General features: G+C 35.7%; 2 protein-coding genes and 2 long non-coding RNA genes across 10 annotated transcripts; 2 read left to right on the plus strand and 2 right to left on the minus strand.

Moving 5' to 3' along the window:
- Positions 1–11,028: 11,028 nt before the first annotated feature.
- Positions 11,029–81,282, minus strand: LOC127857709 (phosphoacetylglucosamine mutase-like). The gene is made up of 17 exons (XM_052394344.1): positions 81,124–81,282; positions 50,820–50,890; positions 48,474–48,603; positions 47,322–47,417; positions 46,919–46,992; positions 45,526–45,653; positions 41,976–42,128; positions 37,722–37,764; positions 35,407–35,487; positions 32,681–32,724; positions 25,945–26,058; positions 23,377–23,534; positions 22,334–22,397; positions 20,474–20,596; positions 17,779–17,900; positions 16,913–16,964; positions 11,029–15,610 (listed from the first exon to the last, which is right to left on the minus strand). The coding sequence occupies exons 1-17, from the start codon at positions 81,210–81,212 to the stop codon at positions 15,533–15,535; spliced, it is 1,620 nt and encodes a 539-aa protein (XP_052250304.1). The 5' UTR covers positions 81,213–81,282; the 3' UTR covers positions 11,029–15,532.
- LOC127857718 (uncharacterized) lies at positions 33,158–34,830 on the minus strand. The gene is made up of 2 exons (XR_008038577.1): positions 33,810–34,830; positions 33,158–33,382 (listed from the first exon to the last, which is right to left on the minus strand). It is a non-coding gene; the product is annotated as an uncharacterized LOC127857718 (long non-coding RNA).
- A 264-nt stretch (positions 81,283–81,546) lies between the features above and the next one.
- On the plus strand, positions 81,547–115,729 carry LOC127857707 (galactocerebrosidase-like). 7 transcript variants are annotated; one of them, XM_052394337.1, is made up of 19 exons: positions 81,547–81,715; positions 83,885–83,968; positions 88,854–88,922; positions 91,945–92,008; positions 93,217–93,305; positions 94,288–94,452; positions 95,067–95,105; positions 98,747–98,877; positions 100,383–100,500; positions 101,346–101,383; positions 101,911–102,035; positions 102,328–102,467; positions 103,427–103,516; positions 104,657–104,746; positions 105,937–106,081; positions 108,196–108,370; positions 112,267–112,433; positions 114,651–114,727; positions 115,004–115,729. In XM_052394337.1, the coding sequence occupies exons 1-19, from the start codon at positions 81,575–81,577 to the stop codon at positions 115,283–115,285; spliced, it is 2,229 nt and encodes a 742-aa protein (XP_052250297.1). In that variant the 5' UTR covers positions 81,547–81,574; the 3' UTR covers positions 115,286–115,729. The 7 variants fall into 7 exon arrangements, with proteins under 7 accessions (XP_052250297.1, XP_052250295.1, XP_052250296.1 ...); XM_052394335.1 differs by lacking the exon at positions 108,196–108,370 and adding an exon at positions 109,466–109,646; XM_052394336.1 differs by lacking the exons at positions 102,328–102,467; positions 108,196–108,370 and adding exons at positions 102,511–102,650; positions 109,466–109,646.
- Positions 105,303–105,757, plus strand: LOC127857727 (uncharacterized). Its single transcript, XR_008038585.1, has 2 exons — positions 105,303–105,366; positions 105,652–105,757. It is a non-coding gene; the product is annotated as an uncharacterized LOC127857727 (long non-coding RNA).
- Positions 115,730–144,179: the final 28,450 nt, after the last annotated feature.

The following is a 144,179-nucleotide window of genomic DNA, read 5'->3' on the forward strand; positions in this document are numbered from 1 at the left end:
TGCATTTGCGTAATGTGTAAACCCAAATAAGGCTGTGCAGTCCGCTAAGGCTTACCATACACAACACCGTCCATTTTTAGGTATTTTCGTTTAGAGGAAGTCTCTTCTGAGCGACAATATTGTTTAGACGGAAAGTGTCGTCCTGATTATCCCTTTTGTACTGCAAAGGATAAATTGGGACGACGCTTTTCGCACGTGCATTAAGCCCCGTTTTCCCATAACAAGATTCAGATATATAACCAGATCTGAAACAGCTTTATTCGAATCCGTCAGTTACCGGGTTCTTCGTATTTACGTGTAGACACGTAATACCTAACTTTAAAAAAGAAATTGGAAACAACAAAATTGCGAAACAAACATAATCCTTGCGCTGAAACTCTCCCCAGCACATTCCGTTTGTTTCGGCGACCACTCGGCTTTAACTTATATTATTGTTGCCCAATATTACTTGCAAATATTTACCACTGATGAAAGGATAACAAGCAAAACTGTTTTATAAGTATAACATGACACTTAGTACCGAGAACTGAAGCTAATGGCATAATTGGTGTTACATTAGCACATATGTACGATGATTAGGAACACGTTATCAACATGAACATGTATAAGGAAAAATGGCAAACCCGAGCATTACTTCTGGAATATGACGATATATAACCATAATTAACATACAATCGCCTCTGATACAATTGATTGCATTGTATTGTGAAATAAAGTATATTTGACAGAGACAATTCAATACAATATAGCGAGCTTTAATAAAGATTTCAGCTCAACCGTTTATTTTCTTTCATGTATACAGATTAATATCAATTGGTTGGTATGCCAAAACGTTGTACATGAAAATTTAAATCAACAAAGTTCAGAATACATAAACTTCGAAATAAAAAAAAATCAACACAACACTTAAACAAATATCACGGAATGCCGAGATTTCCAACAACGACCAAACACACTGAATCTTATTTAATATATTTAACTGTGTTAACGGATTAGAAAACACAACGTGTCAAATCCTGCAAGGTTGGTACACATTTGGCGTCGCGGTTTTTGAAAAGGTTTGAAACAATTTCCTCCAACGTTTAAAGGCCTTACAAGCTTCCAATTGAGCTCTCAAATACAGACCGCAGGCTGAACCTTTTCTTGATAGGGACATATTGCTACTTACACCACGTGTTGTCATAAGAAACAAGATGTAATTATCATGTGACAGAAGAAATAACTTTAAAAAGGGCATACTATTAGCAATTTTTATTTACGTTCGACATGCTCATTTTCATAATTCGAGCCTAGCTTAAAATACCGACTTCAGGCTATAACTGGTTATAATAGACACATATAACCGCTGACGAAAGCTGTTATAGAAGATCTAAATTGAGAGAGGGCATAATTTTACCACCGTTTACCAAACGATAATAGATTCCAGATGCATAGCTTCATAAAATTAACATCTTTCTGCGAAATCCGGGCTTATACATGTACGAAGAGGGTCGAGCCTCATACGCCTATACACTCCGCAGAGGCTTATCGGGGACGACACCTTCCGCGTTTATTGAATTAGTCGTTGAAGGAACGTCTCTTTTAGAAGAAAATCCAGTCTATGCGGAGAGTGTTGTGCCAGATTAGACATGGTGGAGTGCACTGACTAATCTGGGACAACACTTTACGCGCATGCATTAAGCCCTGTTTTCCCAGAACGATGCTCAATTAATGAGCAGTGATCTTAACACAAGTCACTTGACGTCACAGATTTCAATAGTATTGGATCGCATCTAGCGATGATCATTATTACGATTGTTGTAGTTAAGGCGAGGCTTATCGATTAACTGTTGAACATAAAACTCAATTTAACCTTTTCAAGACAGACTGACAGATAGACTGACAGACAGACACAGCGCAAACCATAGGTCCCCTCCGGTTTCACCGGTAGGGGACAATAATAATAATAATAATAATAATAATAATAATAATAATAATAATAATAATAATAATAATAATAATTATTATTATTATTATTATTATTATTATTATTATTATTATTATTATTATTATTATTATACAGCCTTCAAAATAGTATAGATGCAGAGAATATTTCGATACAGAGACAGTGGACTATTTTAAAGGGCCTTTTCACAGATTTTGGCATGTACTGAAGTTTGTCATTAAATGCTTTATATTTATAAATGTAAACATTGAATCTAAAAAGTTTCAGTATAAAAAAACAAGAATACAATTAAAAAAAGAAAAAAAGTAATCCTCAACTGGGTTTAAACCACTGACACATGGAGTTTAAGTCTATCGCTTAGACCACTCGGCCATCCGCGCTCATACAATGAGTGATGTATTTTATACTTTATATAAGCAATCCTCGTAGTATAACAAAATATAACGACACCAACTGAACTCTCCAAATTATTCATTCGTTTCGCGTTGCAACGCTTTATAATTTTCAGGTTTTTAAATCGCCAAAAGATGCATATAATGGATATTTAAGAGCATGGTAAATGTTCAGTATTACTGTTTCCTAACAAATATCATAACTACAACATTGCGAATCGAAAACATTTTTTTATCAATTTCCCGAAACGTGAAAAGGCCCCTTTAATACTGAAATAATAACATAACGTGTCAATTTTAAAATAGGGACAAAGTACTTAAAAACTTGGTGAACAAAATATATCAATATATAAAATATATTCAAATACTGACAGCATTTTTGAATATTGAAAGAGTTACATAATAATACAATTCTGAATTCGTATGCTTAAGACAATCACATATCAGAAAGTTTCATGTTTTTATATTTTGATAGCATGTATTAAACATGAAAATGAGCAACAAGCTTTACACGCACATATTGAAAAGGTGGCATGACCCCACTTAGCGATGAATTAATACATAATTAAACCCAGCTCCGTACGTGCACATTCAATAACGAATGCAATGGCTTGTTTACCGACCTGTGTATATGCATAACCATGTACATGTTTATGGAACTACATAATATTATGTATATACTTACTTAATTGCTGTGCGTTTTAAAATACATATTTCTTAATTGTTATTTATTTATTTATTTTCTTAAAAAATAAGATGTAGTAGGGGAGAAATTGCAGCGAATTTTAGGAGATGGTTTGTCATTGTGGGGCAATGACAATGCACTAGGGTAGATGAAGTGGGGAGAAATGGCAGCGAAATGGAGGAGATGTATTGAGAGAGCAATGGCAGTGAAATGGAGTTCGAGAGAAATGACAGCAAAATTTGGGAGATGGGGTGGGGGAGCAATGATAGTGAAATGGTGGAAAAGGGGTCGGGGAGCAATGACACCGAAATGTGGAGATGAAGTTGAGGGAGCATTGTCAGCGAAATGGGGAGATGGATTGAGGGGGAAGCAATTGTAGCAAAATTTGGGAGACGGATTTGGGGTGGGGCAGCAATGGAAGCGAAATGGAGGAGATGTAGTGAGAGAGAAATGGCAGTGAATTGTGGGACATGTAGTGGTGGAAAAAATGGAAGCAAAATTGGAGAAATAAAGTGAGGGAGGGGGGAGGGGCAATCGCAGCAAAATGGGTGAAATGGAATGGGCAGATCAAGGCAGCAAAATGGCGGAGATGGAGTTTGGGAGTAATGGCAGCGAGATTTGGGTAAATGGAGTGAGGGAGCAATTGCAGCAAAATCGTGGAGATGAAGTTGAGGTACAGATGGAAGCGAATGGGGAAAATGGATTGGAGGAGCAATAGCAGCGAAATTGTTGAGACGGAGGGGGGTGAAGCCATGGCAGCGAAATGGGGAGATGGTGTTTGGGAGCAATTGCAGCGAAATGTGGGGATGGATTGGGGCTGGGTGAGAAATGGGAAGAGTGGGGGAGCACAGCATCATCCAATCTATCCCATACCATATAGCATTATATACGCAAAACGATTAGTATTTATTTAAAAACAACGGATAATGGCTATGGGAACAATGCTTTAAATATCGGGTTAAAGACCTACAAATTGACGTCACATTTAAGAGTTACTCCAGCTTAGGAGTCAATCATTTCGATAATTGATAACGACGGAGTAGTAAAATCGGTTTTTGAAAACTGCATGTTCATGATGGATTAAAGGTAGGAATACATTCACAGTTTTTAATGCATAATACATCAGAAACGATATTTATAATGCATGTCCAGTTTTAGAATCTTTAAATAAACGAATTAATTATTACGCCCTTACGGAATATCAATGGATGAGCGCAAACAATCAAAACAATCAAACTAAGTTATATAAACACGTGTTTTTTTAAACAAACATATTTACATTAATGTCATTAGCGCTTATTTTATGAAATAACATATTTACATAAATGTCATTAGCATTACATGCAACCAACTTAGAGACTTACTAACATTCACATTCTATTATACGTCAACAATTCGCATTGGTGTATATATGCAACTTATCGCAGAAGAGACGCGTTTATAGCGACTTATAAGGCGACAGGTAGGACATGATGTCACATCGGTCAGCAGCTGGAGCGTGCGCGTGGCGACCGAGGCGAGAGTCACCCGCAGAAGATTTTCTCATCCGTGCATATTTCCTTATAGAGGGGAACTTCTGCGGGCGGCTCTGCTAATCCAGCCACCGCCACCCTCGAGCCGGGCGTCTTCTACACTGCTACGTTCGCTGTCTCCTCCAAGATGCAGCGCTCTTGTCAACCGCTGTTTATCGTCGAGGGTTCGCTGCCCCGGACCTTAAAGAGGTTCCGTCTGAAGAGGGACGGGAACAGCGGGACAGCGAGCTTACCAGTGTGGAGGATATACGGGGCGGACCTGGGCTGGGCGGCCCCAGAACATTGAGGGGGTGGCCTTAGAGAAGGGACCCGGGGCGGCGGTACTCAGTACGCTCAACGGACTGGTGAAACCGCCTCGGGGTACGAGACGACGGCCGGTGACGTCTAGAGCGGCCATAAAGGCAGAGCTGGGAGCTAGGAGCGGGAAGAAAATCTCTTTGAAGATTGTCAGCACTCCCTTGGCGGAGTAACCTTGTCCCCTTGAGGGCGGGGAATTCAGACATGAATTGTCTTGAAATTGTCAACCAGTGCACTTTGAGGTCTGATTGGCCACCGTGCACAGGTCTATTTGGATCAAAATTGTTTCTTTGGTTAATACCCGGGCAGCCGGGAAAAATTTGACCTACTTTGGCTCAAAATTAAATTTTTCCCCTGAAAGGTCACAGGGGCAAAATGACTCCGTGAAGGGGCGCGCTGGACCTGTAAAACAGGTAGGATAGGTGGGAACAGTGATCTAATGGCTTAGAGATCGAGAGGTCCCTGGTTCGATTCCCGCCCTGACCACTGGAATTTTCCTGAGCAAGAAATTTATCCCACATTTGCTCCTCTCCACCCAGGTGTTTAAATTTGTACCTGTGAGGGAAATAAGCAAATGTGCTGTGGCTGCATACTGCGCGAACATGTAAACGGACGACTTATGACCCAGTGATCGGGGGGAAAATGTCAAGCGCCTCTGAACGCACATACTGTATGAAATTGGCGCTAAATAAAATGTGGTAAAAAAGGCAATTCCTGTAAAATCTGTATCATTCGTGGAAAATTAATTTTCGTTCGTTTCGTGGGTTGAGCGATCAAATAACGTCTTATTCGGAACATTACCTAGGCATTTTTTAAAAAATCTTTTTCCAAAATAAACACCCCACGAATTTACGTAAACGAAAGTGATTTTTAATAAACCACGAAAGTTCAGGCCGACGATTTTAAGAGCAAATCAAAGCGATGGTAGCATCAATGAATGCAATGCCACAAAACGTAAACATTTCTGAGTTAATACCCCATTCCGATGAAGTTGAACTTTTTATAAATTGTTCAGTGTATAATGTGTACAAATGCATCGTATAGAGGGAATGGAAAAATACATTGAAGTGAAGATGGTGGCACAACATAGAGAATGAATGAACCCGCGTTCTGGGAAAACTGTTCTTAATGCACGTGAGTAAAAATTCGCCCCATATTAGCCTGTGCAGTCCACAAGGCTAATCCGGGCAACACTTTCCGCCATTACTTGATATTCGTTTATGAGAAGCATCATTTTAAACAAAAATACTATAAAAGCGTAAAAGTGTCGTTTCTGATAAGCAAGTGTTTTTATAAGTAAAGTTTAGCGCCGAAACTAGCAAAGAATGCTATTCTATGTTGATATTGATTTCCTTACATCAAAGCTCTGTTTTATCTGAATGTTTAAGTCCTAATTTTGATTGGAATAAATTCAAAAAACTATTTCAGCGTTACGAAAGATATTTTTAGTAAATTACAAAAGGCGTGTATTTTGAAATTGATTTTTAAAGATAATTTCTTGGATAACACCACGTGGCATTAAAAACAACAATAACCCATTGATATATATATATCATCATTGATAATAAAGAGACTAGTTTGTGTGCGTATCATTATATAGTAAATATCATTATCACGCCAATGCAAGTACGTGTATGTGCGAAAGAAAATTCGTAAATGATGCACATTTTATATATATATCCATACGAATTCACTCTGAAATTGGTTAATTTTATTTTATGCCATTTAATAGCCTTACTGTTTAGATTAGTGTGCTATAACCCTTTATCACAATGGTATCTATCCCTATAAATTACTTACCATAAAATAAACACTAAGGCTAAAACTAGTTGTTTCCTTCCACTTTTACGCTAAAGATCCATTTTCGACATGCGTTGGCTCCACACGGACATCTATTGATTAAAACATATCACCGAAAACCATTTCAGAACGTATTTAGAGACAACATTAATCTTAAATAACTTTCCCACTCTGTAAATGCATTCCATCAAGGCACAAACATTGTACTTGTATGGCGCTATGTTATCTCGCTGCTTAAATGATCAAACACACGGTTTAATGTAAAGTCCAGTAAGTGGTCGATTTAAAGTCCGATGGTCTGAATTCAAACCGAGATTTTGAGTAAACGTAAAGTTTAAACTTTTAAATATGAACATGGCCATGGAACGACCCCCATATACAATATTTGTTTTTAAACGAACGTAAGTTTTGCCCAAAGTAATTAACGGGTAGTTCGTATTGTGTTTTGTTGTTCTCCTTACTTGAATCAGTACTTGGGAGTACCCATTGTTATCAAAACTCAGTATCACATTGAAAAAAACGTTATCAATGGTTGAGTCGCGATCTGTGAAAATTGGGCTCAACCCCTAGGCTTAAAGTTTAGCTCCAAATTTGTTTGTCCAGGCAAATCATGGACGAAACTTGCGACTTTTATGAATTTTACTTTTAAAAAAGTCTCTTCGAAACTATTGTCCGGTTCAGGAAAACAAGTGTCGCCCCTAATTAGCCTGTGCGGGAAAAACAGGCTAATCTGGGACACTTTACGCTCATCCATTAACGCCGTTTTCCAAAAGTGCCGCTCATATAAAGACGTTAAGATTAATTTAACAGGATTCACCCTTTAAACTCCTTATAAATTACGTAACATCTTACGTCTGCGGTCCACTGACCACGGGTCAATACATCTGATCGTCTCAAAGATGTTTACTTAATCGACCACTCGCTCATTGCAACTGAAATTATTATTTACCTCTAATGACGTTAAATGAGAATTTTTATGTTCCATTGGTGGTAATTAAAGTTAACACGTACGGGCGAGTTTCAATCTCATTTAAGAATCAGGGACAATAACCGTCTCACTTTGATATCCGATTCCCATAACGCATTATAAAACGCCCCATATCCGATTATACGACGACAAAATGTCATTTTGACGATATTTCAAATAATGTCAGTATTTTATCAATTTGAAGATAAATATATCATCTACCAAAAATTAATAAAAAATATGTACCTTTTACTTAAAAGAAAAATACGCTTGACTGCAGTCGTAGACGGAAAACGAGATTTAGAGAATACAATGTATATTATTTTCTTGGTCTATGTAAAAAAATCTATTTCGTAAAATACGATAAAATGTGTTATTTCCAACCTTTGCATAACGCGCTTAAATATTAGCATAACGTGGATTTGATTTTTTAACAACTTGCACAACCCATCAGTGCATGTTGGAAAATACTGGGGATTTATCAAACTTACTCAAACCATGTGTAACACTTGATATGTCAACAAACTTAGTCCAACATAAAGCTGAATAGGAGGGTGAATATCAAAATAAGCCGCGTTATTGAAAAACGGGACATAATGCATGTGCGTCAAGTGTCGTCCCAGGGTAGCCTGTGCAGTCCACAAATGTTAATCAAGGACGAAAATTATCGCTTTAATGGTATATTTGTCTGAGGGAAATCTATTCTTAACAAAAGGTAATTGTGTGCGGAAAGTGTCGTCCGTGATTAGCATGTGCGGACTACACAGGCTAATGTGGGATGACACTTTACGCACATGTATTAAGTCCCGTTTTCTCAGAGCGCGGCTAAATATATTTCCCGATTTGAAACATCTTACCGGCAATTCAAGTCCGTCAGTATCCGTATAATTTCAAAATGTAAACACGTTATGCCTAAATTTCATAACGTTCATTTAAAACAATACAATCGCGAAACAATTTGTTTCGGAAACCGCTCGGATTTTTCCCGTATTATTGTTTCCTAATAATAAGAGGAAATGTTCACCACTTATGACGGGACAAAAACAACGCTGTTTTTCTTTGGTTCGGCTCGTCACTTAGTACCGAGCAGTGAAGCTAATGGCATAATTATTGTTAATTCGCCAACTATGTACGGTGATTAGGAACAGACATTGTGTATGGAATAAAGGAATGCACTTGCATCACTACTGTCATTAAACAATCAGAGCCTCGATCTATGAGAACTGCTACATGCATGTACGTAAAGTGTCAACCAAGATTAGCCGGAGCAGGTTAAGGAAGGACGACACTCTTGGACTACACTGTATTCCGTTTAGAAGAGACTTCCTTTAAACGGAAAATGCCGTAACGGCGGAAAGTATCGTCCCTGATGAGCATGTGTGGACTGCAGAGGATAACCTGGGATGACACTACATGCATTTATCCCAATTGTACCAGAACAATGTTCAAATATGACCATTATAAGTGGCAATGGTGGTCTTAAACAAAATGTGTTGACATGCCAACAATTTAAAAAATGGAAATTTAAATAATAATTATAACAATAACAAACTTCGGAAATTAAATGATAAAAATCAACGCTTTGAAATGTATATGATGGAAGTCATAGATTTGAAACATTTACTAAACAAATGGAGTTTTCGATGCATTTATTTTACTGTGTGAAAGGATTTGAAACCTGAACAACACTGGTTCGTTCCTGCAAAGTAGGCATAACATTAGCACCGCTGTTTTAAAACAAGAGGGCTTGAAAGGCCCAATGTCGCTCACCTGAAATACACAGGAATTGACCTGTTCTGTGCAGCCCAATATGTGTGTGTCATTAGAACAAATGTTCTGGCCAAGTTTCACGATGATTGGAAAATAAATGTGGCACCTAGTTTTAACAATGTTTAACTTTAGCCATATAAGGAAAAATGCCCCGCCCCTTGGCGGCCATGTTATTTAAGCAACCAGAACCAGTTTCGAGATCGTCCAAGATATTATTGGGACAAATCTTCCGACCAAGTTTCATAAAGATCGGAAAATAACGAGTCATGATCAATGTTCCTATGAAGTTTCATGATCCTAGCCGTTAGCGTTCTTGAGTTATCATCCGGAAACCATTTTACTGGTTCAAGTCACCGTGACCTTGACCTTTGACCTAGTGACCTAAAAATCAATAGGGGTCATCTGCGATACATGATCAATGTACCTATGAAGTTTCATGATCCTAGGCGTAAGCGTTCTTGAGTTATCATCCGAAAACCATCTGGTGGACGGACTGACGGACGGACCGACCGACATGAGCAAAACAATATACCCCCTCTTCATCGAAGGGGGCATAAATATGGCCTCCAGAGTGTAATTCGGTTTTTACTACAGCCAATAATGTGCTCAGGTGAGCTAAAAAGGTGTCTGAAGAAATTTGTTGTCATTCGACGAACGGTGAATGACTACACAAGCCAAAAATTACGCCAATATCTGCACGAGTTAAAGAAAGCCCGGAAAACTATTATTCTTTAATACATTTTTACGTCCAAGGCTCATAACTTCGCTAAAAATCAATGGACATAAACGAAACCAGAATTTGACATGTAAGTGATGCAGATAGACTCTCACAAACATAATCAGGTAAATATCTGGAAGCGTTAAGGAAAAAAACTCCGGAAACCTTATGTCGGACAAACAGACATGTACTTGAAAATCATCGTTAACATCGTCATCACAATCCAAATCCTTATCATCATCTTTCATCATTTGTATGGGCAGTAACATTTCGCTACACAATCTCTAGATTAATGCTATATTCTTACCGGGGGACATAAAAAAAGCAGCACTTCACCTTGAAATGTATAGGACGGAATGCCGAAATTTCAAACGACGGAAGTTTTCTGTAATATATTGCACGGTGCGAAAGGGTAAAAAAAAAAGACTACCACTGGTTTATTCCTGCAAAGTTGGTATTAACTATTAAGTATGCTCCGCGGTTTTGGAAAAGTTTTCTGAAACAAATTGTTGACGGTCAACCAACGGTGAATGACCAAACAAGCATCCCATGGATATCTAAAATACCGACTGCAGGCAACAACTTGTCATAAAAGTGACATATACCCGCTGACATCACATGTCGTAATAAGAACCAAGCAGTACTTATCAAGTTTCAGAAGATGTAAGTTGAACAGTTTTAGCAGAATTTAACGTTACAATAATAAATAAAGGTTCGCTCTCTGAAAACTAAGTTAAAAACATGTGCATCAAGTGTCGTCCCCGATTAGCATGTGCAGTAAACACTGGCTTATCAGAGCAATTTTGTGCGCCTAAAATGAATTTTCGTTCATAAGAGACTTCTTTTCAATGAAAAATTACACAAAGGCTGAAAATGACGTCACTGATTAGCCTGTGCAGAAAATACAAAAAAAAGACAAATATGATATTTAAATGAGTTCTGTTTATTTATTTGAGCGCGCTACGTACATCAACATTTATAGAATAAAAAAGAACAACAAAAAAGTGCATAATCAGGCAAATATTCCCATCCACAATTGGCTAGCTCTATTAACAATGTAAATATCAAACAGTTGCAGATGCGAATAAAATACAATCAATAACAATCACCAGAATTCCGCAAAGACAAATAAGTTACATGTATATGCAAACATTCCTTTAAAAGCAAATGTTTTTAGCATACATATTTGTCATTTTTATGAAAGAGAAACAATAAGCAAATTTTGTATGTAATCAATTAAATATACTTAAAGAAGTTCAACATTATCACGTTTATAATTATGTTGGTATTTGTATACAAGCATATTCCAAAAATGAAGGAACACACCAAAATAACCAGCATCATTTGAGCCTTGTTCTGGGAACAATTATGGTGATGCATGTGCATAAAGTGTCGTCCCAATTGTGTCTTGTTCTGAGAAAACTGGGCTTAATTCATGTGCGTAAAGTGTCGTCCCAGATTAGCCTGTGCAGTCCGCACAGGCTAATCAGGGACGACACTTTCCGCTTTAATGGTATTTTTAGTTTCAAGGAAGTCCTTCCTTACCGAAAATCAAGTTTAGGCGGAAAGTGTCGTCCCTGATTAGCCTGTGCGGACTGCACAGGCTAATCTGGGACGACACTTTAAGCACATGCATTAAGCCCAGTTTTCTCAGAACAAGACACAAATTATGGTGATGCATGTGCATAAAGTGTCGTCCCAATTTGTCTGACAGTCCGCAACAGCTTATTATGACGTCACAATCTGTCAATACTGGATACCTTCTTCAAACAAAAAAATAATCTATAAAAGCAGAAAATATAGTAACTGCTAAGCCTTTGCCAACTGACGACAATTTACGCACATGCATGAAGTTAAGATTTCCCATATAGCGGCTCATTTATTGAGAAAATTAATGAGTTCCGTTAATTTATTTGAGCACTCTATGTTCAACAACTTATATAAAAAAGAACAAAAAATAAGAGCATAAACAGAAAACTGGTCCATTTTAAAAATGGGCTAGCTCTCTATAAATAATGTAAATACCATACAAACAAACAAATACAGATGTGGAAAAACTACAATCAATAACAATCACAAGAATTCAGCAAATACTTTATCAGTTATATGATATACTTACATTAAGCATGATTTTTTTTGGTAATATTGCCATTAAAAATGGAAATGAATTAATAAGCAAATTTGATAGATATATGTCATCTTGTTAATATACTTAAACAAGTTTAACATACCACAATATTAATATTAGTTATTGATATAAAAGTATATTCTTAAATCAATCAAACACAACATAATGACCAGCATCATAGATTCTAGAACACCAATGAAAAACAGCACCTTTTAGTTACCAGTATGGCACTGTAAATCTGTCACGATTTTCTTAAATATTAAAACTGTGCAGTGTTCTGTGAAAAGGGGGAGGTTTATGCATGTGCGTAAGTATCATCCATGATAAGCACGTGCAGTCAGCACAGGAAAATCAGGGATGACACTATACACTTTAATGATATTTTTAGTTTTAAGAAAGTCTTTTCAAAGCAAAAATTAAGTTTATGCGGAAAGTGTCGTCCCTGATTAGCCTGTGCATACTGCACAGGCTAATCTGAAACGACACTTCATGCAAATGCATTAACCCCCTTTTTCACAGAGCGCGGCCTTAACAGATACAGAAAATAGCTAAAAGAATATAAAATACATATTCCCAGCAACCCAGGCAACTGTTAAATACAAATCCCTAGACCTAACCCTCTATGCATAAAGTTCCTTCAACTGTGAAAGTTTAAGCCAGATTCAGCCAGTAGTTAAACAGGCGTATAAAACAAAGCATTGGGATGTTCATTTATTTACTATTATTACTATGGATGAAGGACTAAGATAGCTTAAACTGCACACCAGTTTCTTTTTCTGTTCAGATACATAAAAAAGAAAGTAAATTAAATAGATCAAATTAATGTTGTTACAAAATACATACAATTAAATTATATAAACAATTGTCCAAACAACAATAATAATATTTAAAACAACAAGCAAATTCGTTGAATTGATATCCCCCGCCAATATGCTTCTGGACACAAAAGTGTTATATTTGACACTCAAAAAAGCATTTTTTCAAGATACAAAGGGCCATAACTCCGTTATAAACAAATGGTGTACAATGCCATTTGGCGTGCATCATCCTAGTATCCATATATATACTTATACCAAGTTTCAATGAAATCCGTCAAAGCACTTCAAAGATATGGCTCCAGACTGACGGAAAGATGAACAAACAACGCCAAACCAATATCCCTCTGCCGATGGCGGGGGATAATTAAAAAAAAATTAGTAAGTATATACAAGTCAAACGTGCTTTAAGCTTCAGTATTTAGCACTGGTTTTCTTTTTTTTCCTTAAAAAATTACTCTAGAATCTTACGTTATATATAATTCACATTATTTCAAAATTAATGTAACTACACAAGACATCAATTGTTGTGATAATTTGACATTTAATTTTCATAAAAAAATAGCATTTGTATCATCAATGAACAATTATTTGCACAAGGAATATGAAGAGCTTATAATAATATTGTCATCAAAGACTTGAGACTTTGTTTATAAATCAGGGCCAGTATTCTAAACTCATGGTGTTCTTAAGAAAAAATTTCAGAACAAATGTTCATTACCAAATCTTATATTTTGCACTTACAAAAGATAAACAAAAATCATTTAAGAAATATTTTCTTGTTTAAAACAGGTTCATTAAAAAAATACCAAAGGTCACGTAGCCGGGAACTTAAAGAATTATAAATTTAAGGAATTTCCTTAGATTTACTATAAGGAGCTTTGAAAAAGGGCCCAGGCCAAGTTTGTATATAGTTTTGAAGTCCCCAGCCTAGTTTGAATATAGTTTTGAAGGACAATGCATAGTTTGTATATAGTTTTGAAGGCCCGGCCTAGTTTGTAAATAGTTTTGAAGGCCCAGGCTGTTTGTATATAGTTTTGAAGGCCCAGGCCTAGTTTGTATATAGTTTTGAAGGCACAGCCTAGTTTGTATATAGTTTTGAAGGCCCATGCCTAGTTTGTATATAGTTTTGAAGGCCCCAGCCTAGTTTGTATATAGTTTTTAAGACCCTGGCCTAGTTTGTATAGTTTTGAAGGCCCCAACCTAGTTTGTATATAGTTTTGAAAGCCCAGGCCTAGTTAGTACATATTTTTTTAAGAAGGAATGCACAGTTTTTAGTTGTTTGGGTGTGAGTATGTATGATTGTAATGAAAGCATTATGTGTACCGGGTAAATAAATATCACAAGTCATGATTTCAAATAATGATTCATCAACTGTTTGCTGCCATGCAAGTTTTCCTGGAATTATGATCACGACATAACATTCATACCAGTATTAATGTTCAAATTTGACTGCAATATGGTGTTTATTTTAATAGGAAGTACAGTAAAATAACAATATTTTATAATAAAACCATAATTTAACAAAAATATAACCTTTGCCAGAGTTTTAAAAGATAAAAATATGGGCTGTCAGTTGTAGTGGCAGCCATTGTGTGAATACGTTTTTTGTCACTGTGACCTTGACCTTTGGCCTAGTGACCTGAAAATCACTAAGATCTGCCAGTCATGATCAATGTACCTTTGAAGTTTCATGATCCAAGGCCTAATTATTCTTGAGTTATCATCAGGAAACCATTTTACTGTTTCGAGTCACTGTGACCTTGACCTTTGACCTAGTGACCTGAAAATCAATAGGGGTCATCGGCCAGTCATGATCAATGTACCTATGAAGTTTCATGATCCTAGGCCTAAGCGTTCTCGAGTTATCATCCGGAAACCATCTAGTGGACGGACCGACCGACCAACAGACCGACATGTGCAAACCAATATACCCCCTCTTCTTCGAAGGGGGGCATAATAAGTATGAAATTATAAATCAAGACTATTGTACACTTGAACAATTTTACTACTGTATGCAATATCTATTTGGAATGGCAATATTAAGTGTAAATTGTATTTCTTTAAGAACTTAACTTAATTGTTATAAGTAAGCAATAGGAAAACATGCCCTGTACACAGTAAATGAGCTGCCCTCTAAGAAAATGGATCTTAATGCACGTGGGCAAGCTGTGGTCCCACATTAGCCTGTGCTATTGGCTCTATCCTATCAGGAACAACACTTGCGGCCTAGATTGGATTCTCATTTAGAAGAGACTCCCTTTAAACAAAAAAATCCATTAAAGCAGAGAGAGACTGCACAGGCAAATCTGAAACTGCACTTTACACATTTGCATTTAGGCCCTTTTTCCCAAAACATTACTCAATAAGATCACAATTTAAATCACTAGAAGTCAGAATCACCATCTGGATCATCAGATGGATAACCTGTAAGGTTAGATCCACTTTGTGAATTTGATCCACCAGGAAGCTGTGATCCACGTCTAGGGTTTGTCTCCAATCCCTCCAGCCATATCAAAGACAAGCAGGCAAACTTTGTGACCAAGATCATCCGCATTTTCCTATAGAGCAAAATGTAACATAAGTTAAAAAGTAATAAACGAGCCCTCCTCTAGGAAAATGAGCTTAGTTTAATGTGTGTAAATTTCCGCCCACATTAACCTGTGCAGTCCGCATGGCTATTCTATGACAACACTTTCCGTCTTAATTGTATTTTGGATAAGAAGAGACTTTTTAAAACAGAAAATATCAAACAAGTAGAAAATGTCATCCCTGATAAGCCTGTGAAGACTGCACAGGCTAATCTGGGACGACACGTATGCACATTCATAAAAACCCCTTTTCACAAAGCAGTTACCAGGCAATGTGAGAGCAAGTGTGGGTAATATTTACATTTATTTATATTTCCAGCAAAACAGGAAGTATACAAGGGACAAAATTGTCACAAAACCAGGTTTTCATTGTGAAAAAAAAATCTGATAAAGGGAGAAAACTCAAACTGAACTTTTGAAATGACCAAAAAAAATTAACCCCCTTTGTAAGTTTTTTTTTTTTTTTAAATCTATTTTTAGTCGTGGCGACCTTGACATTGGAGATATTGACGTGATTCTTTCGTGGGACACACCGTCCCATAATGGTGAACAAATGTGCCAAATGATTTTAAAATCTCACAATGAATGACATAGTTATGGCCAGGACAAGCTCATTTATGGCCATTTTTTACCTTTGAACTCAAAGTGTGACCTTGACCTTGGAGATATCGACGTAATTATTTCGCGCGACACACTGTCCAATGATGGTGAACAAATGTGCCAAATGATTTTAAAATCTGACGATGAACGACATAGTTATGGCTCGGACAAGCTCATTTATGGCCATTTTTGACCTTTGAACTCAAAGTGTGACCTTGACCTTGGAGATATCGACGTTATTATTTCGCGCGACACACCGTCCAATGATGGTGAACAAATGTGCCAAATGATTTTAAAATCTGACAATGAACGACATAGTTATGGCCCGGACAAGCTTATTCCGCCAGCCCGTCAGCCAGCCCGCCAGCCAGCCAGCCAGCCAGCCAGCCCGCATTCGCCAATCTAATAACCAGTTTTTTCCTTCGGAAAACCTGGTTAAAAATGCTCAATCGTTATACCTAATATCCTATACAATCATGATTATTTGTCAGCATTAAATTTCATATTTTTTCTAAAATATCTTTTTGGTGAACTCGCAAAATCAAGGATTTATGATTTAGGAAACAAATGAATTTGTCAAATGTATGAAATTCTTGTATCAGTCAATTCACAAGATCAATGAAAATGAGGCCTCACAAACAATCATGATTGTACAGATTATTTCCCACGCACCTGTGTGTCGGCCTCAGCATACACTCTTACAATGTCCTCAGTTCCTGATGGCCTGAAGTATGCAAGTGAGCAGATATGAGTCGTGCTCTGTGAAAACAGGGCTTAATGCATGTTTGTATCTGGGAAAACAGGGCTTAATGCATGTTTGTACACGGTCGTTCCAGGGGAAAACAGGGCTTAATGCATGTTTGTACACAGTCGTTCCAGGGGAAAACAGGGCTTAATGCATGTTTGTACACAGTCGTTCCAGGGGAAAACAGGGCTTAATGCATGTTTGTACAAGGTCGTTCCAGGGGAAAACAGGGCTTAATGCATGTGTGTACACGGTCGTTCCAGGGGAAAACAGGGCTTAATGCATGTTTGTACACGGTCGTTCCAGGGGAAAACAGGGCTTAATGCATGTTTGTACAAGGTCGTTCCAGATTAACCTGTACAGTCCATGCAGGCTTATCAAAGACAACACTGTTCTCTTTTATAAAATTCTTCATTTAAAGATGATCTCTTCATGGAAAAAATCCAGTCGAGGCAGAAATTGTCATCCCTGATTAGCCTGTGCAAACTGCAGAGGCTGATCTTGGACGATACTTTACTTACATGCATTAAGCCCTGTTTTCCATAAGCTGTTCACATATTTTTTATGCTATTGAATGCATTGTTGTGCAGTCTTTTTTATATATCAACATCACCGTGACATTTCATAAGATAAAGCAAACACATAAAGACCACACTGATCGAATGACGATCCAAATCTGTATGGGCAATATTATATCAATGAGCAAGAATACATATTATCAAGAATATTATACAATTTCTAAAGCCGCTGGATTATCAACATGCACCACAAATTCCACATATCAAGAGCCTACCGTACAAATGACCTCCCACACTGATACTTCTCCACCAGTTTGTCGATGGCAGACTGTAGACCAGCTGGTGTGGTGGCCTGAGTCTCGTCTGGGGTCGTCTTAATAATGTTCCGGTCTTTCACCTGCACCAAATACGGTTTAAGTTGAAATGACATTTTAGCCTTGTTTTGGGAAAACAGGGCTTAATGCATGTGCGTAAAGTGTAGTCCCAGATTAGCCTGTGCAGTCCGCTTAGGCTAATCAGGGACAACAATGTCTGCTTTAACTGTATTCTTCGTTTAAAGGATGTTTATTCTTAAAGAAAATTCAGGTTAGTCTGAAAGTGCCTTTCTTGAGTGGCCTGTGGGAACTGCACAGCCTTATTTGGGACGACAATTGATTACGGGCATTACGCCCTGTTTTCCAAAGAGCATAGCTCTTTTTAAGGTTATAAGAAAATAATGGTGCAGGAACAAATTATGGGAAGTACTGATGAACAGAATATCATGCAAGAAAATGAGCCTCCACGTTTTTAAAACAATACTCCTGTGAAGCCAAGTCTAGTAAAATAAAGCAAAAATATGCCATATAAAAAATTCAAAATGGATAAAATTTGAAACAAGAGCTGTCAGAGGACAGCGCGCTCGACTATTCGAATGCTTGACAGTATAACGTAAGCCATCATGGAGAGGGGGGTATAATGTGGGTGTGTGGTCATTTAAAAGATGATCTTTCAAAAATAAGAAAAAAGAGGAAAAAAAAAATGGTGGGTGGGGGAGATTCTGGGGTGGGGCGTGGGGGATGGTTTGGGTGGAGTCCATTGTGGTATGTCAGGTAAGTGTTGTTTTTTCAAAGTATGAATCAAATTTGATCATAAATAAAGAATTTATGGCAATTTAAGCAAAATTTATTAATTTAACTTTGAGTCGAGGTCATTCAAAGGTCAAGGTCAAATTCAACTTGTTAGGTTCAGTAACATCATGATAGTATTTGAAGTTTGAAAGCAATAGCCTTGATACTTTAGAAGTACAGTGGATCAAAACACAAAATTTAACAAAATATTCAAAGTTACTAAGACAAAACAGGGCCATAATTCCCTTTAAAAGCCAACCAGAGTTATGCAACTTGCCCTGTACAGTCCCCTTACGATAGTTTTCCAAGTATAAAAAGCAACAGCTATGATACTTTAGGAGTAAAATGGACCAAAACACAAAACTTAACCAAATGTTCAATTATCTAAGTATAAAAGGGGCCATAATTCTGTCAAAATGCTTGATACAGTTGTCTGCTCTTGTTTATAGATTGGGATCATGTTGGTAAAGAAGTATGCAAAATATGAAAGCAATATGTCAAAGGACATAGAAAATATTTGATGTGGTACGCAAACTTTAACATATATTTATCAATAATATGCATATTCTAAGTGAAAAAAGGGCCATAATTCTTACAAAATGCTTGTTATAGTTGTCTGCTCTTGTTCATAGATTGGGGTCATGTTGGTAAAGAAGTATGCAAAATATAAAAGCAATATGTGAAAGGAAATAGGAAATATTTGAGGTGGTACGCAAACTTTAACATTCTTGCAATGCTAACGGGAACGCCGACGCTGGGGTAAGGATAGCTCTACTATATATATTTCATATATAATAGTTGAGCTAAAAATGTGTAGTAAATCATTAGTACTTGTAAATTTAATATTTCATATTATATTTATAAAAAAAAGACAACACAAAATTATTGTGACACAGTATAATTCTAACTAGATTTTAAACATAATAATTTTTTTCAAATTATCCCAGACATTTTCAAATTCAAAGTGTACTGGATTTATTTCTGAAAGTGTAAAATTGCTTCAAACAAAAGCTGACCTCAACCTGAACTTGAGCTGTCTATTAGGCAGGTCAGTGTAACAGTCATACTGACCTTGACCTTGAGCTGTCTATTAGGCAAATCTGTGTAATAGTCATACCCAACTTGACCTTGAGCTTTCTATTAGGCAGGTCTGTGTAACAGTTATACTCACCTTGACATTGAGCTGTCTATTAGGCAGGTCTGTGTAACAGTCATACCCACCTTGACCTTGAGCTGTCTATTAGGCAGGTCTGTGTAACAGTTACACTCACCTTGACCTTGAGCTGTCATTAGAAAGGTCTGTGTAACAGTCATACCCACCTTGACCTTGAGCTGTCTATTAGGCAGGTCTGTGTAACAGTCATACCCACCTTGACCCTGAGCTGTCTATTAGGCAGGTCTGTGTAACAGTTATACTCACCTTGACCTTGAGCTGTCAATTAGGAAGGTCTGTGTAACAGTCATACTGACCTTGACCTTGAGCTGTCTATTAGGCAGGTCTGTGTAACAGTTATACTCACCTTGACCTTGAGCTGTCAATTAGGAAGGTCTGTGTAACAGTCATACCCACCTTGACCTTGAGCTGTCTATTAGGCAGGTCTGTGTAACAGTTATACTCACCTTGACCTTGAGCTGTCAATTAGGAAGGTCTGTGTAACAGTCATACTGACCTTGAGCTGTCTATCAGGCAGGTCAGTGTAACAGTCATACTGACCATGACATTGAGCTGTCTATTAGGCAGGTCTGTGTAACAGTCGTACTCACCTTGACCTTGAGCTGTCTATTAGGCAGGTCTGTGTAACAGTCGTACTCACCTTGACCTTGAGTTGTCTATTAGGCAGGTCTGTGTAACAGTCGTACTCACCTTGACCTTGAGCTGTCTATTAGGCAGGTCTGTGTAACAGTCATACCAGTTCTGCATTCCCCAACCACTGTGACACAGTATTGTCTCTACCAGCAACATGTCAGACAGTGCATCACCAACTGTCTGTAACAGATTAACATTAACAAAATCAGCCATGTGCTGAAAAAACTTTGCTAAATGGATGTGAATAAAGTGATGCCCCAGATCTTTCTGCCTAGACTTAATATTTGTTAATAAGACTTTCTTTAAAATAAACAAGAGATGTGTTCGTCAGAAACACAATGCCCCCTACTGGGCCGCCGCTTTGAAATAAAATTTCTATTTATCATTTGGCAGGTATAAAAATCATCTCCCTTTAAAGCTTATTACTTCCCTTGGATTTTCTCCAATCCAACGGGGGGGGGGGGGGGGGGGGGGGGGGGGGGGGGGGGGGGATCTGTAGACAGTCAAAAATGACCAAGTCAGACATCACTGACAACCAAGGCCTGTGATTTATCAAAGAGATCATAGCGAGAGTAGATCATGTATCTATGGACATAAGTCCACAGGTATATTATGGTATAATGAACCCTACCATTCACAAATTAGTACAGGAAAGAAATGATAATTATATCATTAAAAAAAAACACTTTGACAAATCAATCATTTGAGTTATAAATAATCAAAATAAAAAATCTGTACAGTAACTGTGAAAAGAACTTAAATTCTTGGTAAGGAAATATCTGAGATTTATAATTAAATAAATAATAAAAAATAATTGTCTCCAACAAATTTCTATTTTTAGTAGCAAATAATTAAAAGCCACTACCGTGACTGTAGATTCACCACTCAAAATGTGCAGCTCCATGAGATGCACATGCATGCCTAATATCAAGTTGCTATGTTCAATATTGAAAAATTATCTCCCTTTAAAGCTTATCTCTTCCCTTGGATTTGTATTTTTGACCTTAGACCTTAAAAGATGACCTTGACCTTTTACCATGATGTGTTTGTCAGAAACACAATGCCGCCAACTGTGCCGCTTTGATTTATTTAACAAAAATATATAATTTGGCAGGTCAGATAATTATGTCCATTTAAAGCTTATTACTTCCCTTGGATTTGTTTTTTTGACCCGGTGACCTAGTTTTTGACCCGGCATGACCCATATTCGAACTTGACCTAAATATTGTCTAGATACAACTTCTGACCAAGTTTTGTAAAGATCGGATGAAAACTATTTGAATTAGAGAGTAGACACGAAAAGTGTGACAGACTGACACACAGACTGACGGACAGTGCGAAAACTATATACCCCCTTTTCTTCGAAAGGGGGCATAAAAATCCAAAATAGTGGAAAGTGTCATCTCTGATTATCCTGTGCAGTCCGCTTAGTCCAGCATGGAAAACTCAAATAATTAATGCTGACATTTCAAACTAAAATTCTTTAAAATAAAATACACAAAAACTGAATTTGCTGCACTTTGTTGACCTAGTTGTGAATGGTTTTGTTCTAACTATAATGAAAATATAGTGTGATCTTTTAAATGTGCAATTAAATGACTAATACTTATTTTTAGAAGAACATGTTTACAGCTTTTTTTCTACTTTTTTTCATATAAAACAATTATGAAATTAGTTCTGCAAATGATAACTCAATTACACATGTACATACATTTTGATAAAAAAAATTATTGGGATTGTTTATGACATTTTTAATCTAATTTTTCTTTAAATTTTTCTTTAAATTTGTTGAGTATTTATCCAGAACAAAGCTTACATTCTGAGGACATTTTAAAATCAAAACAGGGGAACATTTTCATTTTTCAAAGCCTGGGTAGGAGACCGAATTTCATCTGCCTTCAACACTTCGAGACTTACCTGGTTTATGAGATCTATCACCAGTCTAAGTTGCTCCACTGCAGCTCTACTCTCTGGTGATAAACTGGAAAACAAAAATTGAAATCATGGTGTAAACATGTGATTTTATTGTCATCATTTTAATTGTTTATTCATTTGGAAAACTTTGTGCATTCAACAGTATTTAAGCAATATCATGGTCGCCACTTAACCTCTTCAGATGTTTTCAAGGCAAGCAGTAAAACGTGGAAATATTTATTCCAGAAACTTACAACTGCCTCATTTAAATCAGACATAGTAGGAAGAAGGCCAAAGAAATAATTCCAAAACCAATGCCAAATAAGTTAACTTTTATGTAACTGGACTCAGAACTGAGCCCATGATCTGAGCATTACAAGATGGAGTACATCACTCTTCACACTGAGCTTGCCAGCAAAAATTTATAATGAATAACAGGTTAAAAGCTTTTTTCAAACAGAATCCAGACAAAAAGAGTCAGGTTCTGGGAAAACAGAGCTTAAGGCATGTGCATTAAATGTCGCCTTTATCGCACAGGCCAAACATGACAACACTTTCCACTTTTATAATATTTTACATTTAATGAAGCCTCTTCAAAGCAACAAGAGCTGTGTTTGTGAAACACAATGCCCTCTACTGCTCCGCTTTGAAGCCATATATTTGACCTTTGACCTTGAAGGAAGACCTTGACCTTTCACCACTCAAAATGTGCAGCTCTATGAGATACACATGCATGCCAAATATCAAGTTGCTATCATCAATATTGCAAAAGTTATTACCAAGGTTAAGATTTTGGGACAGACAGACATCTACAATGACAAACAGGCTCAAAACAATATACCACCAATCACTCGATCTGGGGGCATAAAAATCCAGTTTAAGTGGAAACTGTTGTCCCTGATTAGCTTGTGCCAATCGGGCTAATCTGGGACGAAACTTTATACACATACATTAAGACCAATTTTCCCAGAATGAAGCACTTACTGTGGTCAACACTGGTTGAATTGACCCAGTGGCCACACGAAACTCTAAGACAGGTCCCATACCTGGAATTCTTCAAAGCCTCATTGACCCGTCTCTCAGCGATATCACTGAACAGCACAGTGCCGTGTCCATTGGCCTCAAAGTAGACGCCAATCTCGAACTGCTGGGCTCGATGGTGCAGATGCTTCACCCCTGTAGCTACACAGGCCACTGGCACCCGCTGGGAATGAAAGATAAGTCTAAGCCAAGGGCTGTTCCCGCAAAAGTAATGGGCTTTGCAGTTTGTGACAAGAAATTTCTAACAAGAGCACCGCCTTGCGGGTGCAGACCGCTCATCTATTTTCTTTTTAAAGGTGAAGGGACTCTCATTTTCAATCACAAAGGAGGGAGGAGTGGAGTGAAGAGGGGTGTATAGTGTGGGGTTGTGGACATTTATTACATTATCTTCCAAAAAAGCGAAAAAAAAAAAAAAAAAAAAAAAATCAGGGGGGGGGGGGGGGTTGGGGGGGCGATGGGGGGGGGGGGGGGGGGGGGTTTTGGGTGCGATGGTTGGACGGTATTTCAAACATAACCATTTTTAAAAAAAAAAATGGGGGGGGGGGGTTATAGTGTGAGGGTGTGGTGGTAATTTGTGAGATGATCTTAAAAAAAAAAAAAAAAAAAAAAAAAAAAAATTGGGGGGGGGGGGGGTGGGGTGGGGGGGGGGTGGGGTGGGGGTATAGTGTGAGGGTTTGGTGGTCATTTGTGAGATGATCTTAAAAAAAAAAAAAAAAAAAAAAAAAAAAAAAATAGGGGGGGGGGGGGAGGGGGGAGGGGGGGAGGGGAGGGCACGGGGGATGGTTTGGGTGGAGTCTATTGTGGTATGTCAGGTAAGAGTAGTTTCATCAAAGTATCAATCAAATCTAATCATAAATAAAGAAGTTATGGCAATTTTAGCAAAATTTAATAATTTGATCTTGAGAGTCAAGGTCATTCAAAGGTCAAAGTAAAATTAAAGTTGCCAGGTACAGTAACCTCATGATAGCATGTAAGTATTTGAAGTTTGAAAGCAATAGCCTTGATACTTAAGAAGTAAAGTGGATCGAAACACAAAATTTAACCATATATTAAAAGTTACTAAGTCAAAAAAGGGCCATAATTCCGTAACAATGACAACCAGAGTTATGCAACTTGTCCTTTTACTGTACCCTTATGATAGTTTGTGAGTGTTCCAAGTATGAAAGCAATATCTATGATACTTTAGGGGTAAAGTGGACCAAAACATAAATCTTAACCAAATTTTCAATTTTCTAAGTATAAAGGGCCCATAATTCCGTTCAAATGCCAGTCAGAGTTACATAACTTTGCCTGCACGGTCCCCTTATGATAGTTCATAAATCTTGCAAGTATGAAAGCAATAGCTTTGATACTGTAGGAATAAAGTGGACCTAAACACAAAACTTAATCAAATTTTTAATTTTCTAAGTATAAAAAGGGCACATAATTCTGTCAAAATGCCAGTCAGAGTTACATTACTTTGCCTGCACAGTCCCCTTATGATAGTTAGTAAGTGTTGCAAGTATGAAAGCAATAGCTTTAATGCTTAAGGAATAAAATGGACCTAAACACAAAACTTAACCAAAATTGTCAATTTTCTAAGTATAAAAAGGGCACATAATTCTGTCAAAATGCATGCCAGAGTTATCTAAATTTGCCTGCCCAGTCCCCTCATGATAGTAAGTAAGTGTACCAAGTTTGAATGCAATAGCATTGATACTTACTGAGAAAAGTGGAACTAAACGCAAAACTTAACCAAAATTTTCAATTTTTTAAGTATAAAAAGGGCACATAATTCTGTCAAAATGCACGCCAGAGTTATCTAACTTTGCCTGCCCAGTCCCCTCATGATAGTAAGTAAGTGTACCAAGTTTGAATGCAATAGCATTGATACTTTCTGAGAAAAGTGGACCTAAACGCAAAACTTAACCGGACGCCGACGCCAACGCCAACGCCGACGCCGACGCCGACGCCAAGGTGATGACAATAGCTCATAATTTTTTTTCAAAAAATAGATGAGCTAAAAATGCTCTTACTTTGGAAGTGAATCTTAAATTTAATGTCACATATAAAAATACAAAAAAATAAGATAGATAATATAAGTTCATTGCTGCCAATTCATTTAATATCACCAAAATAACAATTTGTGGATTTTTCAAATCAAGCATATTTATTGGATTTTTAATTCATGAAATGTTCACAATATCTGATAGAAGATTTTGAATGTAAATCTTTGCGTAAATTTGATTTTTTGGTCGAGAAGACCCACACAAATCCACAAAAGTTAGTGTTCAATAAGTAATACTTGTTTCAACGAATTCAACACAAGACTGAAGGTAAAAGCTGTGAGCAAAATAAGACCAAGCCCACAGGCCCTGCACTTGTAAATTTTGAATTTTTTTTTTTCTTTCTCAAATGATCATATTAAACTTTTTGCTAGCTGGTCAAACAGCAGTGATTTGAACTGATAAATAAATACAATTCGCTAATGACATTTATTGGTTTGTAAAAATAGAATTACTTGAATTTTACACAGGGCTTTTGTTTTCAGAATAACATCTAACCAAGCACTCCAACATGTAATTTTACCATACCAGTGTCTCTGTGATATAAGATGTGGAGCTGCCGTTAGCGTAGGCTGTTTGTACAAGTCCAAGGTTGAGTTTGAGTCCAGTCCTCGCAACCAGGCTCTTCAAGAAGCCAGCAACCTGTATAGAAACAAATAAGCCACGGTCAGGGAAAATGGGTCTTAATGCATGTGCATCAAGTGTTGTCTCAGATTACCAATCACAGTCCGCTCAGGCTAATCTGGAACAACATTTTTTGTATTTATGGATTTTTCTTTGAGAGAAAGTCTCATCTTGACAATAATCCAGTTGATGCAAAAAAAAGTCGGTGATTGCATAAGCTAATTTGAGAATTCTTAACATACATGCATTAACTCCATTTTCCCAGAGCCAGCTCAAATACAGTTGAACACTGCTATACAAACATCATTCAAATAAATCAAGTTTTTATGGTCCAAATAGTTGCCTTTCTGAATTAAACTAAGCTAGACATTTATTGGAAATGCCTTTTTCAAATTCATCTCATTAAAAAATATTTCAGGTATTATTGCAAGATATATTTTCTTGCCATTCCATGTGCTAGTCCTTTGCCATTCCATGTGCTAGTCCTTTAAAGTGTTCAGTCATTTATTTATCTGAAGACATGTATATTTGTTGAATGAGACCATGTAACTTAAGAGTTTATTATCCTCCGCCAAAGTTGGATATAGAATCGGTGTTGTCTGTCCATCCAACATTCTGGTAGTCCGTCCAACATTCGGTCCATGTGTCACAAAATTTTGATATTGGCGAGGGATATTAATTCAAGGAATTGGCTTGATTTAACAATCTCTGCCCTTAGTATTTGAGAACATTCATTACAATATACACCTGAAATCTACTTACGGCAGAATATAACCATATTAAATATTTGCAACAATATGTTATAAGAACAGTGCTATTTTGAGCTTCTCTATTTCAAACTATTTTAGACAAGGACATCCCTATAAATCAATAATAGTAACCATGCTCTGAGAAAATGAGTCTTAATGCATGTGTGTGAAGTGTCTTCAAAATGAGTCTTAATGCATGTGTGTGAAGTGTCTTCAAAATGAGTCTTAATGCATGTGTGTGAACTGTCTTCAAAATGAGTCTTAATGCATGTGTGTGAAGTGTCTTCAAAATGAGTCTTAATGCATGTGTGTGAAATGTCTTCAAAATGAGTCTTAATGCATGTGTGTGAACTGTCTTCAAAATGAGTCATAATGCATGTGTGTGAAGTGTCTTCAAAATGAGTCTTAATGCACGTGTGTGAACTGTCTTCAAAATGAGTCTTAATGCATGTGTGTGAACTGTCTTCAAAATGAGTCTTAATGCATGTGTGTGAAGTGTCTTCAAAATGAGTCTTAATGCATGTGTGTGAACTGTCTTCAAAATGAGTCTTAATGCATGTGTGTGAAGTGTCTTCAAAATGAGTCTTAATGCATGTGTGTGAAGTGTCTTCAAAATGAGTCTTAATGCATGTGTGTGAACTGTCTTCAAAATGAGTCTTAATGCATGTGTGTGAAGTGTCTTCAAAATGAGTCTTAATGCATGTGTGTGAACTGTCTTCAAAATGAGTCTTAATGCATGTGTGTGAACTGTCTTCAAAATGAGTCTTAATGCATGTGTGTGAACTGTCTTCAAAATGAGTCTTAATGCATGTGTGTGAACTGTCTTCAAAATGAGTTTTAATGCATGTGTGTGAAGTGTCTTCAAAATGAGTCTTAATGCATGTGTGTGAACTGTCTTCAAAATGAGTCTTAATGCATGTGTGTGAAGTGTCTTCAAAATGAGTCTTAATGCATGTGTGTGAACTGTCTTCAAAATGAGTCTTAATGCATGTGTGTGAACTGTCTTCAAAATGAGTCTTAATGCATGTGTGTGAACTGTCTTCAAAATGAGTCTTAATGCATGTGTGTGAACTGTCTTCAAAATGAGTCTTAATGCATGTGTGTGAAGTGTCTTCAAAATGAGTCTTAATGCATGTGTGTGAAGTGTCTTCAAAATGAGTCTTAATGCATGTGTGTGAAGTGTCTTCAAAATGAGTCTTAATGCATGTGTGTGAAGTGTCTTCAAAATGAGTCTTAATGCATGTGTGTGAAGTGTCTTCAAAATGAGTCTTAATGCATGTGTGTGAACTGTCTTCAAAATGAGTCTTAATGCATGTGTGTGAAGTGTCTTCAAAATGAGTCTTAATGCATGTGTGTGAACTGTCTTCAAAATGAGTCTTAATGCATGTGTGTGAACTGTCTTCAAAATGAGTCTTAATGCATGTGTGTGAACTGTCTTCAAAATGAGTCTTAATGCATGTGTGTGAACTGTCTTCAAAATGAGTTTTAATGCATGTGTGTGAAGTGTCTTCAAAATGAGTCTTAATGCATGTGTGTGAACTGTCTTCAAAATGAGTCTTAATGCATGTGTGTGAAGTGTCTTCAAAATGAGTCTTAATGCATGTGTGTGAAGTGTCTTCAAAATGAGTCTTAATGCATGTGTGTGAAGTGTCTTCAAAATGAGTCTTAATGCATGTGTGTGAAGTGTCTTCAAAATGAGTCTTAATGCATGTGTGTGAACTGTCTTCAAAATGAGTCTTAATGCATGTGTGTGAACTGTCTTCAAAATGAGTCTTAATGCATGTGTGTGAAGTGTCTTCAAAATGAGTCTTAATGCATGTGTGTGAAGTGTCTTCAAAATGAGTCTTAATGCATGTGTGTGAAGTGTCTTCAAAATGAGTCTTAATGCATGTGTGTGAACTGTCTTCAAAATGAGTCTTAATGCATGTGTGTGAACTGTCTTCAAAATGAGTTTTAATGCATGTGTGTTTAGTGTCTTCAAAATGAGTCTTAATGCACGTGTGTGAACTGTCTTCAAAATGAGTCTTAATGCATGTGTGTGAACTGTCTTCAAAATGAGTCTTAATGCATGTGTGTGAAGTGTCTTCAAAATGAGTCTTAATGCATGTGTGTGAACTGTCTTCAAAATGAGTCTTAATGCATGTGTGTGAAGTGTCTTCAAAATGAGTCTTAATGCATGTGTGTGAACTGTCTTCAAAATGAGTCTTAATGCATGTGTGTGAACTGTCTTCAAAATGAGTCTTAATGCATGTGTGTGAAGTGTCTTCAAAATGAGTCTTAATGCATGTGTGTGAAGTGTCTTCAAAATGAGTCTTAATGCATGTGTGTGAACTGTCTTCAAAATGAGTCTTAATGCATGTGTGTGAACTGTCTTCAAAATGAGTCTTAATGCATGTGTGTGAACTGTCTTCAAACTGAGTCTTAATGCATGTGTGTGAACTGTCTTCAAAATGAGTTTTAATGCATGTGTGTGAAGTGTCTTCAAAATGAGTCTTAATGCATGTGTGTGAAGTGTCTTCAAAATGAGTCTTAATGCATGTGTGTGAAGTGTCTTCAAAATGAGTCTTAATGCATGTGTGTGAACTGTCTTCAAAATGAGTCTTAATGCATGTGTGTGAAGTGTCTTCAAAATGAGTCTTAATGCATGTGTGTGAAGTGTCTTCAAAATGAGTCTTAATGCATGTGTGTGAAGTGTCTTCAAAATGAGTCTTAATGCATGTGTGTGAAGTGTCTTCAAAATGAGTCTTAATGCATGTGTGTGAACTGTCTTCAAAATGAGTCTTTATGCATGTGTGTGAACTGTCTTCAAAATGAGTCTTAATGCATGTGTGTGAAGTGTCTTCAAAATGAGTCTTAATGCATGTGTGTGAAGTGTCTTCAAAATGAGTCTTAATGCATGTGTGTGAAGTGTCTTCAAAATGAGTCTTAATGCATGTGTGTGAAGTGTCTTCAAAATGAGTCTTAATGCATGTGTGTGAAGTGTCTTCAAAATGAGTCTTAATGCATGTGTGTGAAGTGTCTTCAAAATGAGTCTTAATGCATGTGTGTGAACTGTCTTCAAAATGAGTCTTAATGCATGTGTGTGAACTGTCTTCAAAATGAGTCTTAATGCATGTGTGTGAAGTGTCTTCAAAATGAGTCTTAATGCATGTGTGTGAAGTGTCTTCAAAATGAGTCTTAATGCATGTGTGTGAACTGTCTTCAAAATGAGTCGTAATGCATGTGTGTGAAGTGTCTTCAAAATGAGTCTTAATGCATGTGTGTGAAGTGTCTTCAAAATGAGTCTTAATGCATGTGTGTGAAGTGTCTTCAAAATGAGTCTTAATGCATGTGTGTGAAGTGTCTTCAAAATGAGTCTTAATGCATGTGTGTGAACTGTCTTCAAAATGAGTCTTAATGCATGTGTGTGAACTGTCTTCAAAATGAGTCTTTATGCATGTGTGTGAACTGTCTTCAAAATGAGTCTTTATGCATGTGTGTGTGAACTGTCTTCTCAGGTTAGCCTGTGCAGGCTTATCAGGGATGACTTTTTCTGCTTTAATATATTTTTTACTGTAAAGGAAGTCTCTTTTGAACACAAATCTAGGTCAGGCGTATAGTGTCACCTCTGATTAGCATGTGCATATTGCATAGGCTAATTGGGGATAATAACTTACGCACATGCATTAAGCCCAATTTTCCCAGAACCAGGCTCATATATGAAACAGTGCCCATATCAGCGTCTTTCTTTGCCTCTTTTCGACCAGATTGAAACAGTTGTGTTAAAAAAATGGATTGGGAAATGGTACAGTTATCCGGTACTGACTTTATATATAGGAAAAAGGCTCAAAATAATAAAATAAATGTAAGGAAAATTTTTACTTTAACATTCTTCAAATCTTTGTCAAGTTCTCACTTTTAAACAAATTAACTTTTCTAAATTGATTAAAATTGTATCCTTTTGTTATCAGAAAACATTGGATTACTCATTGAAAAAAAAAATAAAAATGTATTAAAAAGGAAATTATATGCTTAAGTAAAGATATGTACAATTATGTACAAAACAGTCAAGTGCACTATTATCACACATATTATTGTGTTAACAGATTAACTCAGCAATTTTTCTCCTTCTTTTTAAATATCGGAAAATAGCACTTTCCTAATTAGAAAAAAAATACAATTTTCCGCATTGCTGTCCAAAAATGTGCACATTGAAGGTATCAAACATTTCTTTTTAACATTTAATGCATCATTTAGTTAGTTTCCCTTCGCAGCTGTATGGCTTGAACCTAAGTAAATATAATATAATACTGACAACAACACTAAGTTATCAATTTTAAAAGTATTTAGGAGCAAACAATCTAATACACCAATTTCCAAATATGAAGACTTTACAACATGAATTCTCCCAATGTTGGGTCTTTCAAGCACATTTTTCCAAAGTGGGTGGTACTGGTACTTTTCCCAAGTGGGCGAAAAAAAATCACTGTATCTATTGAACCTTTGAAAAGATTTTAAAACCATGTGCATACATATGCCAGACATATAGGGTTAGTACATTCTTGCAAACAAATGAAATAAAACCTGAAGAGCTTGGATTTAAATAAGTCAAACTTAAGATATTTTAAAGATATTTTTAATCAATTGCAAATTACAAATAAAAATATAAAAACTAAAGTAATAGGAAGCAAATAACAATTGTCTAGTAACTAATTAAAGAGAAACATTTTTGAGGTTGCTGGGGAAAAAAGGATATCAGTATAGATCTGGGAAAACAAGGCTTAATGCATGTGCGTAGTATCATCCCAGATTAGCCTATGCAGTCCGTACAGGCTAATCAGGGACGACACTTTCCACCTACACTGGATGTTCGTTAAGAGGCTTTCTTTATTACAAAAATTCTTATAAAAGAGAAAAGTGTTGTCCCTGATAAGCCTGTGCGGTCTTTTTGGGCAGAACTCAAGGAAAACGGGACTTGATGCATGTGCTTTAAGTGTTGTTCGAAAGAAGCCTCGGCGGTCTGCAAAGGCAAATCAGGGACTACACTTTCAGCTTTTTTGTGAAATTTCATCTTTAGAAAGCATCTTCTAATAAAAATTCCAGTCATTCCTGAATAGCCTGTGTGGACTGCACAGGCATATCTGGGACAAAACTTTAGGCACATTCATTAAGCCCTGTTTTCCCAGAGCAAGGCTTATAACCTTTTCACCACAGCAACCTCACAAATGTTTCTTTTAAATTAATTACTGTAGATTTGTAATTTTCCCAGAGCAAAACTCATATGGTGCCATATTGCCCTAATTATTAATGCTTGTATTAACTATGTTTAAATTATTTTACTGTCTTGTTTAACAGCTGCTTTTAATATGTTATTATCTGATATGCTTTCCCTATTTATTTTAACTGTTTTAATTTATTTGTAGGCGTATGGTCTTTATTAGCATAAATCTCTCAGTTTTTGTGTTTATGTGTAGTTACTTCCCTTTGCTTGACAAATGCTTTGCCACTTATGCCATGTATGCCATTATGCACTTTTGTATTAATGCTTGTCTTAACCATGTTTAAATTACCTTACTGTCTCTCTTAACAGCTGCTTTTTAATATGTTATTATTATACATTTGTTAAAAATGTCGGTTTAAAAGCTAAGTATAGCTTATGTTATATGTTATGTACTCTTGCCGACTTTAAATAAAATTTACTTGACTTGACTTGGTGTCTACCTCGTGACCGAGAGGTGCCAGGTAGGTTATGTAGTTGAGGAGCCTTACAGATTTTAACAGAAACCAAGTCTTGGTTCATCACACATGAAATGAACCCAAGAGAATCTCTGTATGGCTTTTGATGCAATGAAGCTAAATTTATAGGTTTGAACTAAATAGGATCCCTGAGTGTGTATAAATTATAGAAGTACCAGTGTTGCTATCCGGTCCCCGTCCATCAGTTTAAAACTGCAATCTGAAATTCAGAAAAAAGTTGTACTCCATACTACTGGTAAATCTTTTACCCCAAGCTACAGGATATATGTGATAATATTGTATTCATCATCATCAAGATTCAATAACTTGCATTTCTGAAGAAAGGTATGAAACCTAAGCAAGGATTTGCAGAGAATGATTCATTCTACAGTATCCAAATATAAACAACAAGAGTTCCGCGGTCGGAGATGACCGCATTGAAGCCGGATTTTTGATTTAAATGACAGGAAAGTACCTTTCGTGTTTTTGTCAATGCAATACTTAAATTACTGAAATATTGTTCAAAGGTCAAAATGAAATGTAAGTACTTTTCAAGGCATGAGCAAACCTTGTGTTATGTTTTGAATGCATGCATATACATGAACAACAATAACATTTAAGGTCACAAATATGAACTTGAATTGACAATTAGGAAAGTTTGATCTCAATTTTTTTATTAGCAAATTAGTAAGATATTGTTTGAAGTTTCCATCAATTTCATTATCAAATGTAAGAAAATAAACTTAGATGAAATAATACTATTTATTGTTTTGCTTTCACATACCTACACAGAAATCCAGACAGCCTTATGATCACTCCAAAAGGTTTCTATCACACCAGTTCTAGCAGATAGATTGGACACATAAATATGATCCAAGCTTGAATGATTGAGATTCTAGGTCCAAGCATACCAAAGTTACAACAATTTTAACATTTTAACATTTAAGTTCACAGTGACCTTGACCTTCAAATGAATGACATTGAAATGAATGACCTTGAAATGACCAGTGGTCATCTAAGTGTGCTTGCAAACCTTTACGTCAAGTTTGAGATTCTAGGTCCAAGCATACCAAAGTTATAACAATTTTAACATTTTAACATTGAAGGTCACAGTGACCTTGACCTTCAAATGAATGACATTGAAATGAGCAGTGGTGATCTTCTAGTACTGGCCAACCTTTATGTCAAGTTTGAAGACTCTAGGTACAAGCATACCAAAGTTATAACATGGAATAAGAACTTTAACATTTTTACCTACCAAAGTTATAAGAACTTTAACATTTTTACATTCAAGGTCACAGTGACCTTGACCTTAGAATGAATGACCTTGAAATGACCAGTGGTCATCTAAGTGTGCTTGCAAACCTTCATGTCAAGTTTGAAGACTCTATGTCCAAGCATACCAAAGTTATAACAATTTTAACATTTTAACATTTAAGGTCACAGTGACCTTGACCTTCAAATGAATGACATTGAAATGACCAGTGGTCATCTTCTAGTACTGGCCAATCTTTATTTCAAGTTTGAAGACTCTAGGTACAAGCATACCAAAGTTATAACATGAAATAAGAACTTTAACATTTTTACATTCAAGGTCACAGTGACCTTGACCTTCAAATGAATGACCTTGAAATGTCCAGTGGTTACTTACTAGTTCTGGCCAACCTTCATGTCAAGTTTCAAGACTCTAGGTCCAAGCATACCAAAGTTATAACAACTTTAACATTTTTACATTCAAGGTCACAGTGACCTTGACCTTCAAATGAATGACCTTGAAATGTCCAGTGGTTACTTACTAGTTCTGGCCAACCTTCATGTCAAGTTTCAAGACTCTAGGTCCAAGCATACCAAAGTTATAACAACTTTAACATTTTTATATTGAAGGTCACAGTGACCTTCACCTTCAAATGAATGACCTTGAAATGACCAGTGGTCATCTGTTAATCCTGGCCAACCTTCATGTCAAGTTTGAAGACTCTAGGTCCAAGCATACCAAAGTTATACCATGAAATAAGAACTTTAACATTTTTACATTCAAGGTCACAGTGACCTTGACCTTCAAATGAATGACCTTGAAATGACCAGTGGTTACTAACTAGTTATGGCCAACCTTCATGTCAAGTTTCAAGACTCTAGGTCCAAGCATACCAAAGTTATAAGAACTTTAACATTTTTTATATTGAAGGTCACAGTGACCTTGACCTTCAAATGAATGACCTTGAAATGACCAGTGGTCATCTGTTAATCCTGGCCAACCTTCATGTCAAGTTTGAAGACTCTAGGTCCAAGCATACCAAAGTTATACCATGAAATAAGAACTTTAACATTTTCTAGCACGCCGCCACCCCGCCCGCCCGCCCGCCCCCCCCGCCCGCCCGACAACATCAATCTATAAGCCGAGATTTTTTCGAAAAAAATCCGGCTAAAAAGAAAATATTAGTACTGATTTAAAATAAATTCAATCACTTATGCAGTGAATATAGCTTATAAAATATTGTAAGCATACGCAATTACAAAAGCTTATAAATTTCAAATCCAAACACACTTAACAATAACAATACTAGTATTCTAACAGCCCTGACCTGTCAAAAATAATGCAGTGCATTTTCAAAAGGCATCACTTCTTATGAAAGACAATTATATTAATTTCAATGTAATCTATTTTGATTCTACAAAATAATGACTTTATTTTAATCTTAAAAAACTGCTTGATGGGTTTGGACTTTGGGCTATGTACAAATGAAAGATAAACATTGGCTATCGAATTAGCATAAACAAGACATATTTGATTATTTTACCAATTTTATTAGGGTTTTCAGTTGCCATTAGTTTGCATTGTAAATGATTTCTGCACATTCATCTTTTATTTTAAGTTTCTTAACTAGGGCATGAACATGCATACCTGGCCCTTGGAAGAAGTAGACTATTCTGTCTGCATCACCATCAAATGAGGCACACTTCATCCCTTCAGACAGTGCAACACCTGAGAATGCAAAGGAGCCATGGGGTACTGGGTTAAAGCATGTACAGTCTAACCTGTCAATAAAGACCACTTAAGGGATTTGGTCATTGTGGTCTTTGTTCACAGGTAGTCTTTATTCAAAGGGTCAATTGAAACTTTGCAAAATATGCTAGTAGGATTTTATCAGGTACCTTATCTATGTATGTGCTCTATTGCTTAAATAGTTGAATACTAATGCATGTATAATGGCATAAAGGATTGAAAGCACAGTTTTGATTTTATATTTTTTATTTCAATTTCCTTATGTTTGTATTATTTATTTCATTAATCATATAATGTATAAATAACTATTGACATACATGAATATGTACTTGAACTGACAAATTCTGTATCGATAATCTGTTCACATCTTATCACAGAGAAATTTAAGAAAGGAATGAATTTCAAAATGTATGTTTGTAATTGGCATTGTTATTGTAACGAAACCGTAAATTTCCTTAATGAGTTCATGAAAGCCCCAAACTTTTGTTTGATATTTTCGGCAATTAGTACATTAATCACAAGTCACTAAAATACAAAGGCAACTTCTTACACTTTCGACAAACTGTTAAATGCATAAAAGAAGCAGGCGGCTACCAATTAGCAATGTGTGTTAAGAAAACTTTCACTTGCCAATATCTCCATAGCGACCGACGAGTCTACTGGTTAGATGTTTATCACGAGACTATCACAGCGTCATGGTGGCCATTTTTGTTATTGAAAGTTGCGAAATCCTTGATTGTAATGATTGAAGTGGTCTTTGTTAGGTATCAAAATGGACATTTGGGAATGTAAAATGGCGGTCCTTGGTCTTTGTTCGCAGGTGGGCTTTATTCGCAGGTAAAATATATAGTGAAATCGTTCGGAAGGAAATCGTTATGGACAGGACGTCTCTATTAAAAGGTGGTCGCTGGGACAGGTTGAACTGTACATACAGATTAGCCTGGCTGTCAGCAAAATCTGAGGTTTATCAAATGAATATTTTATCTATAACTGCAGATTTGTCACTGACAAATCTAATACCCCTTCACCGGTTTGTCAGCTATGTTTATATGCAATAGAGGTAATTGCTGGGGTTGTCGAAGAGTCTCCAGCACATCTACACTCGACAGTTATAACACATATAAAGTTTCAATTTAATTTAGTTAACTGACCAAATATACTGACAGAGAGACACTACCTCTAAACCTTCATTTGTGAGGGTATTACAATACAAACTCTTTGGGAATCAAGATATTGCAGACATCTTAATTTTGGGCATTTCTGCTGAACAGAGGGTAGGATGACAAGTCATTTCACTTGACCATTAGTTAATGAGTAATAATTTTATAATGTCAAACATTTGAGTATGGAAGTGTTGAGAAAGCATTTCATTATTTCATTTACTGCATTTATATGGGATCCATTGAAAAGAAGTAACACTAGAACAGTGTAAACAAGAAACCGTCGGAGAGGGGTGATGCTCCCCAAAGTTTTTTTTTTGTCACAATATTGCACTATATATTCTGATAAAAGGAACCGTCTTGAGGGCACAGTAGTTGGGGGACAAGAATTTTTTATAGAAAATTTCAAAGGGCCATAACTCGGTGAAAAATCATCCGACAAGAACCCGCTGATAATATGCACTTCTCCTCTTGGTAGTGAAGCTTCCCATAAAGTTTCATTGAATTTCGGTTATTAGTTGCTGAGAAATAGCCCCGACAAAAATTGTGCACAGACGGACACACAGACAGACAGACGAAGCGGAGACTATATATAAATTTTGGGGGAGCATAATAAAAAATAATTGTCGCTGTTATTTCTACCTTTTATATTTCTTAAAGACTTATATCTATTAAGTTCAGAGAAAGGTTTACGATATTCATTTGGGTTTTAACATCAAATACTCTGTTAAACAAAATTCAAGAAAATGAAAATTGTGTAGCCAATTATTTTGAAGACAATGCAGTGTTACAATCAATTCATTTAGGTTTTCTGATCGGAAATTTCTCTTAAAAGTCCTTTGGCTTTTGAAAAAGGTCAAATTTTGAAGAAAACAATATGCTTACAAATAAAAATGTTTAGCCTTTTTAGAGGAAATAACAAAATGTTAGATTTTTTTTCTTTCAGGTCCACTGGAGAAACATTTCTCCAAAACTCAATTTGTGAGAAAGGTCCAAACCAGGTTAAGACAGCTGCACCAAAATTTAAAGTAGAGTTGTGTAGTAGAATCTTACCATCTGGGACACACTGACCAACTTTGACAAAGTCTGCACCGCACTGAAACAGAAACACGTCTGTTTAAAACTCTACCTCTCACATACCCATTTTGCTGCTTTCGTAGTCCTTAGAAAATAAAATAGTTAAAGACGTTGCTAAATTCATGTTTTAAAGGTTTCATTTTCAATCATAAGATACTGAAAAGCAGCACACAGCATAAAACTTGAACAGACTGCAAGTTACTCGCAGATTGTTCTGGTTTTATGTTGGTTGCATATAGCCTTTTTCACTCTGCTTCTGAGCAGGAAAAAGGTAAAAGGCCATTGTCAATAGGTTTTGACCATGAGAATACTTTCAACAGTTGATAGCAAAATGTACATATCATTTCAATAGCAATTGATATTAGTTTATTTGCGATATGCTCTTTACAAAAGTTAAGTATAAAAAGACATATATATTCATTACACACACTGAACCCCCATCAAATGTTAGGACACATACAAATCAACAGTAAATTCTAAAGCAGAACAAATCTGGTAGCATTCACTATTACTTTTTTAATGATCACCCACACATTAAGGTGAATCCATAGTGAAAGTTTTATTGAGATTTAATAAATCAGTAGGGAAAGTGAAGTTGAAAACACCATTTTTGGACCATAAATTCTTTCAAGGAAAACAGACCAAGGGCCATAATTCTGAAAAAAATTCCTCGCAGCCTAAATTCAATTCTTTGGGATCATCTACACATAAGGGTTTTTAACTGTAAATGTTTACCCAAGATCCACACATTGGTTATAGAGGAATTTAAAACACAAGATTCAACTGACTACTGTAAACCATTATTAATCGTCAGGCATTAATTTTCATAAATTTCGTCAGTCGACCGATCGGCGAATTTAAGATCCTATCGAACAATCATGCTCTATGTTTGAACAAAAACAAACACTAAGTTGAACAATATTTTAAAACTTTACTGTAGACATGAGACATTAAATTCCAACATAATCCATGCACTCATTCACTGCTGTTTCGTAATCAAGATTAATCCGGTTTTGACACAAAGGGATGTTGATTACACAAGGTACTTAACTGACACGTTACACTTCTTTAAATCGTGTGTGCAGTACAGCTGTATCAAATGCGTTGACTTCGTTTATGTAGAATGGTAATGAATTAGCGCTTATTGTTTATAACTTTATTACCCATTAGGTGCATTGAGTTTTTCAGGGGCATTTTAGCCATCACGCAGCAAATGCCGATGAAAGACAATACACCAAATGAAAAGATGACGATGTGTGATCAACATGTGTATTTATCACAAATTAATAAAGAATATTTTAATTGCTGTTTGTTGTTTGATTGTTTGCGTTTAACCACACTTATTACTATTTTATATGTATCAATTTATTTATTTTTAAATTATTGACATTATTGATTTATATACCGGTAGTTTACATTTTAAGAACAAACACACACATACAGTTTATAATTTTAATGTTGATATCAGAATAAAAAAGCATTTTATTTGGAAAAAAAAACACTTAACAATCTGGAACCTCTTTCGTATAACACAAACAATTTTTTAAACGGTATTGACAGCATTTTAATAAAAATCATACCAACTAGAACACATACCCAAGAAAATAAACAAAAGTGACTAGTTTGATTTGCTATTTGATAGAATAAGACTAATTGGCAATTGGCTTCGTTGTTACAAACACTCGTAAACGGTTATTCGATCCCACTTATCCGCTAATCATAACAATGAACGTATGAATGGAATACATTAAGAGGGTCCATTACTGTCCCTTGATAACAAAAGACTAGTTAATTGGCATGTGACAAACAGGCCCCACCTCCTGCAGTGATTCTCAAGTGTGTTCCCGCATTCGTACCACGATTTTTCGCAACTGCGATTGATCGCGAATATGTATTACACACAAATCGGATATTGACTGACGCATTTTTTAAAAATTCAGAATCAGAAATCGGCGAATTTAAGTGCTGACGAAATCGTCATTTTTATAAAAATGACGAAATTTTGTGCTGTCGAAAATAAATGGTTTTACAGTATATATTATGTCGTGAAAAACACACACAGCGCCATAATTCTGCACAAAATCTTCGCAGCCAGATTTCCTTTCTTTGTGATCATATACACATGATGGTGATTCAACTGTCAAAGTTTTTGCATGATCCAGTAGTTAAAGAGAAGTCCAAAACACAAGCTTTGGGTCTTTTATGGGCATGGATGGACAAACACATGCAATTCTTATGCCTGCTACTCCATGGGGTGTTAAAAATTAACAAAGGATATCAATGATTTCATGGGCATAAAGTGAAAAGGGTCTGGTGTGATTTGGCTGTTTATAGGACTATATAACACAATTTGAAGGCATAAAAACAATGACCAATAATGTTTGTTAACGCCCTATAAATATCTATTAAAAGTCTTATGTTTTAATTCCTTAACATCAAAACTCCACATGGTCAATAAACAAAGATGAATGGAAAATTAGATTTCTTTATTTTATTTCTTTTCAAGATTTCCAAATACCCCGCGTTCTGAGAATACTGGGCTTAACACATGTGCTTAAACTGTCATCCCAGTGTGCAGTTTGTACAAGCTAATCAGGGACGATACTTTCCAATTTTATGGAAGTTTTTGTTTAAAAGAAGTCTCTTCTTAAATAAGAATCAAGTCTAAGTGAAGTTTTGTCTCTTATTAGTATGGCTAAACTGGGGTTACCAGGGTTGTCATTAATAACCAATTGCCGATCGAATAAATCGGTTAAAATCGCCAGAAAATCGGTTGTTTTTCCCGAATCTTTAAATTGCGAACGGAAGTTTTGATCACGCAAACCGACAATAATTGACGAGGAATAACTGTATAGTAGAGCGATGCCATTCATTCAGTCAGTCCGTTAACTCCGCCTAAGAGCTACTGTTTTCAATGAATTTCTCATTGAGTGGCCAATATTGATTTTTTCAGCTGTCAATCAAATTCTTCTTGGTAAGCACGTCAACCAATCAGCGCTCAGGCAGCCGAATACAAGCCAACCCCACGTGAAACTGTATCAAATAGCTGTACATTTCACAGATTATTACTGACCGTATCTCAACGAATGTAGCACTGTGGAGCGTAATTAACTAGTTTTTTTAGTTAGAGAAAAGGTTTCCACATATTTAAAAAAGGCTCTTCGATTTTCTACCAAAATAAAAGATATTAGTGACCTTTGCGCTACGAAGTTGTTATTCAGCATCTAAATATTAAAGTCCACGCTTTCCCCGAGGAAGAATGACGTGATGTTATACATGAAGTCTAATTTTGGCATGATTTTCATCTGTACATGAAAAACATGAGAAATGTGTCTCTGTTGCTAGAATTTTCTTAATTTTCCGTGAATAATGAAATCTGAAAATGATTTCGGATAACACATTTAATTATACGCATTTGAAAATACTTCAATTAAATAATGCATTTTGTTATACAAATGGTCATAACACATAATGTAATAAGTAGGTAAATAACGTGTTTTGAGATTACCAAACTATGCATACATATAGGTCTACATGCATGAATGACCTGACAAGTTGTATCACAATCCAGAATGAAAAGTACTCGGTAACATTTTAAGAAAGACGTGTTTTTATTCTCAGAAATTCACTTTCACTTTCGCAAACTTTTCTGAAAGGAGGTACATGTAACAGTTTAGATTGAATCGTTGATTTGTAGTTATTACTAAATATAAACAGTTCTCAATGCTCTCAAATCGCGTCACGTGATTCACGCATGTTCAATGGGAATTCCCCAATCCCACAATTCAATTTGTATATGCACTTGCATTAAATGGCAGACAACATTCATCGTCAATACTGGCCTTAATTTGGTTTTGAAAAAAAGAAATCGTAATAATACTGGATTATTGGGTAATGGATAGAATCGGAACATGCAAAGATCTATCAATATAATATGTTTTTACATTGTACAGTATACTAAAAATGTGAAAATCTTAAAATGTTCTATTCTTTTTAGACCTCATTTTACTTTTTATGCTCCGAGAATAGCAGTATTTTGTCCCTAAAATGTCTAGAATTCGTTTGGACCTTCAAGGGGCCTAGGCGGCCCCCTTGACTCCCGGCCGAATCGGTAACTATTCCAAAATAATCCTGTGTTTACAATCATAATGACAACCCTGGTATACACTATACTGACATGCATTAAGCCCAGTTTTCCATGAACTATGAAATACACAAGAACACATCTACCCTGTGGTTGAGTTTGCCCACTGATCCATCATTGAGGACAGTGATACAGAGCTGCTCTCCCAGATGTTTGGCCAGCTCCCTCACTTTCTGGGCTCCTACACCATTGGAGGCATCCACCGTGATCTCACTGCTGTACTTCCCCGTGTCTGTCACCTGAAAATGTATGCAGGGTGCAGAATCAAAGCGTTTTTCAGGGATTTACACACAGGCTGGACAAAGTGTAAACACACATTTCAGAACTTTGATTTTGCAAATATCTCAAGTAATTGAAATACATTTGCAAAAATCTTAAGTGCATAAAAGACAGTTTTTCTTGCAGTTTATGCCGATATCTTAAGGTATAAGAATAAATCCTTGAAAACGTCTGAAATCTGTGACAAAAGTTCACGTTTCGTGAAGAATAATCATGCAGTATACACTACATGGAATTTTTAAACATCAACACATGCTTATTAAATGAATTAATTCTTATGTATTTCATATTGCAATAAGCAGTCTAAAAATCTGCCTTTTATGCACTAGTCTAAATTCTTAAGAAAAATTGTTAAAAAAAGTTCTTTGGAAAAAAAGCAGCACTTACCGGCGTGTTTTCTTCCAAAATAATTAAATTGGGAACCCAACAAAAACACATGATCCTGCAACTGTAATAGCATTGTCCCTCTTAATGAGCTCGATTTAAAAGTAAATTGAGATAAATCCAGATACTTCACACAGGTTCTGAGAAATTGAGCAGCGTTTTTGGAAAACTGGGCTAAATTCTTGTGCGTAAAGTATCGCCCCAGATTAGCCTAGGCAGACAGCGCAGGCTCATCAGGGGCGCCACTTTCCTTCTAAAGAGGATTTTAGTTTAGAAAGAACAATCCTCAAATTATCAGGTTTATTTTCAAAGGTTGAACTCAGCCTAAATATTGTCTAGATAAACATTCTGACCATGTTTAATCAAGACTACGTCATTAATGTGGCCTCTAGAGTGGTCAAAAGCCGAAAGGTGGCCATGCATGACAATGAAAGACTGATCACAAAAGCTCAAATTTATCTCAAATTTATTAAAATTCCTGAAGACTCTGGCTATTTTGTGTATACATGAATGTCTATTTAGATAAGCATATTTTAACAAGTAAGGACATGTGTAAAGATAAAATGAACAAAACTTTGGTATGTTCTTACTGTAAATTTGATCTGAAATTTTCTCTTTACGAACAACTTTTTAAATAAGTTTTTTTTTTCTAAGATGTTTTCTGATTACCAGCAGAGAGCCTAAAATTCACAAAGTACCTTAGAGAACTCTTAACCCTTTATCACTTAGATACGTATTTTGACGCATTTGTATCACCTTAGGAAGTTTAATTAAATTAAATACCTTTCTTACTGAATTCAAGTTGTAAAGGCTTCATTTCCAACCTTTAGATACTGATAAGCAGCAAACAGCATAAAACCTGAACAGACTGCGAGTAACACACAGGCTGTTCTGGTTTTATTCTGTTTACACATAGCCACTTTCACTTAGCCTGGAGTGGCAAAAGGTTAAATCTGATATCATAGAAAGTTCTCTCTGTGGTATCTATACTACACGTCTGGATGGTTCAGGGACTTAGCCATTGGCTTGTTTTAACCCCAAAATGTTTTTTCACCATTTTGGGAATGGGGCAAGGTCCCTATGGATTGGGAAAGTGTTGTTATTGTTTTGCTATGAAATGCTTGATCATTGACAATAAAAGTGTTTTCAGTATTATATTTATTAAGGTTGAACTTATATAGCTGGAAGGGGGATGTTGAGATTTAAAACAAGATGTGTTTGTGAAACACAATGTCCCCCTATATGATGTTTGACCTTGTAGGATGACCTTGACCTTGTGAAGGATGACCTTGACCTTTCACCACTCAAAATGTGCAGCTCCATGAGATACACATGCATGCCAAATATCAAGTTGCTATCTTCAATATTGCAAAAGTATTCATAAAATAAGCGATTTGGGCCACATCTATTTGACCTCTGACCTTGAAGGATGACCTTGACCTTTCACCACTTAAAATGTGCAGCTCCATGAGATGCACATGCATGCCAAATATCAAGTTGCTATCTTCAATATTGCAAAAGTATTCATAAAATAAGCGATTTGGGCCACATATATTTGACCTCTGACCTTGAAGGATGACCTTGACCTTTCACCACTCAAAATGTGCAGCTCCATGAGATACACATGCATGCCAAATATCAAGTTGCTATTTTCAATATTAAAAAAGTATTCATAAAATGAGTGATTTTGGCCACATATATTTGACCTCTGACCTTGAAGGATGACCTTGACCTTTCACCACTCAAAATGTGCAGCTCCATGAGATACACATGCATGCCAAATATGAAGTTGCTATCTTCAATATAGCAAAAGTTATTGCAAAATGTTAAAGTTGGCGCAAACAGACAGACCAACAGACAGACCAACAGACCAACAGACAGACCAACAGACAGGGCAAAAACAATATGTCCCCCACTACTATAGTGGGGGACATAAAAATATATATTTGTGTGTGTGAAACCTTTAATTGGGAATTTTTGGGTCCCATTTGGGAAAAATATATCCTTTTTCATTGGGAATGGGGCAAAATCCCGGACCCAATTTTGAACGAAAAACAACACTGCGACCTTGTTATGGTCAGGTCAAAATCCCAAGGGACATACATTATCCATAATTAATGGTTACGCATTTCACCGATATTTTTTATTGTTGTACTTTATCCTAGTGCTGAGCTTTTTGAAGTTAGATACTATACATGTGTCCAAGCAACAGCATTGCTTATGTCCCTTTTTGGGCAGGTTCCTTATATCCACCCCTTCCCCAAAAATAGTTTTTTTTAAAGATGCAATTTTACCCAAGTGCCCTTGGAAATGTGTTCCTCTTTCTCAGTTTTGATGAAATATTTTGCCATAAACTAGAATAATGCTCTTCAGCCACATAAAGAAAACAAATTCCTGCAATCGAGATGCCCCTGCTTAATTTCATATAAACAAGAAAAAAAACAACATCAAACACAGCAAATTGGCTCTGACAATGTAACACAATATCTAAGTACATGTATGATGATTCTTTATCCTATATTAGTTTAAACATGATCTTGTGAATTATGATAATTATGAATGCCATTTCATTTCAAAAACGTTTCATGTACACTTAAGTTATAATAGTATGACCAGGGCTTAGTAAAAGAGATGAACATTTCGAAACAGGCCATTTAATTTCTAATGTACGCAGTTGTTTTTTTCAAAATCATTCCCAATCAAAAAAAGTAAATAATTTTCACAAATGGGACCTAAAAATTCCCAATTGAAGGTTTCACAATTTTTTTTTTAAGATCAACATTTAGTTAATCTCTCATCCAGCTCTACAAGTTACACTTTATTAAATTTTATACATTTAAAACACTGCAATTCTCATTTTTTCAAAAAACAACACCACCATTTTCCCAAATTTGGTCACAACACAGTGTTTTTTCGCAATCCAAAGGGACCTGTCCCCTTTTCCAAAATGGTGAAAATAACACTGGTACTTACAGACTTTTGTAGATTTACAAAAGCTGCAGCCAGTTTTGTGTAATAGCCCTCTTCTGTGGGCTGACCATAGTCATTGTTTGAGTTCCTACATCTGACCATGTAATGGAGTTGAGGCGTAGTCAACAAACCTGCAATAAGACAAGTTACCTGAATTACTGCCTAAATAACAGATATAAACGGTATCAAACAAGCTGAACTAGGAACAAGAGCTCCACTGTCAGAGACAGGTGCCCCACTCCCACTCAAACAGGGCCTTGACACAGGAATTTTTGCAACAAATCTGACCATGAGTAAATCTTATCATATTAGTGTGACCTAGTAGGGATTATCTACTGTTCAAGGTCAATGCATCTCCAAAGTATGAGGCCCATCACTATATTCTTTGATAACATATCAAACTGAAAGTAATTTAACACTTAATGTCACAGTGACCTTGAACTTTGAACTAGTGACCCAAATTTCAATAGGGGTCATCTACTGTCCAAGGCCAATCCACATGGGAAGTATCAAGCCGATTAGGGAATCAGTTGAAGAGTTATTGATCAGAAACCATTTCACACTTAATGAGACCTTGACCTTCGACCTAGTGACCCTAATTGCAATAGGAGCCATCTAGTGTCCTATGCAAATGCACATGGGAAGTATCAGGCCAATCGGTCCATCAGTTCACAAGTAATTGATTGGAAACAAATTTCATTCTTGGTGTGACAGTGACCTTTGACCTAGTGACCCCAATTTCAAGAGGGGTCATCTACTGGAAAAGGCCTATGCACATGGGAAGTATCAAGTCTATTGGTCAATCCATTCACAAGTTATTGATTGGAAACGAACTGGTCTACAAAAAAACCAACATCTAGCTAAACAGTATGCATACAAACAAGAGCTCTGTTTGCAAACATAAATACCAAATTAAACTTTGAAGTCACACAGCAGATAACCTTGTCATCAATAAGGTCAGTATCTGAAAGCGTTTTGAACAATTATCTGGAAAAGTGAAAAGAAAATTATGAAGTCAAAAGCATGTTACTCATCGGAAAAAATTCATCAGACCTCAGAAAAACTTGAACTTTAAGTCTTGCAGGTAGACTCACTTCCCAAAAAGTATCGGAAAGCAGTTACAAAAAACATGCCTGAAATGGATGCCGGATGAACAGAGGGACAGAGAGTCAGATTGACAGTTTGATTGCTTTATGCCACCCTATTGAGGGCATATAAAATCATTACAGAATTTTCCTACTTTTTTAAAGTATATTCTCAACTTTTAACACCTTTCTTCTTTCTTATATCAAGCAAAAAAGGAAAACTAAGCTTCAAAACAGTTTGGTCAATTTGGCCCTAGGAAAACTAAATCTTCTAATATGCAGAATATACCAATGTAAAGAAATGTAAGTACCATAGTCCACAAACTCTGATCCCATGGCTGTGATACCATGCTGCAAGGCCTTGGCAAGTAGAACACTGCTAGACCTGTGAAAAGGGAGGAATAATACGGTACACAATAATCTTCTCAAATATTTAAATTTATGCCCTTTTAAAAGCATGAATCTTGAAAATAAACTGATACACCTAAGAACAACTGTTTCAAGCTGTTTGAAGGAGCTACTTGCCAAGACAGAATGCAAAATCTTGAAATTTACTTGCCCAGAAATTTATCAACTAGGCCTGTTTGAACAGGCAAAAACTTGTTCCAATCCCTTATATTGCAAACAATTACAACTGACTTGTCTCTACTGAATATAATTAATAACCAGCATCTGATTGATAAAAGCTGTGTATTAAGACAATTATACACTAACCTGGTATCTTTGGCAAACAAAACACATGATTCCTGATTCAAGTCAATTTTTTCTTGCTGTACAATACTTGATAACGTCTCAGCTAGATGGCTGTCACTGTAATGAAGACAGTTTGATATGAACCTCATTCTGGGAAAACAGGGCTTAATCAAACTGAGGAAAGTAATGTCCCAGATTTTCCTTGGCCGTCTGCAAGGCATATCTGGGTCAACACTTTCCGTCTATTCTGGATTTTTGCTGAGAAAAGACTTCCTTAAAACAAAAAGTGCCAAACAAGCAGAAAGTGGCGTTCATGATTAGCCTGTGTGGTCTGCACAGGCTAATCAGGGAGGACATTTTGTGCACATCCATTAAGCCCCATTTTCCAAGGTGCCGTTTCATTTAAAGGTCCAAAGCCGATTTTATAACGAAAAATGCTATTTTATAAATATGTATATTCTTCAACAATTGGAATCATCAAGAGCAATGGCAAAAAATATTATAATACTAGAAAACAATGATCTTGTTTTCCGAAAACAGCTAGGGTATTTCCACCACCTATTTTTGGTTGTGACATCATTTTTACAAAAGGCCCATGACACCCAGAATCATGAATTTTTATTATGGATCTAAGCGTGAACACTTCGCGCTTTACATCAACTGTGACACTCAATATCGTGTTATGTTAATACAGCTCTTTTTATACAAGTTTTATTGAAAATGTGTGCTTTTTCTGTACCGTTCTTACTAAATTAAAGTTTTAAAGGCTTCATTTCCAACCTTTAGTTACCGCTGAGCAGCAAACAGCATAAAACCTGAACAGACTGCGAGTTACTCGCAGGCTGTTCTAGTTGTATGCTGGTTGCAAAAGCCATTTTCACTTTGTTCCTTATGGGGGAAAGGGTTAAGTGCACACTTATGTCAGTAACTGACAACTGCCCTACTTAAATCAGATGCAGAGAGAATGGCCTAAGAAATACCTCAGTAATATGTGTTTTAAAATCACATAAAAAAGAATTTGACTCTAAAGTAATAACTTAGTTAAGATTGGCCAGTATCATTATTGCTTACTCAATACACACATTGGCCAGTAATATGACATGCATACTTATGGTAATTACTCACTCAACATTGGCCAGTTATATGACATGCCTACTAATGGTAATTACTCACTCAACATTGGCCAGAAGTGTTGCATGTTTCTCCCAGCTGATATCCAGCATCTCTCCCATTGGATCCACCAACTTGACACCATTGTCTTCCTCTGGGTTGTGTGAGGCAGTGATCATCACACCGATACTGGCTGCAATAAATGAGAAACATGCCTATTCCTTCCTGTAGACAATATGGTCTACCATACTTTACCATGTTTGACGCACATTTTTATACCCTCAAATTTTAAGTTAAAATGTGGTGCGTCTTACACATTGATACAAACGCTATTCAATTACGCAACAGTAAAATGGAGGTGGATTTGAGGTGCGATTTTTGATTACAAAAGGTTTTTTTCCTCTATTTTGGCAAAAACAATCAGGTGTGTGTAATAAATGGTAAAGTGCAGTTATGACACACCAGGTGGCTAATAAAGAACACAGCCAGTGTATTTTTTTCATTCAAAATCTGGTCCGGTAATCGGCCCAATTCCCTATGAAAACAAGAAACGGTCGGAGACAGGTGATGCTCCCAAAAAGCTTTTTTTGTCACAATATTGCACTATATATTCAGATAAAAGGAAACGTCTTTAGGGGCATAACTTTGGACAAAATAATACGATGGATGGTTTAGCAACTTTAAAAATTTCAAAGGGCCATAACTCTCTAAATAAATCATCTAACCAGAACCCACAAATAACATGCGCATCTCCTCAAGGTAGTAAAGCTTCCAATAAAGCTTCATTGAATTCTAGTCAGTAGTTGGGGAGAAATAGCCCGGACAAGAATTGCACTATATGTACAGTTTATAGAAAATTTCAAAGGGCCATAACTCTGTGAAAAATCATCCGACCATAACCTGCTGATAATATGCACATCTCCTGTTGGTAGTGAAGCTTCCCATAAAGTTTCATTGAATTCCCGTCATAAGTTACTGAGAAATAGCCCGGACAAGAATTGCACTATATGTACAATGGAAAATTTCAAAGGGCCATAACTCTGTGACAAATCATCCGACTAGAACCGGCTGATAATATGCACATCTCCTCTTGGTAGTGAAGCTTCCCATAAGGTTTCATTGAATTCCAGTCATTAGTTGCTGAGAAATGGCCCGGACAAAAATTGCACTATATGTAAAATGGAAAATTTCAAAGGGCCATAACTCTGTGAAAAATCGTCCGACGAGAACCGGCTGAAAATATGCACATCTCCTCTTGGTAGTGAAGCTTCCCATAAAGTTTCATTGAATTATAGTCATTAGTTGCTGAGAAATAGACCGGACAAAAATTGCACTATATGTAAAATGGAAAATTTCAAAGAGCCATAACTCAGTGAAAAATCGTCCGACGAGAACCGGCTGAAAATATGCACATCTCCTCTTGGTAGTGAAGCTTCCCATAAAGTTTCATTGAATTCCAGTCATTAGTTGCTGAGAAATAGCCCGGACAAGAATTGCACTATACATGTTTGTACAGTTAATGGAAAATTTCAAAGGGCCACAACTCTGTGAAAAATCATCCGACCAGAACCCACTGATAATATGCACATCTCCTTTTGGTAGTGAAGCTTCCCATCAAGTTTCATTGAATTCCGGTCACTAGTTGCTGAGAAATAGCCCGGACAAGAATTGCACTTTATGTACAGTAAATGGAAAATTTCAAAGGGCCATAACTCTGTGAAAAATCATCCAACCAGAACACGCTGATAATATGCACATCTCCTCTTGGTAATGAAGCTTCCCATAAAGTTTCATTGAAATCCGGTCATTTGTTTCTGAGAAATAGCCCAGACAAAAATTGTGCATGGACGGACAGACGATGCGATGACTATATGCTCCCCCCAAAATAAATTTTAGGAGAGCATAAAAAGTATATATTTTTCCCAACTGGGAGCTAAAAATCTCCAATGGAAGGTTAGATCTCAATATTTTGTTCATCTCCCATACATGTAACTTCAACCTTAATAAATTTAATATTGAAAACACTTGTTTTCTCAATTTTGAAGCATTTTTTAGCAAAACAACAACAACACTAATTTCCCAATTTTAGTCAAAACGCCGCACATTTTCCCAATCCAAAGGGAACGTGCCCCATTCCCAAAATGGTGAAAAATAACTTCTGATTAAAAAAGTGCTTAATACAAATGGAGAAATGAAAAACCTTTTTCATAACAAACATACAGTATGTATATTATACTTGCAAAAAGCACTTTCAACATAATTAAATTCATTTTTTATAAACAAAATACTTTTCTGTATGTCAAAGTCCTTTACTTAATAACGATTGATTCCCTTTTGAAATGCACAGTTAGTTTCAGAAGAATGTGGCCTTCAACAACATCCAATAACAGAAAAACAGGAAATAAAGACCTTTCTTTTGCTTTGATCTCAGAACAGCCAGCAATCCCATCCTACACATCACATGAGGTAAGGCTTCACCTCTGTAAACATAACATCACAACAGGTAAGGCTTCACCTCTGTAAACATAACATCACATGAGGTAAGGCTTCACCTCTGTAAACATAACATCACAACAGTTAAGGCTTCACCTCTGTAAACATAACATCACAAGAAGTAAGGCTTCATCTCTGTAAACATAACATCACATGAGGTAAGGCTTCATCTCTGTAAACATAACATCACAAGAGGTGAGGCTTCACGTCTGTAAACATAACATCACATGAGGTAAGGCTTCATCTCTGTAAACATAACATCACATGAGGTAAGGCTTCACCTCTGTAAACATAACATCACAAGAGGTGAGGCTTCACGTCTGTAAACATAACATCACATGAGGTAAGGCTTCATCTCTGTAAACATAACATCACATGAGGTAAGGATTCACCTCTGTAAACATAACATCACATGAGGTAAGGCTTCACCTCTGTAAACATAACATCACAAGAGATAAGGCTTCACCTCTGTAAACATAACATCACAAGAGGTAAGGCTTCACCACTGTAAACATAACATCACATGAGGTAAGGCTTCACCTCTGTAAACATAACATCACATGAGGTAAGGCTTCACGTCTGTAAACATAACATCACATGAGGTAAGGCTTCACCTCTGTAAACATAACATCACAACAGGTAAGGCTTCACCTCTGTAAACATAACATCAAATGAGGTAAGGCTTCACCTCTGTAAACATAATATCACATGAGGTAAGGCTTCACCTCTGTAAACATAACATCACATGAGGTAAGGCTTCACCTCTGTAAACATAACATCACATGAGGTAAGGCTTCACCTCTGTAAACATAACATCACATGAGCAGAGGTAAGGCTTCACCTCTGTAAACATAACAGCAACATCATATGAGGCAAGGCTTCACCTCTGTAAATATAACATCACATGAGGTAAGGCTTCACCTCTGTAAACATAACATCACATGAGGTAAGGCTTCACCTCTGTAAACATAACATTACAAGAGATAAGGCTTCACCTCTGTAAACATAACATCACATGAGGTAAGGCTTCACCTCTGTAAACATAACATCACATGAGGTAAGGCTTCACCTCTGTAAACATAACATCACATGAGGTAAGGCTTTACCTCTGTGAACATAACATAACATGTGGTAAGGAATGAGAAATACAATTTAACAAGATGTATTTGTGAAATGTTCCCCATATATTTTATCTTTGACCTTGAAGGATGACCTTGACCCTGCACCACTCACACTGTGCAGCTCCATGGGATACACATGCATGCCAAATATCAAGTTGCTATCTTCAATATTGCAAAAGTTATGGCCAATGTTACAGTTTGATGCAAACAAACAGACAGGTCAAAACAATATGTCTCCCAGTATAGACTGGGGAGCATAAAAATTACCTGCATGTCATAGCTTTTACATTCATACATTTTCTATTAGATTTAAGATGATACACATTCAGTGACAGAAATATGCAGATGCCTCGGTGCACAGAAGCCCTAAGCTGCTAAAATTTGATGGTTTTTCCATGATTTCCTGAAAAAAACTTGAGTCTCACTGTGCCAAAACGGGTCTAAATGCATGTGCGCTAAGTGTTGTCCAAGATTAGCATTTGCAGTCCGCACAGGCTTGTAAAGCAAAACACTTTCCACCTTCACTGGATTTTCGTCTAGAAGAGACTTGCTTGATACGAAAAAAAATATATATGGGAAACTTTCAAAGTGGTGTCCATGATAGGCATTTGCGAACTGCACAGGCTAATCTGGAACGACCCTTTATCCCCAGTTTCCCAGAATGTGGTTAACTTCTATTTTCTATTAACAAGATAACAAATGGACAAATTTGCCTTTTTTTGTCGAATTAAAAAATCCCTATTAGACTCAAAATGGCTAGGAAAACTGAGACTGTGCATGAAGGCTGAACTGTCTGAAACAAATGTAGAAAAAAATCATTGATATATATTTAAGAAAAAGGACAGAGACATTCAGCTGTGAATATTACATTCATACATACATGTGTATTCATATAATAAATATCATTACATATAAAAAAGTAAATGTTAAATTTTTCCCATTTCCTAAAAAACAATGCGTTTTTCCCCTTTAGACGGGCCCCACCACCATTCCCCTATAGGTTAAAAAAAACACTGGACAGGTGCAGTATCATAATTAAAAATTAGTTCATTACCCTTACAGGGCTCCCCCTGCATGGCTCAAAAATTTATGTAGCCAACATTTTCGCCAAATAATTTTTTTTGTAGACAAATTTTAAAAACTGTAGCCAAAGTTTTAGCCAAGCATTTTGGACTGCCTGTTGCAAGTCTAGAAGTAGACAAGAGACTTATATTTGTTTATATACATTCCTGTATTAGAGCACTTGCCTTGCCATGGTCTACGTACAATGTAGTGCAACTTATGTCATTGGCAAATTTAATAATAAATTAATAATTAATGCAAACAACTAAAGACAATATTGTCTTTTCAATAATTTACTATGCGATTTTACTTTATGATTTTCACGAATTATAGCCCGGCCGCGGCGGCACTTAAGATAAGAATGGTGGTAAATGAGTAAGGTGTGAAATACACCATGTTATTTATCAGTCAGCAAATTCTGGGGTTTCGTGGGTTTTTGGATGGTTGGTTGGCTTCGTTATAGCTAATAGGGGTATTCCACTACGACCCGATTCCCCAGGTTTTGTCCCGATTTCTAATATTTTGAGGTCGGGGACATTTGTCGCTAAATCGGCAAAGGTCCTAACTCATTCGTAGCTAGTCATAGGCCAGTCGTAAGTGATTCCTGCAACTTGTGAGCTGCCGAAAAATCGTGGCCAGATTTTAAACGTGCTTAAAATTTAACCAAGACCTCCACGACTGAATTTAATCGCAGTTGACTGGTAACAGCGTCGTAGTGCGTTCTTGGGCGTCGTAATGGAATTGTAGGTAATTCGTGACTCAATCGGGAAAATTGGTGATCTTGTGATCTGTCTATGAATTAGCTACGACTTTGTCAAGACTCTCACGAGTTCATCACGAGTGAGTTGCGAGATCGCTAAGATTATTGCGATTTAGTTACAAAACAGTTACGATTTTCGGAGAATGGGTGTGGTTTATAAACAGAGCTTTTCGTTTTTTTCGGTCATTTAGTTGTAAGGGCTTTGTATGAATAACAGGTAATTTGTTTATAATAAAAAATGGCAAGAAAAATCAAGGGCAGTGGGAAGATAAGTAATTGTCGATGTTCAAGCTCTAGTGCAAATACTACAGCTGATTTTCGTCGAACTTTCATATTTTGATTTAGCGCCAAAAAAGGAACGGAGGCCTTCTTACACAAGTACACAGAAGAATGTAGGTTTCATTGTAAAGGATGATCCATATCAATAGATATTGGCGCCTAATTCACGGGTACATTCGGTGAAGTCCTAGCTAAGTCGTGACCGATCTGCATCGTTTGTAGTACAGTCGCAGTAGATTCTTACACATTGTAATGAAGTCGCAACCCTATTCGCGAGACTTCAACCCAACCCCACGATTCCTCATAATTCAATCGTTCCAGTGTCGTAACTAAATCGTAGACTGTCACCAGTCTTCCCGATTCAATAAATGTGATAAACGTAGCGAATCATGGGCTTGTTTTCGTAGTGGAATAGGGCCATAACACACTAATTTGTTCCTACGATGTACAGCTCAACGATAAAATCGTGACTTGGTACCAGATGTAATCCACGTGGAAATTTTGCAATTTGATGCAGTATTATGTAAAGCATTTTAACAAATTATGGCGGAATTAATTACAAACAAGTCAACTGTAAATGTTTTCATGAATTCTTAAATGGGTTTATAATTCGCTAACTGCTTTTACTCAAATTGTTTTAAATCGGCAGCAGTCTTAAAACAGATTTTATTGCTTATTTAAGCCAATAAGATGTACAGTTAGTTTGTTGTTTTGTTTTCACACCAGACCACAGGTGTTGGGCGCGGGCCAAGTCACTTAACACTATCAATTAGTCATAAAACAACATTTATTATCATATTGACCAAAAAAAAATATTATTTTTTTTAAATGTTATTTATAACATATCAGAAAAAAAATAAATATTTTTTTTGTGGTCAATATGATAAAAAATGTTGTTTTATGACAAATTGATAGTGTTAAAGTGACTTGGCCACGCGTCCAACACCAGTGCAACAGACACTTTCCTTTGTCTTGATGCCCGGTCCTGACTGGTTGTTGATGCAGACTGCGTTTCCAAGTTTCCAGTCAATAACACCGTGATGTATTGCACAACAGTCTACGGTTTAACGCGTTTAAAATCTGGGACGGCACTTGTCAGGCACAGGTAAGAATAAAAAGGCGTAAAAAACGATATTATTACTTCAAGATTTTTTACACACATTTCTGCTTCGATATAAACAACCATTCCTTACTTTTTTGCTAGCTTTGCCCAAAACAATTTTAATTTTTGCCCGACAATCTCAAGAACAGGCAAATCCAGATATTTATTTTGCTAATTCGGGAAAAAAAAAAGCGTTTGCATTCCTGGGTTTACCACGTAACGCTGATGATCAATCTACAGGCCTTTTTCTGCCTATCTCATGGGTCTGATAGTCTGACCCATTCCCAATGCCAAATATGGGTGTTTTTTCTCAATAATAAAAAAAAAATCCCAATTTACGACCGAAATAATCGAAGCAGAAAAATGCGTTTCCCGGTAGGTACCGTGTTTTAAATAATCGGTGCCGTGTTTTAGCAATGGTGCAATAGAAATTCCGCGTAGAACGTCATCGTATCCAGTGTTCCATAATGCAATTTTGCAATCTTGACACTTCAGACAAAATGGCGGTCGCTTGTGTCTATGCATTTCTTAAGACACATTTACAGTCATTTTCGGTCAGCTTTTAAATATTGAAGTGCTGGATTATTCAGAATTATCAGGTATGTATACAACAAGCGATAACCATGTGTACGCATTAATTATTGTAAATTGGTTGAGAACCGATATCAATGATCTGTGGTAAATAAATTTGGACTAGTTTCACTTTCAACGTTTCTGTGGTTCGAAAGAATAAATTTGGGTAAAACATCACGGAAATCGGACCCAGTGTAAAAAAATGTCGCATAATTCGAAGTACTATCGAAGTAAAATACGATAAATTGACTTGAAAGGCACACAAAAACTGAATGTTTTGTGGGGAAAATTTACCTTCAGTCAGTCTACGGTTAACCCAGAATCTAATTCTTCTTGAATGCTCTGAGCTTTTATGGGTACGTATGTCCAAAGGGGTTTCTGAGCAAGCAAGGGATGAACATTTGCCACTGCCAGATTCAGAGTCACTACCCTTTGTAGCTTCTTAACATTTCAATACTGTACATTTATGATGTTCAGCTTTACTTTTATGTTTCAAAAATGGTTGCATTCAGACATTTGGCAACTTGAATTTTGAATAAAATTATGTTGAATGCGGGTCCTTTGACTATGAATATTCATAAAAAATCCTTAATGACAGATCGAGCTATGTATTTTATGCGAACTTCAAGCATAACAAAATCTGTTGTTGTTTTTTATCATACACATACTTACGTTAGCAGTGGACAATGACTGTTGCATGGTAAAAAACAGTTTAATACTTTCTTGGCAATACCTATGTATGCAGTGCCCCAGATAAGCTGCGTATCTGCGTCTTTCACCCTATTAAAATGTTTTAAAACGCAAAGAAATACAATGTCATGCGTATTGAAAAATGAAAACGCAACCATTTTTACTTTTATGCAAATTCGTCAAATTTGATGCGTACAATGCAATAGCTTCAATCGAAAAATGCTTTGCTCGTTTTCGGAATTTTCTCTTAACTTTGGAATTATTATCATAACACGGCAACGCTTTTATTCAGCAAGCGCACGGATAAGGGAGCGGTCAAAATTATTACAACGCTCTGCGGACTCGATATCACAGTTAAATAAAGCGTCTGACCAAATAATTGACGAAGACATACATGCGTTTTCAATCTGACATAATTCGTCGCTCATTGTGCATGTATTTGTAAAGCCTCTGTACTTTCAGTTTCTATTAGGATGCGAAATCAAAATGTTTAAGAGTGGTTGAAAGACGATTGCGATTGTTGCGCCAAAATATCAGTCGATTGCAAACTTTTTCGAACCAAGAAAGCAAGAGCCAATAAGTGCAGAATAATTCGTGTGATCGATTTTTTTTTTAAGTTAAAAGTTTATATTAAGGACAGTTTCAAGGATTAAAGATGTTATGAAACTTCAGTTTATTAAAGTTAATTATAATAGTTTACTGTTTTATTGAATCAATACAAGACAGTGTGCAGCTTCAACAAAAGTAAAGCAGCAATGATTTTAAGGTATGCATTTTTATAAATCATTTCACCCTATTTTAAAAATGAGATTACCCTATTTTTCAAAATCGATGGGTGAAAACCCTATTTCCCACATAATTATCTGGGGCATTGAGTATGAAAACATTAGATTTAATAAGAAAAAATAAAAATAATAATTTCCCAAATAATGCTTTTGTCGATGAAAATTCTTCCCAATTTGGAAGATTTCGCGACTCGAAAAATCCCAATTTTGCTAGGTAATTTTTCCCAAAAAAGACAGAAAAAAGCCTGATCTACTTGCATTATTTATAGTTAATTGGTAGTTACCTGGTACCTGTACCCAGTAAAATGTATTACCGAATACAGTCTTTCCGAAATACCGTTGGTCCTCGGATTTTTCCGATAGTAATTTGGAAAATCCGGAAATTATTCTTATATTGCCGGACCTTGTGTCCGGTAATAAAATTATGGCAAATTTTGGAATTCCATGAGCTATTGTCAGAAAAGTTTCAAGGCAAAAGACGGAATTTACCGAGTCTACATGAATACTCCAATCATGTAGAACATTTTTTCATTGGTTGCATTTCTTGTATGACGTAAGTGCATATACAGTATCCGATGATTATTGCTGAGTCGCCAATGCAAATTACACACTAGGTCATCACTATACGAGAACATTCGCAAAGGCAGACAATCGATACCATTTGAATTTGGTTCTCGTTATGTCCAATTAATTTGTAAGCAAGCCGGGTATTATCACAGGTAATTGTGATCTTCCCGCGATCTGTCAACAGCTACACGGGAGTTCGAAGCGATCTGTCAATATCTATAATGGGGTTCGAAGGAAAACAGAGTATCCAGATATATAACTGGTGATTTCGTTTTCATTATATTTTTAAATAGCTTCAAATGTTTCCATTAAAATTTGGTGAAGGAGCCAAACCAAACTCTCTCATGATGATCAAGCTCAGCACTGCAGATGTTACAGCTAATGACCCGTCAGCAGCTGTATACAAGTGGCTGGTAAGATTCGATGGTTTTATGTAAAATTGAATATTGAATGAGGATGTTAAGTAACAAACTCAAACCTACATACAGGACCAACAAAGTTTTATCCCTTAATTTAAAAAATTCATCCGATATTTTCTCAAAAGCATTTGGATTTACTTTAAGACTGGTATAATATTACTAGTATAAGGTATGCTAGCCTACAACAGCTTAGCAAAATGATTTGTATTTTAGGCTCATGATACGGGGTGATGGTCGTCATTGACTAAATAATTATAAGCATCCATCCAAGGCTATGTCTGATGGTTATCCAACAAAAGAAGAAGATAAGTCAGAGGATGTGTCTTCAGACAAGCATTCAGACATTGGGGATGAAGAGACACATGCTAAAGCAGTCTTGGCAATGCATAACCAGGGCTCTCAATCTATACAATCTGCCGCCGAATTTCGGCGGCAGTCCCCCACCTGAAAAGTATACTTTTTTCCCCTTTTGGGGGGAAAAATTCCCCCTAAAAAAAAAAAATAAAAATTTTTTTTTTTTTTTTTTTTTTTAATAGAAATATGTGTCTCATGATTATTATATCTCAATTCTATTTCATTTTAATCTTTTCAAACATACTAAATTATGAAAAATGCAATGAATATAGTGCAAAAATGTACAATGAAATAATGAGAGAGTAAGTAAAAAAATCCCCCAAAAAGGGTTACGCCACGAAAATTCCCCCTCCTAAGGGCTGCGGACCCCTTCCCCCAAAGTAGTGTGAGGGCCCTGATAACTAATAAATGCATTATTTGTATATTAATATGGTAATATTAACATATTGTTAAAAATCTCATCTTTGTTTTTGTTGTCATTCCTTTTGATGAAATTATCAGTCTGGGCCCAGGGCCCTCAATCTGTCAAATCCACGGCCGAAATACAGCCGCATTCCCCCCCTGGAAAGTATACTTTTTTCCCCTTTTTGGGGGAAAAATTCCCCCCCCCCAAAAAAAAATTTTTTTTTTTTTTTTTTTTTTTAAAGATAGATGTCTCATGATTACTATATCTCAATTCTATTTTAATTTAATCTTGTCAAACATACTAAATTATGAAATAAGCAATGAATATAGTGCAAACATGTACAAATGTAATAATAAGAGAGTTAGTTAAAAATCACCCAAAAAGGGAAACGCCGCGAAAATTCCCCCTGCTATGGGTAGCGACCCGCTTTCCCTAAAATGGATTGAGGGCCCTGGGGCCGGAAATGGCTGCATGATTATAGGACCTCATGGCCGGCAATAAATTATTATTTTGGGAAGGACTGCAAATATACTAAAAATATGAAAATTTCAAGTAATGTAATATACCAATCGTGATATTTCAATCAATATAAGCTAATAATTGCAAAAAAATACGGTATTAACAAATTTTCTTTTTTTGTCATTTGCGGTTGACGGTCCATTTAATCATGCAAGTAGTGAATGGTATTGCAGTGTGTATTGAAGTACAGTTAAGTCCGGTAATCTTGCGCGTCCGGTAATCTTGCGCACTTCGCATTTGCGAATCTCGCAGACGACAAATGGTTTTCGTTAGTGATGCAAGATAGAATTTCACATTTTTAATAATTAACGGATTTAAAAGGTACGTATTCCATGCAAACTAAAATTCGATCATTACATTAAAACGACGGTTGCGTCATCCCTATACATCGTAAACACTGGCCCACTTACGAAAAATTCGAAATGAATCACAAATTCCCTGCAGTCTTTAGCGTTTTTATACTTTAAAATAAGAATTCATAAATCCAACGTGTAATTTAGCATTCCATTGCACAATATCCGATCAGTTGTGGTAATTTTGGCCATGAAAATATATCGCATCAGACCGACATAGTCCATTATTTCCCGTAGTCATTATTTCCCGCCATTCTGTCAAACCAATTTGGTATGATCTCCGCATGCGCAATGGCCTAGTTTTGATATTTTCTGTAAACTATGGAAGCATGATCGTGATAAAATCAAACCCGTTATGCATAAACATTTTTTTTCATGCATACCGGTACTTTTTTTATTAATTGTACATTATTACTAGTGACTATATTATTTGTTGATTTGTAGTGAACAAAAACTGCACTAGAAATCCACGTTTAATTTCAATGGTTTTACAAACTGATTTTAAAAATATTTTTCTGGAATGTTTTTTGTTTATAATTGGACACCATATGTCTACAATTTTGCCTAAACGAGGTCATTACAGAAAGTGCGCAAGATTACCGGTCACTGTGATAATTTGAAAATGATGTGAGTCATGTTTGTTTTGAAATCAAATCGGACAGTTCTTCACTGAATTAATCAGATATTTTTGTGTTAATAAGCACATCAATTTATTATTTCCATAATAAATTTAGATATTATGTTGTCAATTTATAAAAGAAAATGTTTTTAAACCAATTGACCCTTAACTGCGCAAGATTACCCGACAGCATCGTATGTTTTAATAAATAAACACATTTGACTTGGATTTCACAGGAAAAAAATAATCATTTGATTGTTATTGTTTTCTTGTTGGATTGTTTGCATTTGTTCAGAAATTCTGTTACTTTTTTTTCTTAACCTCTTGTTTTGTCCATAGACTCTAGGCTAGAGGATAATGTTGAAACAAATGTCAAGGCTATCTATGAAATGTAGAAACCAATGTCAGAGCTATACAATTATGAAGGAACGATTGTCCGTGTGGGCAACATAAGTGTCCAGTGTCCAATTTAACATAGGAACCATCGTCCGTATGAACAAATGCGGTGAAAGTAGAAACTTTTTATGAGAGCGAAATAATTTAAAATGTTTTTCAAAATTATCCATTAACATCGCGGTGCAATCATAATTAAAATGTGTCAGTGTTGTGCTTAAATAAGTGGATTATCATTTTTGATTGTTTTAAGGAATATATTTTTTGTGTGCTAGGCGTATTTTGACTTTTTTTGTGGAGCCTTGTGAGATCACAAAAATGCCCCGCGGAAATCAAACCTCAACATTTGTGAGAGTGTAAGAAAGACGTGGGATCTGAGGATAAAGCTTTAGTGTGTTGTGTCTGTGAAAAATGGTTTCATATTAACTGCCAGCGTGTCACATTAGAGGATTACAAATTTCTGGTCAAGTCTGACGATAGCATACAGTGGTACTGCAAGGGTTGTAGGGGTGCTTCACTTAAGTTGTTTAAAATGCTCACCTTAGTCTCTAAAAGACAAGACCAACTTGAGGATGAGCTAAAGAAGTTGAACAATGGTATGAAGGAGTTTAATAACAAAATGGACACCCAGTCATCAGAGTTTCATGATCTTATGAAGGATGTTTCGGAGATAAAAAATGGCATGCCAGCTATGATTAGTGAGAAGGTTAGTGAAATGATAATGGACAAGCAGGAAGAGGAATCAAGGGTAAGCAATATGATTTTCTTTAATGTGGAAGAGGTTAAGGGTAAATCAAAGGAGAGTGATGCCATTTTGATTGGTGAAGTGTTGGAAAGTTTGAGCATTGAGTTGGAACGTTCACAATTGGCTAACATAACCAGATTGGGCCGAGTCACAGAAAATGGCTCCAAAATACGTCCAATAAGGGTGAGAATTGAAAACAGAGAAAAGAGAGGTGAGATCCTTAGGAATGCTTTTAAACTAAAAGGGATGGGTAAGCTATCGAAGGTTGGTATCGGGAGAGACCTTACTCAGAAACAGAGGGAACACAACGCAAATTTAAGGAAACTTTTGGAGGAGAAAAGAAGAGTACCCGGGACAAATGTGGGTTATCCGTCAGGATAAAATTGTGGAGCAGACGAGAGTTGTCCCTCCGGATGCAGTACCTGATGCGGGGAACCATCAAAAATGATTAGATATTCAAGTTCCTGTAAATAAGTTAAATGTTATTGTTAACAGTTCCAAATGTTACCCTGTTAAAAGTTTAAAGACTGTTCAGTCAGATATATTGAATCCACAAACAAACAATTTCATGAACTTTCATCATGGATTGAAGGTTTGTTTTTCTAATGTTGACACTTTGAGTAATAAACTCGCAGAATTTGAGGCGTATCTTGCAACTGAAAATCGGGCAGGTATAAAACCCGGAACTATCCGGAAATCTTTATGGTAAAACCCGGAACCGATATAAATGGTTATAACTTCATTATTATTCGTCCGATATTAATTATAATGGTACCGTTGTAAAGAAGATCCTCTACAGATTCTAACCATATCAAAATATTTTATGGCAGGGTCGTAGTCGGCCTGTAAATCGCGGACAAAGTCGGCCTGTTTTAACGGTTTTTTTTACACACGCAAATGCCGAAAAGAAAACCCGGAACCGATATAAATGGTAATAACTTCATTATTATTCGTCCGATATTAATTATAATGGTACCGTTGTAAAGAAGATCCTCTACAGATTCTAACCATATCAAAATATTTTATGGCAGGGTCGTAGTCGGCCTGCAAATCGCGGACAAAGTCGGCCTGTTTTAACGTTTTTTTTTACACACGCAAATGCCGAAAAGAAAACCCGGAACCGATATAAATGGTTATAACTTCATTATTATTCGTCCGATATTAATTATAATGGTACCGTTGTAAAGAAGATCCTCTACAGATTCTAACCATATCAAAATATTTTATGGCAGGGTCGTAGTCGGCCTGCAAATCGCGGACAAAGTCGGCCTGTTTTAACGTTTTTTTTTACACACGCAAATGCCGAGAAGAAAACCCGGAACCGATATAAATGGTTATAACTTCATTATTATTCGTCCGATATTAATTATAATGGTACCGTTGTAAAGAAGATCCTCTACAGATTCTAACCATATCAAAATATTTTATGGCAGGGTCGTAGTCGGCCTGTAAATTGCGGACAAAGTCGGCCTGTTTTAACGTTTTTTTTTACACACGCAAATGCCGAAAAGAAAACCCGGAACCGATATAAATGGTTATAACTTCATTATTATTCGTCCGATATTAATTATAATGGTACCGTTGTAAAGAAGATCCTCTACAGATTCTAACCATATCAAAATATTTTATGGCAGGGTCGTAGTCGGCCTGCAAATCGCGGACAAAGTCGGCCTGTTTTAACGTTTTTTTTTACACACGCAAATGCCGAAAAGAAAACCCGGAACCGATATAAATGGTTATAACTTCATTATTATTCGTCCGATATTAATTATAATGGTACCGTTGTAAAGAAGATCCTCTACAGATTCTAACCATATCAAAATATTTTATGGCAGGGTCGTAGTCGGCCTGCAAATCGCGGACAAAGTCGGCCTGTTTTAACGTTTTTTTTTACACGCGCAAATGCCGAGAAGAAAACCCGGAACCGATATAAATGGTTATAACTTCATTATTATTCGTCCGATATTAATTATAATGGTACCGTTGTAAAGAAGATCCTCTACAGATTCTAACCATATCAAAATATTTTATGGCAGGGTCGTAGTCGGCCTGTAAATCGCGGACAAAGTCGGCCTGTTTTAACGGTTTTTTTTACACACGCAAATGCCGAAAAGAAAACCCGGAACCGATATAAATGGTAATAACTTCATTATTATTCGTCCGATATTAATTATAATGGTACCGTTGTAAAGAAGATCCTCTACAGATTCTAACCATATCAAAATATTTTATGGCAGGGTCGTAGTCGGCCTGCAAATCGCGGACAAAGTCGGCCTGTTTTAACGTTTTTTTTTACACACGCAAATGCCGAGAAGAAAACCCGGAACCGATATAAATGGTTATAACTTCATTATTATTCGTCCGATATTAATTATAATGGTACCGTTGTAAAGAAGATCCTCTACAGATTCTAACCATATCAAAATATTTTATGGCAGGGTCGTAGTCGGCCTGTAAATCGCGGACAAAGTTGGCCTGTTTTAACGGTTTTTTTTACACACGCAAATGCCGAGAAGAAAACCCGGAACCGATATAAATGGTTATAACTTCATTATTATTCGTCCGATATTAATTATAATGGTACCGTTGTAAAGAAGATCCTCTACAGATTCTTACCATATCAAAATATTTTATGGCAGGGTCGTAGTCGGCCTGTAAATCGCGGACAAAGTCGGCCTGTTTTAACGGGTTTTTTTACACACGCAAATGCCGTAAAGAAAACCCGGAACCGATATAAATGGTTATAACTTCATTATTATCCGTCCGATATTAATTATAATGGTACCGTTGTAAAGAAGATCCTCTACAGATTCTAACCATATCAAAATATTTTATGGCAGGGTCGTAGTCTGCCTGTAAATCGCGGACAAAGTCGGCCTGTTTTAACGGGTTTTTTTACACACGCAAATGCCGTAAAGAAAACCCGGAACCGATATAAATGGTTATAAATGCATTATTATTCGTCCGATATTATAATGGTACCGTTGTAAAGAAGATCCTCTACATTTTCTAACCATATGAAAATATTTTATGGCAGGATCGTAGTCGGCCTGTAAATCGCGGACAAAGTCGGCCTGTTTTAACGGTTTTTTTACACACGCAAATGCCGTAAAGAAAACCAGGAACCGATATAAATGGTTATAAATGCATTATTATTCGTCCGATATTAATTGTAATGGTACCGTTGTAAAGAAGTTCCTCTACAGTTTCTAATAATATATAAAATAGTTTATGGCAGGGTCAGAGTCGGCCTGTAAATCGCGGACAAAGTCGGCCTGTTTTAACGGGGGTTTTTTACACACGCAAATGCCGTAAAGAAAACCCTGAAAAGGAAAAAGGGAATTATAAAAACATTATTATTAATTCGATATTAATTATAATGGTATCGTTGCAAAGAAGAACCTCCACAGTTTCTAACCATGTTAAAATATTTTATGGCAGGGTCAGTGCCAACCTGTAAATCGCGGTCAAAATTGACCGAAAAATACCGTTTTGTTTTTGTTCACAAAACAATGTCTTGAGGAAAACACGTAAAAGCTAAAAGGGGCTATAAAAGCATCCTTTTTCTAACCGACCATACATTTTTGGTACCGTTGTTATGGTTTTCTTCCACTGTTTCTAAATATGTAAAAAAAATTGTGAGAAAGCATAATATGAAATAAGGCGATGCATCAAAGCGAGCTCAATTAATCTGTAATCGAAGAAACCACGGACTCTAGATGACAATATACAATATACGCACCGTGAAGAAACTAACTCACAACTTATATACAGAAAATATTTGAAATAAATCATTAAAGGCACTTCTAGCAGAAGAACCTGGAGTTCGTAAAGACTTTTATTAAAAAGTAAGGAAATGAACTTTCAATTATTACTTTAATCAGCAATTCAACAACAAACGGGCCATATTAAAGGGTTTCATGTGACCTAATGAACTGAACTGTTAGCCCAAAAACCCCGCCCAAAACAGATTTTCATCCTATTCGTTGCCATCCTTGCAACCACAATTTACCTACGAAGGTCAGATCGGGATTCGAACCCGAAACCACCCATTAGCCATCTAAATAAGATATGATTCCGGCCTGGGTTGCTCTACCAATTAAGCTATTCTGACCTTTTGAAAAATATATGGGTAAACTGCAATTCTGTTGAATAGCATGATTAACTTGCTTAGAAAAACAACTTAATAGAACAACTTTTTGCTACTTTACACGGCATTTTTGGCATTTTTTCTATTTTTGGAAATGTTGTAAACTGTTGTTTAGTAATACATTCTAATAAATGTGCTCTCATTCTTGGTATATCATATCTGATAATTGAAAAATCTACATCATAATTGTTGTGTAACACCTCAGTAAGATTTGCAATAGCAAAAACACCACAATCTGTGTAATTAGGTTGACGTTGTACGTCGGGTATTTGTACTTGTACACTGCGCTCTCCATTTTCATAGATTTGAGCGATTTGAATTGAAATACTACTGTTTAGAGTTCTTGGAGATTTTAAACTGTCCACCACAATAACATGTCGATCTTTCTGTGATTGGTATGGTAATACCCAGTGATTACTGGCGTTGTAATGTATTTGGGCGGACGGGGGATTTTGTTTCGTTAAACGTTTATTTATATCCCAGGTACCTAAATCATGATTAAAGTACGGAGCAAGAAGTGTGTTCTGCATCCCACTGTCAAGCGCGAATTGTTCTTTTAGCATTTGCTGACATTTGTTTATTATTGGGTCGTTCAGCCACCCAGATGGATTTTTAACTAGCTCTAAATCTATTGTAGATATATTTGCAATTTCTACATTATCGTCTTCCGCGTCATCAATGGTCATTTGATTAAAACACGTCTGTCCACTGGTAAATGAATCATCGCTGCTTATATTTAAATGGTTTTCTTCTTCGAGAACGTCTTCTGCAATTGAACTTAAATTGTTGTCAAACTTTATTTGTTTACAAGAAGTGAATGAATTGTTGGTGTTCCGGCTTCTTTTTTTAGACGTTGGTGTTTTGGGGGTTGATGCTATTAAATTGGCGAGCTTTTGTTTCAGCGATGTGTCGCAAGATTTTTCAGTTGGTGTCATGAGTATTGAATCGGGTGCTGGGTTAATTTCGAAGTCGGCTTTTTTCGGTTTCTTTTGTCCCGTTTTTTTTGGCAACACGCGGTTTGCTATTTTTTCGGAGAAGCGTGAGATTTTTAAGCGTGCGTTTATCACAGATTCCATCAATACCAAAATATGAATCATTTTCTGCACACGTGAAATGCAAATTATTTCATTGCGAATGAGATGCTAATATATTGATGTAATGACAGCGATGAATTGAAAGAATCTGTTTGTCTTACATGTACACTATACATGAAAGGAAGGTATCATTAATCTCGTTTATTTTATATATATTATTATGAAAAATTATTCCGTAAAAGGCATAGTCAAACGGAAAAACTTTTCATGGTTATTATAATATATCATTCCTTCACTAAAATGAATGATATCTCTTTGGATAGTTGTCAATTTTGTGGTTCAAAATTGAAATGTCATAATATGTAACGTCTCTTACAGAGTATATTATATATACGATTTTGTAGTGACTGTCATGTTTTATACATAGCACACACAAGGCACCCATATCCGATTTTTCGTCATTTAAAGTCAAAAGTTTCAATTGGTTGCATCAAAATATCATTCACTACAAGTTGGTTTTTAACTACTTCAAAAAATGAAAATGTCCCTTTAATTGACTATAGAGGATTTGACACCATTTTGTTAATGCTGTTAGTACAGATGACATAATAGTTTCAGATTTTAATTCGCACCTTTCGCTTAACTCAACGTTCAATGGCACGCGCACTTATTATTGTAACTAATGCAAGATAAAATTAATATGTGAATACTTTCTAAAAAACCACTATCCTGCGAAAATGGATCTTATTTGATTGTGGTTCCCTCTTAAGTTGTCCGTCGACTTTAAGAATAATGTGTCAGTAATAAAAGTATTGTACATATTCACATGCTTTGTAATAAATGAAAGATGCAAATGTGTCCAATTCATCTTTTTCAGTGCGCTTAATGTAGCTTTTTTACCTGTGACTACGTGCTTATTTTTTCGAATAAATGAAAGATTCAAATGTGTCTTATTGATATAATACTACATGCTATACTGCCAGAGTCATGCGAAAATGGATCTTATTTCTTAATATCCAACTTAATTAGCGCCGTCTTTATAAAGGCTATGTCTATTTAAAGAACAGATTACGGGGCGCCTAAATTACAGTGACGTTTATACTAATGTGCAACAATGATGTGGGTCCACTCTCGTTGTTTATTTTAAATGTACATAACAATTTGGCAATAAATGACATCAGTTATTTTCAGTAAATCCAATTTGTTCATAACAGTAGCCAGGTGCCTGAGATAGAGCTGATAAATAGGGATAACCACAGCGGGTGGCTAATACACAGTGTAGACTTTCCCTGTTTTATTATTGGAATTGTTTTTTATCTGATTGGCATTTATGAAGTGTATTAATTCGGGTCTGTTGGCGATCATTTTATGTGCAAAACTGTGTTTCTTACATACTTTCAATCGTTATGCTTTTGAACACAATTTCATGAAACCATTTAATTAAATACATTGGCGCGTTGGAACATGAATTATAAATCAAGCTGAGTGGTATCAGTTTTTAAATCGCATAACTCGCTTAAATCAACGTTCAATGTCACGCACGCTTAACAAAATTATAAAAACATCACGTGATTCATTATATTTGTTTAAAAAAGTATGTACACATATTATATGTATTGGTATATTTTGTTTTTGTTTTTAATCAACAAGAAAAAATAAAACATTGTCATATATATAGCGCTTTACCTTTGCAAAATTCTACATTACATAAAGAAGTATCGTATTTGTTAAAGTGAACATGCTTGACATATTTATAATGCATTATTACAAGTATTATAGTGCAAACGGAATTTGACCTTTAACTTTATGCAATCCACATTTTTAAGCGTCGTATTGTAACAGTAGCAGACAACAGGCATCAGGTTAATAAGAATAACTGATGTATGTATTGAACGTGAATAACATCACCAAGTAACATGTTTTGAAATTACAAATAATAGTATAACATTATTCATCTATCAATGGTCATTAAATGCTATGTTTAAAAGCAAATAATATCACAATGTTTGCCGAAATAAACAATTATTCTGTGTTTGTGTCACGCTCTATTGGTATTTAAGTCGGTCCATACAATCACCGAAAAGCACCGAAAAACACTCAATTTCTCTCTATATATATGCAATATATCGTTTCTAGCGTGTGTTAACGGGTTTAATTAGTTATTAATGGTTATATGAATGTATTTTGCCCAAAATTGGATAAATATCGGCAATATACCGACCGAATAGCAATTCATGTGAAGACCGAAAAGCAATCAATTTCTCGCTATATAAATGAAAAATTGCGTTTCTATTGTGTGTAACGGATTAAATGAGTTATAAATGGTTATATTTTATGCATACTTATACTACCTTTTGTTTATTATGATGTATTAATGCCCAAAATTGGATAAATATCGGCAATATACCGCCCGAAAAGCACTTCATGTGACGACCGAAAAGCACTCAATTTCTCGCTATATATATATGAAAACTGGCGTTTCTATTGTGTGTAAACGGACTAAATTAGTTATAAATGGTTATATTTCATGCATATTTATACTACCTTGTGTTTATTATGATGTATTAATGCCCCAAATTGGATAAATATCGGCAATATACCGACCGAAAAGCACGTCATGTGAAGACCGAAAAGCACTCGATTTCTCGCAATATGTATTAAAAATTGCGTTTCTGTTGTGTGTAAATGGACTAAATTAGATAAAAATGGTTATATTTCATGCATATTTATACTACCTTGTGTTTATTATGATGTATTAATGCCCAAAATTGGATAAATATCGGCAATATACCGACCGAAAAGCACTTCATGTGAAGACCGAAAAGCACTCCCGCGACAGCACAGAATCACAGAAAAGCACTCAATTTCTTCATATTTACATGAAAGTAAGCCATAAGTGCCGTTTATAATGGATTGAAAACATGTACGTATTAATTAAGTCATTAATGACTTCGTTAAATATTGATTTAAGTTTAAAGATTACGCACAATAGTATTTTTATTTGCAACCGAAAAGCACTATCGCGCCAGCATAGAATCACCGAAAAGCACTCAATTATTCTATATATACATGAAAGTAAACTATAAGGGCCGATTTTAATGGAGTGAAAAAATGTACATATTTATTTAGTCAATAATGACTTCGTAAAATATTGATTTAAGTTTAAACATAAAATTAAAGGTTAAAGACCGATTGTTTAAAAAAACTGCTATTTTATGAATATATATCAAGCACGTACACTTAACAAAAAAATACGATATTTCTTTATTTAATGTAGAATTTTGAAATAGTAAAGCGCTTTATACATAACAATGCTTCTTTCTGGTACTTCTTGAGTAAATAAACAACAATGTATAGCATATTATATTTGTACATAATTTATAAAAAGAACTATGCGCGTCCCATTGAACGTTGAGTTAAGCGAGAGTTGAGAATTAAATTACACATTCATTGTTTTATTTTTATTTTTAATTTAAATGATTGAAAAGTTATGTCAGAAAACCAGCTTTTCTGCATTAAATGACCTTTAACAAAACGCCATCAGACCCGAATGAATACACGTCATTTATTCCAAGCAGGTAAATAACAAATACTATAATAAAACAGGGGAAGTCTACACTGTGTATTAGCAACCTGCTGTGGTTATCGTATCAGCTCAATACACAGGAACATGGCCATAATGGCTACTGTACTGGAAAAATTGGATTTACAGTCAAAATAACCAATTTCGTTTAAGTCTACACTGTGTATTAGCAACTTGCTGTGGTGATCTTATCAGCTCAATACACAGGAACATGGCTACTGTACGGAAAAAAATGGATTTACAGCCAAAATAACTGATTTCATTTATTGCTGAAGTGGTGTGTAATTTAAATTAACAACGAGCATTGATCCACCTCACCGTTGCACATTATATTAAATTAATTAATTTAATGAACTAATTAAAGACGGCGCTAATAAAGTGTGAAGGTGGAAATTAAGAAATAAGATATATTTTCGCATGACACTGAATACACACGATACATGGATAAAATATAAATAAGACAAATTTGAATCTTTCATTTCTCCAACAAAATAGCACGTAGTCACATATATAAGATAGCTTAAAGACCAGAAAACAATATAAGTTAGACACATTTGCATCTTTCATATCTTAAAAAAACAAACATGTGAATCTAAAGCAAAAAAAAACCCGTTAAAACAGGCTGACTTTGACCGGGATATACAGGCGGACTCTGACCCTGCCATAAATTATTTTGACATGGTTAATAACTGTGGAGTATCTTCTTTACAACGGTACCACTATAATTAATATCGAACGAATAATAATGCATTTATAACCATTTTCGCTTTGATGCTTCGCCTTATTTCATATTATGCTTTCTCACAATATTTTTTTACATATTTAGAAACAGTGGAAGAATACCGTAACAACGGTACCAAAAATGTATGGTCGGTTGGGAAAAGGATGCTTTTATAACCCCTTTTAGCTTTTCCGTGTTTTCATCAAGACATTGTTCTGTGTAAAAAAACACGGTATTTTTCGGTCAACTTTTACCGCACAGCGATTTACAGGTTGACACTGTCCCTGCCATAAAATATTTTAACATCATTAGAAACTGTGGAGGTCCTTCTTTGCAACGGTACCATTATAATTAATATCGGACGAATAATAATGCATTTATAACCATTTATATTGGTTCCGGGTTTTCTTTACGGCATTTGCGTGTGTAAAAAAACCCCGTTAAAACAGGCCGACTTTGTCCGCGATTTACAGGCCGACTCTGACCCTGCCATAAACTATTTTATATAATATTAGAAACTGTAGAGGATCTTCTTTACAACGGTACCATTATAATTAATATCGGACGAATAATAATGAAGTTATAACCATTTATATCGGTTCCGGGTTTTCTTTACGGCATTTGCGTGTGTAAAAAAACCGTTAAAACAGGCCGACTTTGTCCGCGATTTACAGGCCGACTACGACCCTGCCATAAAATATTTTGATATGGTTAGAATCTGTAGAGGATCTTCTTTACAACGGTACCATTATAATTAATATCGGACGAATAATAATGAAGTTATAACCATTTATATCGGTTCCGGGTTTTCTTTACGGCATTTGCGTGTGTAAAAAAAAATCGTTAAAACAGGCCGACTTTGTCCGCGATTTACAGGCCGACTACGACCCTGCCATAAAATATTTTGATATGGTTAGAATCTGTAGAGGATCTTCTTTACAACGGTACCATTATAATTAATATCGGACGAATAATAATGAAGTTATAACCATTTATATCGGTTCCGGGTTTTCTTTTCGGCATTTGCGTGTGTAAAAAAAAACGTTAAAACAGGCCGACTTTGTCCGCGATTTACTGGCCGACTACGACCCTGCCATAAAATATTTTGATATGGTTAGAATCTGTAGAGGATCTTCTTTACAACGGTACCATTATAATTAATATCGGACGAATAATAATGAAGTTATAACCATTTATATCGGTTCCGGGTTTTCTTCTCGGCATTTGCGTGTGTAAAAAAAAACGTTAAAACAGGCCGACTTTGTCCGCGATTTACAGGCCGACTACGACCCTGCCATAAAATATTTTGATATGGTTAGAATCTGTAGAGGATCTTCTTTACAACGGTACCATTATAATTAATATCGGACGAATAATAATGAAGTTATAACCATTTATATCGGTTCCGGGTTTTCTTTTCGGCATTTGCGTGTGTAAAAAAAATCGTTAAAACAGGCCGACTTTGTCCGCGATTTACAGGCCGACTACGACCCTGCCATAAAATATTTTGATATGGTTAGAATCTGTAGAGGATCTTCTTTACAACGGTACCATTATAATTAATATCGGACGAATAATAATGAAGTTATAACCATTTATATCGGTTCCGGGTTTTCTTTTCGGCATTTGCGTGTGTAAAAAAAAACGTTAAAACAGGCCAACTTTGTCCGCGATTTACAGGCCGACTACGACCCTGCCATAAAATATTTTGATATGGTTAGAATCTGTAGAGGATCTTCTTTACAACGGTACCATTATAATTAATATCGGACGAATAATAATGAAGTTATAACCATTTATATCGGTTCCGGGTTTTCTTTTCGGCATTTGCGTGTGTAAAAAAAAACGTTAAAACAGGCCGACTTTGTCCGCGATTTACTGGCCGACTACGACCCTGCCATAAAATATTTTGATATGGTTAGAATCTGTAGAGGATCTTCTTTACAACGGTACCATTATAATTAATATCGGACGAATAATAATGAAGTTATAACCATTTATATCGGTTCCGGGTTTTCTTCTCGGCATTTGCGTGTGTAAAAAAAAAACGTTAAAACAGGCCGACTTTGTCCGCGATTTACAGGCCGACTACGACCCTGCCATAAAATATTTTGATATGGTTAGAATCTGTAGAGGATCTTCTTTACAACGGTACCATTATAATTAATATCGGACGAATAATAATGAAGTTATAACCATTTATATCGGTTCCGGTTTTTCTTTTCGGCATTTGCGTGTGTAAAAAAAAACGTTAAAACAGGCCGACTTTGTCCGCGATTTACAGGCCGACTACGACCCTGCCATAAAATATTTTGATATGGTTAGAATCTGTAGAGGATCTTCTTTACAACGGTACCATTATAATTAATATCGGACGAATAATAATGAAGTTATAACCATTTATATCGGTTCCGGGTTTTCTTTTCGGCATTTGCGTGTGTAAAAAAAAACGTTAAAACAGGCCAACTTTGTCCGCGATTTACAGGCCGACTACGACCCTGCCATAAAATATTTTGATATGGTTAGAATCTGTAGAGGATCTTCTTTACAACGGTACCATTATAATTAATATCGGACGAATAATAATGAAGTTATAACCATTTATATCGGTTCCGGGTTTTACCATAAAGATTTCCGGATAGTTCCGGGTTTTATACCTCGCCCTGAAAATCCGGATATTGTTGGACTATGTGAAGTATTTCCGAAGGTCAGTTATGACAAATATAATATTAATAACTTGTCATTTTTCAATTATAATATTTTTATGCCAAATCATAATGGTAAGCGTGGTGTCATATTTTAGTGAGAAAAAAACTTAAGGCTACAAAGATTGACTTGTTTGAAGACATAAATTTTGATGAAAATGTGTGGTGTGAAATAATCCTGAAAGACGATGATAAGATACTTATTGGAGTGATTTATCGTAACCCATCATCTACTGAGGCCAATAATGAGAGACTTTTAAAGCTTATAACCCAGTCCTGTGCACTTAACTACAGTCATTACATGTTATTGGGTGATTTCAATTACAAGGATATAGATTGGGAAAACTGCAACAGTGATTACGCAATCAATGCCTCTGGAACAAGATTCTTGGATTGCTCTTTGGATAATTATTTACCTCAACATATCAAGACTTTCACTAGAAATCGAGAGGGTCAAACTCCAAGTTGATTGGATCTTGTTTTCACAAACGAAGAGACCATGATTGATCAGGATTCTTTAAGCATTCAACCACCCATTGGTTTAAGTGACCATTCTGTTTTGAACTTTCAATTAGCCCTTTACTACACAGGAGAGGAAGTTTCGAAAAGTCATCAGTTCTATAAAGGGGATTATGACGCTATCAACAGAGAATTAGCTCAAATAGACTGGGACAATATGAAAGATAAGGATATTGAAGAAATGTGGTATTTTTTTAAGATCTCGCTTACTGATCTTGTCAATAAATATGTACCTAAGAGAAAACGGAATGATAAACACAAGAGAAACCCCCTATGGTTCAACAAAAAGTGCAAGGAAGCATTTTTAAAGAAAAATAAAGCATGGAAGCGGTACAAATATTCGAGAAACAGGGAGAACTATGCTGTCTACGCCTTAACCAGAAATGAGTGTTCATCCACTGTTAAGGAGGCTAAAAGAGACTATGAAAGGAAAATCGCCAAGGAAATAAAATTAAACAACAAATCGTTCTGGAAGTATGTGAATTCTAAGAGAAAAATGAGAGACAGTATAAGTATCATAAAAAAGCAGACGGTTCAGAAGCAAAGTCAGATTTTGAGAAAGCAGAAATCATGAATTCTTTTTTTAGTAGTGTGTTTGTAAGAAGTGAAGCATTTAATGAGGAAGTGCCAAATGACATACCGTTTTCTATGAGTGATTTTGAGATATCCATTAGCGATGTTCAAAAAGTGTTGAAAACCTTAAAACCTGATAAATCACCTGGTCCAGATGGTCTTCATCCGAAGGTTTTATTTGAAACACAAGGACACATTTTAAAACCTCTGCATATGATATTTAGGGAATCACGTATAAAAGGAAAATTACCAGATGATTGGAAGAAGGCTACTGTAGCACCAATATTTAAATCTGGTAATAAGAAAGAACCATCGAATTATAGACCTGTGAGTTTGACATCTGTTGTGTGTAAACTTTGTGAAAAAATCATCCGAGATAAATTAATGTCATACTTGTTAAATATGAACCTACTTTCGGACAATGAGTATGGTTTTTGTCCTTAACGTTCATGTAATATTCAATTACTGGAAATTCTCGACAGATGGGCTGAAAGTGTTGATGAAGGATCCCCTATAGATGTTATTTATCTAGATTTCAGCAAAGCCTTTGACAGCGTGGCACATGATAGGCTCATGATAGACTAAATTGTCTGGGTGTGCATGGTGTTACCCTGAATTGGATTGAGAATTTTCTAACAGCACGATCCCATTGTGTAAGGATAGGCCCAGCAACGTCCAATTGGTCTAAAGTCATAAGCGGAGTTCCACAATGAAGCGTTCTGGGTCCTGTACTTTTTCTTTGCTTTATAAATGACCTGCCAGATGTTGTCAATGGAATAGTCAAAATTTTTGCGGATGATACCAAGATTTACGCAAATGTTAATACCACTACTCAATGTGATGAATTGCGGCAAGATCTGGACAACCTGTGTGACTGGAGTTTGAAATGGAAGCTTTCTTTCAATGCCAAAAAATGCAAAGTCATGCATATAGGATCTACTAATGAAAGGCATAGGTATTCAACGCTCGATAAAGATGGAAATTTCATACACCTGGACTCGGCACAATCTGAGAAGGACCTTGGAGTGACTTTCAATGAAAATTTACATTTTGGAGAGCACATATCAAACATTACTTCTAAGGCACAGAGAGTACTAGAACTTATTCAGGCGTAACAAAAATAATTGTTTGTTTCCGGTGGCCCGACCCTACCTAATTTTTTGCCGCCGGTCCTAATCTTTTTTGAGCCCAAAATTCGAAAAAAATCGGACCGCGTATTTTTCGGCGATGGTCAATAAACTTGTCAAACTTGTCTACGTTATCCGCATATCATTTTTATTGTTATTGAAGCGCACGTGGTAGCTGGCCAATCAGCAATGAGTTTGCTCACACATGATATTGGGTCATTCATCAGGGCTCGAATTTAACTTTTTTTTCTACTTGCAAAACATTGCGAGCAGCTTTAATACTAACTCGCAAAATCAAAAACATTCTTGCAAATATTTGTTATTTATTAAGTTCTTTTCACTTTTTTAATGTTTTCGTAGAAGGATTTAATTTCTGGGTTTTTTTACTCAACGGTTAACTTTGCTATATCTTATTACTTATATTGTTATTTCCGTCTGTTGGCAAAAAGAAACAAGTTATTTTTCGCTTCAACGCCATGGCTGTTCAAGTTCAATGAACACGTGTGAATAATCGAATGTTTCACGTTCTATGTACCAATACCATCTGTGTATCTGTACTATAGTATACCAGTCTACATACAAGGTGCGCGCTTAAGCATACGGGTATTCGGACGTTCTATAAATTGACATACGGTTTAGCGTTCATGACGTCGAACGCATTAAGCAATATTACTATTTTTTCACTATTTCTTTACTCGCAAAAAAATACGAGTGGCTTAAAACTTAACTCGCAATCGGTATTTTTCACTCGCATTTTGCGAGTGTGCGAGTGTTAATTTCGAGCCCTGATTCATGCGCAGACACTGTACACTTGGAATACACAGTCAGTTGATCTTGTCGTCTGCCAACAATATAGCGGCCGATTGCAAACGTCGTATTTAAAGATTAGCAAATCAAAAGAAGCGTACCAATAAATAAATTATTTCTAAGCTGATTACTTAACACCTTTCTCCCGACCATCGATCTGAATTAAAGGATGATAATTAAATAATTAGTTCTATTTCGACGATGTTACACCTTTTTGCCGATTATCGTTTGAAATTAAAAGGTGATAATTAAGTTGTTTTTTACCCACAAAAATGCTATTGTAAAGCAATATGGCAACCAAATTGTATATTTGCTAGGTTTTGCAATGTCTGCAGTCAAACGATATGCACATTTTAATTAATGTGGCAAACGCGTACAATTTTTCGGACTGTCGTTTTCAGATACAGTAATTATTTTTCGTCGATTATAATTTATTTTCGAAGTTCTTTATAGAAGAAATAGAATGACGAATGCACATGCGGTGATACGGACGGTGTGGTTTATAATATTTTAAATTGTATTCACCTGAAAATACAATTGGAAAGACTATAAAAAAGAACAATTACAGTCTTCACGCTAACTTTTTTAGACCAATAGCCCTTCGGGCTAATTAGATAGAATTTTTAATAGCCCGAAGACATTTTCAATAGCCCGAAAAGGTAAACATAAATGTTTCGCTAGGAACAACAAAAATATTCATTTCTAATCAGAAATAACTACTTCTAATGAGTAAAAACATATGCCTGTCCCATTTACAACATTTATTATTCATTTTTCAAAACAACAGAAAAGGCATGATCCACCGACATCTCCATATCTTCATCGTCATCATCATCATCATCATCTTCATATTCTGAGTTCTCTGGCACCTGGAAAGACACACAATGTCACATACAATGTTATGTTTGCTAGATTGTTTTTAGTAGAATGATGTCTGTCTAAATAAAAAGTCATTTTCCCAAACAATGCGTTATTTTATTGTCAAAAATTGTGGTTGCCTATCATTAATCATTCAATTAATTAATGAATGTATACATGAGTTATAGTTAAATATATATTTAAGGGGTTGTAACCTTGTTGCTGGCAACATCTTTTTCGTTGTTCGAACTCTCTTGACTTCGTAAGCTCTTTTAGAAGATACAGGGTCGGTCGGCTGCTTACGTTTTTTACCTGGTAACGCCCCGCTCTGGTATCGAAGTTGGCTGAACGCCATCTTGAGCGCGATTTTAACGCAAGGATTTTTTTTTAATGAGTCATCATACGTCGATGTCCGCTTTGAACAAACGGACCAATCGTAACACTACGTCCATCTCCGGAGTCCCGTAAGAGTGGAACACGGACGTGTTTATTGGCTAACGATTTGTACCGACTACTTCCATTGACCGATACGCCTTTAACCCGAAGTGACTGACCGGTGTTCATGTAATTATTTCACTATGTTTACAATTTTACGCTCAAAAATTTAATCGACCGGTCGGGCTATTTTATATGCATTTATGATCGACCGACCGGCCAAAAAATCGACTCGGGCTTCGGGCTTATAGGCTAATTCGAAGACTGCAATTAGTAAAGGCTCTGGATGGGTTGGTGGATCTGCCCTTTATTCCTGTTGGATTCCTGCGGCTGCGGTTCCAAGACCCCCGGCCTAATTTTCAGGATTTCAAATTTGGAACAATCGACACCCCTATTAAATGTTCATCTATAAAATAACTTATGTTTGTACTTTGACAAGTACCATACTAATTATTTGTATATTGATATATTATGATATGTGATATGCCCTTGTTGTCATTAAAAGAATATAAACAAGTTGATAGTAAATGTGTATATAATTATTTCAAAACCAGTTTTCGCGCAGCTCAGCTGGTCGGCTCAAAGAAATTTTGGGACAGCGCTAGCCCTGGTTGATAGACCTCACGACACCAGTACATAATATAATCTGAAAATGTGGTCCTTTGGAAGCATAAACTGCATCCAAGAAATATAATAGCACACCCAGTTTGATTGGGTCTGTTCATGGTGATAATGTTACATGCAACACCACTCGCGTTCCCCAAGCATGGCTTTTGGGCCATTAAATATATTATAAATTATAAATAATATAGTATATACTCCATGATTCCAAAGGAACGGAAAGTATAACAACACTGAATTCCTATAGACACTGAGGGTCAAGCTTACTGCGACATTAGTAATGCCTTTTATTGGTAATAAAATGGACTATTAAAGCCGCTGCCAGAAGTCAACATTAAACTCGGAAATAAGGAAAGCAACAAATGCAAAATTAATGAACAGCAAGTTTTTATTTCATTAAAGCATTTAAATAAAGCCATATTGCATTACATACATCATCAAATTTATTGTACATACAGTTATTCACAAAAAAATGAGAAGAAGATGCACCATGTACGACATTTTCTAAAAAAAAATATTTTAAAAAATAAAATTATTTGCCTACCTACCTACCCTAATTTTTTAGGCCATGTCAGTGGAAACAAACATATTTTTTTGTTAGGCCTCACAGATCTTTCGAATACATGGAAACGGAAATGTTGCTTCCTCTCTATAAATCATTAGTTAGGCCTATTCTTGAATATGGATCAAATGTTTGGTTGCCATATTTTAAGGACATTAAAAAGATTGAGGATGTTCAGAGGAGAGCTACACGACTGGTTCCTGCATGTTCTACCCTCCCATATGAAGAAAGACTAAAATTCCTTTGTCTACTAACTCTGGAGTACCGAAGAGATAGGAGTGATCAGTCTTCGAATTAGCCTATAAGCCCGAAGCCCGAGTCGATTTTTTGGCCGGTCGGTCGATCATAAATGCATATAAAATAGCCCGACCGGTCGATTAAATTTTTGAGCGTAAAATTGTAAACATAGTGAAATAATTACATGAACACCGGTCAGTCACTTCGGGTTAAAGGCGTATCGGTCAATGGAAGTAGTCGGTACAAATCGTTAGCCAATAAACACGTCCGTGTTCCACTCTTACGGGACTCCGGAGATGGACGTAGTGTTACGATTGGTCCGTTTGTTCAAAGCGGACATCGACGTATGATGACTCATTAAAAAAAAATCCTTGCGTTAAAATCGCGCTCAAGATGGCGTTCAGCCAACTTCGATACCAGAGCGGGGCGTTACCAGGTAAAAAACGTAAGCAGCCGACCGACCCTGTATCTTCTAAAAGAGCTTACGAAGTCAAGAGAGTTCGAACAACGAAAAAGATGTTGCCAGCAACAAGGTTACAACCCCTTAAATATATATTTAACTATAACTCATGTATACATTCATTAATTAATTGAATGATTAATGATAGGCAACCACAATTTTTGACAATAAAATAACGCATTGTTTGGGAAAATGACTTTTTATTTAGACAGACATCATTCTACTAAAAACAATCTAGCAAACATAACATTGTATGTGACATTGTGTGTCTTTCCAGGTGCCAGAGAACTCAGAATATGAAGATGATGATGATGATGATGACGATGAAGATATGGAGATGTCGGTGGATCATGCCTTTTCTGTTGTTTTGAAAAATGAATAATAAATGTTGTAAATGGGACAGGCATATGTTTTTACTCATTAGAAGTAGTTATTTCTGATTAGAAATGAATATTTTTGTTGTTCCTAGCGAAACATTTATGTTTACCTTTTCGGGCTATTGAAAATGTCTTCGGGCTATTAAAAATTCTATCTAATTAGCCCGAAGGGCTATTGGTCTAAAAAAGTTAGCGTGAAGACTGGGAGTGATATGATTACTCTGTATAAGTCTATTTACGGATTGGACGACCTAAAATGGAGCAATATATTTAACTTGGCTCAAGGGGATTTGAGAGGTCATCACCTAAAATTCATCAAAAAAAAGTGTCATCATAATGTAAAGCTAAATTCATTTGGAGCTAGGACAGTGAACATGTGGAATGCCCTTTCAGAAGAAACTGTCTCTGCAACATCCCTGAATGTGTTCAAATCGAATTTGAACAAAGAGAACTGGAATAAGAAATTTTTTAAGTCAACTGTGTAGCGCACTCTATGTCGCGTATAAACATTTTAAAGAAGAGGGGCCACGATAGACTTTGTCTAATATTACGGCCCGAAGATCAAGGTAAATCAAGGTAAATATCCGGGTTTCTTGTTTTTAATGTTAAATTTTGCCACCGTGTCGATCGCGAAATTACATTGCAAATCGGTACCTTTTTACCGTATATAGTTAAAAAATGCATATGTACTTAACATATATTACTTTGTTCGAAATCCTGCAGTTCCATATTGAATAAACGAGTCAGACTTTCGCGGATATTCGGCTGAAACGAATTTACATACTTCCTCCATTTTTGTCGTCTGACAACTACCTCTTTTAAAAAGAGCTTCTTGTTACGTATGACAAGATGGTTAATCGAAGTTTATCACAAAATATCCCCTGCTATCATAATATTCGCGACAGAGCACTGAATGATGTACATTTAGAAAGCGCTTGTACAAGTTATTATTTTTAACATGGTATAAACATTTAATTGGACAATTTGATTTAAATAATGCTTTAAACTTTACGGACCGTTTTCACCACTGACCACCCTGACTCATATTCTCCTCCGCAAAATCTCACATGACCTTAAAATGGCGTTTTGTATCTGATGTTGTTACGGGAAGTTGACACAAATTCGTTAAGTTGACACAAATTCGTTGAGTTGACAATGTCACCACTTACAGTCATTGTTGTTTTATACATAATCAGTTGTGTTAACTTTTTAAATGCCTACACCACATACAACGTGATTCCAACAAAAGATGAAACTCGGAGGTTCTACGGAATAGGGGGGCTAAGTGGAGGCGGGGTGAGAATTAAAACTAAAGTATCTGGGCCGCGATCTGGGAAAAGGGTGCGTAATACATGTGCTTAAAGCGTCGTCCCAGATTAATTTGGCAATCCACACAGGCTTATCAGAGACGAAACTTTCAGCTTTTGTGATAGTTTTGCATGTAAAGGAAGTGGGGAGACCACAGTAAATTCAGTTAAAATTTAGTTGATATAGCTAGGCGGTAATTACCATTCTTGATAAGCCTGTGCAGACTGCAGACACAAATTAATCTGGGACAACATTTGAACACATGCTTGAAGCTCCATTTTTCCAGAATGGGGCTCATTATAAGGCTCTTGTATACACAAATTTATATGTTTACATTATTATGCCCCCTCCCACAACCTCCATCCTCACGGTCAAATCAGGTCGTATAAAAGTTGCATCAGTTGTCTGGTATGGTTGGCATAGTACAATACAGTAATGTCACTACAATAATATCATCTGTATGTGTAAGCACACCTCCTATGTTTGAGAGCTCTGGGAAATCTTGGCTTGATGTATTTGCGTAAAGTATCATCTTGAATTAGCCTGTGCATTGTATAAAGACTCATCAGTGACAAAATGTTTTGTTTTCATTTAAAGGTAGCCTCTTAACAAAAATACAGTTTAAGCAGAAAGTATTGTTTCTGATTAGCCTGTGTGGATTTTACAGGCTAATATGAGACCACACTTGATGCACATCCATTAAGCCACGTTTTCCCTAAATGAGGCTTATTTTAAAGTTTCTTCTTCTTCTTCATTATTTTATCGAGTGCACCGGGATTGTCTCCCATATGGCCATCGCCCCCAGAAAGACGTGTTTGTTGGTTACGGGGGATAGTGCAAGATACAGGAGACACCCCGTTCCAGAGGTGACCCTGGGTCTTTTAGTGCCCGGTGTATAGCACCTAGTACACTGCACCTCGGTTTAACGTCTCATGCGAAAGACGAGTTAGTAGGTTAGGTGCGGCGGGGGATCGAACCAGCGATCTCTGGATTGTGAAGCCAGTGTGTTACCACTACACTACGGATCCGCTACCCTTATTTTAAAGGCACTTGTTCACAGATAATCGTATGCCATAACCCAACCCCTTTCCTAACCCTATAACCAATTATGTAACCTCAATTAATAGATGTGCTTTGGTTGTGTTTGCTAATCTTGAAAGAAGTATACCTGCAAGCTATTTTTGTGCTCAAAACAATAAGTTGGGAAAACAAACTTTTGATAGTATCATATATTTGATATTGTTTTTATGTATTGATTTATCATTGATGTGTGACGCTGGCTGAATCTAGCTAGATATGAACTTCAAATTACACATACTATAACAAATGATCCTTAGCAAATTTTGAGTAGTATATAATGAAGCGTTATATTGTGTGTAATAATGATTTACTGGTAAATCAATCACAAAACAGCCAAGTTGATTTAATTAACTAATAAGACTTACAATTTGAATGCATGTTACATTTTGTTAGTTCAGAATCGGAAACAATTGCATCAGACACGGCTTTGTTTGCCAATTAAAGCACAAGTTTTTTTGACAGTTGTCAGAATTATTCAGAATAGACAATGTTGATATGCAAAATCAGTTAGATTGGCAAGAAAGGATTTCAAATTTGATTAACTTACCATCAGAAGCATTTTTGTTCAATTTGTTTATGTTTTAAATGCATGCATAGAAAATTATATGATGCCTCAGCCTGTGATTATTTTCGCCCTAATTAAAGATTTGTTTCTGTCTTATCTTTTTCAGCCAATTTGTTTTAAGTGATAATAGAAATTAGATTAAAGCCTCACAACAGCGCTTTGTTTATGTGGGTAAACTTTATAAAGTGTCATCCCAGATGAGCCTGTGCAGTCTTTACAGGCTAGTAAGTGACATAAATTACCAATTTAAATAATGGAAATTGTAATTTCAAGGAAGTCTTTTCTCAACAAACATCCACATGCATTAAGCCTCAGTTTCCTATAACGCGGGTAAATTTAGAAAAAAAGAAGATTCACCATCACAGATTTGTTCAAAGTTTGGCTCTTTATCATGGAGTTTCATAGTGACAAATTTTCACCTCTGGGGTTCAATATCATCTTACATTTATTTTATTATGTTTATGTTCTCCTGTAATAAAGTTATTTTGCATTATGTACTTGTATAATTACAGAGAACTACGCATTCTGACGTTTATGTAGTTAAAACAGATAATCTCAAGAGAAGATTTTTAGGAATTGGCGGCCTTAGTGCTGGAGTAAGAAATATTCTAAAATTTATATGAAACAAAGCTGCTCTTTAGTTTAAGGCATTTATGAGAAGTATTATGAAGGGTTTACATTTTGACACTTTTTATGTCCCCCACCACTATAGTGGGGACATTTTGTTTTTGCCCTGTCTGTTGGTCTGTCTGTTGGTTTGGTCAAACTTTAACATTTGCCATAACTTTAGCAATATTGAAGATAGCAACTTCATATTTGGCATGCATGTGTTTCTCATGGAGCTGCACATTTTGAGTGGTGGAAGGTCAAGGTCAAGGTCATCCTTCAAGGTCAAAGGTAAAAAAAAAGGCAAAGCGGCGCAGAAGGGGACATAATGTTTCTGACAAACACTTTTCTTGTTGTGTTTGCTATTTATGTCATTTCGTTATGGAATTCGCATTTGTTTCACTATACTTGTTTGATTAACTATAGTAGATCATGATAATATCATTATAAATATATTATTGATTTTTCTTGCATTCATTTCTACAAACCAATGCATGTTTTGTGTACAATGCTTCCCACATATATTACAATCCTTTACATTACTTGTTCTTCCTCAGCAAAGACATCGATTTGATCCTCCCTACACTACTTGTTCTTCCTCAGCAAAGACATTGATTTGAGCCTCCCTTTAAAAAAATCAAGCTTAAGTATATGTGTTAAATGGACCTTTTCATAGATTTTGGCATGTATTGAAGTTTGACATTCAATGCTTTATATTGATAAATGTAAACTTTGGATCTTAAAAGCTCCAGTAAAAAAACAAGAATAAAATTAAAGAAAGAAAAAAAGTAACCCTACAAATTTAATGAACTCAAACTACCAGAGATTTTTATCTGATTTTGGGGAAAGGGCCTGGCCTTTTTTGAGTGGAAAAAAAATGTGCGAAACGACGGATTTTGGGGAAAAATAAGGATAGTCTTAAATAATCAATTTAACCTATTTTGCTTTTTATGCTCCCCCAAATTTTTTTTGGGGGACCATATAGTTGCCGCTTCATCTGTCCGTGTGTCTGTTCGTGCACAATTTTTGTCCGGGCTATTTCTCAGCAACTAATGACTGGAATTCAATGAAACTTTATGGAAAGCTTCACTACCAAGAGGAGATGTGCATCATGTGCATATTATCAGCGGGTTCTGGTCTGATGATTTTTCACAGAGTTATGGCCCTTTGAAAATTTCCATTAACTGTACATATAGTGCAATTCTTGTCCGGGCTATTTCTCAGCAACTAATGACCGGAATTCAATGAAACTTTATGGGAAGCTTCACTACCAAGAGGAGATGTGCATATTATCAGTGGGTTCTGGTTGGATGATTTTTCACAGAGTTATGGCCCTTTGAAATTTTCCATTAACTGTACATATAGTGCAATTCTTGTCCGGGCTATTTCTCAGCAACTAATGACCGGAATTCAATGAAACTTTATGGGAAGCTTCACTACCAAGAGGAGATGTGCATATTATCAGCGGGTTCTGTTCGAATGATTTTTCACATAGTTATAGCCCTTTGAAATTTTATATAAAAAATTATTGTCCCCCCAACTACTGTGCCCTCAAGATGTTGCCTTTTACTAGTATCTGAATAAATAGTGCAATATTAAGACAAAAAAAAAACTTTGGGGAGCATCACCCGTCTCCGACGGTTTCTTGTTTTTTTAAACTATGCAATACTTGTCTATTTTCTACACTGGATCAGGATAACTTATATAATTAAAGGTTAAAAAAATTGTTTTGGGGAAAATCTCTATAAGAGGGGAAAAATACATCTAGGGGAAAGGGCCAGTATTGGGCGCCTCTCAAAGAAGGACAAAAAGCCCTGACCCCTGACCCCAGGAGTAAAAGTCAAACGCGTAGACCACTTGGCCATCCGTGCTCATTTAATGTTTGATGTATTTTATACTTTAGTTAAGCAATCCTCGTAGTGTTACAAAATATGACAACAATAGAACTTCAGGTTTTTAAGTCGTCAAAAGATACATATTATGGATTATATTTTAAAGCATCGTAAATGTTCAGTATTCCTGTTTTCTCAATAATATCATAACTCTAACGGAAATTCGCGAATCTGAAACATAAAAAAAAAATTCTCAATTTACCAAAACATGAACAGTTTTTTTTAAATTACGTCCAGGCAAATATGGGACAAACCTTTACACCTATTTTTATACGCCCGTCTATGACGGGACGTATTATGGTATACCCCGCGTCCGTCTGTCCGTCCGTCCGTCTGTCCGTCCGTATGTCTGTTAATGTCGTACGCTACGTCAAATATCCTTTGACAGATTTTCTTCAAATTTTAACACAATCTTAATATTGATAAACCCTGATCCCCTTTCGTTTTTGACGGAATTCTGAATTGTCGTTCCAGAGTTATGGGACTTTGTTCGTCAAAATTTCGTGATTTCATTGAATGTCCTACTGTAGCTATATAAAAATGTTAAAGTTGTTATAACTTTGGTATGCTTGGACCTAGAGTCTTGAAACTTGACATGAAGGTTGGCCAGAACTAGTAAGTAACCACTGGACATTTCAAGGTCATTCATTTGAAGGTCAAGGTCACTGTGACCTTGAATGTAAAAATGTTAAAGTTGTTATAACTTTGGTATGCTTGGACCTAGAGTCTTGAAACTTGACATGAAGGTTGGCCAGAACTAGTAAGTAACCCCTGGACATTTCAAGGTCATTCATTTGAAGGTCAAGGTCACTGTGACCTTGAATGTAAAAATGTTAAAGTTCTTATTTCATGTTATAACTTTGGTATGCTTGTACCTAGAGTCTTCAAACTTGAAATAAAGATTGGCCAGTACTAGAAGATGACCACTGGTCATTTCAATGTCATTCATTTGAAGGTCAAGGTCACTGTGACCTTAAATGTTAAAATGTTAAAATTGTTATAACTTTGGTATGCTTGGACATAGAGTCTTCAAACTTGACATGAAGGTTTGCAAGCACACTTAGATGACCACTGGTCATTTCAAGGTCATTCATTCTAAGGTCAAGGTCACACAAGGTCACTGTGACCTTAAATGTTAAAATGTTAAAATTGTTATAACTTTGGTATGCTTGGACATAGAGTCTTCAAACTTGACATGAAGGTTTGCAAGCACACTTAGATGACCACTGGTCATTTCAAGGTCATTCATTCTAAGGTCAAGGTCACTGTGACCTTAAATGTTATTGTTGTTCATGTATCCTACCGTAGCTCAAATATCCCCCGATGGATTTTTTATACGCCCGTCTATGACGGGACGTATTATGGTATACCCCGCGTCCGTCTGTCCGTCCGTCCGTCCGTCTGTTAATGTCGTACGCTACGTCAAATATCCTTTGACAGATTTTCTTCAAATTTTAACACAATCTTAATATTGATAAACCCTGATCCCCTTTCGTTTTTGACGGAATTCTGAATTGTCGTTCCAGAGTTATGGGACTTTGTTCGTCAAAATTTCGTGATTTCATTGAATGTCCTACTGTAGCTCAAATATCCTTCGATGGATTTTTTTCAAATTTCAACACAATCTTAATATTGATAAACCCTGATCCCCTTTCGTTTTTGACGGAATTCTGAATTGTCGTTCCAGAGTTATGGGACTTTGTTCGTCAAAATTTCGTTATTTCCATGCTCATGTACTTATAAAATAAACCATGTATTCAAATACAAATAAACTGAAGTAAAAAAATGATTCAAAGGGTTATTTATTACCTTACTACTTCATTGGCGAACGACGGGCGTATCATGCGCTCATGGCGCAGCTTTTATTAGTATTTGCAAAGAGACTTCCTTAAAATGAAAAATACGATAAAAGTGCAAAGTTTCTTCCCTGATTAGCCTCTGCCGACTACTAAAGTTAATATGGTACTAGCACTGCGCTAATGCATTAAGCCCTGTTTTCACAGAGTAAGGCTCATATAATTTTTTTCATCATTTGGGTATATGACCTTGGGAACTTTACCATGACATTTTAATTTAATTTAGGAAAAAGTATTACAATTATTTGATGAATTACATCATAGTAATTATTTCTTAAACTTGAAATAGAAACTTAAAAAGAAAATCATTATAAAAAAAAACGACATATCAGTATTAAACATGGGACAACTTTAAAAGTATTCATTTTCGTATGGAACATCTATAGATAAAACATTGAGGTGGTTATGAACTGGAAATGGGATAACAAATAAGTTTCTGCCATTGGGAAAAGAACAAAATAACTGCTGAAAATGGGCCAACAAAAAAATCTAAATCTCTGTATAAATTAACCACCCTCTAGGAAAATGGGGCTTAATGCATATGCCAAAAGCTTCATCCCAGATAAGCATGTGCAGTCTGAACAGGCTAATCAGGGAAGGCACTTTACACTTTGATGGTATTTTTTTGTTTAAAGGATGTCTCTATAACTTAGCGCAAATTCAATTTACATGTATGCTGATAGTGTCATCCTAGATTAGCTTGTGTTGACTGCACAGGTCAATCTGGGACAACGTTTTATGCATATCTGTTAAGCCCCATTTTCCTAGAGTGCAAAGCAATGCATGTAACACCTTATACTGTTGAATGGCTATATAATTGTGTCATTCTTCTTATCATTCAACTTTTAGGTAATACATTCTAGCAGTGCTTTGTAAAAAGGAGGTTTAAAGCGTATGCATAAAGTTTCGTCCCAGAATAGGCTGCACAACACTTTCTGACAAACTTGATTTTTGCTCATAAGAGGCATACAAGGGGAATGTGTCCCCCCTGATTAGCCTGTGCAGACTGCACAGGCTAATCTGGGATGACACTTTACGCACATGCATTAAACCCCTTTTTTACAGAGCACGGCCCATTTATTGTGTTGCTGTACATAGAAAACTTGGAATGTTCTGGTGTTTTGCAGGCAACTTCAAAATTGTTGGTGAATTATCCAGAGCAACAAAGAAATGAGATTTTGGATTATCTCTTTAAGGTAGGTTATTTGAAATGTGTGTGCAAATGCTTAAATAATGAAAAAAGGAAAAATTGTGTTTCAGAAAAGGTCTTCATTTAGTTTAAACCTATTTATTATGCCCCCCTTCGAAGAAGAGGGGGTATATTACTTTGCACATGTCGGTCTGTCGGTCTGTCGGTCGGTCGGTCCTTTGAGCTTGATTTTATGGAAAGCCTGGAGCTTATTGAACAGCTCTTGAGCCATTTTGGTGGGTGGAAGCAGTATATAACTCAAGTCTTTGGAAAGATCTAAAAAACGCTTACAAATAGCTGATTGAACATGTGACCTCCAAGTTGATAGGGTGACAACATATCCAAAGGGACCTTGAAAAAAGTTCTTGACTGAAGTATCTGCTTGGTTTTAAGCTCAGCAGGTTTTCGGAGAAAACCCGAGGTATTGTCATAGCCAGCTCGTCGTCCAGCTTCTGCCGTCTGCGTCGTGCTAAAACCTTAACATTGGCTCTAAAATCAAAGTGCTTCCACCTACAACTTTGAAACTTCATATGTAGCTGCATCTTGATTGGATCTACCTGCCACACCCATTTTGGGTCACTAGGTCAAAGGTCAAGGTCACTGTGACCTCTAATATAAATCTTTAAAATAGGCTCTAAAATCAAAGTGCTTCCGCATACAGCTTTGAAAAGTCATATGTAGATGCACCTTGATGAGTTCTACACACCACACCCATTTTTGGGTCACTAGGTGAACTGACAAGCTTACATCTATTCAAAAATGCACCCACAGCCCAGCGTTTGCACCCCCTATGTGGTGCTCTTGTTATTTGTAAGGATCTTGAAAAAGATATGAAAACATTAGGAATTTATTTTAAAAGATATGGTAAACATTTGCCTGAATTTTGGAAATGTTGAACAATGTGTGGATAAACTTCAAAATGTTATTGTTTGCTGTTAATGTGTCACCAAGGTCAATAAAACAGCTAGCATACCAGCCAAGTTCTGGAAAAAAACGGGGCTTAATGTACGTGCGTAAAGTGTTTTCCCAGATAAGCTTGTGATGTCCACACAGGTTAATCAGGGACAACACTTTTCTCTTGTGATGTCCACACAGGTTAATCAGGGACAACACTTTTCTCTTGAAGAAATTTTTGTTTGCTTAATTATTTTCTTTGAAAATTGAATACAGTCCAACCCCTCTTAAGCAGCCAGTCAAGGGAAACAGCCAAATTGGCTGCTTAAGCGGGGTGGCCTCTTAAGAGGGGGTTGGGTCATAGGGAGTCTGGAGTTGATGAGTGCATGGCCAACTGTTCAATTTTTGTATAAACAAAATGGTAAATATGTGTACATGTACTAAACAATGTATAGACTTAAAATAATTGTATTTCTTCCTTTCTTAAATCAGCTATAAGGCAACATTTTCTTTCAACAAATATTCTATTCATCTTTCTAATCATCTTCAATATGATCATCATCAGAATCAAGTCAATGAAAAAGAATCATTCTCATGATTCATTGTTTACACAATGCGCGTTGTATGGCCCCAATGCACTTAAGATGGGAACAGTTGTGAATCAGTTATGCGTGAATAACTCCCGTGTCACTATAAATCGATAATTTAATCGGTTTATTGCATTTTTATGGCTTTGAATACCTACCGCACGAATTGGTCCCGACAGTGATCTCCTTCACGATAAAATCGTGACCAGTTACTTAAGAGACTGATAATAGCAACCGGGTGTAATCCTCCTGGTAATCGTGCTTTTCATGCATAATATTATAAAAACAGTTTTTCGCCGCGTAAAGGGGTTTATCAAAATTAATATTGAAATTATTGTAAATATAAAACAAATATAAATGTTTTGTTTTATTCCCAAATGAGAATAATAATCTGTAATCCGAAACACACTCCCGATTGTTTAATGTTAACGAGACGTTGACAAATTCTAGTAGCATCGTGTATTTCCTTTGTCCCGACAAAAGCGCGCGAAAATTATGCACCAATGTACAATGTCATGCCATACACATGGTTCGAAAGCATGCGTGTATTGATGTTTGGATAAAAACTTTGTAGCACAGAGAACATGTAGATCAGTTGATTTCGGTTAAAAGTTTTGTTGTTCTTTTAAACTTTTAATTAGCCGATAGTTGTCATAAATGTGTGCTTGAAATAGTATGAGCTACAAATAATAAATTATAAATTAAGAATCTCCTTTCCAGTAATAATAGGTGATATTCACACGTGCGGAAACAAAAAGATCAAACGGTCGCATATTGCTTTTAACCCGATACCCCGATATTCCGCCGCTAATGAATTGCAATTTGCAAACTGGCTGTCAAAATGTTTATCACACATCACGCTTCAGTACTACAGAGCCTAAACCGCAGACTGGAAGTACATATCGATTTGTTCGTCGTTGCGTCTGTGTAATTTTGCCAATGTACACGACTGACTTACTTGCGCGTGACCACTCATATGGGGGGGGGGGGGGAATTTAACATTTGGGATGCAAAATTGCTGGCCGCTGGCCGGAGAAACAGGGTTACCGCTTAAGAGGGGTGCATTATATAGTGTTTATCGACGGTCGCGGCACAGACTGGCCGCCTACACGGGATGACCGGTGATGAGGGGTGACCGGAAGTAGGGGTTGGACTGTATTCAAAATGGAACCTCATGTTGGGAAGGTTTCTGAATATTCAAATATTTAAATATTTGTTCACATCCCTAGTGTTTGTTGAAGTATCCTTTCTGATTCATATTTATATGAGTTGTGCTCTTTGAAAAGGGGGTTTAATGCATGTGTGTCAAGTGTCGTCTTAGATTAGCCTGTGCAGACGACACTTCCCACTGTTATGATATTTTCATTTGAAGAAAGTTTCTTCTTAGCAAAAATCAAGGTTAGGCGTTAAGTGTTGTCCCTTATTAGCTGGTGAGGAACACACATGCTAATCTAGAACGACACTTTAGGCACATGCATTAAACCCCCTTTTCACAGAGCACGGCTCATATAATTATATTGAGCAGATATTTCTGCTGTCTTGTTTCAGCCTGAGTTTGGAGCCTCCCTGCAGATCTTAAAGGTTGAGATTGGGGGAGATGCACAAAGCACTGGTGAGTTAACTCAATGAATCAAAACAATGATTTTCGTAATTATTGAAATATTGATGGATTTTGGTATTGTATATCAGACAATTAACAAACATTTCAGCCTCGTTCTGGGAAAATTGAGCTTAATGCAGTCCTCACGGCTAATCAGGGACAACAGTTTCAACAAAAAAATACCAGAAATGTGTAAAGTGTCAGCCTGCACAGGCTGATCTCGGAAATACTCCATGCACATACATAAAGCCCCGTTTTTTTCAGAGCGAGGTTCATTTGTAGGTTTGATGCTTAGGAATTAGACCATTATTGAAGGGTTTTTGCCTTGTCTGGAAGCGATGTGATTTGACTGTGTCCGTGTTTGGTGCCATATAATGCTTTGATCATACTATTCTAACAGTTACCAGTCAATGTGTGAGCAAGTGGGAGAAAATTTTCCATGGACACCCTTTATTTTTGTGTTATTTTTAGCTCGGCTGTTTTCGGAGAAAACTCGAGGTAATGTCATAGCAAGCTCGTCGTCCGCCGTCTAGCGCCCGCCCTGCTAAAACATTTATTTTGGCTCTAAAATCAAAGTGCTTCCAACTTTGAAACTTTATATGTAGATGCAACTTGATGAGTTCTACATGCCACACCCATTTTTTGGTCACTAGGTCAAGGTCAAGGCCACTGTGACCTCTAAAAAAAATAATCTGACAAGCTTTCATTTATTCACAACTGCACCCGCAGCCGAGAGTTGGCATCCGTTATGCAGTGCTCTTGTTTTTAGATAGTATTTATTTTAATTTTTATTTATTTATTCATTTGATAGGGACTGACTCTAGAAAGGTGAAACTAAAAGGCGACCTGATTTTCTCCTCAGGTGTTTTGTGTTCAACAGTTCTTCAACAATCCTTTTTTCACTTTTGTTTGACAAGCAGCTCTTCTTCACCAGCTGATGATTTAATAGTTTGGCTATGATCTGTGAAATGGGGTTTTAATGCATGTGTGTAAAGTGTAGTCACAAATTAGCCTGTGCAGTCTGCACAGGCTTATCAGGGACAACACTTTCTGCCTAAATTGTATTTTGGTCATGGACAGTCTTCCTTTAAACAAAAAATACAATTAAAGCGGACAATGTTGTCCCTGAAGCCTGTGCAGTCTGATCATGGACACCACTTTACACACATGCATTAAACCCCCTTTTCACAGAGGTTGTCCCAGTTGTTTATATCATTCAGATGGCACGGAGGCATCCCATATGCACTACCCCTGGGATGAGAACTATCAGAGAGGCTATGAATGGTGGCTCATGGTGGAGGCAAAGAAGGTGAGAATGTGGTCTATAGACTCTGTCTATACAAGTGTATATGAGAGGGGTTGGTGTGTTAATTACCCATATATGTATAGAGGTGTCCCACTTGCACTACCCCTGGGATGAGAACTATCAGAGGCTATGAATGGTGGCTCATGGTGGAGGCAAAGAAGGTGAGAATGTGATCTATAGACTCTGTCTATACAAGTGTATATGAGAGGGGTTGGTCTGTTAATTACCTATATAGAAAACTATCAGAGAGGCTACGAATGGTGGCTCATGGTAGAGCCAAAGAAAGTGAGACTTTTTTTTTTTGAGATTTCTTATTTATTTTGAGTTATTTTACACACATTTTTAATGAACATTTGATACCTTTGGTTAGGTTGATGGTAAGTGCTAGTCCTAGCCTCATTTGTTTAGCTGGCTAATAGTAGAGGAAAAAAAGATGAGTATATCATCCTTTAATTATTTGAAATAATTTTACACAGATTTTTAATGAACATTATATTCCTATGGTAGACAACATTAATCCCTGTAACCTTTTGAAGCCTAGTCAGAAAAGTCCTTCACCGAAATTGAGATTGAACCTAGTACCTCCCGGTTCCAAATCAGGAAGACACTCTACCGGTTCCAAATCAGGAAGACATTCTACCGCATTGCTAATATAAAAGCCAGCTAATATAGCAAGGCAGAACAAGTTTTCCACATACAAAACCCTGTTACACTTTAGCATTTGGAAACTGTCATGTAATGTTGAAATGATTTCTTACTTAATATTGTAAAATCATTTACATTTGTCTGTATGAAATTTTGTGTTTTTTCAAAAAATGACTTATGTGGAAACATAAATTCATGTTTTTTGTATTATGAAAAAAAGAGGAATTTTCATTCATTATTTCTGATGTGTTAGTGTTCAGTTTTTGGATCAGTCAACCATTGAATCAACCAAAATAAACATCACACAAATAATGATCATTTTACAAATATTATATTCCAGAGAAATCCGGGAATCATGCTGTATTGTCTCCCCTGGGCGTTCCCCGCCTGGGTAGGGGACGGAAAGAGGGACCCCTACAATAACCCAAACCTGACAGCCTCATATGTTGTCAAGTGGATCCAGGGTGCCAGGAAATACTATAATCTCACCATGGACTATGTAGGGGTAGGTTATGGGGCCATAAAATGCATGGTTCATATATGGGGCCATAAAATACATTGTTTAAATACAGGGCCATACACTGCATGGTTCATATATTTGGCCATAAAATGCATGGCGCATTTATGGGCCAGGAAATACTAGAATGTAAACATTGACTATAGATACATTTTTATCCATATATATAGCATCTTCTTCAAACTTTAATTTCTTTAAGCTACATTTGATCCATTCCATGTCAAATCCTGTGTTAACAACACCAGTGGTTCTAACTTTAACATCAGGTTTTTGTTCATACTGCACATAGAGATTGTTGGACCATAAAAAAAACACACATTAACCAATTCCCCATAAGAAACAAATGAAAATTGCTTTTGCAACCAGCATAAAACCAGAACAGCCTGCGAGTAACTCGCAGTCTGTTAAGGTTTTATGCTATTTGCTGCTCATTACTACTTAAGGTTGGAATTGAAGCCTTTTCAAACTTAAATTTAGTAATATATGTATCTAAGTAGTAAAAGGTTAAGTCATAAAAAGGCTTTTTTGAGAAACAAATCTTTTTTTAATCTGCCTGATTAATATGTCCACCAGTCCTCCACTTAACTTTACTTTTATTTCAGGTATGGAATGAGCGACCATACAATGCAAAATATATAAAGGTAAATAGTTTTGTTTTATTTGTTTTTCCGTAATGTCTTTGCATTTCAACCATGATTTTCTTGCGGAGCATGCTTGCGGGCATCTCAATATAGCTGTCACCATGGGTCGAGCCTTCTATGGTCTTTAGGGTGCAGGATCACTTGAGTTTGTGTGAACCGGTATTAGGTGGTTTTTTTTTGAATAACTTTTTAAAGCAATTGTTCTTAAGAATTTCAACTAGTGCATAAAAGACAGATATTTTTGCTGCTTAAGGCAGTGTGAAATACATCAGTATTACTTTATATAATAAGCATGTGTTCTTGTTAACAAATTATATGTGTACTGCATGCATTTATACAGTTATGCTTCACACAACGTGAAAATTTGTCACCCATTTCAGACGTTCTTAAGGATTTGTTCTTATACCTTATGATATTGGCACAAACTGCAAGAAAAATTGTCTTTTATGCTCTAAAGATTTTTGCAAATGAATTATAATAGCTTGAGATATTTGAAAAAAAAAAAGTTCTTAATGGTGTGTTTAAATTCTGTTCAGCCTGTGTGTAAATCTCTGAAAACCCCGTTTATTCTGCACCCTGGTGTTGCGCATTTAGAAAAGGTATAGAAAGATATGAGGTACGCTATGGGATATCTGGGCTTAATGCATGTACATAAAGTATCACCCCAGATGAGGGACGACACTAGAAATCTGGGCTTAATGCATGTACATAAAGTATCACCCCAGATAAGGGACGACACTAGAAATCTGGGCTTAATGCATGTACATAAAGTATCACCCCAGATAAGGGACGACACTAGAAATCTGGGCTTAATGCATGTACATAAAGTATCACCCCAGATAAGGGACGACACTAGAAATCTGGGCTTAATGCATGTACATAAAGTATTACCCCAGATGAGGGACAACACTAGAAATCTGGGCTTAATGCATGTACATAAAGTATCCCCTCAGACAAGGGACAACACTAGAAATCTGGGCTTAATGCATGTACATAAAGTATCACCCCAGATAAGGGACGACACTAGAAATCTGGGCTTAATGCATGTACATAAAGTGTCACCCCAGATAAGGGACAACACTAGAAATCTGGGCTTAATGCATGTACATAAAGTATCACCCCAGATAAGGGACGACACTAGAAATCTGGGCTTAATGCATGTACATAAAGTATCACCCCAGATAAGGGACAACACTAGAAATCTGGGCTTAATGCATGTACATAAAGTATCCTCTCAGACAAGGGACAACACCAGAAATCTGGGCTTAATGCATGTGCATAAAGTATTGCCCCAGATGAGGGACAACACTAGAAATCTGGGCTTAATGCATGTACATAAAGTATCCCCTCAGACAAGGGACAACACTAGAAATCTGTGCTTAATGCATGTGTATAAAGTATTGCCCCAGATGAGGGACAACACTTTCCCCTTGAATGGTATTTTTCTTTTAAAGGAAGTTTCTTCTTAGCAAAAATCAAGCTAAGGAGGAAAGGGTCATCCTTGATTAGCCTGTGCGGACTGCTCCAGCTTATCTGGGCTAACACTTTATGCACATGCATTTAGCCCCATTTTTCCAGATTGAGGCTCAAATATATGTGGACTTTACAGTGATCTTGCTCAATATGCACAAAATCTTCTTGATAAAAAAAGCATTTTTAACCCTTTCTCATTTATATGCTAAGTGAACATGGCTATGTGCAAACAGCAAAAAAACAGAACAGCCTGCAAGTATCCTAAGGGTTGGAACTGAGACCTTTAAAACTTGGATCTAGTAAGAAAAGCCTTTAATTGAATTGAAATTTCTAACGGACTCCAAATGTGTCAAAGTACATACATGTATCTTAGTGGTAAAGGATTAAATAATTGCAATATGTGGGCCAGCTAGCTCTGTTGAATACCATCCCAAGATTTCCGGTCCAGCCACAAAACTGAAAGTGTTTCTCCCGTACCTCTTATTCAAGTTCAGCAGTTGTAAGTATTTACACAATAATATGTACTTACTACCTACACAAAAGCTCACTCAGGAAGAGTTTCAGTAGTTAAACAGGCCTCTGTGATATGACTAAAATACTGTTCAAAATTGGTAACTAAAGAACAGAAAAAAAGGAATTCATAAAGACCTTTTAGGCAGGTAAATCATCTTCTAATTTTGACCATTATATTCATCAAAACATGTCTTATTGTATACTTTTTTAGCTCGCCTATTATATTTGAAATATATAAAGTGGAGTTATCCTACTCACCCCGGCGTCTGCGATAGCGTTCCCGTTAGCGTTAGCGTGCAAATGTTAAAGTTTGCGTACCACCCCAATTATTTTCAATGTCCCTTGACATATTACTTTCATATTTTGCATGCTTCTTAACCATAATGACCCCAACCTTTAAACAAGAGCAGACAACTGTATCAAGCATTTTGTAAGAATTATGGCCTTTTTTTCACTTAGATGCATATTATTGATAAATCTATGTTTAAGTTTGCGTGCCACCTCAAATATTTTCAATGTCCCTTGACATATTGCTTTCATATTTTGCATACTTCTTAACCAACATGACTCTAACCTATAAACAAGAGCAGACAACTGTATCAAGCATTTTGTAAGAATTATGGCCCTTTTTTCACTTAGAATATGCATATTATTGATAAATCTGTGTTAAAGTTTGCATACCACCTCAAATATTTTCAATGTCCCTTGACATATTTCTTTCATATTTTGCAAACTTCTTTACCAACATGACCCCCATCTATAAACAAGGGCAGACAACTGTATCAAGCATTTTGTAAGAATTATGGCCCTTTTTCCATTTACAATATTCCTATTACTCTAGTTACATTGCCATAACTTCTTTATTTATGATCAGATTTTATTAATACTTTGACAAAACAACACTTACCTGAATACCACAATGGATTCCACCCAAACAATACCCCACGCTACAAACCCAGAATCCCTCCCCCCCCCTCAATTTTTTTATTTGTTTCCTTTATTTATTTTTGAAAGATCATCTAATAAATGACCCCACCCCACATTATACCCCCCTACCCCCCCCCCCCCCCCCAATTATTTTTTATTTATTTACTTTATTTTTGAAGGACCGTCCAAACTTCCCACCCAAGCTATTGCTATCAAACTTGAAATAAAATCTATTTAGTTTGTTTAATGTCTTTACAAATGTTCAATAGATTGTGGAAAATAAACCTGAGCTATTACCTTGACCTTATTGAATAATTTGAACAATTACCCCATGATGGCTTACGTTATACTGTCAAGCACTCGAATAGTCGAGGGCGCTGTCCTCTGACAGCTCTTGTGAAATCATCTATGCACTGAAAACTTTCATGAAACCCCTGATATTAAATACCACAGACACTGAGACTAACCTATATCCCTTTCTTACTCAGAGGCAAAGTGAAAATTGCTATGTGCAAACAGCATAAAACCAGAACAGCCTGCGAGTAACTTGCAGTCTGTTCAGGTTTTATGCTGTTTGCTGCCCATCAGTATTTTAGGGATGGAAATGAAACCTTCAAACATTGAACCTAGTTTAAAGGTCTTAAATAAAATTTAACTTTCGAAGGGATAACACTTCAAAATACATATTTAAGTGCTATAGGGTTACATTATATATGAATGTCCCACAGACCCTGAGGCAGATGTTGGACAATGCTGGTCTGGACCAGGTGCAGATCGTGGCAGCAGATGGTCTCTGGGAACCAATAGCAATTGACATACAGGCAGACAAGGAACTGGCAAAGGCTGTGGATATTATTGGGTACTGTTATGTGATTTCAGAGATGATCATTTGAGCACTTTTGAGCCTCACTCTGGGAAAACTGGGTTTAACCCTTTCATTGCTGGAACCCAATCTTGAAGGCCTTTGCAAACAGTTCGGATCCAGATGAGACGCCACAGAACGTGGCGTCTCATCAGGATTCAAACTGTTTGCTATTCTGATAGTATTCTTTGAAAAAAATCGAAGAAAATGCTAATTAAAGAAATTCAGCAGACGACATTTTAGCAGACGACAAATTTCCCAGCATGCAAAGGGTTCATGTGTGCAAAGTGTCGTCCCAGATTAGCCTGTGCAGTTGGCACAGGACTATCAGAGATGTAACTTCCCACCCACCAGAGATTTTTGTATAGAAGAGACTTCCTTAAAATAAAATTTCCATAAAAAGTGTTAAGTGTCCTCCTTGAGTGCATGACACCCTCAAAAACTTTTGTATAACTATGTTTCAGGCTATTTCAGGAAAAAGAATCCGACTGAACTGGTTATCTGATTTTTCAGATGGAAACATTGCAATTAACTGTCATTATCATTAACATTTAATAGGTAGACCTGTTGGTTAAAACAGGTTTCTAATTACCTATTGTTTTATCAATTTTATTTTGCCAGGTATTTCCTGGTGCAAACGTGTCAATTTGAAAGTTTTTTTCTTCAATATACAAAAATGTGTCAACAATAATGCAACAAGAATAACACAAATTGTTAGTAGGAGGTTTCTAACTTGCAAATTATTCATTTGCATTTTGTATGACAAATGAAATGTTTTTGGACGGATTTCAAATATTTTTTGTGATTCTATATATTCAGAAAAAAACACAATTATTTATGTTTCAGAAAAAATCAGGAACAAATAATGTAGTAAGTCTGAGATGCAAAGATTGTCAATGTTTGTTATATTTGAATTGGGCCAGGGCTTAATGCATGTGCATTAATTGTCTTCCAATACTAGCCTGTGCAGTCCACACAGGCAAATCTGTGACAACAATTTGGGCTTAGAATGGATTTTTGTTAAGAAGAAAATGGAAAGTGTCGCTCCTGATTATTCTTTGCGGACTGCACAGGCTAATAAGAGAAGACACTTTATGCACATGCATAAAACCCGGTTTTGCTAGAACAATATTTATTTTAATAGTCACCATATCATTGGGTTTATTTGTGTAATAACATTTTCAATAAAATCGCATTGTCGAAAATGTGAAACATTATTGTGCAATTTCATCACCAGCACAGTCCTAGATGTTTTTGCACATGATATTTTGACCATGCTCTGTAAAAAGGGGGTTTAATGCATTTGTGTGAAGTATCATCCCAGATTAGCCTATGCAGGCTGCACAGGCTAATCTGGGATGACACTTTCCCATTACATGGTATTTTTTGTTGACAGAAAATCTCTTCTTAACAAAAACCCAGTTTAGGCAGAAAGTTTGTCCCTGATTAGGCTGTGCACACTGCATTAAACCCCCTTTTCAAAGAGCACGGACCATTTTCAGAGTGCACTATCCAGGAACTAAAACCACTCAAATGGCCATAGACACAGGCAAGCCCCTGTGGTCCTCTGAAGATTACAGCACCTTCAATGATAACGTGGGAGCAGGATGTTGGGCCAGGGTAAGAAATTACGTCTTTTCCTGTGGTATCTATGCGTCTGTTAAAGGGACCCTTTCTCAAAGCAAAATGATAAAAATATTCACTATCAAAAAATAACATAAAAATAAAACATGTCTAATGTGTATATTGACAGATTTGTATTTCAATTACAAGTAATAGAGTTTAAAACTATAATTTATAAGATGTTTTTTCTTCTAATATGAAATATTATGAAGAGTTATACACAATTAGTTTTTCCAAAATTAGTTGACTTTCCGCGCAAAAAATCCCATCCTTAAATTGCATTATTTCCCAAAATGGCCAGGAAAAGGCTTAAAAATTGAAATCCAAGCCTTGTATTCACCAACCAATCTTAGTCTTAGTCTAAAAAAAAGAGAATATTTGTAAAACTTAAAAATGCTAAAACTGCTGGAAAATCAAGTCTAGTGTGGCAGTGAAACCTTGAAATTATTCTGAGGTATTTTTATTTCGTCTAAGGCTATTCTTTATTTGAAGTCTAAGAATAGGCTGGTAAATACCTGGCCTGATAGGAAGTAGGAATTGTTAATGATTTGTTGTCTGGGTGACCCTGGAAAGTCTGAGCTTGATATATGAGCATATGTTTAATTTTGACAGTGCTCTGAGAAAAGGGGGTTTAAAGCATGTGCATAAAGTGTCGTCCCAGATCAGCCTGTGCAGTCTGCAAACGATAATCAGGGACGACATTTTCCACTTATATGGTATTTTTCATTTACAGAAAGTCTCTTCTTAGCAAAAATTCAGTTTAGGCGTAAAGTGTCGTCCCGTACAAAATATTTTTATTGAGAAGTGGAAGATTTTAAATGCATATTCAATCCATGTTTCAGATACTCAACCAGAATTATGTGAATGGCTTTATGACAAGGTACGGATTATGACTTGTATGATGTCACTGTTGATGATTAAGATTATTACAGTAGTAAAAATGTGAACAAAAGCAATGCTATTTAACTAATATAAAGCAGAATTTCCTTAAACCTAAAAATTGTTTCTTTAAGCACTCTTTGATGGAACCCAAAAGCAAGATATTATCTCTGTTACTAGTTTTAGCACAATTTTATTAAAACCTCATTTTAAAAGATTCATGCAAACATGGGTCTTTTGCTATATGTGGCCATCAAAGCTCCTGGCTAGCCTGCGTATTCACTGCCCTTTCCTCTGATGAAACCACAGATTCTTGTGTAACTTTATATCGGACAGGATAGCGCATGACCAGACTTTAAGCTTTCTGCATTATTTTACTTATTTTAGCACAATTTTCTTGGAACCAAATAGCGGCAAACCAGCTATCATGTGTTAGTTTTTATTGCACTTTCTGGGAACCTAATAGCCAGCTATAACGTGTTACTATTTTTAGCTCATTTTCCTCTTCTAATATGTTGCTATTTTTAGCACCATATCCTGGAACCTGATAGCCAGTTATTATGAGGCTCTTCCTTTTGCGCGTGACGGACTTATGACAGCAGACAGTCCATGGAGTGGCTACTATAGAGTGGATGCTCCTATATGGATCACAGGTAACTATGTCATAATTTGTTACCCTTATATATATATGGAATATAAGATGGAATACTAAATCATTAATTGTTAACATCTATGGATCATATGTTACTATATCATTAGTGGTTAATATATGTTAGTTATCAGAGTACTAATCCACATTTATGGAGCTCAATTTATATTACAATATTACAATTTATCATTTATAATTTTTTAACCTAATTTATATTACAACATTAAAACTAATAACATTTTATAATTAATTCCACAATTACTTTTGGCCCATTGTCCCCTTGTTTTTATATTCAGCCCATACAACCCAGTTCACCTATCGGGGCTTTTACTACACCGAACATGGCTCGGGTTCATCTCTCCTAAAAGAAGGAGGCAGCATGGTGTCTCTAGTCAGTTTTGACAATATCCAGCTGACTATCATCATAGAAACCATGGTAACGTAATTTATTCTAGTAAGGTTTTATTGTTTATATTCAGCCCACATGACTCAGTTCACTCATCAGGGCTGGTATTACACTGCTCAGGGGTCTGGGTCGTCCCTATTGAAAGATGGAGGCAGTATGGTGTCCCTAATCAGTTGGAATGGCATCCAGCTGACTATTGTCATAGAAACCATGGTAACGAATTAGGCTTCATGCTGGGTTTTATTTCTCTTTAAGTAATGCAGATGAACCTCGCTTCTGACCTAGTAACTGATAAAACTATTTAAAAAAAGTGAAATATTATGTGATAATCAGATCGATAACATAAACTATTTAAATCTGTAAGTATATCCAATAAAAATATATTTTAATTGTCTTTGACAGTGTTGACGTTCAGTTGTTTGTGGTGACGACCGCATGTATTTATACATCTCTTACACTTCTCAAGATCTCTTTTCGGCTTTCGAAACGATATAAATTAAATGTCACCAACTAATCTTTCAGGATATCGATTGTCCGAGTTACGTAATCCCCATTGACACCGTTTAACCATTTTTAATCGTTTTTTTAAAGAGGAAAACAAAAGAAACTCGTTGGAATAAAAGTGAACCTAAACATGTAGCTTGTCTAGAAAATGGCGGACTGGTCGTTGCTAACGAGTGCGCCCGATTAATCGATGGCTGATTGGTGGATCAATTCTAGTGGGCGGAGCGATCATGAGAGGGCTTTATGCATTTGCTTAAAATACAAGTAGAGATTCACTTGTTTGTTTTAACCTAAACCCAATATATTTTGTTCAGTTATCATCCAAAACTGTACAAATCCAATTACAAATTTACTACTTTTTCTAGACCTAAATCCAATATACTTTGTTCAGTTTTAACTTAATATACTTTCTTCACTTATCATCCAAATATGTTTCCAAGTACAATCATGTACTAATTAACTACTTATTCGATCCATACTTTCAGAGTCGCAACCATTCTGTGTGTATCCGTCCGTTTCTGCCAGAGTACGACGTCAAGCCTCAAAACATCTCCATTCAGCTGACGGGATATTTTGTAAGTCAAACCTCAAAACATCTTCATTCAGCTTACGGGATATTTTGTAAGTCAAGCCTCAAAACATCTCCATTCAGCTGACGGGATATTTTGTAAGTCTCTGTTCTCGCTAACTTTCATCACATTGTCAAGTTCAGTTTATATCAGTTACAGTTCTGCAAGTCTCTGTTCTCGCTAACTTTCATCACATTGGCAAGTTGAATTTATATCAAATACAGTACTGTCATCTAGAAACACAGTGTGATGTAACCCCCTTATTGTAGTATCTGAATTTACCTCGATTGCAAAACAGAGGCAGGATGTTTGCGTGGTTACGTTGAAAATTAATGTCTTTCATGCCTACAGTAGTCTTCAACACACTGTCCAGTTTCAGTACTTAACCCTTTGCCACTCAGAAGCAAAGTGAAGATGGCTATGTGAAAACAGCATAAAACCAGAACAGTCTGCGAGTAACTCACAGTCTGTTCAGGTTTTATGCTGCTCATCAGTATCTTAAGTTTGGAAATGAAACCTTTAAAATTTGAATCTAGTAAGAAAGGTCTTTAATTAAAATTAATTTTCTTAGGGACTACAAATGCGTGAAAATACGTATCTAAGTGGTAAAGGGTTAATTAATAATCATCCATTATTCGTGGAACATTAAAGTTTGCTGATTGTATACATTTACTGATCCACACATTTAACTTAATTAAAATTAACACAATTACTTTGGCAAAAGACCTTTATTTTCGTAATTTTGTCAAAATATTAGAAATATGTTTAAATGTTATGTATCCAAAAAAGGCATTGTTTGAAAAAGCACAAAATTTCATGCCCATAAGTATTAATGATATAGCAGTATATGAATTATTGTACCCTAATCAATAGAAGCATGTGAACTTGTACTTACAACCTTTGTGTTAAACATAAATCATACTTTTTGAAAGATAAAATTGTTCTTAAAATATAACACCATATTATCTTTGAAACCTCAAAACAGCAAATAGCTGGTATAATTTTTTGCGGCAAAGTGTCATGCAAGGGTAATTTTTATCATAATAGATTTGTTAACATTACTTTAATGGAATATTAACAGATACAGTGTAAATCTAATCTGTGATGTTAGTTGGTGAAAGAACATACTGATTCTTTTTATTTAAGGCGGAGTTGCCGAGTCTGTTTGTCCGCTACAGCAAACTTGGTTTTGATGGTGAAGACTCAATACTGTTCAAAGACATGGGAACAATACCGGTAAAATTATCTTACCCATAACCATTTTGTGAATGCATGCTGTCATTGGTGTTTAAGGTTGTACGTCTTGGTAGTGTTTATAATACCTTCCAACTAACACAAATAAGTGGATTCATCATGCTCATCTTTGCATCTGTCTGTCTCACAGAGGGGAATCACGTTTTTTATGCCCCCGGATCTAAAGATCGGGGGTATATTGTTTTTGGCCTGTCTGTCTGTCATTGTGTTATTGTGTGTGTCCTAAAACTTTAACCAAGGTTAAAGTTTTGGGATAAATTTTGCAATATTGAAGATAGCAACTTGATATTTGGCATGCATGTGTATCTCATAGAGCTGCACATTTTTTGTGGTGAAAGGTCAAGGTCATCCTTCAAGGTCAAATTTATGGCTTCAAAGCGGCCCAATAGGGGGCATTGTGTTTCTGACAAACACATCTCTTGTTTATATATATTTTTTATATATGCTATAAAAACATATATATATATATAAAAATACTATATTCCCTCCTGTGGTCTGTCTGCCTGTCTGAGTACTGCCCACCTGCCTGTCTTCATGTGAAATGGAACAGTCCAACTGAGTCTAGGGGTAGATGTGCTGTACATGTTTTATCGCACATTAAGGTCACAGGAAATGGAACAGTCCAACTGAGTCTAGTGGTAGATGAGGTGTTCATGTTTTATCGCACATTTAGGTCACAGGAAATGGAACAGTTCAACTGAGTCTAGGGGTAGATAAGGTGTACATGTTTTATCGCACATTTAGGTCACAGGAAATGGAACAGTCCAACTGAGTCTAGGGGTAGATGAGGTGTTCATGTTTAATCGCACATTTAGGTCACAGGCAATGGAACAGTCCAACTGAGTCTAGGGGTAGATGTGCTGTACATGTTTTTATCGCACATTTAGGTCACAGGAAATGGAACAGTCCAACTGAGTCTAGGGGTAGATGTGCTGTACATGTTTTATCGCACATTTAGGTCACAGGAAATGGAACAGTCCAACTGAGTCTAGGGGTAGATGTGCTGTTCATGTTTTATAGCACATTTAGGTCACAGGAAATGGAACAGTCCAACTGAGTCTAGTGGTAGATGTGCTGTACATGTGTTATCGCACATTTAGGTCACAGAAAATGGAAAAGTCCAACTGAGTCTAGGGGTAGATGTGCTGTACATGTTTTTATCGCACATTCAGGTCACAGGAAATGGAACAGTCCAACTGAGTCTAGGGGTAGATGAGGTGTACACGCTATCAACCTTGGAGGGCAGACAGAAGGGTAACTACGACAATGTGCCGCCACAAAAACCCTTCCCATTACCCTACATGGATGACTTTGAATGTAAGTATTTCAGGCTCTTTATTACTTGAGCTTCCTTCTGGGAAAACTTATGCATATGAAGTGCCCTCCCAGATTAGCTTATGCGGGCTGCCCAGGCTTATCAGGGACGACACTTTTCACCTTCACTGGTTTTTTGTAAAGGAGAGACCTGTATTAGATGGAATATTCCATAAAAGTGGAAAGTGTTGTTCCTGATTAGCCTATTGAGATAGTCTGGCTCATCTCGGATGACAATTAACGCACATGCATTAAGCCCAGTTTTTCAACAACAAGGATCACTAAATTACTATGAGACACATTTCATTGTCTATCCCCCTGCAAAGAAGCAGCAAGTGGGTGGTAAACTGGATTCTGTCTCTTGGTCCCGTGTACCAGTTCCCATAGGCTTGTCTACATTCAAACTAGCATGCATTGTTTCTTATGATATGAAGTTGTGCATGAACAAATAAAGTTGCATGAAGTATTTGTTTTCTATTGCTTTATTAGTTCCCTACCGGTGAAACCGGAGGGGACTTATGGTTTGCGCTCTGTGTAAAACAAAAACGAGACAATACCCGTCAATAAATATTTCTAAGCTGACCACTTTTCATCTTTCTTCCGAATATTTACTGATCTGAATTAAAGAGTGATAATTAAATAATTAGTTATATGGCGATAATATTACACATCTCTGCTGATTGCCGAATTAAATTGAACGGTGATAATTTATCAATTTTTTTACTCCCAAACTATCCTGAACGACAGCAGCGTATTTTAATTAAAGGGATGCGAGAAAAACAGGAGCGGTTTAATTGTATTTAAAGTTTAATTAATCGCATATGCATATGTCAAATAAATAGGCGACTCAAATAAATACCGTGCGCCTTTTGTTAATTGCTATTCTAGATATCCTTGAAAGAGCATTCAATTAAATGACGCAAATAACTGGAAAGGATAAAAAGCGGAAATGCAAAATTTAGCGGAAAGAATTTTCAGGCAGCAAAAAAAATGTTTTTTTGGAAAGTGTCAAAAAAATATTCAGTCGGGCTGATTTAAGTGGGTCGGTCGGGTTATGCCAAACAAAAGAATTTTTAAGGATGGCCCAAAAACCTTGTGTATTTTAAAGCAGAAACATTCATGACTCAATCTTGATGAAATGTTGTTTGTCACAATACCTAGACCAAGTCATGTGTGTCCGAAACATAGGTCACTAGGTCCAGTTTGGCGTATTTGTTGAACTGAAACTCAGGGAGCGTTTCAGGGTCATCATTGCCCTCTCGTTTTCACACCTTTAACATCAAACTTTGGTCGACTAGCTCATTGCTGCAGTGCTAGACTACAAATCTGAGGACGGTCATAACGATTCCTGTTCATGCCAAATAACTTTAATAATCCGGATAGGTAATGAAAATATGTCTTCGGCAATTCCCTTAGCTCTTAATCACATCAGGCAGTTGTCAGTTACTGGTACAAGTATGTGAACAGTATAACCACTGTTAAAGCAGCTTACCCAGGGAAAGTGTGAGAAAGTTTACTGACAAATATGATATGACTTACCTGCATTGGCGACCTATGTGACCTCCATTCTGTTACCAAACAAATGATTGCTTCTTAATTCACTGGTACATGTCCACACTTTCCCTTAAAGCTTTATTCTCTGTTATCTCTACACTATGCACCTTTAACTCCTTCCCACTTATAAACAAAGTAATAATGGCTATGTGCAGACAGGTTAAAACCAGAACAGCCTTCGAGTAATTCGCAGTCTGTTCAGGTTTTATGCTGTTTGCAGCTCATCATAATCTAAGGGTTTTAAGCTTTAAAAACGTGAATTTAGTAAGAAAGGTCTTATATTAAATATTATTATTAAATATAACTTTCTAAGGGACTTCAAATTCAGCTAAATAAGTATCTAAGTGGTAAAGGGTTAAATACTTATCTAAGTGATAAAGGATTAAATATGCATCTTAGTGGTAAAGGGTTAAATATGTATCTAAGTGTTAAAGGTTTAAATACGTATCTTAGTGGTAAAGGGTTTTATATATATCTAAGTGGTAAGGGATTAAATTCCCTATCTCTGTTATGTCACCAAACTGCCCCTTTTAAGCTGAACTTTTTGTTACCTCTGCGAACAGCATATCAAGAGTTCATGGAGCCCTTTAACCTTGCCCAGCAAATTGGAGCCTTTGAGGTCATTAAAACAAGCAGTTCCCATGGTTACGTTGTACGCCAGATGGTTTTGGAAGCGCCCATATTTTGGTGCAGCCAGAAAGAAACAAGTCCTTTTAACATCATCGGAAACACAAGCTGGTATAAGCAGACGGCAATGTATAACCTTGGATTGTTGAAGTTGCTTATTCTGTTCTGCATGCATCTTCACAAGATTGTATAACCCTCTTTATAGCTTATTGCATTTATAGATTGGATGTTTTAGGTGGCACATTGTTTTTGTTTACCTGTCGCTGTAAGGAATTATAATGGTATATTAATAATAATTGTTTTCATCGATTGTTTGCAATCCAATAAGTAATGTATATTTGCCTATTCATGTGAAGATTACAATAAAAATGTCTTGAAATATTTTGCTTCGCACACTTTCTATAATTACTTGTGGCACGAAAACATAACAAAGAAATGAATCTTATTTGTCACTCTTCATAGGCCTAATCAAATAAGCGGCTTTCTGAGAAAATGGGGACTAAACAATTAATTAAAAGGTCATCTCAGATATGCCTGTGCAGTCCACACAGGCTAATGTGGGATGACACTTCCCGCTTGTATGGACTTTTTCGTTTAAAGGAGGTCTATTTTAAACAAAAATCTAGTGTATGTGGAAAATGAAGCCCCTGATTAGCATGTGCAGACTGCACAGGCTTATCTGTGACAACTCTTTACACACATACATTTAACCCAGTTTTCTCAGAGTTCATATAATGAGCATTTTTCTGGCAATCTCTATGTGTATAGCTGATGCACCCAGCCTTGACATGACCTAGCAAACACAACTGTTTTTCAACATGCATTCATTGTATAGAATGTATACCACTATATACATAGGTATATAGTTACCTTTTTTTTGCATGTGCTTGTTAAAGTACCATACTCATTGTGAAAGAACTATAAATGAAGTCACAATTTGCAATGCTACTTTGCACCCTAGTGTTTGCCCCTACAATATATCCCCTTCATTGTAGCCCCCTGCAATGTACTCCCTATATAATGTCCTTGCCAGTTTGTCCCCTACAGTTTGTGCCCTAGAGACCGAGTACTGTGTACCCCTTCAGGGCCTCACCTACTACAATATGCCCCTAAAGTATGTCCCTTACATTATGCACCTAAAGTATATCCCCTACATTATGCCCCAACAATGTGCCCCCTAAAGTATGCCCACATTTTTTTCTTCAGCCTATGAACTCTACAAGGAACCCTTTAATTTCTCGCCCCAAGTCGGTTCATTCGAAGTGCTTGCTTCAAAAGATGTCTTCCATTCACGCATTCTCCGTCAGACCGTGATTGAAAACCCCATTTACTGGTGTCTATTTATAGACCTGGTTTTTCCCATCGGGATCCTTGGAGATTTCAGCTGGTGAGAGAAAATGCTTTTATTTAGTTAATTAACCTATTTCCAGTGTTGAGTGTGAATGTGTTGTATCTGCTTTACATTTACATGAGCTCAAATAGTATCATTCTTGACCCTTGAATGAGTTTTTTTCTTATAATTGTATTGGTGATGGATTCTTAATATTTGCTTTGGTTAATATTCTTGAAGGTCGGTCATCTCACCATGTAAATTTTTTCTCTCAAGACAAACTATTTTTAGTTTGATCTTTTGCTTTATCTAATAGTTTTATTAGGTAAATTTGATAACAATTTTAATAATGTTATATTTACAATATCTTCTCCACTGACATGCGTTAAAATAAATCCATATTTTTATGCCCCCGGATCAAATGATTAGGGGCATATTGTTTTTGGCCTGTCTGTCTGTCTGTCTGTCATTCTGTCCCAAAACTTTAATCTTGGTTAAAGTTTGATAACTTTTGCATTATTGAAGATAGCAACTTCATATTTGGCATGCATGTGTATCTCACGGGGCTGCACATTTTGAGTGGTGAAAAGTCAAGGTCAAGGTCATCCTTCAAGGTCAAAGGTCAAATATCGTTGTATTTTTCTTTCCTAAAACTTCAAAATTCATTAAAGTTTTGTCATAACTTTTTTAATATTGAAGATAGCAACTTGATATTTGGCATGCATGTGTATCTCATTGGGCTGCACTTTTTGAGTGGTTAAAGGTCAAGGTCATCCTTCAAGGTCAAAGGTCAAATTTATGGCTTCAAAGCGGCACAATAGGGGGCATTGTGTTTCTGACAACTGCATCTCTTGATCAAATAATTAAGGGTGAAATAACCTTTGACGTTTAAAAATTCGTATTTGTTCCTCTGTTTCATGTTATATTATACATCTCTAAATAGGCTTAAGGCAAAACATCATGATTACAGTTTTAAAATATATACATTTGCATGTAATATTATCAAAACATTCCTCATGTTTCTATGATATGTCACTTTATTTAAATGTGCAGTCTACAATCTGTGTGAACTTAAAGTGATATTATGCGCATTTTTCACTGTTGAATTTAGCTGAAAAGAATTAACAGGTCAAAGGAGGTAGTTACAATGTGGTAACTAACCAATTATCTACAGCTCATCTTGCTACCAGTTGTGTATAAAAAATATATAGTATATTCAATATTTTACATGACTGTTCATTCCTCTAAGCCGAACTGATCCTTAAATCAAAATAGTGTCTTTGTGTGGTATGAATCTGCACTAAAACAAAATTTAGATTCACATCGTACATGGAATCATTTCTGTCGTCAGTTGTCAAAACGAAAGTACGGTTGCTATTCAAATGCATTATTTTTCTCTTTCTGGGATATTGTTTAAGTATATTGATGCTGCATTAACAAATATAAGAGTTTATGATGTGAAAACACCAAAAATAAACAACGGGTGCGATAGACACCTATAAACATAGCATAAACCATACATGCCATACGTCCCAGATTGTCAGGGATTGTCCCGGAAATGAAGAACATGTCTCGCAGTCCCGGAAATCTGGCGAATGTCCCGGATTTTACAAAATGCATATATACATGTACCTTATCTTAGGCTTAACTGCTAATCGAATCTGTGTTCCCACTAATCCGCAGCGTATCCATGGCAATGCCTACCCGAATAGGTGACTACGCTACGTGTCAAAATAGATCAATTAACAGGGGTCCTGTTATCATATCGATTGTCTCACGTTCGCAGTCAAACCGAAAAGGCGGCATTGTTTCATGTGGATGTAAATTGGCTTTAATATACCAGATCTAGTATATTTCCGATAGGCTTTCGAACTTAGCAATTTACGATGTGAAAAAAATGCGTACCAAAAATGCATATTTGTCTATATATATATTGCTATATGTATACATGTCCCGGAAAATGGGCAAATATCCCAGAAAATTGAGCTCAATGTCCTTGAATTGGTGTGAAAATTTATGGCATGTATGATATCATATACTGTTAGATGCCCATAATATCACTTTAAGTGTTGTATTACTGCTTGTATCAATTAAAGCCCATAAACCCTCAAAATCAACAAATTTTGTACAATATTTCAAAAAATAAAGTTTACACTAAAAAAATCAATGTTCCTTTAATATAGCAATAGCAAAAATTTCAATGCTAGATGTAATCTGGTAACATAAATTTATCAAGATACAAAACGCTTTTTGGGGGGTTTTTGCGCGACAATATATTCAACACATGTTCATGAACCAAGTTAGTGTTTGTGTGCTGTATGAATAGATTTTGTTGCAGGAAATTAAAATGGCATATATTGTGCCACACAAAAATATGAGCATTTTGTATCTCTTAAAATCTATGTTACTATACCACATCTAGCCTTGAAATGTTACTATACCATATCTAGCCTTGAAATGTTTTGCTATTGGTATATGAGGTTAACTTTATTTTACAAAATATTTTATTTTACTTTAAAATGTAATTAAACGTGCTGCAGAAACGCTGGCAGCATAAGAATATTAATCTGATGATTAAGCTTTTAATTTAAATTTCAGTTGATTATCTATTATTGATGTCTGACATTTATTAAGACTGTATTAATGTCAATATTATTTGGTATATACATGTATTTAGGTCTGATATTTACGTAGAGGTAGACGTCTACATTGGCACAGTGAATGCTACATCAGGGGCTTACGTGGCGACGAGGGTCAACAAGGGTGGCTGTGACTCGTTCGCTGCCGAGGGTGTTTTCTTCTTCATCTTCCCTGGACAGGGAATAGTCATCACTGGAGACCTGGGTAGGAATGGCTTCCTTAACCTTCCCATTTAAATGCCAGGGCTTTTTTCTCCTCTCATGTGGGGCCAAATAAAGGCCCACATTCTCAATCCCAATTTAGTGTTTTTCCTAATAGTTTCCAATTTTTTTTATTCCAAATCATTAAATAAATAGTTTTAAAAGATTTTTTTTATTTTCCTGCATAATATGAATATCATTTCTCATTTGGATTAAAAAACGAGAATCATATATAATTCTATTAAGTATGATGTTTTATTCTTAATGAGGTGGGCGTTTTTAATGTCAGTTGTTACTATAAAAGCCATTGTCATTTTTATGTTATGGTTAATATTCATGAATACAAAATTATATTATCGTAATAAAGTTGTTTTTGTCCCCTACCGGTTTCACCAGAGGGGACCTATGGTTTGCGCTCTGTGAGTCTGTGACACTTTTCAGGATCCTGCGATTACTTTAAAAGTTCTTCATATTTTTTCATGAAACTTGAAACATGGATAGATGGCAATATGGACATTATGCACGTCATTTCATTTTGTTCCTACGTCAAAAATTCTGGTTGCTATGGCAACAAATAGACTAGAAATACTGTTGAAAATTGTGGTTTTCTGGATCCTGCGATAACTTTAAAAATTCTTCATATTTTTTCATGAAACTTGAAACATGGATAGATGGCCATATAGACATTATGCACGTCATTTTATTTTGTTCCTACGTCAAAAATTATGGTTGCTATGGCAACAAATAGACTAGAAATACTGCTGAAAATGGTGGTTTTCTGGATCCTGCGATAACTTTAAAAGTTCTTCATATTTTTTCATGAAACTTGCAACATGGATAGATGGCAATATGGACATTATGCACGTCATTTCATTTTGTTCCTAGGTCAAAAATTGTGGTTGCTATGGTAACCACAAAAAAAATGATCTGAAAATGGTGGAATTTCTGACAATGGTGGAACCGGTAGGGGACCATATTGCTTGACAATAGCCTTGATTCAATTTTTTTTTTCACAATATGGATAAATCACTTTGTCTAATTCAAAAATTTCCCATGTAGACTTTTTCAATAATAGAGGTCAAAAGATCTCATTACTTTAAAGAAAGTTATAGTAAATAATATCAAATTTTTGATTATCTTTAAATGATAAAATATTATGTAATAAGATACAAAGTGACATCCACAATGCGAAGAAAACATCTGCATCTTAGTAGCAAGGCTTAAACTGGATTCAAAATTGACAACTGTCGGTATGTCTGTCTGACTTTTGCCAGGTGCAATTTGTATTGTCTTTGTAATGGCAATTTTTCTTATATCGTCGTAGATGTTATTGTTATAAATAGAAATATTAAATACAACTTTGTAATATATATTTTCATTATATGATGCCAGTATTTTTATAATTCCGTATTCATTGTGATATTTTCCCTTGATCAATGTCATATTGTTCCTTGATAAATGGCAAATTATTCCTTGATCAATGTCATATTGTTCCTTGTCAATGTCAAATTGTTCCTTGATCAATGTCGAATTGTTCCTTGATCTATTTCATATTGTTCCTTGATCAATGCCATATTGTTCATTGATCAATGTCAAATTGTTCCTTGATCAATGTCATATTGTTTCTTAATCATTGTGATATTGTTCCATTTTCAATGTCATATTGTTCCTTAAACATTTTATATTGTTCCTTAATGAATTTCATATTGTTCCTTAATCAATTTCTTATTTATCCGTAAATCAATTTAATATTTTTCCAAAAATCAATGTCATGATGTTCCTTTCGCAATTTCATTGTTCCTTTATCCATGTTAGTTAATAATTTTTTCTTCATCAATGTCAGAGTAAAGATTGTTCCTTAATCAATAACAACTTGGTAGTAATTGTTCCTTAATCAATGTGTGGTTAATAATTGTACCTTAACCTATGCCTGGATGATATTTGTTCCTTAATCGATGTCTTGGTATAATTATTCCTTTATATTAGTCTGGGTTATAATTGTCCCTTTATCAATCTCTGGGTTATAATCGTTCCTTAATCCGTTTTGGGGTGTAATTGTTTCTTACTCAATATCTTGGTTATAATTGTTTCTTAATCAATTGATGGGTGTAATTTTTTATTAATCCATGTATTGTTTATATTTGTTCCTTGACCCATCTATGGGTATAATTGTTCCTTTATCAATGTCTGGGTTATAATTGTTTGTATCTCTTATACATAGCCAGGACCAAGGAGCTGTACAATCAGGAAATGAACATCTCCACCAATGCCTGGTATAAGATGGGGCTACTGGTGAAGGTACCGCCTAGCGAATATTTCTACTTTTCAAAACTTGTTGAACTTCTTAAGGTGTGATGAGTGAAACTAACGAGCAAATAAGATTTCTTTATTTATTAGTTGCTATTGTGCTAAATGCTTCAATAAGCCTAAGGATTTGTATTCAAGCTGAAATAAAAAGCTTTAAAATGATCTTGTGTAAATCTTATGCATTACAATAGTCTCCAAGTTTTTCTGCTTCCTTCGATATTTTGTTAATTAGTCTTAGATACTGTAGTGTAGTACCTTCTATTACAGGATGGCCAAGTGACCGGTACACTGAATGGTCAGCAAGTCTTCAGCATCAAGGCACCAGTCAGCCCTGCACCACAGAACGGCTTTGTTGCCTTAGGAACGGCCAACTACGGTCTTGCAGACTTTGATAACCTTAAGATCACAGACAGTACAGAAGGCAGCCGAATGGTGAAGGAAACTCATGGCAATGATGAAATGTTTCACAACGAGAAGTTCACAAGTGTGAAAGACAGGCCAGAAGATACTCTGTACTTTAAGTCTCAACGATTGAATAATAGGGGTTAGTCTTTATAATGATAAACTAAACATTGAACATTCCTGATAATTTATGTTAAGTTGATAAATCCTTCAAACACCCTATCATTTGTTTTGAGAAAAACTCTACGGAGCAAATTTATTTCGATAAAACAAAAATTGTTTTACCCATGACTTATTTTCTTTTGATCATGTCAACATAGGTGTGGAAAATAACCTTCTGAAATCTTGTTTGATAGTAGAATTTAAGTAAAGACCATTGCAGTATTAACATATATTTTTGTGATAAACATTTAAGCAATTATTTCCTAAACAAGTGTGTAAATCCATGCAAAGATGCTCCCATTCTGTAAGCGCAATATATTGCGTATTAATTTTATGCCGTTGTTCAAATGTGTGTGGTACAGTATTGTGTGATTCATGTTTTATGTGTTTCGAGCGTGTTAATTAAAACAAATATCGTTCGTACAAAGATATTGCCTTCATTGATTGATTTATAATTTATTATTTTTGACCTTTTGAATATTATCACATTTTTTAAATTTGAGATTCTTGTTTGTTATGATTTGATGTGATCATGTTTTATGACAATCAATTCAGTATGCTAACATGCTTTGGATTTTTAAAGTCAACACTATGCAATTTCCATGCTATAATGATTCAATTGTTGTTCCAGGCTTGGCGAAATTGGAAAAAAACTGCCGGTCATCCGGACAGGCATTTCAGAAAATGTGCCGGTCCGGAGAAAATTTAGCCGGACCGAAAAAAAAACAACAACACAACTATGTACATTAAGATAAACCCTTTTTTTCTCAGAAAATTCGGAAAAAAACGCATCGTTCCGAAGTATGAGCGTCCTAGAAACTGGTCCATATTCCGTGTTTTGTTGAATTCTCAAATGGGCATAATTAAATTTGTATTCCGAAACACTCTCCACAATTTAATTTTTACTCGACGTTATCACATTCTTCAAATAAACTGCAAATGTACAGTGTGTTTTAATCCTTTCTCTCCAGAAAAGCGCGCGCAAATTATTCCCTACATGTACAACGTCACGTCAAACGCATGGAAAGCGTGCGTGTATTAAATTTCTGTTAAATGTTTCGTGGTAAATTTAAATAGAATGATATCGCGAAGAATGTGTGAGTGTTGTGAAAACACGCTTAGCGGTTTTACTGACCCTGTGTAGACTGCGATGTTTTAACAAAAGGGATTAAAATGTGCGAAAGCAGTTGCCGATTTTGCGAGTTTGAAGTAGGTGTTGTGTAACCAGTTGGATTTGCTAATTGTACGTAACAAACTTATTGCAAACATCAACACAATGAGCGATTTCATTTTCATGATGTAGACTGTAGTAAAGGGTTTGCTCTTCGAATTTTCAACTTTGAAAAAAATATGATATGTTTGCATTCATTGCACATTTATTTTGCCGGTCACAAGGACCGACATTCTGGTTAAACCTGCCGGACCAAATGAAAATTTGCCGGTCAGGACCGACGGACCGGCAATTTCGCCAAGCCTGTTGTTCTGTGTTATTAAGGACAAACCGATGATTAGTTTAATCAAAGTACTGACAGTTCTGGTGTGACGATGCTTTTGAAGAGGATTGATATAAAAGCATCTATTTAAGTTTATCTACATCACCGCAATTGTGTATGTGGGTACGAAAATTTTGGGTAGGAAAAAAATGGGTACAAAAATTTTGGGTAAAAAAATTATGCGAAAAAAAATGGGTACGAAAAAAATGGGGTAGGAAAAACAATTGGGTACGAACAAAATTTGGGTACGAGCAAAAATTTGGGTACGAAAAAAAACTGGGTATGAAAAAACTGGGTACGACAAATGTAGGGTACGAAAAAAAAATTGAGGGTACGGGGAAGTAGTACCCGTGGGGAACTTGATCCATTCAGTGAAACTGTAAGGCAGGTTTCATTCTCAATCAAATATAACTTAAATATCTTTAAAAAGATATTCGACGTGTATTTTCTGAACCACTTATCTTTAAAAAAAACGTTCTGTTACAGTAAAACGTTTGTGGGTTATAACATTACGTTTCAGCATATAAACTTGACATGCTCTTTAATTACACCATGCTCTTTAATTTCACCCATGTATATCATACCAAACTTTATATTTCGTTAATTCCTTTTCCTAAGTTAATGATGATATGTGTACGAACGTGATTTCACATGCCCATGTGCATGAACATATATTTTTCTCTTTTGATTATTGTTTTTTTTTCTCTAATTCAATAAGCTTAGGCATGTTTGTTCGTTAAGTACGGCAATAATTTCATGATGGTTCCCGAAAGTAGTTATGAGCACATAGTAGTAAGAGCACTTGAATACGTAAGTTCGCCCATTAACACATGGAAGGGTAAACTAAATCTCCGCGATATGACCTAATATGTGTTAAAAACAGCAAACAATATCCAACAAACAAATGAATTATCAAACATAGTATGAACACTGATGCACAGGTGATTAGCATGTGACTATGATATTAATTAGTGAAAACATCATTTTGAATGATAGATAATCTTATTATAAGAAAAATCAACTTTTCTGAAAAAAAATCACTATCAAATATATAGATTTTTCGTCATAATATGATTATTTATCATTCAAAATGATGTTTTCACTAATTAATATCATAGCCACACGCTAATAACCTGTGTACTGATGTGGCTGTGTAATTTCTGAAATGTTTATTAAATATACAAAATGAGAAAGCACGCATAAGAGCGAGTTTCACAGCTGTCATACGGCTATTATGCTGTTAATATACCATAGTCGCTACAACGTTTACATATGGCAGGTTCGAAATAATTCTTTTTCTTTACACTCGTGATCGCGTTGAAAGTTAAATCTACACGTTTTCATTCGCAATTTATTTACTGAATCACGACAAATGTCAAATACAATACAGAAAATGCATAGTTGTTTCATTGATCTATAAATACATAATGGATTGAATATAGCTGATTTAAAATTAACGTTATCAAACTATTATTAAATCTTGTTCCCAGAATATGCTGTCCTTTTTATAGCTGAGCTTCCTATACCTTTATCAATGATAATTAGCGAGGTATGCCGATTAGAAAAATCGAGCTATCTCAATCGGACTGGCTCGGTCTTTTACATAGGTCGCCATTGTGAATTTTTTTTCATGGTATGATAACTTTGACGAGCTGCTTCGCAGCATCGTCAAATATATAGATTATTTAAAGAAATCTGAAAAAAAGAGATATAACACAAGACATGCTCAATATCATTAAAGGCAATCTAGTTGAACATGCAATATCTAAGTTACTCTAGTATTTGAACAAAACAATTATTACTTTGTAACTGATATTTCTTAGCCAAATCTTTTTAATTTGTAGCAATGAGCCTCTTTCATAAAAGAACTGGGCTTAATGCATGTGCGTAAAGTTTCATCCCACAGCTTGTGCAGCCAGTGTTTGCGCACAGGCTTTTCAGAGACGACACTTTCCAGTTAGTCTTGGTTTTCGTTTAGTAGAGACTGTCTTCAAACGAAAACAATTTTTAAAAACAGAGTGTTGTCCCTGGTTTTCCGTTTCAGACTTAAACTTTATGCACATGCATTAACCCCGTCCCAGAGCGAGGTTCTTATGTGTCTTGTTCTGTGAAAACTATGCATAATGCATGTGCGTAAAGTGTCGTCCCAGATTAGCCTGTGCAGTCCGCACTGGCTAATCAGGGACGACTCTTTCCGCTTTTATGGTATTTTTAGTTTCAAGCAAGTCCCTCCTTACCGAAAATCAAGTTTAGGTAGAAAGTGTCGTCCCTGCAGTCCGCACAGGCTAATCTGGGACGACACTTTACGCACATGCATTATGCCCAGCTTTCACAGAACAAGACACATATGTATCAACTTGAAATATGCACAGCGTCAAAAACGAGTCATAACTACTATTCTTTTAAACGTTGAATAATGCCTGCATTTCAAGAATCAATCATTGCAAATGTGAATTCTGTACATTAAAAGTACATGTGTACGACATCTGATAAGCTTTTGTTTATGGACAAAAAGACCTCCGTCCTTGGTGAATCCTACATATTCCCTCTGATTTGTTGCTTTGTATGGAATATAACAAGGTTTCACACAGACTAAAATCAACTTAAATCTAGCGTATCTCAAGAACAATACAAAGTGGGTTTTTTCTGTGATTAAAGTTAAAAATATGCATGTCTTAGTTTGGTGCTCACACCACAAGTATAGTAGTTTATGCGCGTTGTTGATCGGAATAATAATAACACGATTGTTAAGATTCACATTTAATTTTTTTGTATGTTTAAAAGTAAAAGTAGTTTATGACATATTTAGTTTTACTCGATAACAATTCAATAGGTGCACATTTTTATCCCCGCTCAAATGAAATTTCGGAAGGGGTTATAGTATTAGTCTCTGTCCGTTCTTCCGTCCGAAACTTTGTCCAGAGAACAACAGTACTTTTAATCTATTCAATGGATTAACTTAAAACCTAGCATATAAACAGATTGTAATTAGGAGAAGTGCAGTGACTAAGAACCATAACTCTATTTACCTTAGTTTTTTAATTATCTCCCTTTATTTAATTTCAAAGTAAATTTTTGTCCGAAGCATAACTCCAAATCTATTCAATGGATTTACTTTAAACTTAGAATATAAACAGATGGAAACCAGGAGAAGTCGGTGACCAAGAACCATAACTCTATCTACCTTAATTTTTTTATTATCTCCCTTTACATAATTTCAAAGTAAATTTTTGTCCAGAGCATAACTCTAAATCTACTGAAAGGATTTACTTGAAACTTTTAATATTAACAGATGACAAGTAGGAGGAGTGCAGTGACTAAGAATCATAACTCTATCTTCCTTTTTTTTATATCTCCCCTTATTTTTTTAATTATCTCCCCTTATTTAGTTTCAAAGTAAATTTTTGTCCAGGGCATAACTCTAAATCTACTGAATGGATTTAATTGAAACTAGAAATATAAACATATGGCAACTAGGAGAAGTGCAGTGAACATGAACCATAACTCTATCGGCCGTAGATTTTGAATTATCTCCTTTTATTTAATTTCATAGTAAATTTGTATCCGTTTTGTCACAGATGACACAGGTGCCATGTTTTACAAATATTATTCTACTCTCTAAAACAAATGTTCTTATACAAGCAAACACATTTCGGCGGGGATGGCCATGTTAACATGGCATCTTTCATAATTGCTTTTTCTTCGAAACGCTTTTGTAATGTTGAGCTCACCTGGGCGCATAGTGCTTATGAATATTGTTTTGGTTATTGTCATATGGTTTAAAACGTCAAGACATCCAAGACATGCATAACAAATTAAGGCTACTTTCATGAGCTAGAAAATACAACCTTGAAAGAACTTTGTAAAATTAGGACCATGTTGCAAACCTTTCAAGGAAGACGATAACAACTGCATCAGACTGAATGATGAACTGCAACATCCTTTTGAAAAAAGTACAGAACCTGAACTAAAATAGCAATAAAGAAACTGAGTTGATAGTAAGCAGGAAAAAAATATAAGAGTGTAAGATATGTCTGTGAAGGGCTCGTGTTTAATGAAATTCCAGACAGATATTGACACGGATGAATACCGGTTTAAACAGTACGTCTAGGGAGAATTATAGTGATTAATCAAAACCAGGCCCCGTGTTCACAAAACATTTTTTGCAATCGAAAATCGATTTTGCTTGACATTGAAAATGGATTTCCATTGTAGTTGATAGGCAAAAATGAAAATTGATGTAAGTTAAATTCGATTTTCGATTGCAAAATCGTTAAGTGAACACGGGGCCAGGTGTTTAAAGTGAAGTAGATGCCCATTTTTAATGTAAGAATATCCAGTGAATTTTTTTTCACTTGCTTCATGGCAGTGATTTGCAGCCTTTCTGGGGGACAAGCCGTGGTTGATAATAGTCATAATAACAGAGTTAAGCTCTTTGATCATCAATATGTAGTAAGCCACTGTGGCGTGTCTGGGTCTCTTTGTGGCATTTGTCAACCTGCATCCAGTAAGGTAGTTGTGAGTGACTGTTTACAGACATATGCAGTTCATATCTGTGAGAAATGGACAGCTTATAAAAAAAGAGGAGGTTTGCAGTTACGGCATGATAATGTCGGTTTTGCTGACCTTCATGCAGCGTTGTACATCACGTCTGGCACTGCCCTGTACCATTACATTATGTCTTGTATACTTTTAAAAAAGCTTCATGCGGATACAGAAGGTTACTTTTGAGTATGATATATGTTAAACATGTAATTACTGAACGTTTTGTAAGTATATGTAAATGCCAATATTTAAATAAAAAAGTCTATTTAAAACACTATTATGAAATATTACGATCTCATCTTTTTGTATTGAATATAAGTTTTGATGTATTTAATCTTGATTTACCTATCTGACATGTTTAATGTATTGACGTGTATAAGTGTCCAGTGAGTCCTGCTGGGGACAGGATCTGCGTCAATAACCCAACACATCACAACCTGATCACACTGGCCACGGATGCAGGGATTTTTTTTGCCTTTTTTGTTACAGCCTGTGGCATTTGGATTGGGAAAATTAGCGCGATAAACCATGAAATTGGGAAAAACAGCGCGATAAACCATGAAATTGGGAAACATAATAAATATGATTATAAGAACAGAATAAAAATTGCTAAGTTCATGTTTGACAGCATTTTTATATTATAAAGTGTTGCTTTCATGTCTTCTTACAACGTTTAGTGAATATCCTTCCACATGCATATTAAACTTGCAATAATCTATAGATTCTTCAATATTCATCTACCATTATGATTTAATCATAATCTCTTTAAGCGAATGAATTTAATTCAGGATGTTTTTTAAAGTAATATATGATATGGTGAAAACATTAACAAAAATATTAACAAACACGCTTTTGTGTTCTTGCTGTGTTAATGTTGTATTAAATGGAGCTAAAATAATACATTTCATTTATTTACCTTTTAATATCTTGCACAATTGACATCCTCAGTTCAATGCTATTTCATCAAACAGCAAACTATACAGCGTGACAAACATAATAAAGCAGCATATGCATATGAATCTGAATATACACAGATCCACTAACATATAAATCAAATCAATTTATCATGTTTGTCTCTTTCCATTTTCGAACGGTTCTCGTCTTAAATGCTTTTACTTTGTGAATTTCCCAACACAGATTTCCGTGACGCACATTCACTGTGAACATTTCTAATAAACATTCGTAAGTCAGTTGTCATTCGGCGAAGACTCGACAAGCTCGATCGGCACTCGTTCTACAAAATTAAAGCTAAATGACATTGTAATCTTATTAGCTTAATTGGGAAAATTTGGTCATTTTTTGGGAAATTTTGGTCAGATTTTTGGGAAAAAACGTCATTTTTTGCAATTGGGAAGCAGCCGAATATCGGCGGTAATTTTGGGCAAAAAAATCACTGGGATGGAACCTTTATATTCACCTTCACCACTGACCCTAAACTACAAATTCCACGGATGTTACACATGCAGGTGCTTGTCTGTGGATACACCTCCTATACTGTCATACCGATGGATCATGAGGACAGAAAAAAGCTTGCAACCCTGGATGGAGTTGTCTACCCTTGGTCTGTCTGCTACAACAAATATAATGACCCGAACACTGTTGGACATTACCGCAGGAACAAAATAATTGTTTTAGAACTCAATTAGCTCTACCTGTTAAATGTATATATATAAATATATACAATTTTGTAAATGCAATTAACGACGTATCTTTGAATGACACAATAAGCAGAATCTGTTTGTATAAACGGGATTTCAACAAAGTTAAACAATTTGGTTATCTGTTTGAAGTATTGCGGGCAGTCTATTGGGTGAGCGGTGTAAAAACATGTGCTTTCCGGTCAATAATTTGTATGAGTGTATTGACAAATCTTGATGAAATGTTTTACAAATCAAGCTTACATCTAGACCTAGCTTGTGGTTAAATATGGGTCTGTCTGGTAAAGGTCAAGGTAAATTTCTAAAATTAGAAAAAACAGTTTAAACCCCATAACTTGAGTTTGGATGAAGGTATCAAACTGAAATTGTGTTCGCGTAGGCACCTTGCATCAGGACCTAGTTCGGGATTGCTTTTGGGCCAGTTGGTCAAGTTTTGTAATATTATTACTTAAAGTAGAACAACATTAATCATGTCGTTTCCGGTTCATAACTTTAGTTTCATCAACCAATATAGATTAAACTTAAGGATAAAGTAAGGTCGTTCCTAAAGGTAGAAAACTGGTCTCCGGTGAATATCTTTAGTTATAATGGACATTATTGCACTTACATTTTTAGTTTAGGCTGCATCGCTTTAATTTGACAGTCTCACAATTTTGCGAGAAACATTTGTTGGTAGCTTACATGCGGGCCTAGCTTGATATTGCACTTGGGACCAGTTAGATCAAGGTCGATGTCACAGTTACTGGAAAAAAAAATGGAGAGTAAGTTGGTTCCTTTTTCCTAGTTCCTTATTCCTTATTCGAATAAGGAATAAGGAACAGTTCCTTATTCCTTATTCACGATTCCTTATTCGAATAAGGAATAAATAACGGTTCCTTATTCCTTATTCACGCTTGACATATTTGACTAAGCTTTTTAAGAAAAATAATGCAAACAATTCTCAATTAAATCAAAGCTAAATAACAAGAATACATTTAATTTGTGTATAACGATACATATTCATGTTTCTTCTCAGCGTTTTAATAGGATTTTTTGAATAACCCGAGCCGGCATTATCTACTTCGAATTCTAACTTCAAATCAACCAAACCTTAAGCCTGTATACTTATTAAACATTTATGTGATATAAAAATGCAATCTAGTACATTTCCTAATTTTTGTTTTCATTTAAACTCAATTTCCTTTTTCGCGACCGAATAAGGAAACGGGAACCAGTTCCTTATTCCGTATTCAAGCCGAATAAGGAACCTGCATTTTTTTACTTAAACATCAATGAAAATGATCAAAATTGTTCAACATATAAATGAACATCATTATATACATGTGTATACATAGGTTGGATATTTAAAATACGCATTGCAATACATTTCTACTAAGTTTTAAGTAATGATAAACCAGTTCCTTATTCAGTTTGAATAAGGAATAAGGAACTGGTTCCTTATTCCTTATTGAAACTGAATAAGGAACTGGAATGTACTTACTATAAATAATAAATCAAAATCGAATAAGGAACGGCATTTTCTTACTTAAACATCAATGAAAATGATCAAAAGTGTTCAACATATAAATGAATATCATTATATACATGTGTATACATAGGTTGGATATTTAAAATACGCATTGCAATACATTTCTACTAAGTTTTAAGTAATGATAAACCAGTTCCTTATTCAGTTTGAATAAGGAATAAGGAACTGGTTCCTTATTCCTTATTGAAATCGAATAAGGAACTGGAATGTACTTACTATAAATAATAAATCAAAATCGAATAAGGAACGGCATTTTCTTACTTAAACATCAATGAAAATGATCAAAATTGTTCAACATATAAATGAATATCATTATATACATGTGTATACATAGGTTGGATATTTAAAATACGCATTGCAATACATTTCTACTAAGTTTTAAGTAATGATAAACCAGTTCCTTATTCAGTTTGAATAAGGAATAAGGAACTGGTTCCTTATTCCTTATTGAAATCGAATAAGGAACTGGAATGTGCTTACTATAAATAATGAATCAAAATCGAATAAGGAACGGCATTTTCTTACTTAAACATCAATGAAAATGATCAAAATTGTTCAACATAAAAATGAATATCATTATATACATGTGTGTACATAGGTTGGATATTTAAAATACGCATTGCAATACATTTCTACTAAGTTTTAAGTAATGATAAACCAGTTCCTTATTCAGTTTGAATAAGGAATAAGGAACTGGTTCCTTATTCCTTATTGAAATCGAATAAGGAACTGGAATGTTCTTACTATAAATAATAATTCAAAATCGAATAAGGAACGGCATTTTCTTACTTAAACATCAATGAAAATGATCAAAATTGTTCAACATATAAATGAATATCATTATATACATGTGTATACATAGGTTGGATATTTAAAATACGCATTGCAATACATTTCTACTAAGTTTTAAGTAATGATAAACCAGTTCATTATTCAGTTTGAATAAGGAATAAGGAACTGGTTCCTTATTCCTTATTGAAATCGAATAAGGAACTGGAATGTACTTACTATAAATAATAATTCAAAAACGAATAAGGAACGGCATTTTCTTACTTAAACATCAATGAAAATGATCAAAATTGTTCAACATATAAATGAATATCATTATATACATGTGTATACATAGGTTGGATATTTAAAATACGCATTGCAATACATTTCTACTAAGTTTTAAGTAATGATAAACCAGTTCCTTATTCAGTTTGAATAAGGAATAAGGAACTGGTTCCTTATTCCTTATTGAAATCGAATAAGGAACTGGAATGTACTTACTATAAATAATAATTCAAAATCGAATAAGGAACGGCATTTTCTTACTTAAACATCTATGAAAATGATCAAAATTGTTCAACATAAAAATGAATATCATTATATACATGTGTATACATAGGTTGGATATTTAAAATACGCATTGCAATACATTTCTACTAAGTTTTAAGTAATGATAAACCAGTTCCTTATTCAGTATTGTTTAGTTTACTTTTTCGCGGCATTATAATAATTAATCACATGCATATTCAAACCGATCGGGGTATGCTTACTTTAACAGTAAACATATACCAAATCTGTTTTGGAATCATTTTATTTGCTTTCACCTTTTTGTTATGATTCTCTTTTTTTCACGTTAGTTCTTCCGTTAACTTCAGAGATTAAATAAACAACTCTTAATCAGTTATTTCTCAACATGAATAAGGGACAAAGTCCATGTCAATGACCGTAGCCAGTTCGACTCTTTATTTATAGCTGGCTTAGGTATCGACCATCCGAATGTGTGTTTCTGGAATACAGAAGTGGTATCAAATACGCAAGTAGTAAATGAAGTTTAGTTCTCAGGTGTAAAAGCAAAGCAGAGACGAGCCAAATTCTAGGTTGTTCGAGGTGGTTAATAAGTTATTACCTAGTATCTGCCAATTACAGTTAGAATAGAAAACGAAACATATTTTAATAACGTCTATTGATTTGCTTATATAACCAACTAACAAAATGTCAATTTACTTTCACAACGATGTACTGTGTGATTGACACTGTGACGTACCCATTTAAAATTATATTTTCCAATAAACAACAGTAAAATATAAAGGAAAATGATTGGTCACAAACAAAAATGTTTAATTGTTTCGGATGAAGTGTGGATAGCAAAATAATGATTTTTTTTTTCTTTAACTAATCAAAATTGTGTCGCATTTTATTACGTACTAAATATTCCCCAGATCAAGTGTTTAATTAAGTTTGTACGAACCTAGGCACACGATAATTAACCGAAGGATCTACAAAACGGAAATGGCCTCGATGGTGAACAGTTTTTCGCCGTTCTTAGCGTAACAGTTGCACTCTGTATTCGAACCGAGTAAGCAGATGGGTTATCATTAAATTAAACTTAGTAGAAATGTACTGCAATTAATGATTTTGATACCTAACCTACATTTTAAATGCTTTTCATTGATTTATTGGCTTCTTTGGTTCATTTATTTGTATTTTTTATTTAAAAAATGCCACTTCCTTTATTATTCGATTTGAATCAGGAAAAAGGAGCCATTTCCTTATTCATTATTCAAACTGAATAATAAACTAGGCTATCATTAAATAAAACTCAGTAGCAATGAATTGCAATAAATATATATTTTTTTATTTCCAACCTTCATCTTTATACCTTGATTTTCTTTGACAATTAGTATTCTTTGGTTTATTTTGATTTATGTTTGAGTAAGACGATGCCATTTCCTTATTACCGTCTTCATAATACTTGTTTTCAGTATCGTCAAATAGAATATAAAATAGAAATGTGACAGAATACATCCATATTACATAAGCAAGCTTAAATTACACACACAGCATCTAAAAAAATAAATATCCGAAAGTGACCGTTCGGAATATAGGCTTCCGAATAAGGAACTAACTTATTACTCAATTCCTTATTCAGATGCTTTAACTTCGGATAATTACATTCGGATCATTCTTGCAGAGCGCAGCTTTATGTTCGTTATTATTGGCTATGTTTATTGTAAAAATTTTTCTTCTGTCTCTGATACAGTTCTTGAAGTTTTATGTGACCCCTTCCTTTTGCCAAGACTATACGGTATCTCATTACAAAGCATGTTTTAGACATCCCATTCCGTTCTCATACGTAAACGAATACGAAGGGATATTATTAAGGATGCAAAGAGATTTCAACACGTCACCATACAAGCAAGACTGCACCGGAAGCAGCGGTCCAGGTGTCTCTAGTAGACTGGAAAGTTCAATCGAGATGCCTCAACATTTTATTTTATTTAACATTCAAACACCTGCGCGCAAACTTGCTGTTATAGTGTTTTTTCTTCATAGATTTGTTTAAATGCGAATACGCGTTTTCTCGCTCGTGCAAACCAACGGTAAATACGGCGACCTTCAACCTCGGCACACGATTATTGACCGTGGTATCTAAAGAACGGCGATAGTCTCAATGGTTGAGAGTCCTTCGCCGTTTTTAGCTTAACAGTTGCGCTCTGTATTCGAACAGAATGCCAAAATTGCGAACAGCGTTGTCGTCAGTGCGACATCACTGACGTCACCATAAACAATGTCTGCACCGGAAGGAGCGACCCAGATGCCTCTTGTAGTCTGGAAAGTTTCGTAGGAATGCCTCCGTTTTTTATTCAATTTAAAGACAAATGCGTTCTCAAGCTCTTATTGAGTGTTTTTCTAATTAAATAGATTTTCTATCACTGAAAACGCGTTATCTCGATCTTGAAGCCAACGGTATATCCGGTGACCTTAAACATTGGCGCGAAAAATAAAGGTTGCGAGAACCAAAAAAAAAATGGCGCTCGTCTATTTGATAACCAGTCCTATTTTTCCGATGTTAGTCCAACTGGTTACTTTTCCTTACTCGGAAGCAAAAAAAGGAACTGGCTTATCATTTAACAAAAACCGAAGAAGAAATGTTCTGCAATACATATTTTGATACGCGACCTATATTTACAATGATTTTCATTGATTAATTGGTCTCTTTGGTTCATTTTAATTGGTTTGTTTAGCAAGGAAATGCCAGTTCCTTATTCGATTTGAATAAGGAATAAGGAACCAGTTCCTTATTCCCTATTCAAACCGAATAAGGAACTGGGATATCATTATATAAAACTAAGTACAGATGTTCTGCAATTCAAGTTTTTGATACCCAACCTAAATGTAAAATGCTTTTCATTAATTTATTGGTTTCTTTGGTTCATTTAAATTAAGTTGTTTAATAAGAAAATGCCAGTTCCTTATTCGATTTGAAAAAGAAACAAGGAACCAGTTCCTTATTCCTTATTCAAACCGAATAAGGAACTGGGTTTTCATTAAATAAAACTCAGTCACGATGTATTGCAATAAATATGTTTAATTTCGAACCTACATATACCATGATTTTCATTGACATTAAGTATTCTTTGGTTAATTTTAATTTATCTTTGAGTAAGACAATTCTATTTCCTAATTATCGTGTTCATAATACATGTTTTCAGCGTGTATCGTCAAAAATAATAAACATAGAAATGTGACAGATTACATCCATATAACATAATCAAGTTTAAATAACACACACAGCATCTATAAAATAAAATACCCGAAAGTGATTATCCGAAATCGCTCTTCTGAATAAGGAACTAACTTATTACTCAATTCCTTATTCAGACGCTATACTTTCGGATACTTACATTCGGATCATTCTCGCATAGCGCAGCTTTATTTTCGTTATTATTGGCTATGTTTAATGTAAGATTTTTTATTTATATCTCTGATACAGTTCTTTAAGTTTTGTCTGACCCTTACCTTTGGCCAAGACTACACGAAATCTTTTTTCTAAGCATGTTTTAGATATCTCATTCCGTTCTCATACGTTAACGGTTACGAAGGGATATGATTAAGGATGTTAAGAGATTTCAACACGTCACCATAAAAGCAAGACTGCACCAGAAGCATCGGTCTCTTGTAGACTGGAAAGTTCCATCGAGATGCCTCAACATTTTATTTATTATTCAATAACCTGCGCGCAAACTAGCTGTACAAGTTTTTTTCTTCAGAGATTTGTTTGAGTGCGAATACACGTTTTCTCGCTCATGCAGACCAACGGTACATACGAGGACCTTTAAACTCGGCACACGATTATTGACCAGGGTTCCTAAAAAAACGGCGATGGTCTCGATGGTTAATAGTCCTTCGCCGTTTTAAGCGTCATAATTGCGCTCTGTATTTGAACCGAATGCCAATAGGTTGTACAGCGTTGTCGTCAGTGCGACGTCACTGACGTCACCATAAAAGCGGGACTGCACCGGAAGCAGCGGCCCAGGTGACTCTAGATGTCTGTTTAGTTTCGTCGAGATGCCTCTGTATTTTGTTTTTCAATAAAAAAAAAGCGTACTCAAGCTGTTATTGAGTGTTTCTTTTTAAATAGACTAACTATCACTGAAAACGCGTTATCTCAATCTTGGATGCCAGCGGTATATCCGGTGACATTAAACATTAGCGCACGATTAAAGGTCGCGAGAACCAAAGAATGGCGCTGGTCTTTTTGATAACCAGTCCTATTTTTGCGATGTAAGTCCAACTGGTTACTTTTTCCTTATTCGGTAGCAAAAAAAGATCTGGGTTATCATTTTACAAAACCGAAGAAGAAATGTAATGCCTTACATATTTTGATACCCAACCTATATAAACAATGATTTTCATTGATAAATTGGTCTCTTTGGTTCGTTTTAATTGATTCAATAAGCAAGGAAATGCTAGTTCATTATTCGATTTGAATAAGGAATAAGGGACCAGTTTCTTATTCCCTATTCAAACCGAATAAGGAACTGGGATATCATTATAAAAACGAAGAACAGATGTATTGCAATTACAGTTTTTGATACCCAACCTACATTTAAATACTTTTCATTGATTTATTAGTTTCTTTGGGTCATTTGAATTAAGTTGTTTAATAAGAAAATGCCAGTTCCTTATTCAATTTGAATAAGGAACAAGGAACCAGTTCCTTATTCCTTATTCAAACCGAATAAGGAACTGGGTTTTTATTAAATAAAACTCAGTGGCAATATATTGCAATAAATATTTTTATTTTCGAACCTACATATACCATGTTTTTTTATCACATTAAGTATTCTTTGGTTAATTTCAATTTATGTTTGAGTAAGACAATTCCATTTCTTTATTACAGTCTTCATAATAATTGTTTTCAGCGTGTATCGTCAAATATAATATACAATAGAAATGTGACAGAATCCATCCATATAACATAATCAAGCTTAAATAACACACACAACATCTAAAAAATAAAAAATCCGAAAGTGATCGTCTGAAATACAGGCTTCCGAATAAGGAACTAACTTATTACTCAATTCCTTATTCGGAGGCTATACTTTCGGATACTTACATTCGGATCATTCTCGCATACCGCATCCTTTATATTCGTTATTATTGTCTATGTTTAATGTAAGATTTTTATTTATATCTCTGATACAGTTCTTTAAGTTCTATCTGACCCTTACCTTGGGCCAAGACTATACGATATCTCATTACTATGCATGTTTTAGATAGCTCATTCCGTTCTCATACGTTAACGGTTACGAAGGGATATGATTAAGGATTTAAAGAGATTTCAACACGTCACTATTAAAGCAAGACTGCACCGGAAGCACTAGTCGACTGTAAAGTTTAATTGAGAGGCCTGAATATTTTATTTTATTTAATATTCAAACACCTGCGCGCATACTAGCTGTACTAGTGTTTTCTTCGTAGATTTGTTTTAGTGCGAATACGCGTTTTCTCGCTCATGCAGACCAACGATACATCCGGCGACTTTCAACCTCGTCACACGATTAATGGCCGTGGGATCTACAAAACGGCCATGGGATCTACAAAACGGCGAAGGCCTCGATGGTAAACAGTCCCTCGCAGATCTTAGCGTCACAGTTGCTCGATGGTAAACAGTCTGTATTCGTACCGAATGCCAATATTTCGTACATCGTTGTCGTCTTTTCGACGTCTCTGACGTCAACATACAGGCGATAATGCACCGGAAGCAGCGGCCAAGTGCCTCTAGTAGTATGGAAAGTTTCATCGAGATGCCTACGTATTTTGTTTTTCCATAAAAAAACAAATGCGTATACAAGGTTTTATTGAGTGTTTATATATTAAAATGCATTTTATATCTCCGAAAACGCGTCTTCCCGATCTTGGATGCATCCGTACATCCGGCGACCTTCAATAATGGCACACAATAAAAGATCGTGGGACGCGACAAAATGGCGCTGGTATCGGTGGTTACCAGTCCTATTTTTCCGAGTTAGTGCAGCTGGTTACTTTGTCATTTTTCACCCGCGAAAAAGGAACTGGTCATCATTACACATAAAAACTAGGTAGAAATGTACAAGAATACATATGTGCGATACTCAACCTACATTTACAATGATTTTTATTGATTTATTGTTGTTGTTTTTTGTAAGAAAATGGCAGTTCCTTATTCGATTTGAATAAGGAATAAGGAACCAGTTCCTTATTCCTTATTGAAATCGAATAAGGAACTGGGTTATAATTAAATAAATAAAAAGTAGAAATGTACTGCAGTTAATGTTTTGGATACACAACGTAAAAAACAATGATTGCCATTGATTTATTGGTCTCTTTGGTTCATTTTCATTTATTTTTTTATTAAGAAATCGCCAGTTCCTTATTTGATTTGAATAAGGAATAAGGAGCCAGTTCCTTATTCCTATTTCAAACCGAATAAGGAACTGGATTCTCATTAAATAAAACTAAGCAGCAATGTATTTCAATAAATATTTTTTTACATGTACCATCATTTCATTGACATTTAGTATTCTTTGGTAAATTTTAATTTATGTTTGAGTAGAACAATGCCATTTCCTTAATATCGTCTTAATAATATTTGTTTTTAGCGTATTTCGTCAAATAGAATATACAATAGAAATGTGACAGAATACATCCATATAACATAATCAAGCTTAAATAACACACACACACATCTAAAAAATAAAATATCTGAAAGTGATTGTCCGAAATACGGGCTTCCGAATAAGGAACTAACTTATTACTAATTCCTTATTCAGAGGCCATAATTTCGGATACTTTAATTCGGATCATTCTATCATAGCGCAGCTTTATATTCGTAATTATTGGCTATGTTAAATGTGAGTTTTTTTTAAATTTATATCTCTGATACATTTTTTGAAGTTTTATCTGGACCTTACCTTTGGCCAAGACTATCCGATAGCTGAGTATCGAATAAGGAACTGGGTTATAATTAAATGAAACTAAGTAGAAATGTACTTCAATAGCTATTTTGTTATACCCAACCTACATAAACAGTGGTTTTCATGATTTATTGATCTCAGTGATTCATTTTCACTTATTTTTAATGAAGAAATCGCCAGTTCCTTATTCGATTTGAATAAGGAATAAGGAATCAGTTCCTTATTCCTTATTCAAACCGAATAAGGAACTAGGCTATAATTAAATAAAAAAAAGAAGACATGTACTATAATACATATTTGTGATGCCCAATCTACATTAATAATGATTTTCATTGATGTATTGAGCTCTTTGGTTCACTTTAATTTATCTTTTTTGGCAAGAAAATGGCAGTTCCTTATTCGATTTGAATAAGGAATAAGGAATCAGTTCCGTATTCCTCATTGAAATCGAATAAGGAACTGGGTTATAAGTAAACTAAAATAAGTAGAAATGTACCTCAGTAAATATGTGTTATACCCAACCTATATTTACAGTGATTTTCATTGATTTATTGATCTCTTTGATTCCTATTTATGTTTTTGTTTAGTAAGAAAATGCCGTTCCTTATTCGATTTTGATTTATCATTTATAGTAAGAACATTCCGGTTCCTTATTCGAGTTCAATAAGGAATAGGGAAGCAGTTCCTTATTCCTTATTCAAACTGAAAAAGGAACTGGTTTATCATTACTTAAAACTTAGTAGAAATGTATTGATATATGTATTTTAAATATCCAACCTATGTATATACATGTATATAATGATGTTCATGTATATGTTGAACAATTTTTATCAATGTCATTGATGTTTAAGTAAGAAAATGCAGGCTCCTTATAAGGAATGAATAAGGAATAAGGAACTGGTTCCCTTTTCCGTATTCGGCCGCGAAAAAGGAAATGGAGTTTAAATGAAAACAAATATTAGGAAATGTACTAGATTGCATTTTTATATCACATAAACGTTAAATAAGTATACAGGCTTAAGGTTTGGTTGATTTGAAGCTAGAATTCGAAGTAGATAATGCCGGCTCGGGTTATACAAGAAATCCTATTAAAACGCTAAGAAGAAACATGAATATGTATCGTTATACACAAATTAAATGTATTCTTGTTATTTAGTTTTGATTTAATTAAGAATTGATTGCATTATTTTTCTTAAAAAGCTTAGTCAAATATGTTAAGCGTGAATAAGGAATAGGGAACTGTTACTTATTCCTTATTCGAATAAGAAATCGTGAATAAGGAATAAGGAACTGTTCCTTATTCCTTATTCGAATAAGGAATAAGGAACTAGGAAAAAGGAACCAACTTACTCTCCATGAAAAAAAATTGTTATCGCCTCGATGACATGAGTTTGGATGGATGTATGGTGCATCAATTGTGTGTTGAAATCTCAATGCATCCATAGCTTTGGATTGTTAAATTATTTCAAAGAAAATAATTAAAACATCTAGCATTATGGCATGGCATTGTTTCTTATGTTGGGTCCGAACCTCAAACCTGCGTTATAAGCGCACGGCGTTATAAATACTTTGTGTGTCTATATATTTCCATATAAGGTTGTCATGCCATTTACCAATACAAGCATATAAACCCCAGGGCTCGAATTTAACCTTTTTTTTCTACTTGCAAAACATTGCGAGCAGCTTTAATACTAACTCGCAAAATCAAAAACATTCTCGCAAATTTTAGTAATATATTCAGTTCTTTTTTCCACTTTTAATTTCCGTTGTTTTGTTTTTAACTCAACGGTTAACTTTGCTTTATCTCCATATTGTTATTTCCGTCTGTGGGCAAAAAGAAACTAGTAATTTTTCGCTTCGATGCCATGTCTGTTCAAGTTCAACGAACACGTGCGAGTAATCGACTGTTTCACATTCTCTGTACCAATACCATCCGCGTATCTGTACTATAAGTATACCAGTCTACATAAAAGGTGCGCGCTTAAGCATACGATATTCGGACGTTCTGTAAATTGACCTACGGTTTAGCGTTCATGACGTCGAGCGCATTAAGCAATATTACTCTCTTTTCGGCGTAGCTGTATTAAGCCAGCTTTTCACCTAACCTGACCTGTGTTAAGTGTCAAATAAAATTCAAATAAAATTTCCCGCGGCTAGGTACGAATTAATACACTTCATTTATTCCATTGGCTTATTTGAGTATACCACCAGAACATTGGAAACATATCCGCGTCTTTGTAACACTGTTCCTCTGCATGAAACAATTTTATCTCTAATGAAAAGGCTTAATAGATAGAACAGTTTTACACTCAATTCTTGACATCAATACAGTTTGTTTGTGAATCTTTTATTTTCATAGAAGTACCAGCGCAAAAGCGTTTATACTTAAAGGCTATGTTCTCATATTTAGTGCTTACTTCCATATTCTGTTAACATGTAAACATGTAAAAGTATAAAGAGCAGTGGAAGCGAGGCCTCACTTTCATGGATTGCATTTCAACCCGCGAGGTATTGAGTTTATATACAGGTCATCACCGGAGTTCGCGGCGAGTAAAATAATCGTTATATATTATAAAGACGCTATCCGTGAACTAGGTGACCTGGAATTTTCTTTAGACCAGAAATATTATGGTATGTCAATAATAGATTCTTAAAGTGTTTTCAACAATACAATGATAAATATTATTTTTGATTAATTTAACAATAATTATTCCACCACATTGACTAATGTAATAAGCATGAGCGCGATGATTCTCGATATTGTTAATAATCGAATCAAATGGCAATTCTCGACAAACCACTAAAACAGGTTTGTTCGAAGAACAAAAGAAGATGCGCCTATAAATACGGATACTTCGCGTGTGGCCGGTTGACTCATATGTTATTATTTCACTTCAATTCTTTTTTTGGTTTTCTGATTTGTTTCTATAGGCTTATGACCAGCAATATGTAATAATGTTAAATAAGCCGAGAAAACTCCGCGTAACATCCCGTACTGCGTGTGATGCAGCTAAGAACTGCACAGAAAGACATTCGCTATCCTTGATCTCATTCATTGAACTATCAACGCCGTATATCTTTTTTAAAGATATTTCTTGTTTCACTATTTCTTTACTCGCAAAAAAATACTAGTGGCTAAAAACTTAACTCGCAATCGGTATTTTCACTCGCATTTTGCGAGTGTGCGAGTGTTAATTTCGAGCCCTGTAAACCCTACCTTATCGATAGCTGGATACATACCGCTTTTATCATAACCTCGACTTCAACATGAAAATAATTATTCCTGCCAAGATTGACAAAATATTTTTAAGAGTTTCATAAACAAAAAATATACGCCATTTATCGGCATTGTTAAAGTTAACAGTTACTTATGGGACGTTTTTCCCCATATGAACATGTAAAGCGCTGTGCGAGCAGCACGAACTCATATGACATTGTGAATAAATGATTTTTACATAATCATGAGACTTGCTTCTGCTTCTGCTTAATACGGTGAAGGGCCAGTTACGGCGTAGTACACCGGGGAGTGCGCCTAGTCAAAATGGAGGGCAGCTTTAAAGCCCTCAACTGTCTCTGCGTGGACCACTCTACTGTCCAGGTGGTTCCACTCTAACACGGTTTTCACAAAGAATGAGTTTTTAAATTGACTACTATTTGAGTTTTTCACTACAAAGCCTCTGTCATTATTTATTACTTGTTTATCTATTATATTGGATGTAACACAGTCACTATATTGTTTCGCCTTAATTTGCCTTTTGACCCTTGCTGGTTTCAAGTAATCGGATGCTGGTATAGCTGGCACCAGCCCCTCGGCCACTTTGTAGAGCATCACTAGACGGTTGATTTTACGCCGTTCTTCTAGAGGTGGTAATTCTAGATGTTTTAACATGTTGGTGACGCTGCCTGCCGTTCTTGATTTGTAGTCTCCCGTTATGAAGCGGGCAGCTTGTTTTTGCACTTGTTCAATTTTGTCAATGTCACGACTTAAGTAAGGATCCCAAATTAAAGAGCCGTAGTCCAGACAGGATCTCACTAGCGCTAGGTACGCTGTTTTCCTACAATCTATAGGGCAGTTCTTTAAATTTCTACGTAGAAGAGCCATTGTCGAGTTAGCTTTCTTTGTCAATTTACTTATGTGAGTTGACCAAGTTAGATCTTCAGAAAGGGTTAGTCCCAAGTATGGATTATCGGGCACTTGTTTGAGAATATGGTCACATAGGGAATAAAAGTGTGGAGTCTTGTTCTTAATTGACATTACGTAACATTTCTTCGCGTTAAAACGCATGCCCCATTTATCAGCCCATTTTTCAAGTTCTTTCAAGTCATTCTGAAGAATATCAAAGTCTTTCTGAGTTTTTATTTTCCGGTATAACAGGCAATCGTCCGCAAAAAGGCGCACTTGTGATTTGACTGAAAGTGGCAGGTCGTTAATGTGACATAGAAACATAAGGGGTCCGAGTACCGTGCCTTGAGGGACGCCGGAGTCCACTGTGGACTTCTGGGAGACTTCGCCGTCTACTACAACTTGCATAAATCGTTTTGTGAGAAAAGTTTTGAGCCATGTATGGATTGTTCCAGTTATGCCAAAGCATTCCAGCTTATATAAAAGTTCGTCGTGTGGCACGGTATCAAAAGCCTTGGAAAAATCTAGTATAATGACGTCTGTTTGTATGCCTTCATCGTAGAAAGATAATAAGTCATTCATAGTAACTAGTAGTTGAGTTTCGCACGAAAAGCCTGATCGAAATCCATGATTTAGGTTTGTAAGGATATTATTTCTCTCGAGATGGTTCAGTAAGTGCTTACAAATGATATGTTCAAGATTTTTGCACAGTACGGATGTTAATGATACTGGCCTGTAGTTTTCGGCGAGGTGTACGTCTCCTGATTTGAATACCGGTGTGACATTAGCATTAACCCAATCGGATGGTAGTTCGCCACTGTCTACTGATGTTTGGAAGATTTGGCGTATTCCAGGTGCAAGTTGTTTAGCACAGGTTTTCAATATTATGTTTGGAATGTTGTCTGGACCGATCGCTTTTGCGACTTTCAGTGATGTTAATAATTTCTCTATTCCGGGTGTTGTTATGTCTAAGGGAGGTAACTTGGATTTATACTGTTTTTCTGATGGCGGTAATACACGTTTGTCTCTCCTTGTGAATACGGAACTGAATTGATCCAAGAGAATTTGTGCTTTGTCTTTTCCCTCACAGAACAAGTTTCCTTTTGACTTTAGTGGTGCTACACCAATGTTATCTTGTTTTTTGGATTTAATGTATCTCCAGAAAGGTTTACAGTTGTTTTCTTTAAAGCCATTTTGTATAGTCTCATTTACATAGGATATTTCTGCCTTTTTGAATTCCTTTTTACAAAGTCTTTGGTATTGTTTGAATTCATTCCACTGTTTTGATTTTTTGGCCGCCCGATAGAGCCTTGCTTTACGTTTAGTCATCCTCTTTAACGATCTATTAAACCACGGTACTGTGTTTTTCTTCTTAAAAGTTTTTGATGGAACATTTTTCTCAATGATGGTGTTTAGGTCATTTTTGAATTTATCCCACATTGACTGGATGTCAGGTGATTGGTCCGCCATCTTAACTATGTCACTAGACAGGTTTTCACACAACGAGAAGATGTTTTCCCAGTTTGCTTTTGAAAATAGGTACACTTTTCTTGGTTTCTGAATGTTATAAATCGGTTTAACATCCGAGTCTGTCACTACCATTGCGTGGTCGCTTATGCCTGGTATGCTGGTTGAAGATTTTACAAGTGAGGGATTGTTTGTGAAAACTAAGTCCAATATGTTTCCTTCACGTGTCGGCTGGGAGTGTACTTGCGTTAGGCCGTGCTCTATGGATAGATCAATTAATGCTTGTTGTACGTTTTTATCCTGTGCATTTGCATTTACATTCAAATTTTCCCAATCAACATCCGGGCAGTTGAAGTCTCCAGAGAGGATAATATGTTTACTCTTCTTACACTCGGAAAGTTTTTTCAAAGATTGGTCTAAGTTATTTAAATCATTAATATTTCGATGTGGCATGTAAAAGGATGCTAGGTATAAGTCCTTCTCATTTTTAAGTTTCACCTTTGTCCAAACAATTTCACAGTTGGTGACTAACTGAGGTTGTTCAATTGCAATGAGGCTCTTGCTTACACCAGTAAACACTCCGCCACCGCGTGACGCTCTATCATTTCTATGGAAAATGTAGTTATCTGGGAAAATTTCGCAGTTCTTGATAGCGTTACTTTCGATCGGTTTGCCTGGTCTAACACCTTTCAACCACGACTCTGTGCCGCAAATTATATCAGGTTTCACATAGTCTAAGGCGGCCGTGAATTCTTGTTTGTGCTCTCGTATGCTGCAACAATTTACGTTCAAAAGTCTGAGGTTAGTTTTCCTGGGCAAGAGGTCATTTCCAACACTGGATTTACTGTTTATACGAGATTTGTCCGTTGACACTGATTTCGCCGATGATTTACGTGAACTGTCTCTGTTTCGGGGGCTGCTTGTATGTAACGGGCTAAATGGTGTTGAAGAGTTTAGAGAATCTAACGTTGATGTAGTACCCGACAAGGGGAAAAACATGTTCATTGTATGTAGTTTATAACTATTAAAAGTAAAGCTGTCTATGTTTACACTTTCACATATACAACAATACCATACGACTGAGGTTCTGTTCAGTTGTTCTATCTCTTTTGAGTCTATGTCTTCACATGACTTGTGGTGCCAAACATTACATTCATCACAACATACACCAAAGTGGGACCAGGTAACTGGTAGTTGACATATACCGCATGGAAAAATTGATTCATTTCTAGGTCTTGATTGTGGCCGACAAGGGCCAGGATTAACTCTGCTCCTGCTATAATCAGAAGTAACACAAGTAAGGTTGTTTTGTTTACATCTTCTACACTCACTGGAAAAGCGATGGAATTCCTCCTCAATTTGGGTTTCAAATTTGCAAAGTTATTTATCAGGTTTATACGTGAACATTTCAGTGTTATCGAGATAGCTATGCTTGGTTGTTCATGGTATTTCAACTTAATGCATTGCAAGATGTTTATCACAAATACTGTAGTTAAAACTAGTAATAAAGTCAGGACAACAGAGTTCCTCGTTATGTTCATGGGGGCGGCCATCTTGGATTTCATCGATCTGTGACCGAGGGGTGGCGAGCCAGCTTTGGAAGGGTTTATAAAGGCATTCTATTTAAATTTCACTTAATATAATAAATGGGTCTGAACTATTGTCAAAACTTGCGTTTCTGGTGTATCACACGCTCATTCTGCACTTGAAAAAGCTTCAAAATAATTAAAAATGGTTAAATTTTGCACTCCGTGAAAAAACACGACTTCTTCCGTCCACGCATGCGCAAGTCCCCTTGTTAAGAATATTTGTCCTTAGGATATCTTAGCTTAGTACAAATAGGTTTCATACATTTTTAGTGAAATAACCATGATAAACTGATTTACCTATGTAAACCTGCAATGGATTTCATCACAACAGGTGTTACGGACCGGATGCACACAGATTTGTCACCGGAGATAAAGTTAACATAAGAAACACAACTTGTTGTTCAGAGACAGGGTTAGCACACTGGTTCCCGGCGTTCTTCGCGGCTGATGTAGCAATCGGTTACAACGGTCCCATGACGATTCGGTCATTTTATTACATATTTTAGAAATTTGGCTTCCATGGCATTTGGCACTTTTGGCTCGAAATGTTCCTTAATTGAAATCTAAATAATAGTCTGCGTCTTCTGTGCGAATATAATTATCAGAGTGTGAGGTTTTAGCTGGTGTAACATCAATAATATTTTCATTTGAAACTAATTGGACGTTTCATCTTATATCCATGTTATGTCAGATCTTTTCATTCCAAATGAACTTTTGCATTTTGGTATTTTATTTATCAAAAAAGAAAACTTACTAGCTTTATATGAGTTTTTCCACTAGAGTTATCTTCACTAATTTATTTAAGGTTTAATTATATTCATACACACAAATCTAAGTTTGAAAGGTTCTCTTGATATACACGTATTTCAATTATCAAACTTAAGTTATTATTATGTTCCGAGATTAAATGTTTGTCCACATACATGTCTGTTTTTTTCTGTAATATATCAGAGGCAAAGTTAGTAAAAAAGTTTAGCAGATACTATCAGGCTACTTTGATGCTATGAAAATGTGTGTGCTGTGGCATTTCCGTTGTCAAAATTCTGAAAATTTCGGTGACATTATTTGTCAACATTCTTTAAACTTGGTCAGAGCATTAAATTTGTTTTAATTAATATCTCGGCTGCGTTTATACTTGGTCTAAAACTTGGTCTCTACGTCAACTTGCATACCCGTGAGAACACTTTTACAGTCACAGGTTTGCCCAAGTGAAACTTGCAAAAGATATAATTGCATTATATTTACTTGTTCATGATTTTTTTTTAAATAATTTCACTGTCTAGATACAATATGTGTCATAAGGGTAACACGCTTAGTTACATAAACATCAACAAAGGAGATCATATCAGTTGTGTTCCTTGGATTCAAGCTAAGGGCCCAAGTGCCTTTAACTTTCTTGTATTTGATTAACATTAAAATTCATATGCACCATATTTCAAACGATTGACGTAAATGTTTTGATAGACTTTGAGATGTGCTTTTAACGTTAAGTTCCTGTGTTATAAATTTACAGTTAAAGGACGCTGTAGAACGCTCTTAATTTGCTTCGGCATATTATTCGAATTTTTAATATAAATTAAAAATAAATAGGGTTAAAGACAATTGCTGATGTATATATTACCAGCATCATATGTCAGAAACACTACGTGTTGAATAAATAAATCGTGTAGTGGGAAAACAGGCCTTTATATATGTTCCCTGATTAGCCTTTGCGGACTGCACAGGCTTATTGGGACCGACACTTTACGCAAATGCATTTCACTTTGTTTTCAAAGACCGAGACTCAAATCACTTAAAATGCCGTAGATCACTCTCTACGTGTTGTGTCGTTATTAATCTTATTTTTCATCCAACTTTCGTGCACTTCGCTTACTTCCGTGTGTATTTCGATGTTTATTACGTTCTTCCGGGCCTGAGGAAGCATAATGTGAAAAAGATCGTGCTTACTTCCTGATTATGTTGAGATTTATATTCTCTTAACATGTGGCATATATCGTGTGCTACCTAAATAAGACGTTAAAACAAAGAAAACGAACCATTGTAAACGATTGTTAGTTATAACATAAATACTTTTAATAGGGACCTTTAATTTTACTTCTGCTTTGCACGAACAACAAGATTAGATGCGTAGGCGAATATGTTCTTTTAACCACCATTTTAGTTAGAGGAAATATCTGTCCGGGGGAAATCTTTTTTTATCAAATACTTGTTACACATCTGTTGTAGTTGTTTCAAAAAGCAATACATTGATATGATTACTTCGGCTTTATGAAAAATGTTATCATAAAAACTTGATTTAAGAAGACATGATGTTCTCAAATGTAATGTTAATTTGTTTGAGATTGCTAAATGCATATGTAAATAAATATATTTTAATATGCCATCATTTATATGACTTGTTATGAACAAGGCAACTTTTATGCCCACGTTTTACGAACGGTAACAATATCGAAACACCAGAGCGTCGGAGAACTACTTTGTGCTTCCGTCGCTGCCCGAAGCCATACTCGTGTTCGACCGTAAATGTTCGGATATCGTCGCGGGAAATTCGTATGGAGTTAATGTCACAAAAAATAAAAACAAGAATTGTGTATCGTGTTAGATTTATGTTAGCAGAACACATATAGCATTGACAATTGGCTATTACTATAAGGAACACTGAGTTTGTATGTTGTAACTATATTTTATGAAAATATTCGAAATATTTGTTGATTTTGAGTGTGTGTGGAGCTTTAAGATCTACAAATCAAAGACAATAGTTGTGAGACTAAATGTCAGGCACAATTATCCGATGCTTGTCTCTAATATCAAGGTCATAATTCAAGATCGAATATACAAACGGTCTGAACATATTGTTCATTAAATAGCTTTGTTCTATTCACATTTTCAATGACTCTGGAAGAAGTTACATGAATTTTGCGATGTAAGACAGTGTAGCATAGTTTCCTGGACTTGGTTGAAAGGTAAACACTTTGTTCAGATCATCACTTCGCTCAATATTGACGGATCTTCAAATAAGTTTACAGACGTGTTAAGCACTGTGAGTCAGAGTGTACAAAGCAAGAAAAATGTCACACTATCAAGGTTACAATTCAATGTCATATCTCAAATATAAGAAATCTACCCGTAACCCTTACTAAGCTTAACTTCGCCAGCATATATGTATTATGTAATACCTTGGGGTGACTGGGATCACTTGACTGTGCACAGCGTAATTACATCAATTCAATGTCGAAATATGGTCTTCAGAGTAATTAAGAATTTCATCTAACAAGGAAAAAGATATAAAAGCTCTGAAATGGATTGAGACACGCAAACGTTATTCCCAAGGTCGGAGTGCAAGGTCGCACTTTTAGTTACACGGTAAAATTAGTGATCAATTGACAATATGTCAAATCTTTTGAAAAAGAGGTAAAAACAACATTTAACTGTGTGATATTCATTCATTCCGGAATATCCGTTTTGATTATTTATTTTTCGTCGTGTGTACATTAATTTTCACAACCGTTACCAGTATGTTGATGCCTCTTCGATTCTTAACACACTTGTTTATTCTTTAGCAACGCAAATGTCAATAGCTCTCCTCGTAAGCATTTTTTCAATTGTTATTTCTCGTCCATTCCAAAAACAATTATATATTCATGAGCAAAGCATGTATTCCGACTCACCAGTCCTCAGTGCAGTTGGTTATTCAGTTACGCACATGATACTGGGTTTGCATCACAAGTAGATTTGTTTGTTTAGTAATGCACATCTAACTTGCTTGTCAATCCTACTTGTTTTTGTTATTTGTATTGTTACGCACAACATACTGGTATCAGCTTAACTAATTTGTTTGTTCAAAATTACACAATTTTCTTTTCATCCCAAGTAAACTTGTTTATCCAGATGTAACGCACATGTAACTAGTTATTCAATCCTCTGTGAAGTTGTTTTTACAATGATTACAAATGTTATTTTTAATAAGTATTTTTGTAACATTTATAAAACATAGTCTAATGATTGACATTTTAACGTAGACTAAATATTTCTGTTGAAATTAGTCCGATTGCAGTCGCTTGTTAAATAGCAATATGAAGTTAAAAATAGAAATATGAAGTAAACGCACTCTTTGTGTTTATTCCATTGTCAACTCAGTTGCAGATTGTGCAATAAAGTCAGTGTGTCTTTGGGCCGTTCTACATTTTGTGAGACATATTATCCTTAAAAACGAATCGCGAAATTTCTTTCCAGAAAATATGTATA

This window comes from Dreissena polymorpha, chromosome 14 (assembly GCF_020536995.1).
Source record: "Dreissena polymorpha isolate Duluth1 chromosome 14, UMN_Dpol_1.0, whole genome shotgun sequence".
NCBI classification, from domain to species: Eukaryota; Metazoa; Mollusca; class Bivalvia; order Myida; family Dreissenidae; genus Dreissena; species Dreissena polymorpha.

Bases quoted from the DNA above. Each gene is read 5' to 3' on its own strand.
- LOC127857709 (XM_052394344.1), bottom strand. From the start codon at position 81,212: ATGGAGGAAGTATGTAAATTCGTTTCAGCCGAATATCCGCGAAAGTCT. The intron at 23,535-25,944 runs GTATGGTAAAAT...TTTCATTCCCAG, and splicing joins CTTATATCACAGAGACACTG to CGGGTGCCAGTGGCCTGTGT. The intron at 17,901-20,473 runs GTGAGTACGACT...TATTTGGTGCAG, and splicing joins ATAGACAGCTCAAGGTCAAG to GTGAAAGACCGGAACATTAT.
- LOC127857707 (XM_052394335.1), top strand. From the start codon at position 81,575: ATGTCACCACTTACAGTCATTGTTGTTTTATACATAATCAGTTGTGTT. The intron at 98,878-100,382 runs GTACTGTTATGT...GACCATTTTCAG, and splicing joins AAGGCTGTGGATATTATTGG to AGTGCACTATCCAGGAACTA. The intron at 114,728-115,003 runs GTACCGCCTAGC...CTTCTATTACAG, and splicing joins AGATGGGGCTACTGGTGAAG to GATGGCCAAGTGACCGGTAC.